Raw genomic sequence first — 144,179 nt, 5'->3', positions numbered from 1 at the left:
CTCCAGAATTTATCATGAAAATGCGCGACGAGTTCACTGTTCAGAGCTCTGGTCGAGTGAAAAAATAAAATCACCCGATCGATAAGTATATAAGGTTTCGCGGTCGAAAAAACCCCAAATAAATAAATAAATACAAACTACGAAATATCGCAGATGAGGTGATGGTGGTGGTGTGGTGCCAGGTGGTATCGCGCGTTAACGGTCGAAATAAAATCGCGTGGTCGGCCGAAAGGAATGCGGTTTTTGTAAACAAGGGAAAAAATTGATCCTGACCTGTCTGGTTTTTCTCAACCTGCGGGCCTGTGAGTGCGGTCTATACCGCCGGTGCTGTTCCAAGTCTTTGGCCCGGTTGGTCACGTTCGGCGAACAAGTGGAGGACTCGACCATCGAATATCTGTTGTTGTGCTGGTAGTGATTGGCGGCCGCGGTATTGTTACCAGCGGCAGCGGCTGCGGAGGCAGCAGATACGGCGGTATAACTGCGAGCGGTGCTGGTATTTCCACCGGCACAACCACCGCTGTTGGTGCTGGTGGTGATGGTGGCGGTAGTGGCTATGCCGTTGTTGGTGGCGGTGGTACAAGTGGTGATGGCGGCAATAGTTCCTTTGATGTTGGGGGCAATAGTAGCTTTGGTGTTGACGATACTACTACCGTGGTCGTAGTTTACGTTGGGTATGACTACGGTGTCGGCGGAGCAATTGGATCGGTTGCTGTTGGACCTCCGGAGCATTCGCAACATAATATCCGCGCGAAGGGATGCAGATACTTTTCAGAGACGGCGGCGGTAGTGGCGATCCGCAAATGGTGAGTGGTGATGTACGGACCTTCGCCCGGCGTCAACGAGACATCGATCAAACCGTCCAACGGACTAGTTTAGATCGTTATAAATGTGATTTCTCTAGAGACAAAACTACCCCGTCCGCACGGAAAACTCTTTCGAAATTCGGTGCTGAGTGGTCGCGGTATAGAACGAAACGATAACGAAAAAACAAAAACTACTCGCATTTATTGTACAGGGACTACTAGATGCGTCCGTCATGCGTGTGGCGTGCAATTTTATTTATATTGATATATTGTTATTATGACGGGTGTTTATCGATTGGTAAGAGAGCGCGAGACGGCGGCCGGTGCCGATCTCAGTGGACGCACTGACTGAGAACACCATCACCACACACACTGGTCCGGCGGCGGCTGTTTTACACGTACACACACACGCGCGCGCGGAGGAACACAGCCGCACCGCACGCGGCGGCGGTTACCGCTTACCACTCGTCGTCGTCGACGGGACGCGGCTGCTGCGCGACGGCGGCGGACGGGCCCTGGTGGGAGGAGAAACCATCGACGACGTTGGTCGGTATCACTATGGTCACAATGATGACGATGATAATGATAAAAATATTATATTATATATTATAATACACAATATTTTGTATTATGTTTCGACGATGGATTATTATTTATTATTTATAATTATTATTACTATTATTGCGGGTACCTACGCGCGCCACCGCCGCCGTCCGGTGAAACGCGTATTATTATTGTCGTGAATAATATTATATTATACTAGAAGCGAGCGCGGCGGCGATCGCGTAACGTGTATTATCTCTATCGCCCCCGGGCAAGAAATAATAGTGAGTAACGCTCGCCGCCAACACACACCGCACACAGTACGGAGCGTGTAGTGTTTCGACCCCTGCCGGCGTCATTTATTTAAAAATACGTTTTTATATTTCTCCACGTCATACATAATAATATTATATTTTAATGTCGTACGTTCAGCAGTCCTATAGGTAGCAGCGGGTCATTGTAGTTGGGCGTTATCGCGACGGCCCCGCGGGTAGTGCATTTCCAACAATTATTGAACGTTTGTCAATCTATTTCAATTGTCGTTAAACGATAATAGTATACCGTATTGAATATAATATTATAATGATGATATTTTTGACGTCAAAAACGAATCTCTTGAGAGTGGCAGATACGGTTATAAAGAAACAGAATATACACATTATCATGGAATTGTTATTGTTTTCCAAGACGAAACAGACCGAGACCGCATTTAGGTTTCCGGGAAACATGTTTAAATGTATAATATGGTACAGGTGTCCCAGGATGGCAGATCGTGGACGAACTTTAACTGGCCCACAGACAAGACATTTATTTGCAGAAATATTTATTGGCGATCCCTGATAATATAGTAACGAGATCCACATTGATAAAAGCCGACATATTTATGAGTACGCCCGATCGCCACTTGCAGCGCGGCGTGATACTAATTTAATGTGCAAACACGCGGATGACGACGACACGACCTTTATTAAAAGGGTCACCGTGCGCGGGGAACGGACGTCGGCCAACGGTTATTAGGATGCGCGAGATTGACGGGAAAATAATAAACGACGAGTGCCTTGTTTTACGACATTGTAATAATAATAATATTGTCGACGGCGCGGCGGTTAAGTCGAAGTACCTAACTACCTTGTTTTGGCGTCGTTTAACGATCGGTACCCATCATGTGCCCCACAGCTAGAGACGTATTTAGGATATAAGGGGAACCCCGAACGCACAAGGGCAGACCCTTCTTTATGGGTATATTTGTGAGTTTATAATAATAATAGCATGATCATTATTACTTTCGTCATAACCCGAGTTTGTTTTCTATAATCATTAGATATTAATTTTTACCTTATTGATTTATTTATATTCAATTATTTCACCTTGTTGCTGTAATAATCTGGTGCAGAATCAAAGAATTCAGGCATTTGTAGCTTCAATAAGATTGGTCTGGAAATTGTTCTCATCGCACCTATGTGCCAAAAGTTGGAACTTTTTCCGGGAACACCAACAGCTTTGTATAATATATTATTTATTGTATTAGAGGTGCGAAGGTAGGTAATAATAATATATACCCTAACTGTACTATAATGGTACTTCTTATCGACTCCAGTAGACTTCTGCCGAAATTTCAAATAGAGGTAAATATAATAATAATAAATAATAGTTACTAGTAGCACAGTTATTTTTTCATAATACACGCGAATAAACACTAAAAAATACGATTTCCTAAAGATTCTTTAATCGTCATTTCTTGACCTGTCACACATTTTATTTGTATTAACGATATATTATTGTGTTTGTTTGCTGTGTGGAAGTTACAAGCTATAATGATGAGTGTACGCCCTATTACCCTAATGACCATTTACTACGTACACAACCACACTGCTCGTACGTACTCTTCATATTGTCTACATCGAACTCCTTAAAAACAAGTCGTTTTAAAACCTTTAAGGCAAAGAAGGAGAAAGATAATTAACACAGCGACGAAAGCCGAAAGTGGCGTAGTCCACAGGCGTATCCCAAGGGGGTCACATGAGTTTTGTCCCTAAAAAAGATATAGATACACCAATTACGTCCCGCTGTGTTGGTTCATTGCAGTAAAAATGTATTTCATGCTCTGACCTACCAGAAAAAAAATATGTTACGAAAAATGTAATTTGAAAATGACTGATAGATATAAGTAAAGTGTGGTATTACAAAATGGATGGCTAATAATATTAGACGTTGGAAATGTTGCGAGAAAACATGTAAAACATATTTTAAAATCAACAGAAATTATAAATTTTAATTAACGTCAGCGATAATAATATGACATCCACAACCACGATGCACCATCTGAATAAATCGACAAATTCTAATAATTTTCTTAAACGTAAAGGTAAACCGTAGACTCATATGAATAACCATTTAAACTAATGCATCTACGTTTAAAAGAATATATTGATGTTAAAGTGTAAAAAAATGGAACAATCACAAAATTACAGATGTTTGCTATGTAAAAATAATTTGTATTGAGCTCGAAGAGAAAAATTACCAAAATTGCCATCATATTTAATTGTTTGTTCACTTTTAATTCTATTTACTGCAATACAAATTAATGTAAAACGTTTTGTAATTAAATTATTCTATAAATGGTGGTGCAACCGGGCCTGAATGAAATAATAAAATTTAGAATTTTTAAATAAAATTATAACTGTTGTAGCATTTGTTTGCTAATTATTTACACTACACGCGGTATTAAAACAACTATTACATGCCTTCAATATATTTTTTGTTAAATATTTTTTAAATAAAAATACAACCCGGTGATAATACCTATATTGAAGCATTGAAATTTTAAAATCTATTGATATTAATTTATGTTGACTTCAAATTATCTATTCAGAAGGTAATTCAGATAATTTGACCAAAAACATTGATAAAAGTATGTCGATCTCATCTGGAACAAACTTGATGGCCAAAGTACAAGACCGGCCACGGCTGGACTTATAGCTTAAGAATAAGGGACGAATGGAGAAGTTTGCAAATATTTATGCTGATAAAAAAAATTCTAATGAAAATAAAATTATACAAGATTAGAACTAGTAAAAAGGTTATCAAAAAAACTTTAACTTAACTTTTAGTTATATGTATGGTATATTATCTAAATATTTTAACTTTTAAAAACATGAATAATTAATGTGTACCTAATTATAGACTATTGACTTTTGATAAGTTTCAACAATTCAACGTGTATTTGCCATCAACAATACCATCAATTACCATCAACAATAATGTAGTCTCAAATACCTCCAGACAGTTTTTTTGAGTGCATATTATCATTTTTAATAGGTATCTAGTAAGATAATATGGGCATGGAAACATGGTGGTAAATCGTCTGATTTTACAATTTTTGCGGAAACACAACGATACACGCGGCTGTTTTCTGAACACGTACGGTTGTACGCCATGCGCTCAAAATAAATAGGTTGTGTGGTATTGTCTGATACGTTGTGTAGTCTCGGTACACTGTAACTAATATTTTTTTTATTATTATTATCGTAGCACGTTTCACCGATTGTACGGTTTAGATGAACTCATTTGGTACCGAAAGACTTTATAAAAAAAAGGAAACGTGCCAGCTGAATTCATTTGACTGTGAAATCACATACATATTCAAATTTTATTTGATCCAAATATATTATACTATACCCTGATCCAAAAGAGAACGGTCACTATTCACGCATACAACTGACGGCTACGGCAGTGCAAAGGCCAAACTTCCCCTACCAAGCTAGCCAACGTTTCTCTAAGATGTTGACGATCGTCTGCTAGCAAGGTGGGGGAAGAGTTTGGCCTTTGCACTGCCGCAACCGTCAGTTGTATGTGCGAAAAGTGACCGTTCTCTTTTGGAACAGGGTATATTACTTCTAAAGAAAATTTTACACGTGAATTGCATAAGCGTGCAACGCACGGGAATACAGGATAGTGAAGCTACTTTGCAGCGAACTTTTTTTATAGGAATATGATAACACAGCATACAAAATCCACTCAAATAAACTTTATACGTTTACATGAGTAATGCCCAATAAGAAGTATTAGTTGTTGACATACTATTGTGACCACCAGATGTCACACATCACAAGGGATTGTCTCGTTTTTTGGTACAGCCTCCCTCTTTATTAATGGTGTCACATTTGTCTCATAAATTCTCAAAAATTCAAAATATTTTATTATGCTAAAAATTAAAAAATAACAATTTTTCTAACTATTGACTATGGTTTCAATTATAAAATGACACATAACATTAATTATATCGTATTGTTTAATACAGTATTCGGTAAATACATATTATTATGTATAATAGGTACCTATGTAGTGTAAAAAGTAGTATTCAAATGTTAATTTATATTAGTATATAAAAGTAAAATTAATTAACGCTGTTAATGAGTACCTATAGTATTAAAGTACCAAAGAATTTTATAATAGGTGATAGGTATTTAAGTATTTTTTTAAAAATGAAAGAAAACGCCCCCGTTGACAGGAAATTTATGGTTACACTACGATATACTTTAGTATATATTAATACTGTTTTAGGTGTGATGTATATAGTAGGTACTAGGTATGTTATAGGTATGTAGTTAAAGTTTGATTTAGAAAATACACCAATATTATAAATTATAATTTATATTATATTTTCTTAGTACATTTAACCTGGTGTATAGGACTGTAATAAGAGCGTGACTGTAATATCATAATTCAGAATTGTAAATGTGTTAATAATTTCAAAGATTATTTTTGTTTATGTAATCAAAATATGTGCGCAAGAACTAAGAGCACATCAATATGTTTAAGCTTTAAAGAATTAATACCCACTCTTGGTTAGTTGGAAAAGAACCTAGATAAGTTTAAACGCGATAACTGATAATATCATTATTATCTATGTAGACGGTGCCGGTATTAATACATAATTTTGAATCTTCAAGCTCCGAAAGGTCTTTACAAATTAATTTCTAACCTAACCCGATAAACAATACCGTATACTCAATTCTATGTGTATTATTTTGCAATCAAAAAACACGACAGTAAAGAACAAAAAATAAATAAGAATAAAGAAAATAATGTTACTAAAATGCATTGATGTTATTTATTACGATAAGAAACAATAATATATTTAATAGCACTAAAATACAATAGTACAATACTGTCAATCAGAGTTGGTGTATTTTTTCATTTTTGAAAAAAAAACAAAAAAAAAATATTTATAAGTTTTTCTGTTTAAAACGATGTTTAAATAAAATAAATTTTTTAAACAGTATATTTAAAATAACAATTTTAATTTGATATGTAGTTTACTTGCCGATATGCCGATATGCCGATATGCCGATATGCCGATATGCCAGTATATGTTTCACTGTTTATTTATTACTTATTTTAAAACTTAAAAGTATTTGAAATGTATTTTAAATATTTTCCGAATGAATGTATTATGTGGAAATTATATTATGTATATAATAACTATTAAGTAAAAACATATTAAATTTGGTCATTTAATGAATACAATTTTTAAAAAAATGAAAATTGCGGATGGTAATAGATATAATTAATTAATACTTTAACTTATTTTCTGACGGATATCTATTATTATTTATTATTAATAATAAATCAAAAATACACAATAGATATTCACTTAGATTTAACTAACGAAAAGTTATTAAACTAACCGTTTTAAACATATGTTTTATTTGTTTTAAACAACGAACAAAACGTTTAAAACAAATGTTTTAAATTCATGTTTTAAAATAAGTTGTTTAAAACAACGCTGCTGTCAATACACTAAACACCATGAAAGATAGTTCAAATATTTTATCCTCAATATAAGATCATTGTTGTTACCATATTATATTACTTAGTGATTATTGGAGAAATAAATGATTTTTTAAAAAAGATGTTAAAAAAATATCCGATTGATTTTCTAGTAGTTTATCTGATTGCAAGAGGATTGAAACTTTTAACAATTATTTTACTCCTTATATGGAGTTAGGAGGACACAGACAATAGGACGACAATGGTAAGCACTGCTGTCAGCATCTTTTGAAAGATTTAAAATAATTCTTCTAAGAGGTTTAGAATTAAATAATGAAATTTAACCTGGATCAAATTTAATAAATGTCCAATGAAAAAGCAAAAAATCTTAATTTATATCATAATATAAAAATATAATAAATCACAATAAATGTGTTGAATACAACTAGGTTTAATTATTAAATAGCTTTAATATGTTTAGACAATACGTTTAATGACGACCGTCACGAAACAGCAAAGCTATATTCAGAACATTTAAAAAATAATAATATTTATTCATATAAATTCAGACATTGCATCAACATTGAGCACCGAAGTCTTAATAAACCATAAGTTATAGATAGCCATTAATAATAAAAAAAACGGCTATACCCGTATTGAAAATAATAATCACCAAAACCAAACAAACTTTACAGAGTATAAATTACATAGAGATTAAACAGCAAATAATATTTAATTTATTAATTATAGTCTACAACTCATGTTTTTATTTGCAGGTCTTTAACTTGATACATAGGTATCATTTATACGTTAATACATTTATACACCTTCCATTAAAATGTAACGTGATAATAATTTATAGATAAAAGATTAAAAAAAATTATGAGAATTGTGAATTTTATTATTTTAAATCATAAATATATTTTTTGTATTCTAAATTTTTGATACGATTTTTTTTTATATGAAAACGTTTTGGTTGATAAAAGTATCAACAACTATTGACATCGGGCATAATATAGTATAATATATATTATAACGGTATACCTAATTTTATAATACATATTATTTACCTACTTCCTATATAAAATATTTAGATTACGTCCAGAAAAAAATAATTTAAATAATATTTTTAAGTTTACTAGCAAATTAAGGCTTTTTACACTGTGAACAAACATACTTTCTTTTTTGATAAAATCAAAACGCAATATAATTTCCTAATTTAGTTTTTAAAAATAAGGTCATGTAATACAATACTTAAAGTAAACAAATCTAGACTCAAGGAATAAATAATTTTTAAGTAGTTGTTATATTTTCTTTTTTGGATGTTATACTACACTTCCGTGTCGTTAGTTTTATTTAGGTGTGCAATGGTATGTAAGCCAATCACGATTCCCGAAATTTGATGCCAACATTTTAATAGTGAATAAGAGACTTTATTAACGCTCCTTAATAAAAACTGATTTACGATACATTTAAAATACAGAAAAATCTGTAATAATTCATTTCGACAACGACAACGACAATATTTTGTTCGTTGGTAATAATTTTTATTTTTATCAAAATAAGTTTGAATTCAAATAAACCAGAAATTAACTAAATAAAAAATATATAAATATATAGGTACCTCCTATTCCATAAAAAAAAAACACTTAAATATCAAACAAAATAATATCGATATCTTTCGCCTTTATATATAAAAAAAAAGTTAAAAATATTAAAATAAAAATCGTATAGACTGATTAGGGAAAATTCACAGCCACTTTTTGACATTTTTAATATTCTTAAGTAGACTCTTTGAAGTTTGAATTGACACTCTAATATCATGAACCTTTTCGTAGGTATATCTTGAGGTATTGTGGCCAAATAACTCATATTCTAAATAGGTAGGGGTGGGTCTCCCCTGAGACTTACATGGTAGACGTTAGATGTAAGAAATTATAAGATGTAATTCAAAAGTTTTACTAAATGATCCATTTCTTAACATTTGTAAAATATATTTATCATGATAGGTACTTAATAAATATTTGCTATTCGTAAACAAGTTTAACGACATAAACTATATATTTAGTATTAACCTAACCAATTGAATATTCAGAACTTTTATGATGATTGTTTGAGTGACTTCTTGGTGATATTGATGGTGAAGAAAAAGTCTGGTTTGTTTAAAGAAAACAAAAAAATTATACTAAACCAGAATTTATCTACATTGATATCTTGGTTCAAGCTATTTCTTTCAGCTAATCTATAACTAATTTTTCCAATTTATAGTTTTTAATGGAGGCATCTGTTACTGGCCAATAAAATTACAAGTACTATTAACCAATACATTCTTGCCGGTTGTAACTTATACTTTGTAGTGAGGTGAAGGCGGAAAGCTTATTTACAAAACTGTTAGCGTATTTAGTCTTTAGACAAATTTATTATTAGCACTACCTAATTAGATTAGAGCCATACAATTATAGATTCCCTTATTTGTAATGTTTTTTTCGCTTAAGCACCCCCGATATTAAGTCCTCAAATATGCCAATAGGTCATTTATGTGATCGTTTATCAGAACACATAAAAACTACTTCGGCGCCTCTGATATTTTATCTGATACTATAAAATATGTATACATTATAAACTCTAAAAATAATTACTAGACTTTTATGAGTTACTGTTGAGTTGTTATTTATTCAATAAAACATAAATATTATCAATACACAAAGTTAAATCAATTCAAATTAATACGAATACAAATACGAAATAACTCGTTATGCATTGAGTATTGGTGTATTGCTTTTTACTAAATGTTTACTGTAAAATTGATATTGGTTATTGACTTAAGAATAACGCGATCGCACGTGTGTCGACTCCGTCTTACTAACGCGGAACATAGCAAATTGTACGTGAAGAAGAATACATTTAACTCTATTATTTTTTATACTAGAGGGAATAGACCAATATAATCAAAATTAAATGTAATACAATTGTCTAGTAAATATTAAATTTGTTTTAATGTTTTAATTTTAAAGCAAGTTATGAGCTTTTTAAAATCAACAAAAAAATATTAATTTTAAAATACACAAAATAGTATTTATTATTTCAATTAAACCATGTAAGTATTTATTTTATTATAAAAAAACAGACAATGCACACATCGTTATGACCTAGTAGTTTGAGAAATGAGGTTACTCAAACAATACAAGATAGGCTAGGATTGAAAAAAAAAAGTTTTAGTCAAGAAAATAAGGTCAATTCTTCATAAAATAAATGGATTTTAACTTGATTAATATTTCGTTTATATTTGATTTGTTTTATTAAAAAAAAATAATGAAAAACAATACAATTTAATAATTTTTATTATTAATATTTATTTTATAGTACGTAGGTACAAAAATAAATATAAACATATACACAATTTTGAAGGTTGATTTCAGTGTTTTTCTGCACCTGTCGTAAAAATTTAACTGACATATTTCATATTTTCATTTTTATCTAGATAGTAGTTATTTATACAAATGACAATGTAGGTACCAGAATACTGGAATACAATTGCTGACACGTCAAATTAAACAAAATATTTAACAACAATATCTTAACAAATACATTCAATTGTAATTTAAATGTATTAACAGCATTAGCTATAGATCTACCTGAATGCCCCCCTCACTTTTTTATATCACCTTGGCCTCCAGTAGGATTGCTTTACCTTTATGGTAATTTGTTAAAATCAATAACATTATATTATGCTCAAACAATTTTATTTTGTTAAAATTAAATTAAATTTGTTCAAATTGCTAAAAAAGCTTCACATTACAGTATCCGAAGAAATAATTATTTTAGGTATACATATAACTCAATAAAAATGAACAATTTAATTTGTTTACCTTTTAAATTATTTTGACCATTTTACTAGGAATGCAATATATATTTTTTAAATACCTATTTTGTTATAAAATAAATAAATGAAAATAAAAAAGTTCATTTTATATTTTAATATCATGTATACATAAAAGAAATATTTTAAATTTCTTTGAACTTTCAAAATAAAATTTAAAATATTTTGAAAGCTTCGTAAACAAAAGTATTTATAAATCTTTTACTTCGAAAATAATTATTTACACATTAAATCTTATCAAATGCATTTTGTCTTGTATTAATTAACAAAAAAAATAATATACCTATAATAGTATTATATTAATATGTTGTAAACACGTATCTAATATTAAAAATATTCCCAGCTATTTTGGAACAAAACTAAAACTGTTAATCAATAATTAATATATTTTATGTAGAGCTGATAATTATTACAGTGCAGGTAGTATATTTTAATTATAAAGATATATTCTAAAATATGTACACGATTACAAAAACTACGATTTTCGGATATAAATTAAAAGAATTCAAACGATGTTTTGTATAGATATGTATTTATGATGTATTTATATTATACAACAAAGATGGAATAATACCAGCAGATTGCATATTAGGTAGAAGCGTTTAATAAATAATAACAATTACGTTTAATCCGGTTTTATTTATATACCTTAATAAATTAGAATACAATATATTAAGTATAAATACAATACACGTAGAGTTTGATTTGGTTGGTTCCAAAAATACCCATTATAATTAATAATTAGAAGCTACCTAAAAGATTATTATTCTATAAACAATAAATACAAATCTTATATCCGTATTATCAAACTCAAAGATTAAACTACTTAGTTGTGAAAATGAAAAGTTTATAATGAACCAATAAATAATAACAAGGTTGAAATCTGACTTACAATTTTACGTAAAAAAATGTTTTTAATGTCTCAGACTGTGTTTTTTTATCATTAAATATAAAAAACGTATTTTAACATCGGATTAATGATATAAACACGGTGCATTGAAGTTGAACAATATATTAATTTGATACTAAAGACGGAATCAGCAGACACAAAAACCTTTGTAGGTACATAGGTATTACAATTTACAGAGGAACGAAAAAATCTTTTCACGGATACCTAATGTATATAAAAATGTAATTAAGTAAATCGTGACACAGTATTTGTCAGATTAATTACGTACGAAATTATTCATCTAAATTATTTACTCGTTTAATACTTTTTTATTATATCTCAATATTGAAATTAAGTACGAACTAAGTTTTTCATTACACACCTACTAACAACGACACATTATTAGGTACCTGATATGACACAATTTGTTATTGACGCCTCTTTTATTAATATAAATGCATGATTTGCTAAGTGAATTCATGCTTCATACGGTTGTAAAATAACAAAAAAAAATATATTAATTTTATCACAAGATTCTTGGACTTCAAACATTTTAGTCATGCCAAAAAATACCCAAAAATCTATATAGCTATATTATAACATTTTAGTTAAAAGGTCACATTTTTAATATGTTTAAAAGTTTAAATGTTTCATCAATCAACGAATAAACTTTAAAATTACGAATTTATATCTCATAAGTTATAAAGAATACCTATCTAACTAAATTTTTTAAATAATCTTACCTTTGAGTTTGTTACATGGTCAGTCGCAAGCGATTCTGGAACAGTCTGTAAAGTTGTTCTCATGGCGGAAGACATTTCTTAATACATTTGAACAAGTTTTTTTTTAAATATCCAACCAATTTTAACTGAAAAATAAAACAATTATAAGTTAAACAACACTTTTAGACTTTATAGTTTTATGACTAATTATTAGAACACCGCTATTACATATAGTAATTGTTTAGAAGTTAAGAACTATATACTTCGATAATATATTTAATTTCTAAAAATTACCAACATCGTTTTTGACTCCAAAATAAATAGTAGGTACATAGTCTTAAAACAACAACTATAGATTATTTACATATTAACCAAATGCGAGAGTGCGTGACCAACATTTACCTAACCATCCATTAAATGACTTGTGGTAATTTAGTTATAACTTATAAACAATCCGAATATAATTAAAATATTTTAACATACTATAAGCCATAACTGGAACATTTTAAGCACAGACTAAACGATCTATTATAAACGGTATATGTAGACGCAAGTACGCAACTATGGGCATTTTAGGGTAATAGTCACCAAAAATGTCTTACTCTGTGAAAAAAAATAATAAAGAAGTTTACTATACACAAAGACAATAGATTTGGTACAAATTAAGTAATGAAAATTATTTTTTAAAAACTAATAGATATCAATCCATATTGCATTAAAAGTGAATAGTTGAGTCGTTAAACTTTATTTTGAAATTTATGACATAGGTACAATGGTGGTAAAAAATCACATAAGTAATCCTATGGTTAATTACAAATATTTTTTTAAAGTTATTTTCATAAGAACGTTCTTATTTTCAAAGGCATTTAAATATAAGCTGAGAAGTATTCATAGTAATAAAAAATATATAAAACGTGTTTGAAATTTTAAAATACTTTATGTAAAATAAATGTTTAAAAATATTAAATTTTAGTATTTCCAAATACATGATCATCAATAATATGAAGATTAGATACTTAATAATATAACCTATTTGTCATATATATATAAATAGAGCCATAATTCCTTCCCAAAGCAAAGCTCTTATTGCGACTGTAACTTTTTATATATTATATTCGGAAATAAAGTGTTTTATCGTAATTGTTCAAAATATATTTTTAGGTAGGTACCTATTAAAAACAAGAAGATATTTTGTGCATGCCAAATGGAAACTAATCGATGGTTGTAATCAAGGGCGGCGCTACGCTGGGGCCAGGGTGGGCAAGTGCCCCCCCCCCTCTATAATTTAATGTTGAACATTTTAATCTTATCTGAAAATGTATTTTATTAAAAACTATAATATATAATATAATACTATCCTAATAATTTGTAATTATTTATATTCATTTAATACTAATAACTAATGATACATTGATATTTAGATATAAATCATAATAATAAAATAAAATAAATAATGCTAACATAATAAATTAGATTTCTTGATTTTTATTTTAATAGGTAATACCAATATGTTGTTATTTAGATAATACAAAAGCCCTCTCTGTATTTGTTTAATTGCAATTAACATAAAATATGAATGTGCATATTATTACGCATTCGTATGTCACAAGTCATATAACCTTATTACAAATTTTTATAAAACATATTATAAGTACTTTAGGTTATACCTTATACCTACATTATGTTAAAAATATGTAAGTAAATAAAGACATATTATTAATTTATTATTTTTTTTTTTTCGATTATTTAGAAATATAGCATTTTATACCCAAAACATTTTTAGCAATACTTTCTGAATATATGATATAAACAAATTAGTGGGTGATCAAGTAGCAATACATAAATGCACCAGAAAAAAAATTTGCGCCCATATCGCCCCCCTAATAAATAATATCTGGTTGTAATTAAAGAATTTCACAACAGTTTTGCAATAAGTAATCGAAAAGCATCAAAAAACAGCAGAAGAATCCAAGCAAACTTCAGTCTTAATAAAATGCTGAAACATTTTTGGGGGTCATTATCAAAGGTAAAGAAGGGGCTAGTAGCTCCTCTTCTCACCACCTAAGCATCAAACCAAAAAAATGTACAAAGAATCATTATAATGACGCCAAACAACATAACACGTGAGGTAGATACCCTCGTAGATACCCCAGTTGTCTTTGTGGTATACTTAACACAGTAGTACAGTACCAGTATGAAATGAATATGCATAAATAATAAATATAAGTAGGTATTTGTTCCAATTTGCAAATTTTATCATTTTTCATGACATAGAGAAAAAATTTTAATATTGGTAGTTAGGTAACCAAAATTATTCTTAAAAACACATAGTCTTCACTCCTTGCATACATCTGTATTTGTGTATTAATTTAAAAACTTGTTAAAAACTAATAAATAGAGAGTACACATTTCACTTATATAACTTTTAAGTTTTAAGTCTTATTTTTCAGAATTCCTAACGAGTTAAACTAAATAAAGAACATTTTGATACCGACATAATATTGAGTATAAACCAAAAACTCGACACGATGCAGTGTGAAGGCCCCTTAAGAGTCGACAATATACTTGATTTAACTTTAAAATATAATATAATACTAGACGTATAAGTTAGTATTAGGTCCTATAGTCCGCGACATGAAATGTGGCCGATGACCGTCGCGAACCTAGCGGCCGTTTCGCCTAAGTGGTTCATAATCTAATTAAATAAATTGCCGCGTTTTTTTAAATTAACCATTTCAACGCGTAATCAACACGGTAACTCCTAAACTCCAAAACTCCTATACAAATGATTTTATATTTCAATTTTAATAGTGTTAACAAAGACGTTATACACCATAACCATTATTTATTATTATTTTATCATTATATTATCTATTTATAATTACTTTTTTTACACCATTATGAATTTTTAGATAGAAATCAGGACCGAAAGAGTTAAACATAATTTACTAAAATTACTATAATTAATTTTTTTATTCAAACCAAACAACAAAAAAAATTTAAAAAAAAATACAAATACAAAAAATTTTTAATTTAATATTATTTAAGACATATGTTATCCGTGGTTTTCTTCGTCAATATCTTCTTCATCATCACTCCAGTCACTGTCATCTGGTAATATTGTCATAATTATTGGTTCTATCATGGTGTCCCTCATTATTTCATTTTTGTTGTCCTCGTCCTGAATTTCTTCTGCATGACGAACGCATTTCGTCCAGTCGTCTATTGTTACTGCATCTAATGCCTCGTGTGTTAACCGCTCAATATCAACCATTTTAAAAGTATTGTTAAATTTCGCTACTTGGCCCTTAACTTGAGCCCAAATTAACTCAATTGGGTTATACTTACAGTGGTATGGTGGAAGACGGATTACCTCATGACCCATTTCAATTGCAATGTCATCCAGCTCATATTTTTTTTCACGTGGCAATAGGTTTTTAACTTTTTGCCGAAGTTCAGGTAATGTTTCCAATGGATGGAACTCAATATTTTTTTCATTTAACCATTGTTGTACTTCGGTTTTTCTCCAATTACTTTTCGGATATTTGTCTCTGAGGATTGAATGGTAAGGCGCATTGTCCATGACTATAACTGATGGCTCTTCTAGATTTTTAAGCAGTTGAATAAACCACTCTTTGAATACTTCACCATTCATCTGATTATGATAATCCGTGGTATTTCCGGTATTGCTTCGAAATACCAATTTTGACCCTTCTATAAACCCGTAGCGACTACATCCTGCATGGCATACAATAAGTCGGCCTCCTTTACCCGTCGGCACCTTCAGACCACCAGAATTATTTTCATTTTGCCAAATAAGGGTGCGTGAATGGTTTTGGTTTACCCACGTTTCATCGAGATAAACCACTGGACGATCGTCTTTATTTTTTCGCAGCGTACACATTTGTCGTAAAAATTTACACCGAAGTGCGACGATATCATTCCTCTCCATTAAAAACATACGACCATCGTTACATCTTTTGTAAGTAAATTTTAAATTTTTTAGGAGCCTTTGCATTGATCGAACGCACCCATTGTAATTTGTTTTTTTTTTTACGACATTTAATATTAATTGAGCCGTTGGGTACTCACCCCGGTCGTAAAACTCGTGGACAGTTCTCCTCACAACATCGGAATCGAAATCATCCAGCTCCGAAACAGTTTTTGCTCGTTTATACCCTTTACGTGGAGAAACAAATGTAGGTTCCGCACCTGGTGTTTCTGGATTAATATTATTTTTTCCTTCAGCACAAATCCGTCTTACAGTACGATAACCCACACCACAAGCTTCGGCAGTAACAACTTGCGCATTTTTAAAAAAATCAGCAGTTAAATCTGACTTCTTTGATAATTGTTTTAAAAATAAATACACACTATGAATAATTTTTTTACTCTGACTGTGAGTATCTGAATCGGAAAACGACATTTTTAAATGGATTAACACGGTAACGCAGGAGAAAAAACAGTGTAAAAAAATAGTTGTTTACGAGCGCACAGTACACAACATACAAAAAGATAAAACACGAGTGCCATAAAACGTGTTTGTATTATGTGCATTACTGTATCCCCTACCACAGCACATTCTGCAGCTGCCCTCCAGGCATTCCAGAAGATCAGCTAAGGGTGCACAAAAAAAACCAGTCTACTATAATGTATGGAATACACATTGCGCGCAGATGCATGGCACTGCGACCGCCGTGCGCCGGGCAGGAGGTGGTATAGGTTGAGAACCAATGGCTAACAGGTAGGGAAGCCGCAACGGGTCGCGGTACAAATCGGCCACTTTTCGTGTCGCGGACTATACATACATAGATAAATAAATAATATTGCATTGCATAATTTTTACTTAACAACTAACCATATAAACAGATACCTTCTATGATTAAAATGCTAAAAAAAATTATTCCATTTAAATAAATAATGGAAATAATAGAGATATAATCATAACAAGGCATTTGATCTTTATAATTACACAATTTCATTTTGTAATTAAATAATGTACGTTTATAAAAATCAAAATGTATGAAATATCATTAAAATAAAAATAATAAGGCTAATTTAATTAGTAAAACTGCTTATTTAATAATGAAAATGATATAACTTACATTAATTTCTAATACATTAGATTATTGTGCAATAAATAATATTAATGATTAAAAGTAATTAATGGTCAATTGAAAAAAATGAACCTGATTAGAATTCAAATTTTTAAAATGAATCAAAATGATCATTTGAAACTAAGTGGTATATTTAGAAGCACAATATATATTCACAATTAAAACATCTCATTTGCATATTTACTTAAGTAAGAGTCAATGTGAAATTGATTAATAACATAACTCTATGGTACAGTTCATTTATTAGCATGACGTTCATAACATACACATAAGCACAATGTACAAATTCTAGTGATGGTACAAATATAATTATTAGATTTCAGTGTGTATAATAATTTATAATTAACATATTGGACTTCTTTAACTTTAAAGTTTTTTAAGATAATATTTTGAAGTCTGATCTATTTTGGGAATACATAATTTATTATCTCTATAACAAAATTATAAGTTTAGAAGTTTAATGTTATTATATTTTCATTGAATCAAACCAAAAAATGAATAATTAACACTTTGAGTACTACATTAAAATATGAATTTATACTTGACTGCACTGCATTAAATTCAATTTACTGGGGAATACGGTTTTTGATAGGAAATTTTCATTTTATTTGCAGTAAATAAGATGAAACGTAAACCTCACAATAGGATGTTAGTGGTGTTTGGTGCTGTCGCGTTTATGCAATAGCAGTACCTAGCCAAAGAGTTAACAAATTAAAAACTTTTCAATAAGTTTGAAATATTATAACAATAATATTATTATAACCAAAATAAATAGTAAAATAAATTCATTAAATGGTGGATAGCCAATGTTCCGCTAAAGTCCACAAAGATGGGTGTGTTAACATATTTAATTGTTTCTATTGATATCACAATAAAACCAGAAAGACAATTCTGAATGAAGCTTATTGTATAATGTATTATCCAATGTGTGCTTATAAAATATTTAAGAAAGTTTCATTTTTTAAATTTAAAAATATTAGAATATTGGCATGGTTTTAAGAAAACTGTAATTCACGCATACAATTTTTAAAATGTATAAAGCACCATAACTAAATTTGTTTGAAAATATTATAATAACAACCAAAGAGATAATATCTAGAAAAAAACAGGAAGACATTAGGATTGTTATTTTATTTTTAATCACAATATTAACAGAAATGAGTAGATTTGATTTATAATAATAGGTAGGTACAATCTAATCTTACTGTTTTTACACTATGTTTCACAATTTATAAACTACATATAATTTCAACCATTATTAAAAACATACATGCCATTTTTGGACAGTATTTCATTATTTATCCAATCTGGAAAAAAGTTGACACAATAAAACTATATATTCTTTCCTCAAGCTAATCAATAATTGAAACTTTTAATAACATTAAACTTTTAAACTGACAACAGTTGACATATAAATTAATGAGATAGTTTATAATGTAATGCTTAATGTTTAAAATATATTTGAGGATGTTATTAGGTCATTACAATGCCTGTATGTCTTTATAAATGGCTTAATCTTTATCTATGTTAGGTAACATATTATAAAATAGTTTAGCAACAATTTAACATGGCATTTCAGATCCCAACTTCATGAATAAACTTACTAAGTATTGTTAATTAATCAGTTGACAACTATTTTTTCCAATTAATACCACAGCCTTTAATTCATTTTATTTATATAATATATAACTGAATCTTTTTTTATTTAGTCAGTTAAAAAAGTTTTTACTAGTTTATGATAAGAAATACAAAGTTATAATAACCAAACATTGTTGAGGTAGTATACGGAGATTTATAGAACACACTAACAATAGTCTTTAAATTATTATGGCTTTAAGATTCATTTATTAGACAATATATCAAAATACCAATTACCAATATAATATATAAATATTTACATATAAATAAAACATTTAGGTACAAATAAAAAATATCAATAATTTATTTTATGACATATTATTTAGTCTATAGAATATTCAAAACTCAAAACAGACAAGTGTTGAACAATAAATACTTGAAAAAATGTAGTTTCCTTACAATACTATTATTTATACACAAAATGTCACTCGTCATTTGAAATATTATATACTTTAATCCAAGTATTACAAATGATGACATTTATTTACCTGATAACCAATATTGGCTTTAGGTTGACAATTGAAATGTACAATTTTCTGTCATATACACTTATCCTTTGCTGCTTACAAAATGTATTCAAGGTTAAAATAAAATAGATTGAGTGCATACCCTATTTGACACATCTACTATTTCATATTTTCATCAGACCAACTATCCCAAGCATCAAATTTTAAGTATTTATTATAACTCAAATAAATAATTGGATTATCCATATGTGAGAAAAACAATTTGTGTAATTGTAAGTACCTAATAAAAACTTGAATTTAACATAGTTTAAAACTGAAAATAATATAGGTCGGTATATTTTAGCAGACAAATATATAGGAATTTCCAAGCTAGGATGTATTTTGAAATATATTAGGTATGTACCTATTGAGTTATATTTTTATTATTATTATTTTTTTTATATATATTCCCACAAATAAATCAGTGTAAGCACCCATTTGTATTTGCATTGTATTAATATATATTTAATAAGAACATGCCGTTTGTATTATAATAATTATAAAATGTACCTATTAAATAGGAAGGTAAATTATTCAGAAATTAATAAAATAACCTATCAACCTAGAATGTTTTTATTGATATAATTTGAAGTTTAAAAATCAGTAAGATTGAATTCTTATGCAAACACAATAATCTAACATACAATACAATTTTAACTAATTTTAACAGATTAAAGACTAACATATTATTAAATTTCTTATTTAGATACCTATATTAAATATATTTATTACATTTTCTACAATTGGTATTACTTATTTGTTATTACTTAGGTACTTATAGCACAATAATTTAAAGACAACATTTAAAAGTACCAGAGTGGTAGATACTACTAATATTAAATAAAGCTAAACAGTTTTTTAGTGGTCGATTCACTGAATGTTAATAATTTACTAGTATTAATTGATAAATTATAATCATAATAAAGTTAACTTTATACTAGATTAAATTTAAGTTTTAGTTCGGTACACCTATAAGTATTAGATAAATGTTATTTTTTATCTACATCTTTTCAGTTTAGTTATCTTGTCAAGTCTTACAGACAGTTTTATTAAAATCCAATGCCAATAAATATAGTATATTGTACAAAACAACAACTAATACTATAGGTATCTTATTATACTTAGTAAAACAATTAAATTATACACTATTATTTTATTTTCATAATATTATGTGACAATACAATATACTATACACATTTAAATCAAAATTAAAACATTTGTTATGTATAGGTGTATAAATCTTACATGAAAACCCCGACTTGTTAAGCATCAAGATAATTTCTGAATAATGCATAGCTTTGAATTATGTTTTATCATTATTAATATTCCAAGTAACAACCACATGTCATTAAGAACATTTTCCACAAACAAAAACAATATTTGACAGATCAAACATTAATTCAATTTAACCATTAGTATTCACCTTATATTTCATGAATATTACTACCTATATTAATGTGATTAGTTAAAACTCTCTATCTACTTACCTATAACACGTTAGCAATTAAATAACGAGTAGGTAAAATACAAGTATTTTGATAAAAATGTGGGTCCTATGAAATGTTTGGATACTTAAATTAAATAATAACATGATCAATTACAGAATAATACTTGGGGTAATTTTAAAGGTACTAGTTAATACATTCAACTGAATTGTTTTAAAATTTGTATCCATAATTTGAAGGTAAATAGGTACCTAAAATAAAAATGATAGATTAGTCATAGGTACATATTTTTAATATTTTATTTGTACAAGACAAAATAAATAAAAAAGTTAATATGAAATATTATAATAGTGAAATAAAGTACCATCTCATGACTAAATTCAAATTTAAAAGAAGAAAAAATTGTATAGGTACCTAATATAAACTTCAACAATCTAAGAAAGCTACCTATTCAAATATAATATTCCTGATAACCCCGATCCAAATATTTTTTTGTCATAAACAAGTGCCTACCTATCTAATAGTAATAATAATAATATAGAATTTACCTATCATATAAGTAATTACTAGTTAAATATAATTCTGAATGTAGGCACTATGTACCTAGTTGTAACTACTCACTTTAAAAAATTGTAGAATATTGGTATTTAATTACCAAACTATTTTTTTCTATTTTATGCACAAGTGTTTAGCAGCAAAAATGAATTATTCTGGAAACAGTAAGTTATGAATTATGTATTGTTTAAACACCTCAAATTCATTTAGTAATTAGACAATTTCAATTACTGGGTACTATGGCCCAATTAAAATGGAATAGATAGTTTAAAAAAAAAGTATTGCTAAAACTAATGACTACCTACCTACTTAGCTACTAGAAAAAGCAATTTCCAAATAAACTAGGTACCTTGTTACTCTTGTAACACCTAATTAAAAATATGGAATTTAATAATTAACTGTATCAAAACAAAATTACAGTATTATTAATATTTTCTATCTAAAAATAAAATCAAATACATTTTATAGAGAATAATAACGAATAAAAAAAATCAATCTACACATAACTAAATCCGTGATTACCTGATGAATTGAAAAGACCTGACAGAAATGACGAATAAGTAGTTAACGTGTTATGTGATGTTTAGAAAGTAAAATCAAAAAGAAAGCCTAAATAGGTACAACAGGCACAGAGCACCTAAGGAAGAAACCCAGGCTGTTTGCGCCTGGGCAACACCTGGCCACTGCTAGTAGAACACTAAACAGTCGATCGTTATAACGTGAAGGCATTATGAGTAAAACCGTTGGCAGTCGGATTGAAAAAAAAATGTTTTCCAGCAAGCATTTCAGTGCCGACCAGCCAAGAGGACGAGATATGGTCGTCGCACGAGACGCTTACCCTAGTCACCCGAAAAGGGGGGCACACGCACACGAAAATCCGAAAAGTTCACCTACCTACTGGCGGTGGCCGCGGACGGGCGTCCGTATCATCTCGAACAGCGGCAGCGCAGACGTCCAACAGCAGCAACGGCAGCAGTACCGACAGACGTTGTACATCGGCGTCCGTCGTCCGTTAGCGTACCAGTGTACCACACACAAACACACACACGTCGTCACGAGCGGTGTCCGTGGTGTCGGCGGCGGCGCGTCAGCAGCAGCAGTAACGGCGGCGGCGGCGGCACCGGACAAGAACGATACACAGGTAATACAATACACCGGGGGGGCTCCCGAGTCGTTGCACACCACCGCGCGTATCAGTATGGCACTCGGTACATCGGACGCGCACACGCACGCACAAATACATACGCACACACACTCTCTCGCTCGGCGACGGCCGCTCGCACTCGTTCACGCACACGCACGCACCGTCGGTCGAGCGCACGCGCAACGCCAACGTTCACGCGCACACGCGAACGCGCGCGCCCGCGCGTACTACGCTACTCGACCGCACACGTACGTCCCCCCGCCACTATCACCGCTGCCGCAGCGTCATACCGCGTATTGTATAATGTAGCAGACGGCGGCCGACCGATTGCCGGGCGGCTAGGTACGGGGTGGGCGGCTCGACCGCGCATCGGGGGACGGAAAGATTTCCGGAGTCAGTAACGTTTAGTTGTAAACGCGACTTGGCGATAAATTATTAATTTATACCAATATAATATACATTATTATCGCCGACGTCGATATAACACAAATAATATTGTTATCAATTACTGTCCCGTCCAAGTGGAAATATGGAAGGGGGAAAGATCCGCCGACCGAAAGCATGCTGAGTACGCGTGTTGGCGGTCCTCCGAGACACGCCGTGGATGGGAGGGAGTGTTATCAGAGGCTTGGTCGCGATCGGTCTTACGATTTGGAGTGGCTATGATGTTGCCTATGATCGCAATGCGTCGCTTAAACCTATGCCCAGACAACGCCGATCGGGCTTTCAGGCGGCGAGCGCGCGACACTCACGCGAAAAAAAGGCTGTAGGCGGATAGGCGACAGGCGTAAGGCCGGTGGTAAATCTGAGCGCGAGTGGTCCCTCTCGCTTAAACCAGTGTGACCTCCAACACCATAACGGCGATCAGACGCGTTCATTGTTTTCACGTGACGCTATAATATTATTATTTTCATTTTTTCATAATATTGTTGTTGTTGTTTTTGCGATAACCGATTGTTATCGTTATTACTTATTAATTAATAATTATTAACCGGCTTATGGTTATTGGACATTGGTTATTTCTCTTGTACATCCACTAAATTAAATTTGCACGCACAATAAATAAACAGTACCTTTGTACTGGAAATATATGAAATCACTAATCACTGTGTATTTCCAACTGACTAATTAGTTGTTACTTGTTGAGTCCCGTAGATACCATATCTGTAAAATGTATTAATAAATGCTCTACAATTTATAAAATGCAAAAAAAAAAATTCTCTTATAATTTAAAAAAAAATCGAAAAATACAAAAATAAAAGTTTTACCTTTCAGTATCCGTTATAATATGAAACAATTCAACGAATTATGTAGGTACTTAACGTTTTAAAAACAAACACACATTATTATTCATTATAAAACAGCGTTCATCGTTCCACTCAAAAACTAAAAAGATCAGCTAATAAATGCGTTTTAAACCGAAATCATCACTTACTAACTTTTTCCCTGTCCGAGAAAAAAATAATTTTCATATTTTACTAAAAGTGCTCTGTTAAAATGTTACATTAAATTCAAAACGTCAATCTAATTGCAATCTCAAATTATTATTTATTTATTTTAAGTTTTCCTGATTTGGTGTTCTAATTTTAGCCTGATTCATGTCATATAATTATAATAAAAAAATAGAAATTTATAAACTAATAATAAAAAGTAAGTTAACAATAATAACAATTAAAAATTATCTTATAGAATTGTTCTTTACGTTACAGGTATCTTTTTTCTTTTTTACCAGTATAGGTACTGCTATATACAATTTTAAATAATTTAATACTACCTATGTGTTTTTAATTTTTGTTATTGATCTCATAAAGACTAATTTAAAATTAGTGCCGATTTCTGCATGAGCTTGATAACCAACATCCCAAAATTGAATATAGTTCATTCGAAAATTGCTGTTAAAATATAGCGCATGAGAAAATAAATACTTACGTTTCTTCAAAGTTTTGTTGCTGTAGTTTTTTTCTCGAAAACTTTTACTGGACAAATATAAATGGCGTGTTTAATGTGTAGGAGTGTTGTATGAAACTTTTTGAGCTTTTTCAATGCCTTAAAAAGTTTTCTAGGAAATACAAAAATACCCATTGTTGTTAAACCAATGCTCCTATATTCACTCCGTTCAGGATGTAATTTTTTCCCGTAGGTATATTATATATATAATATATAATATATTTCTTTATGATTAAAGCTTATGTTTTAGCAACAATTTTACCAGCTGGTAAAATACTATATGTTCACGGAATCTAATAAACCTTCGTATTTCGCGATATTTTTATCGCTAATGCTAAATGTGTCATGCGACGACTTGGTTCAATGAGAAATGATATATTGCAAATATTTAACAGTTACTACTGTTTCTACTGTAAATTATTAAAAAATTTTATTCTACACAATTTTAAATCTTACGAAGAAGATACGTCGATACGCATTACGCACAGAGATAATAGTGAATATTACAATTTCCAATATTATAGGTAGTATAATATATAATAGCTATAATATAGGCACTATAGGTACTATGATAAACATACTCCATACATGTATCGCTCATTGTTCAATATGTACTTCACTAATAACATACACCTATGGGTATAAAAGGATCAATTTTTTGGTTGAATATAATATTTTACATGTTTTAAGGAGCACTTTTACCGTTTGATTAGATATCAGCAATTTCACTAGGTAAATATATAAGTATATAACCGAAGATATTTCCTATGAAAAAGAAAAAAAGTGCCTTAATACGTCATTCTAATCAATATAATATGCTTACATGCATTCAACTCCAATAATATCTGAAAATTGATATAAAGCCCTAGAATATTACTAGTAAATATTTTCATTATTTTTTTTTTAATATAAAAAGGGATTTTTTTTATTATTATAAGTATTTATGGATATGATATTACATAATAATAATATACCTGTATTAATAAGTAATAATGCCATAATCCAGCTCTGCATTCTATTTTTATTTCAGCTCAACCATAAATCAAAATTTACCGTCTCGTAAAATCAAAATCGTAATTTTCTTTTATTATTATGTGCTTCAATTATTAAGTTTTTTCGCCTACGATGGATTTTAGACTACATGTTAGTTATAGGAAAATAATACATTTAAGTAAGTATAGGATTATAATATAAATGCTGTGGATTCTGCTAGGAATTTGAGTTTATAGCTTACTGTCCGGGACCGAAAACTTCGTTGGGTGAGTTTTGTAATGATAAAATCGTAAAATGTTTGACCTACATTAAAGATTAAACTATTTGTTATATAAATTATTAGATTTTTAACAACAGCCGACTATTGAGCTACTTAATTCTTTTAAAAATATAACGTATCGAAAAATATAATGAGTTAATAAATCTAATTTTAGAACATTAGAGTTTTATTTATTTGGGTTGAAACATTTTTGTTTTTTCATCATTTTGATCAAATTGATTGCAGTGTAAAACGGCGAAGAATTTATATGGTTACTGCCTAATGGGTTGTTTGTTTATTTTTCCCACATCAGCCATAGACGTCAGAGAAAATAAAATAATGAAAGTTTTCATTTACAACTTTTATTTATATAAAAAGCTATCACGTATATTCGTGTAATCGTGTTTGCACTTCGTGTAAATTATGAACCTACTTATGTACTGTGCAACTATATGATCGCGTCCTTAGTATAATGATTAAAATGTAAACATTTTTTTTTCAACATTTTCCAAACTATCAAAAGTTTGTGGATACAATACGTCGGATATGACCTCCATTTTTATTTTTATTTCTCTGAATTAACAAAATACAAACCACATAAAACTACTCGTTACACAACCGCATGAATAGGTAATGGGACAATAAGACATTCTTAAATCAATATGTATACAATCTAACAACAATTAGTACAACACGACTGTTATCAAGTTTATTTTAAAGAAAAAATTTCGTTCACAACCATCACTGTCATCGGATACTATACTATTAATTAGCGGGAATCTTTATGCCGATTGGCGATTACCTATAGGTATAATGTTTTAGTACATAATATATAATCAATTACCTATTAGCAGTGTATCCCCAGTAAAGTGAACTGCAAACTGTACACATATAGCCATTTTTTATAAGAAAATGAAATATTTAAACTTTAAAAAAGGATTATTATAAAAAACTAAAACGTATTTTATTTTATTTTTATTATTTGATTATCAAAAATGATTATGTAGGCACCTATAAATATATACATATAGGTAATAATATATATAATTTTATAAACATGAATTAGACGTTGAAAAAATAATATATTTATTATTAAAATAGCATAAAATAAATTTACCATCAATGCTATTATTTTATTAAATATTTGTTGTATTGATGTTTATACCTATAAGAAACAGGCAGAAGTGGCGTATCCTTGTAGGATTATGTCCACTCCTTTTATATAAGTGATTATTTTAACAATCAACAGTAAACAGTTATAATCATAATCTTGAATGGAATTCACGTTTTTTAAAAGATGCTGCTTATATAATTTGCCATCTTTACGAAACAAAATGTTTAAAAATAATTATATTTTTTACTAATTTTAATCATTATACAATTTTAACTTTTTTAAAACATACTTTTTGAATTACAACATACATTTAAAAATGTTTAACTTCTATATTAAAGCGAAACGATGTATTAGCAGACTTAAATTAAAGAAAATTATCTAAAAATGTGTTTGAAGGCAGGTTTTATGATCTTATTTCAATTTGTATACAAATTAATAGTTATGACCACGTAAAATATTAAAATTAAAAACACTCATAATGTATCGCAGAAAAACTTAAATATCATAAAAAATCCAATGTATTATACAGATTATGTTTAAAAATTAATTTTGACGATTTGTCATTCTAATATAGTAATATTAAAGTTGACCCCTCAAGATTGGTTCTGCTGAACTCAAATTTTATATATTACACGTGGATAAAAAAGAGAAATAAATAGTGCACTGATATTCTGTCAATTACTATTTTGGATTTTTTTTTGTTTCTAAAAAGTTTGTTAATGAACCAAAAATTAAAAATGTAGTATCATTATTGTTGTAATAATTAGATACATAAATTAGAACCATTTTCTTGGGTACATGATAATAATTTTAACAAAAAATTTTTATTATTACAATTTTAATAATTGCAATAACAAGTTATAGGTAGGTACGTACAATATACATTTTGATATTGATTTTGATTTATTTTGATATCAAAAAGATTAAAGAAATTATATTTTATTGACATATTAGTTAACTCATACAGTGATACCTAATACCGTGATACCGATAGTACAATTTTACACGTGTTAAAAGAAATAAGCATATACAATACCTATACCCATTTTCAATGAAATCTCAAATCATAAATCGAATATATCTACACTGATTTCGGATGATTCTAGTCTGATTTGTATATTATAGGGTTTGCTGTACGCAATAATTGCGGCGTTCAAATCGAGAATAATAGGTATATTAGTTCCACTTCTGGCTATATGGCTACTGGCTAATCGAGATTTATAGAAATCTGAGCAGCATAGTTCACTTATTATTATTATATTAATCTAATATTATTATTATTATTATTATTATTATTATTATTTTTATTATTATTAAATTAATCTAATGTTATTATTATTGTTTTTTAAAAGTAAACTAGGTCAACGACAGTTTGCAAAGAGAATAATAATGGTAAATAATGGCACCTAATTAATATTTATATGTAATAATATTAGCTAATACAATGTATATCGACAAAAAATAATATTGATAGTAAAAAATGTTTTTTTTTATTACCGATACATTTTATTATTTCCTATCTCGATAAAATATCCAAGTGGTTTATGCAGAATAAACTAAACACAATATAAACACGGACGTGTTATGTTTAAAGTATACCTATACAAGTAGTGAGTACCTACCTATATTGCTAAGACCTACGTAAATATTTATAATTCCTGTGTAATTTCGATACGCCTTTTTTAATATATATATTATAATTTATGACATTAATCTCCCAGGACAATATTTATAGGCTTATGATAATTTAGGGTTCCACTAAATAATACATTTTGTCAACGAATTATTATTTATTGGAACTAGCCGTTATAGGTATAATATAACGCTGATATGATGTTCTAAACTATATAGGTAATAATATTATCAGTTATTACATTTTTAAAAAAAAACTGCACTACAACACTAGGTTATATAACAGTATTTTGTGTGTGTAATTTTATAGTTTACACGTTTCCATAGATAAAACTATTGATTGTATGAATGTTTAATCAATTATTATGATAATAGGTATAATATCACTATCATTATTATATATTCATTATTTTTAAGTGCTCAAAGTATTGCAATAGAGCAGTATCGAATTATTTTTATTTCAAATTAATAGGCACAATAATAGGTATCGACTCAAGTAATGAGTCGCATGAGCTTTAGACTTCAGTTTTTACCATTTACCTAAACAGTTTTATCATAATATTTAAATAACCACGAATACCGTGTATATGTATCTATTTATTTTGTTGAATGTTATTTACTCAACGCCAATGCGTGCAATTATAGTTAGTACCTACCTATATATATAGGTATTTCGTAAGTATACATATTTAATATGTCTTATACCTACGAAGTGTCACCGTAATATTTAGTTTTAAATTTTAATATTTTTTTTTTTTAAATATTCTATACTTATAAAACCGTTACATGTTGTTATATTTTGTAACGGTTAATCGAGGAATCAATAACACGAAAATATACACGTAGAGGTAGTAGGTACAGTTAACGGATGACAAAAAAAAACACGTCCGACTATAGGGATCCTGAATTCATTGTGCATAGACGTAATACTTGAATTAAGACTAAAGTCCTGCTAAATCGATAATAATGTATAAATATTATACATTTTACACTTATATACAGAATTAGTAGTGGTTTACTGACCGTGGGGCGTTCATTCTTGGCCAAGGTGTATCCAGGATAAACCTTCAAATTCCATCAAAAATAATGAATGGTTCTAATGATATTACATTATTTGATTAAGTTTGATAAATATATTATTTGAAGCTTTATAAGTATAAGAACAATTGCAATAAGAACAAGTGACAAGTAACCTTATATTACATTTTCAAACTATCTGACTATGAATCAAAAATATTATCAACATATAAATCAAAAAAAAATTTGAATATTTCAATTGTCAGTTTATGACAGCTAATGAATAATAAATATATCTTAAAAAGAGCGATAATATTTATTGTACATGTATCTAGATATTGATAATATAAGTATGATAGTACCGATAATGGAAAGTTTCTACAATTCCCCAATATTTTTTGAATGGTAATTAAATAATTAAAATCGTTAAGAAAAATACGGAAAAATACGGAAAAATCGTCATAATATTACGTTAAATATAATATTTTTTTCAAAATTTGAACATCGAGTGAATACAATAATAAAAAATATGACTGTATTTTCAATCATTTTTTCTGCAGTAGTCTGTTGAAGGTTATTACAACTTAGAAGGAGCTTTGTTTTAAATTGTTCACTTTTTTTTAAAGACATTTTTTTATAAATATAGGTAACCTTATTATTAATAATTTTTATTTTAAAGCGAGTTATGAAAATTTTAAATTGTAATATTTTACATAGTTATAGATACTTTTAGCTCGCTTTAAAATTAAAATAGGTATCAATAAAAATTAAAATGCTGAACGGCGAACGCAATTATGCAATATTGCCATATTTTGTGCATTGGTCATAATAAAACAAAGAGTGCACATTTACATAAGATGAAAATCATAATTGAAAATTTTAAATATTTAGGCTTTTGCAGTATAACTTATGTACATTAATAACTAAAAATTGTATTGCAGAAGCAGTGTCTCTGTTTCATACTGTTAAATGTACGAGAACGAAAACACCTTTAAGTCGCATCATATACATTCAGAAGACTATGTGTCTATGCAAGATACTTGTACAGTTGGATCTTAACAACTATAATAATCGAGGGTTTTCCTAGAAAATTCCTTCTAAACCGTTAATGACTGTTGAGCATTCATATATCATAGATAATATATTCTAATATTCTTATATTATCTATGTCATATAACCTATTTAATTGTCTGATATTATTTAATTTCTTTAAATGATAGCCTATGATATGAGGCCTAATGTTGACAAAACAAACAGTGACTAAACATATAATTTTTAATCCACAATTACATTATGTTAGAAAAAACAATGTTCTTATAACAATAAAATGCAGAACACGGAAGGTTCAAGTGGTCTATATAGGCAATTTATATGAATATTTAAAATGAAGCACATAAAAATAATATGTTTTACTAAATTTCTTTAAAATTTATTAAATTATCCCACTTTAAGTGTTTTGTTATCGGAAAATTAGGTATATGTTTTTTGTTCGTAATTATACTTAAAAAAAATTAAAGAAAATGTCAAAAAATTCATAATCAGTCATAATGTACCAAATTCAAGTCTCAACTACAGCTATGAGCATTTTTATTTCAAATAACTACAATAATATTTATTTCATCTTTCCAGTAACAAACTATATCTGATGTCTGTAGGGTAGGTATACTCATTAGTTTTGATAGATATTCATAGCATTGCAAACAAACCCATAATGGACTTGCCCCTCCCACACCCTTCTTTATACACCATTTAGAATTTACCACAACATGCAAAACACTCTGAATAAAATATACATTTAATGGAATACTTAACTTACATTTTTCATGAAGTTCGAGTAAGGTGGGTAAGTGTGATTTCGTGGTAAACTTTGTGAATGATTAATATATTAATCATTGGTCTAATGATATTTTCAATGAATTATTGGTATAGTATATAAAATATAATTTATTAAGTTATAACTCACAACCTAGAAAAAGTGTAAAACATTCGTAACATGTTTTCATATATTTATACATTTACAATAGTTTTTTAAAGCACTTAAAAGCCAGTATAGTGGCTAATAGAAAATTGAAGTCAATTTTAAGTGTAGCACATTTCATTCAATAGGTAACCTAAGCATGAAAAAAAGTAAGTAATCATGGACCATGGTTCATTAAGTTTTAATTTATGTAGGTAACTTATAAAATTTATTAATATTTATTTTATTTTATTGCAAGGCTGGGCCAGTTAATGATTTTTTTTAACTCAGTTAAGTTAAGTTAATATGCACCAATAACAAAAAGTTAAAAGTTAAGAGTTAATTCAACTCTAGGTTAACTCAATTAAGTTAAAAGTTAATACACACTTTTTGTTAACTTTTTATTAGGTAAGTTAAAAAAAAGTTAATTTGTTTATACAACGCTAGCCCGCTTAATTGTTTTCCAACCCTAAACTAAATTGTAGGATATAGCGTTAATACTTCATACAGTATTTCCATATAAGTTAGATTCGAATGATATACATTTTTAACTTTAAACAATTTACGATACATATTTTTTGACATGAAAACAAAATAGACCGGAACAGTGAAATATTATAAAATTAAAAACAAAATAAACTAACTTAAATTACTTCTTAAAATGAAAAATTAACTCATTAATTTCACGTTAATTAAGAAAGAAATTTAGTAAGTTAACAGTTAAGTTAATGAAAAGCCAAAAGTAACTAGTTAAGTTAAAAAGTTAAAATTAAATTAACTTTTTAACTTAACTTTAACTTTTTAACAAGTTAATGCCCACCTTTGTTTTATTGTATAATATTTTAATTAGGATATTAATTATTTTTTTGGTTAAATAAATTTTATTATACGCAGAAAATAGTATGGTTGTATTTATGTTGAACATAACATACCAGGGAACTCGATCTGCTGTATGCCTGTATAGTAGGATTGGAGTGTAACCTGTGATTGATTATTTAGTAGGTACCTATTGAATAGGTCATTGCAGTAATAGATGTGATAAATTATATAAAGTGTAAAAAATAGACAAATACAAATCTGAGCTGAAACAGAGGTATCACTGTGTCAGTCTTTAATTCCAATGATGTTTTAAATTTTAGTTTATATTATTTTAAGTAATTTAAATCATTTATTTTTTTATTAGTAAAATAATACTATATCTTATTAATATAATTTGCCATAATTTTTCAATTACCTTTTTTTTTTCAACACCCAAGTACCAACAAGATTTTATTTTGTATTTGAAATGTAGTGATGATTATTGAACCAAATTGTCTGCTCTATACATGATGACCGAAACACAAAATAAACACATCATTATATTTTATTATGTCATCATTGGAAATGGCTCTGCTTTAATTTTAAGAGTGTCTACCTACCTACTCACATTGTTACCAATTTATAGATCATTATATAATACCTAATAATGATAGTAATTAATAATATTAGATTTATATAATAACAATATATATTATATTATAATGATCAGATGATCTATAGTCTACACTCTACAGACTAAATAATGTTTTAACAATATTACCTAACTAGTGCAGTGACCAGACGTAATGGTAACCTAACAAACTTCTCAAATCACTCAAATTTAATTTTCTGGGTATCTAGTATAAGTACCTATAGGTTGCACTGTTGCAGTATAGGTTACATACACAGTGATTTAACGGAGTAAATATGAACATTCACCGACCCAACATTCCCTCATAATTTTTTTTAAACTTAATCTATAGCAGAACGGATAATGATTCGAATGATTACAGGAATTATATGTGTCATATATCATGTACATAGAAGTCGACTGTGATACACTGGTAGTTACACTGTCTAGGTAAGTAGATAATAATTATTGTTATAATTAGGCACCTAATAAGTAGGTAGGTAATAATTAATAACTACATCTCAAACTCTTAGGGTATATTGACTATCTATAGGTTAGTTACCTACTTATTTATTTTTACATAATATCATCTGCGTTTGTAAATATTACAAATTAAAAATAATTTTTCAATAATATTACAAGTACCGAAAGCAAGCAAATATTAAGCTGTAAAACCAAGTAATACCCATTTATAAATTGTTTTATTCATCTTCGCATAGGTATTGTCATATTATAAACGTATTGTTTTCTATGAGTTATATTTCAATATGAATATTTTGTTAAAATAAAGCTATTTGGTAACAATTTTTAAGTTAAATTTTGTCTAATTAATTCGTAGGTAGGTAATTCATTTTCTAATAATTTAATTATATTAAGGTACCCAATAATTTATTTAATAGGTAGGTAACAAAAATGTTGCCCAACCCCTGGGTAAGTAGGTAATTATTTTGGTAATCGGAAAAAAATCCCCAGACTACAATATTACTCACAACCACATGCAACATGAACTAATATTTTTTAAACTTTAATTAGTATCTATAATTATCATTTACCACATTATTAATATTTAATTACAAATACGTATATTTATATTATATTATGTTATTAAAAAAATTATATATTATAAATAAAATTTTGTTTTAAATTACGATAATATATTATGTGTAATATGCCTCGTGCCTACATTTAATAAATTATTGTTTGATAATTATTTTTATTATTACCTATATTTTGTATAATATTTTTGTATACTATGTTTTTTAACTTTATTATTTGACGTATCGATCATTCGAAATATTTTTATATGCTATATTTGTGAAGTTGTTAAATTAATTAAGTTGAATTACACATAATATTTAAAACAAAATATTATTTATAATGTATAATTTTTTTTAATAATATAATATAATATAATATACGTATTTGTAATTGAATATTAATAATGTGGTAAATGATAATAATTATAGATACTAATTAACGTTTAAAAAATATTTGTTCTAGTTGCATGTGGTTGTGAGTAATATTGTAGTCAGGGGATTTTTTTTTTCCGGGATTCAATTATTTACAATATTTGCGGCCTTTTTCCTTAAATTCGCCCCTGGGAATACACTAGGTAGGTACCTATATTATTATGATCGAAGGACAAAGGTTACAAGTTTACAACACTATTTTAGGCCCTATGTGTATTGTTTTGTTATGCCAAGCGAACTGTTAAAAATGAATGGTTTTTCAATGATTAAAAATTTTTCTGCTGTTAATTTATTCTTCGTTAGCCAAACCTCAAAATAATGTTTAAATGCCAATCAATAATCATCCAAGTTATCTTATTTAAAACGATAATAAAAATAATATAATAATAATAATATAATGTATACAACACTAATTTCCTGCGTCATTCTAAATATCTACTGATAAGACGTATAAGGTTAGTCAGTTGGTGATAAAAAATTAAACAACATTCAGAAAATCTGAACGACTGAACGTTTGAATGAAACAGCCTTTACAATGAAATTGTTTTCATAAATTAATATATAAATTATTTTCTATGAAAATCGAAGCAATGGATTCACCACTTTGAAAATTAAGAACTTGTATACTGTTGTGGTAAGTTATCAAGTAAGATTTTTTTTATTTAAAGAGGGTATTGTTATTGTGAAAAACTTGATCATAAGTTGATAAATAATCCACAGATTAAAACTAGGTACCAAAAATACTTGCTTATTAAATTACACGACGTTTATAAAGAAATATTGCTCTGAAATCATAGGCAGATATTGTGCCATTCACATACATACCTGAAAATTTGACAAGACATGACTTATAAATGTGATATCAATAATAATACAATTGCATTTAATAATATTTTTTTTTTCATTTTTATCTCTTTTATTTCTTACTGTTTTCTGTACTCACCACAAGATAAAAATTATCATTATTTTTTTGGAAATTTGGGATAAAACTCCTTAACTCTACCTGGAATGCAATATATAATAGATTATGCACATCCCGCGAAAACGCTCTAGACACCCCTCTGTCTAAAACGTACATACTTATTATTTATTAATTATATATTTTCAAAGAACCTATTCCAAGTTGTAAATTTGGTGCATAATATAGGTAGGTAATTCTATTAGAAAGTATTTAATTGGCATTTGTTTTAACAATAGTTGGTCAAATAGTCACAATAGTTGATATAATAACAGTATATTTTTAAGGTTTCAATTTATTTAAAGTTGTTAATGTAGTGTATCACACATGCTTACTAATTTCTTGGTCATTACTTGTTTTGTTCCAATATCATTCTGATATTTGCTATTAAACATTTTTCTTAACACCGTTACATACACTCAATATTTTTTCGTCAGATCCAATTGGTACTCATCCGTTGTTGTTCTCATGTGCCAGTGTGCCATTACCAAATGGAAAATACTACAAGAGTCAAGGATAGATTCCATTTAGATGTAGGCATTATATGCTTTTTCTGTCATCTTAAGATTATTATCTTTTTTTATTTGTTACTCTATACCTAAGCATTACAAATATATTATTTTGCGTATTATTACGTATCTAAATATTTATTTATACCTATTTACATTTCATGTCAATAAATTCATCATTCTAATCTACCGAAAAAACTTTAAATTGGAAATGTACATAATTATTAATTTGTTTTCTTATTATTCATCCACTGCAAAAATAAAGTATTTAAATATTCTTAAGGTCTCTTGTATTATTTTTAATCATTTATTTATTTATAATTAATTGTGTACTAGTACTACTATAGGCACCCATGAACAGATAGCATTTCAAGTATGTTTTAAAAGTGATTCATTGTAAAAGTATGCATATAACATATTTAATGGTTTAAATAATTTTTAAATTAACAAAATTAAAAAATTTTGGAAAAAGAATATCTTTAACTATTTCACTAAATTGACATTGATATACTATTTTTATTGTTTGGATTATTGTAATAATATTATACTATTATTATTATCTTACAAATATATATTATCTTATTAACTCTTATTATTTATGATTTATAGACTGACAAACAATGTTGGGTATGAAGTCTATGGTGTGAATGTAGTTGGTATAATTTATAATTGTATTAAATTATCGATAAGTTAATGATCTTGGATAAGCAGTTCAAGTGGAAAAATTACTACAACACAGATTCTGTAAACAAACGCCTTCAAACGTGTTACCAAATTTAATTATAATTATTTTGGATAAAAATGTCAGTAAACAGTTATGTTTGATATTTTATAATCAATGAAAAATGCATGTTAATTGTCATTAAAAAAAAATTAATAAAAGTTAATATTTTAATAGCTGTGAAAAGGTCGTGAATTACTCATGTAACAGAGGTTTCCCTGTTTACAGATACTTGTCACTAATAGTATCCACCATAAGATATATATGTATGCATCTGAATAAAGGACAGTCAATGCTGCTGTTCAACTTATGGTCATACGGAACCAATTGTTTAATATATACAATTGAAGTTTTTTCAACGATAATAATAGGTAATAAGTTATTATATATAATATATATCTATGATTATTTTGTTAAAATGTTGTGTGTTAACGATAACCTTTAGCTTAACTGCTAATAAATTCAAAATTGTTAAGATTTATTCTAGTTTAAGAAATATATAACTTACCAATATGTTACATATTATTATTTGTTTTATTTTTTACCAGTATAGTAGATCTGAAAGATCTGACAAAAAAAAAAAAAAAAAATATGCTAGTTAAACGTATGACAAAAATTGTGAAAATTATATGGATAATAAATAATTTAGGAAATTTACTCATGTCAGAAATTTCCTAAAAATAGTATTTTAAAAAAATTTAAAAAAAATAAACTACTTGACTTAGATAAACGTTTTTACCATAAAATTGTTCTTATAATCAAATTTACAAATTGGCTAGTTTAAAATGATTATTTTCAGCTTCAGGAAATAAAAATGAAAAAATGTAGGTACACTATAAATTTAGCTAAAATATTGATTATAACAAAAGTTATTGCATAAGTTAGTTCTTTCTGTTAAACATTGTATTATATTACCTAATTAAACTAGTCTTAAGAACAATAACAATTGTAAAATTTTAAAAATCAAAATTATTATTTAAAAATATATATAGAGTGTTCTACTCTAACATTGTCAATTTTGCATTTAAAATAAAACTTAAAACAAAAATTGTTTTAAAAAAAAAAATTCTCTAATTAAATCTGTAGAATAAAATTGGTTGCCATTTAAAAAAAAAAATAAGTTATTGTTGTATGCGCTACCAAAATGTTTTGGTACTGTCACTCTCTTTACTCTCCTGAAATCCCATTTTTATCTTAGTGGTGTACCTTTTATTTTGAATGCATTGTATAGTGTACAGTGTATACATATTAGTTTATAAGGTGTTGAATTTTAATATTGTAAATTATATTATCATATATACAATGTACATCAGTAGTTATAAAATCAAATAAAAATAAAGTTATTGCATAAGTTAGTTCTTTCTATTACAGATTGTATTATATTACCTAATTAAACTAGTCTTAAGAACAATAACAATTGTAAAATTTTAAAAATCAAAAAAATTTTTTTTAAATATATTGAGAGTGTTCTTACTAGAAGAAAATTTGTACATTTCTACTTACTCTAGGTGTTGAATTTTAATATTGTAAATTATATTATCATATATACAATGTACATCAGTAGTTATAAAATCAAATAAAAATGACTGTATATTTTAATATACATAATAAGTATTTTACTAAAACTAAGTTTGGAAAAATAATTTATTATTTTGCTTTGAATTTTTTGAATGAATATAATATAATATTGAATGTCTACATAACTACATACAATGACAATTAAATATAAATCAATAGATCCTGTCTGTGATGGAAAAGTTGAGATTGTGATTTTCTTAACTATTTTACTATGTGGAGAACTGTAGACCTGACATATTATAAATTATTTAGTAATTTAGTAATATATTACTATAATGTATATTCATTTTAAATATTTAAATACATATCTACTATCTACATACTCATTTATAAAATTTAGGGTTTTTACAAAATTGAAATATATGTATTAATTTTTTTTAAATAAACCATTTGACAGTTTTTAGACCTACGGCCATCATCTGAGAAGAGAGACACCACTCCACCGGTACTGTGCAAAAACTGCGGTGAACTGTCACCAGTAATACACCTTTTTGTCTACTGCCACAACTAGAACTAATCTAGACATTTTGGACAATCTATACGAAGCTCTAAACCCTCAAGAAGAAAAAAAGCTGAAGCTGTAACAATGTAAAAAAAATAAAGTTTGTTGATGTACTATTTAACTAATAAATAATTATTAAGAGGACGCCATTCCTGCATGCATTATCCCCATCTTACAAATGTATAACATACCAAATTGTACGTTCTGAATAATTTATTTAACTTATGTTATGTTTAATTTTAGAGTGAATTAATTATCTAATTTAGAATTAAGATTATTATCAAGACGATCACTAAGTTTTATTTTATATTTCAACTTTAAATCAAATTATCAAGTAAGCATATTAATATGTACAAACAATTTACTATTTTAAAATGCTCATAACTTGCTTTAAAATTGAAATATGACGTCCTCTTAAATATTATTTAAAAAAATTGAAAATAATGAATCTCATTTGTTGTAATATATTATGTTGTTGAAACTGTGGATAGTCATAAAATTATTATCTAAGTACAAACATTATTCATACAATTTTAAAATAACGACATTTTAATGATTGGTATTAATATTTTAACAAGATAACAATATAAATAATAATTAAAACTAAACATTTTCTGATTACTATCACTTTTATCAAATTTGAAATATTTTTAAATTAAACATGCTGTAAATGGTTGCCAATATACAATATTTTTTATTTTGATTAACTGAGAGTATTTAAGTCTTAAATCAAAGCTTGTTCATTAATCATTTGTAATACAATATTTTATAATCATTAATAGCACTATTTAAAAATGCTAAAAATGTACAGAAGTGTAAAACTAAATATTAAAAATGGTAATTTTCAAATTCATGTTTTATTCTCAATTTATATTAAAGCTGAATAATGACTATTATATAAATTTAGTAACCAAATGTTTAATTATTTGTACTTAACTTTCTTTAAGTAATTTAGGTAACTACAGGTCATGTGTACTAATTTATACTCTTTTTCTTTTTAATTTAATTTAGTTTTTCTAAGAATCAAAATAGTGTTAATAATCCAAACAATCATATCTTTAATTGAAGAAATTGTACCCGGTGTAATTATTCATTATGATGTTTTACAGTTACAAAATAACTTGTTTATTAATAAATTATGCGACAAAAAAATATACATGCATTTTATAGTTGCATTTAACTTTAAAATAATTATTGTAAATTATATTATCTTAAACTAAATTATACATAAATGTACTATTTTGCATTTGTATTTATCTTATCTATCTTAAAATTTATTTTAAATTATTGACCATAGCTTATAATAAGAATTATAATACTCATTATTATACAAAACTCAACTTTAACATTTTATTTCAGGTTTTGAATGGAGGAAAATCTTAATGTTAAATTTGATATTCCAACAATATTTGGTGTTTTTGCTCACATTTGACTAGAAGAAGTGCTCCAACATTCAATATAGTTATTGATCGCTATAATTTAGAAATTGGATACATAATCTACTTCCTGATATCTATTGAAAAAACAACTATAAAAGCCAGATTAATTTTGACTTAAATTTAATTTTAGGTAATAAACATTAATCTATGTATTAGTGGAAAAAAAAACTTTTCCCAAAGTAACACAAATTTTTATGTCTAAAAACTTATGAACTATATAATTTATTAATTGACTCCATTACTACTTTTTCATTATTTATTGTTTTTGTTTATATTATTTCTTTATAATAGTTAAAACCATAGTTAAAGCCAATAATTATATTATTGTAATATTATTTTTATTAAAATGTGTAATGAATCTCCCACTCAATATTTTGTTAATATGTTATTACATGAAGTAAAAGATAAATTTGAATTATTATATCATTAATATTCCAATATTTATTTTAATAATATCATTTATAATAATATAAAACTGTTGTGATGAATAGGTTGCTATTAAAATTGGTATTTTGTATGTTGTAAGCAATATAGTCTTAATTTACCTGAGTTATTTTTATAATAATTTCTAAAAGCTACATAAAACAAAATATTAAATTATGAGTTGTATGTTACCTATATTTTAGTAAATTTTATTACAAAATATTAAAAATAAACTTCACTAAATACCTGGAATTTAAATTAAAACCATAGAATACCAAAGCAGTATATTTATTCGGTTATCCATATAAAATGCAGTGATTTTTAAACAATAATTAAATATAAATTCACTAAAAAGTAATAATTATAGAGGTAACTAGATTAAAAAAAAATACTTAGGTTCAAATTGTACATTTAATTATATAAAATATTTGGTGTTTGTTTATTGCAATGTTGCAATGTATTAAATACTGTTTATGTTATTAATAAGTAAAAATTTAAAAACTTGATTATATTAACTATAGTTTATATATATATATAATTACTATTAATTATATAAACAAATAAAAACTATTACGTTTTGTATTCTGAATGTATATTCTGAAAAAAACAAATGATAATAAAAAACCTTAGTACTAACCTTTTAAGGACTTAACATTCACCATGTTTTGCATACAGCCAATGATGTGTGTGTCAGAGTTGTGCTTCAAATTTACTTATTCTGAAAAAAAAATAATAGAGCTAATAAATTAAGTTACTAATAGGTATTGCAAAGTAAAATTGATGAATTGAGATGTTAATTGTTTATATATTTATTATATAAAAATACTTTTGATTAAAATATTTATTTTCATTTTATTTGCAAAAAGATATAAACATTTCCATTTTAATTCAAAATAATTTATCAATTACAATTAAGAACTGTATTTTAATCCATAGTCATTATTATTAGTATTAATTAAAATCAGTAAATATTAAAATGCCTAAAGAGGACCACACCCGACACCAGCATGACATAATGCCTGTCTTACAAGCATACAACATCTTCGATTCTCTTTCACCAGAACTAAATTTTTATTGTTAGATTTAGTGTTAGAGTGCATTGATCTATTATCAAACTTAAATTAAAATTGTAACTTTGTAACTTAACTAGTTGAATTTAATGTGTAAAATAATATAATGTATTATGTACCTCGTTAAAAATAATAAGTAACTAGTTTTTTTTTCAGTTTCTTATTTTGTTAAGCTTTCTATATTCTTATGACTGATATTCCAAGAAATTAAGGTTATTACCTACCTATTTTGGAACATTTAATTTTCAGTTTAAAGTTGTTTAATTAAATTTTTTATTCCTCACCAATAATTCAAGTTAGTTACCTACCTACCTACCTACCTACTTAATAATTAAATTATGTAGTACATTACAATTGAAAAACGGTTTTTAAATTTATATTTTAAACTAACTTCCAACTACTAGAGTTAGAGTAACTTAAATTATTATTTTTACCAGACTAACTTTTAATTAACTAAGTTAGAAATTTGGTAAATTTCAAAAACTAACTTATATTCTAACTTGTTACTTTTTATATTAAAGTAACTTATTTAACTAGTTGAAAAAACGGACTGACTTGCCCAGTTTTGTGGAAGGAACTGGTTGATATTTAATAGCAGGTATCTGGGTTATAACAATGTAAAATACTAAAATTTTAAATGATCCTTAGGCCATTAGAGTCTCATTTTAAAATTAAAATATCAATAAAAACCTACGTGATGCACTAGAATATAGTGCTAGATAATATTCTTATATTTAGATTGAATTATAGGTGAACTAGATAGTTACTTTAATATTAGGTGACACAAATATTAAAATTGATCCTATTGAATGCAAATTTGACAGATGCAACACAATATGTACACTGGTGTTCTGTAACAATGTCCGATTTAAATTTTCAATAATATATGAATGTATTCATTGACGAAATATTTAGTAAGTAGATTTTAAATTCTCAATTTTAAAGAACCTTAAAATTAAGATAATATTTTTTAAATCTGTGATATAATTGCATTACATTTGTATGTATTTCGGGCACATCAGATTTTAGAAACAAAAGTGATTCCTAAATAGCCTACCTAGACTAGAAACTTATGAATTACACGATTTTTTTCGAAATAACAGTCGTACTTCAGGAAGTATGTTTTTAATTTACTACCGCCTAGTTTTTATTATTGTTGTGCAAACAAAAATATTACATTTCATTGTGCGCGTGCTACACACATTAATGTTTAATTACTACCACTACTACTACTGCAGTACTACTCCAAACTACAGTACTACACTACTTAAGACACTACTCACGCATTGACACAGTCCAAATGTACATGTCAAATGAGTTGCCTAAGTATTACCCCTTAAAACACGCTAGGCTCCAGTCCACTAATGTTTTGTGAACTACGATTTACGGCATTTTACGGTACCCGCGCGTGCGTCATTTGCGCGTTTTTCGATTTACATAATTTTAGTTCGTACAGGCCGACGACGACGGCTTGAACGCATACGCGACAATACGACTCGTGGATCGGCTCGTGGGAATGGTGTGGCTCGGTACAGCGCCGGGCGCGACTCGTCAGATGAGTTCCCGCGGCGCAGTTTCTCGGTACACTCACGGGCCACACGTCGTGGGAAGCCGGCTTGATACGCACGCGTACCTCGGCGCGCGGCTGTGAAACGCGCCTAAGTACAGTTACGAATATTACATCGTATAGTACCGGTAACGAAATTCGATCTATGCCATTAAAAACTTAATTGTATTTTAGTTACATTTTATTATAGGGCAATGTGTGTACGAAATTTGATACATTCTAGGTGTTGATCAAAAGTATACGTCATAATCAATATTATTGACTGTACTATTATAGTACAGTTACATTGTTTTATTTGTTTACGTATTATATTGTAGCATTGTACCCGTATTGTTTTTTTATTTAAATTTGAGAGGGGTGCTTCTGATTTATTTTAATTACTATTCATTATTATTATTTATTAGTACTTTATCATTTATCACCAATACACATTTACACAAATAGATTATATATTTATATGAAATAAGATTTTCGAAACTTTGAACATTGAAAAGAAAACAATTCATAAGCTAATGTCAAAATATTAGAAAATAAATTATTTGAAATTTGAATTAAATAGCAATAAACTAAATAAAACTTGAAATTACCTATTAAAAACAATAACAATAAATAAAAACATTGCAAAAACTGTTTTGCACGGGTAAGAACCACGCAGGCTGTAGCCCGAGCTAAGCAACCAAATGTTCACACTATAAAGGGAAGAACATTTACTGTGCAACATAGTTTTTATATTTTCGATATCAGAGCTAAAAAAAAAAGTTATTCAAGTTTGAAAATTCATTATTTGCGCAAAACAGTTTTTACAATGTCCTCACAAGGTCCATACATGATCAATATTATTGATATCAATAAATATCAAAACGGTTTAAGTACCTTCCTATAACCAATTCGCGGTCAATAAAATAATATTTATCAATATCGAATATTTATGAACAATATTGATCGTGTATGGGCCGCTTTACGCGTCTTATTTCATTTTGTAGAGTTGATAAGTATTTCCCTATGTAATATTATGCTGTTTCTAGTTGTTTTTTCTCTTTTTCGGTTTGAATTGATTTTTACGTTTCATCTTACATAATCATTAACATAGCCTCGAATTGTGTATCGACTCCAGATATTATGATCTGCTGTTTTAACGAATGTTTTAAATTTATTGTTGTATCATTTACTAGTATTGTTATTAGTATTATTAGTTCTACCTAAACCTAACTTAGTAGTGTTGTATAGTTGTGCAGTAGATTACAAAAGTATGGTGAAAATATCGGGGGAATTAAAACATATTATCGGTTTCGGATGGGGCCAATTTGTACTTAGATACTCGGGTGTATGGACATAATCGAAATTAGTAATAACTACCTTATATAATCGTCTGCTTCTTGAATGCATTTGAAATAAATAACAATCATAGGTATTATATAACTTGAATTCCTACAAAATAAATATTATTATATTACTAAATAGGTAGGTAGATAATACAAACATACAATCAGTGGCGTGCGTGTTACAGAATTTTTGGGTATACAATATGTTTATAACTTTTAAGTATCTATTTATAAATAAGATACAACTGTCCGTACAAAAACGTTCATCGTCTTTATACTCGAATGCATATCACAAGAACTTGACACCAAATTTTTTAGGATAAATGAAAATGATGGCAGTGCGTATACGTTTACTAGGTAAAACTATTTGTATTGCATTGGCAAATGAAATCACGCAGGCTTATCATCGTTATTATCGTTTGATAAAGTTTAAATCATAATATAACTATGTAATGTGTATGTAATGAATAATGGTAATAGGTAAGTACATTTTAACGGTAAATAATAAAACTAATAGTAAATAGTTCATTTACCATAATATAGGTATACCTACAAACTTTTCTCTTTCTGATCGAATTTACTTCCTCAATTTATTTTTACTATATAACTACAGTTATTCAAAGTAATTTAATTCAATCTATTTTATAATAATACGAAAAATCTAGTACAGGCAATGGGAGTTGTCCGATTTGCATATTATATAATTAATCTCTATACCTACGCGGGAACCGCCCTTTGTGTGCCAAATTATGCAATAAAACGTTTTTTCCAGTAATCCTACAGTTATATTCACAACTGGATAAGTTTAACGAGTGAACTTATTTTCAATAAAAATAATTTGTGTTTAAGTATTAGGTACAAATAATATGCCTACCTATATTTTATTAAATGCAAAGAAACTTTAGAGCTACGTGCCTATCTAAATCATTAACAATTATTGCACGAGGTAAAAATAATATATAGGCATCGAATATAGCCATTATCAAGAGGTAAGTTTTATTTCATACATTTTCATACTATTTTTTTAAAAATCTTGTAACTTGTAAGATAATACGTTTATACGTACATAATCCAAACATCACATTCCTCCACCATCCATGAACGTCGTACCCACAGTGTTGTCTCCGTTCTATTAGGTACTTATAGGTAACGCATAACATAGAAAATTTCACGTTCAGAATAATCCATTTTACTGTTATTTTTACCATTGAAGTGAATTGACCTATTATCGAATTGAGAGGCAGTGACTCGTAGGTTTTTTTTCGTTTTATTTTTAATTTTTTTTGTTTTTGATGTTTCTTTTAATCTTTTTTGTTTATTAAAAATGCCCATATATCAGCAGTATGAAATGGTATATAAAAGTAGCGGTAGTCTACCTTAAAATACATAAAAAAAGTCCCCCGAAAAAATACCGGTAAAGAAAGTCCTGCAAATAAAAAAAGTTCGTTGGGATGAAAATCCGGTGAAAAAATCCAATATTTATTTTTATAATTACATAATAGGTACGTAGGTGTTATTATTTTTTAAATTATCCCATGCATATTAACATTTTACTTGTATTTTACTTTGCTTGATCTTAAAAACCTATGTATAAGCAAATAAATACAATCATATTAAAAAAGCAGGAAGTTGGGAACGCTCAGCGCTGTACATTAGGTGTCTAGAGAGTCACTGTAATGGATGTGTTAAATTTGAATTCAAATTAATATAATATTAGGTACTAAGTATATTTGATGATATTATTGAGATTATAGTAATTTATTTTACTATTAGGCATTTGTACAACAATAGGTTAAATTCATGTTCACCAAAAAAATGACATTTGAAAATGTCATTGTGTGAATAAAAAATAATTATATACTTTAAAAGTTTCATATAACAACAAATAATATTTTTAAATTACATTAAAATAACTAAAACTGTCACTCTAGGTTTTAATATGTAATTTCGTCCAAATATGAACTTAAAACGTATACAAAAGATAACTGTGTTTACTGTTTACTAAATATAATATATTTTAGATTTGTTGGTTACAGTATAAACTACCATTTATGAGAATCCTTGTTTTAAATTTTCAATCCTTGGCTATGAAAATTGAAAATTTTATAATTTTTTAACTACAAAATAATTTTTTAACTTTCAAGATTTTGATAAATTTAGTCAAAATTTGAACTTAAAATACTTATAAAAAAAAAAACCATGCTCATGGATCTTTAATATTTCTCAACTGCTATTATAAATACTTATGAGGAACCTTGTATTAAATAGTCGATTTTTGATACAGCGATTACAATTTTATTGACATTTATAGGATAAAAAACTAAAAAAAATTCAAATTTCATATGTCTATAGACTATAAGTAACTTAAAACGAGTTAAAATATATTGACAATTTTATCATCTATAGAAAATTATAAAAAAACATTTAATAAAGATGTCAAGTACCTACGGTTATTAGATTTTATAACAACAAAATAAGACAATCGTTTTATTAGAATTTGTTAATTAACGGGTGAATTATTCAATGTCTAACTTCAAATACTCGTAAAAATGTATATTGATTTTCCAGTAAACTGTTTTTAACTTTCAGTAAATTTAAGAAAACTTAAAGGGTATATAGTATTTAGTTTTCAAAGCTAAGATATAAATAGTAAATTGTTAGTGAATTTCTAACTCAAAATAATTTGCCAATTTTCGTGATTTTGATGAATTTTATGAAAATTTTAATTTCAGATGCTCATAAAAATTGTTGCGGATTTACGTTCAACTTTTTTTTTAAATTCCACTAACAAAAACGAACGCTGTATTACATTTTCAAGTTTTTTGAGTAAGCCAACGATTTTTATTGACAATAATTAAGAAAAAACTAATAAAACTAGAAATGTTCTTATGCTTATAACTAGCTCAAAAAGAGTCGCAATATTTCGAAAATTGTATGGTGCATAGAAATTGCTTATATAAACATTGAGTAATACATTTTAGAGTTACACTAAAAATCTCAGTTTTTCCTTAATTTCTTGTTTGTTTTTCCTGACGGTTTTGAAGACTAATGAGATTTGTTTACTTTTAATTCCCTAAAGTACCAACTAGATTTACTTGCCATTTAGAAAAGATGCTGTTAAAGAAAATTAAAGCATGTTTGCTGTCCCAAAAGGACGATAGGCATAAATAAAAATTTTAATATTTATATAATATATGTTTATATATACTACACAAATTTTACAGAGTAATCTTATTTACTATAATATGGTAAATATCATCGTTATAACTTATAAATTATAATAGAAAATTAAATTATAAATTTGATCTGGGGAGGGATATGTTTTAGCTGTGAGGACGTCCAGTAACTCGAAAATTCATGGTTATGGGACAGTAAATATAACGGTGGAAGGGAGGGAGGGATGTCCAAACAGAATACAATTTATGTAGGTACATACAAACATAATATTTAAAATTTTAATTAACTTAAAATAAATAAAATACCAAATATATTAATAATTTAATAATTTACGACTCCATAGTCTATAGTAGGTATACTCATCGGTTGAAATATACTATTTTCCAACCCAATAACTCTGTTATTGTGATTTGTGACTACTCCACAGTAAAACTGTCTTAAACTATTTGAATACAATTATAATATACCTAATCTAAAAGATAAAGTTATTAGGTAGGTAATATAAGTAGCCTGCCAAACACAACTTACTGATCACCCACAATCATTGGCGCAAATAGGAGGGGGGGCTTGGGTGGAATTATTAATAATTATATACCTACTATCATACTAATAACGATTATCAATTATAATTAATAATTACTATGGCAAGATGTTATCTAGTGATGGTGAGTATAATGACTGAGCATAGTAACCATGTGATAACATTAAAAATAATCGACTGTAATCTTTACTACAATTTACTTTTATTAGATACCTACCAATTAGTAATAATTACTAATTACTATTAAAAGGCTCCTAGGTTATTGATTCAAAGGCAGATGAAAAAAATTAATAATCCTTAGTCACAGTTTTTATTTATAAGCATTTAAAGTTCAAATCTTGACAAAATACGGAAAAATCACGAAAATTAGCAAATTATTTTGAGTTGAGAATTCGTAAAAATCTTTCTTTTTAAATCTAAGATTTGAAAATGTAATACAAGATTGTCCATACGATTGTCTACCTTTATCAAAAAAAAAATGTCTACAAGAAAATCAAATTAAATTTTTATGAGCGTTTGAAATTCATATTTTTACAACATTTGATATTCACTCGATTTCTCGTGTAATGATTTTCTTATTTTATTGTAATTAAAAAACGTATGACTGTAGATACTTGAAAATTTCACTGAATGTTTGTATTAGCATTTTCTATACACGATAAAATTTTAAAAATAATTTGACTCTTTTTTGAGCTGTTTACGGATATTGTCAGTTTTAAATTTTTTTAGTTTTTTTTCTATAAATATCAATAAAATTTTATTTGTTGAGTAAAAGAGCGTGAAAATTTAATGCAAGGCTCCTGATATATTGTTACAATAGCAGTTGAAAAATATTAAAAATACATAAGCACAATTTTTTTTATAAGCATTTAAAGTTTGTATTTTGACAAAGTTTATCAAATTTAAAATGTAATAATTATGTTGTAGTTAAACATTTATAAAATGTTCGAATTTTATAGCTAAGGATTGAAAATTTATAACAAGGTTCCACCTAAATAGGTAAATATATAAATTACTTTATTCACAATAATATCATCAAATATACTTGGTAATATCATAGGCTGACCGACCGTTTTCGCTCAGAATCGTTTTTCTTATACAATGATATTATATCATTGAATTCAAATTTAACACCATCCATTTCAGTGACCCACTTGTAACCTACCGTACAGCAGAATGACATCCACTTACCCACCTTTTTTCATGTTATTTTTGTTAGAATAACCTACAGTTAGTTATTTTGTAATTTATCTATAATAATTACGGGCATGAGCCCAATATAATATTATGTAGAGGCATAGTACGAGTGGGTAATAGGTACCTAACTAATAAGTCATATTATAATACTTACTGATTATTTTTGAAGCCGGGTTCCACGATTCGTGTATTTGACGAATTTTCACTGTTCGTTTGTTACACGCTATGTAGTGGAACATAGTACTTGTACGAATATTCAGTTTTTTAGGGAATTTGTTCGTTATTAGCCGCCTCCCTGCGGATTGTTGATAAAGTAACACAAGTCAAAGTAATATTTTATATATTCTTCAAATACACGCAAGTACGTAGTGGGAATGATGGTACTTGCGACTATTTATATAATTTGACGATTATTCGAGTATTGAAATTAACTTGGAGGTAAATACTTGAAATCGTAGAAAAATTTAAAAACATCGATCATAATATGCCCGATGACAATTTTATTTGTTTTCCGTTTATAAATATAAATATTTTATAAATAATTTATAATAATTATATACAATATCGAAAACTGACTTTAGAAATTTACTTATTTTCAAATGTTATCGACAACCAGAGCGTCGTGGCGAGTCTACATCCGCTGACAGGGTGTCATAATATAATAATAATTTTTTCCAAAAATTCTATTTATAACGTTATGTTTATAACATAATAATACACACAATTTCACAACTGTCTTAAGGATATTATATTCAAATTGGCAGCATTGGTATGTTATTTTATGAGTTTTGCGCCTGCACGTTATACGTTTACAACACAACGTCATATACAAAACTCAAGTTCGTAGTTCCAAAAAAGTCTTTCAAATTTATTGTTAAACGAAAAATATACCATTACATATTATTATAATATAGACTATAATATATAGTTAAATCAAAAATATTATTTATTTGTTGATGTCCAACAGACAGATTTTAAGTCTATATTCTCAATCGTTACGCCACGGCTGTTTGCTACTACTTAGGTATAGCACTGATGTTTAATATCTATAACTATGAAATAGTAAATTCTAATGTAGTAGTGAAAAAAGTATTGGAAGTCAAATGTCCATTTTCCATAACATTATAGATGCATAAGTCAATCGGCTTTTGTGTAGTTGCATATATTTAGCCAAGAATGCAATGTATATTTTAATAATACAATGATAATAATAATATTATGTTTCACCGTGCACACGGATTAGGATTATTTATTATTTACTTATGTCTAAATGTCTTATATTAGTAACTATATACATAATATAGGTATATAACTACCTATTCCGTATTCGTTTATCCACGGGGCATACCAGGTCAATATTTCTGTTTGAACTCTTTACGTAGGACTTATAATTTGGGGTGGGGAACGGACAAACGTTGTATATTTCATGTCACTACGAATAATACAATATTATACCTATATAGTGTCATGTAATTTCGAAACTTTCCGTTGGTATGGGCTCGTGTCTCGTGTGTGTGTGTGTGTGTGTGTGTGTGTGTGTGTGTGTGTGTGTGTACGGTTTTGATGGTATAGGTGAAACCAATAATATTAAGTTTTAACTTATATATTATATACGTAAAATGTATTGGTATATAGGTATAGTTGTGTGTCGAATGATGTGTATTGTTGTCTTAACTACATTCGGTTGCTACGCTGTAAATCGTTAAGTCCGTCGCGCGCGTGTTTGTGTGTGTGTTACCGGTAGCGTATTGTACACACTGCAGCGCGCGATCGACAGTGTACCGAAAGCCGCGTCACGGGGTGGATTTCTGACGTATATAGTGAAGGACGCACACAGGTAAACGCTCGCACATGTAAACACTAAACAGACACACAGCACAAGTACGACCTAATAATATACAATTTACGAGCACTCTAACCATAGTCGCGGTGGATCCGTCTGCAGTGGCGTAATTTTACGTTTTTCTATAAGACTGCAGCCTGCGAATCGCCATCGACATGTTTCGCCAAAATCACGTTTATGATATAGAAATAATTTAATATAACATATTTGCACCGGTTTCAAACGAATATTGCGAAATGCAAATGCACTAATGCACCAAATAGGTACTGACCACTGCAGATGACGCCACTGCAGAGGCAATAGTGTGATATAACAAACTAACGTGTAAGCCAGCGTGCCTATACGCAAAAAATGTCGTCGGGCCATTATTTAAGAAAGAAATGCATCGGTATCGGCATCGACAATACACCAACATCATTTATTACATAATATTAATATATTATTATGGGTAGTGCCATATTGTACCGCTCATACCGCTTCTTTCGGTTTTGACTTTTGAGATCAGACTCGGGGCTTTGGACAAAAACAAATTCTGGTTGTCTATGAAATATGTAATAGGTATCTAAAATAATTTACTGCAAAATAGGTATGACATATTATGAACACTAGATTTGGTAAAACTATTCACTATACATTACAATACACTGTATACCCATCACACACTTAAGAGGACGCTACACCCTTAGTCCTCACGTGTTGTCTCCGTCTTACAAATGTAAGACATTGCAAAAACTGTTTTTCGTGGGTATAAGAACCACTCAGACTGTAGACCAAGCTAAGCAACCAAATTCCCCCCCCCCCCCCCATAAAGAGGAGAACATATTTTACTGTTCAACGTCGTTTTTATTTTTTCGATATCAAAACGTTGCACAGTAATTAATTTTCTCCTCTTTATAGTGTGAAAATTTGGTTACTTACCTTGAACTACAGCCGAGGTGGTTCTTACCCGCGAAAAACAGTTTTTGCAATGTTTCCCATTAATCGTGAGACGGAGACAACATATGAGGGCGTTAAGTTCTCTTAAGCACTTGCATTTTATGTAAAATTCATGTTGATCATACCGTATGACGTATTATATTATTTTTATATGATTCGGGTATGTTCTCTAATTTGTTCCTAGCTTCTAATGGTACGGAAGTACCACGGTATTACACTATTACGGTATACTTCGGAGTAGATACCTATTACCGTAGTCAATACGTCGAACCCTCGATTTTCAACAGTCGCATACTATATATTATGTATTATACTATTGTGTAATACAACATTACAAGTTACAATGCAGCTTTAAAACTTTTTCATAACTTAATTATATTGTACACATTTTCTTAGTAATTCAGCGTGCATTCACTTCTTCCCGGTACCTATAATCGTTCTATTTTCTGCACTCTGCGTATAGACATTTAAATCGTCCCCAACCCTAAACGAGTATTATAAAATAACATAAGTGTACATTGAGGCCTAAATATTAAAAAAAAAATAACGATAACGCACCACGATAGGGTTTTATGTTTTTTTTTATAAATTTCAATGTTTATTTTATCATATTATTATAAATACTATAGTAAATAGTACATCGATAGATATTGAGTTATCACTGACTATTAATGCAAACTGAAATGCACCTTCAACTTATCTATAAACATCGACATTTTCGAGTGGTTTACTGGATTACTGGAACCAAATTTATATTGAATATTTAATTAAAACATTTTGTTTTCTTTCCCTGCAGTCGATAACAATGTGCGCTCTGGCACTATGCGGGTGGCCGGGTACGCCACAAAATATTTATAGAATTATATACCAGCTATGTTATTTCAATCGACAGTTTCAATTTAAATTCGCTAAAACGTTTTGATTATAAACTATTAACTATTATTTTATTTATGCATTTTAAGGCTTCAGTCGTTTAGGTTATTAGCATATACTAATTGTACGCCATACGATTAACACAAACAATATTAATGGTACTTACCAATATTAATAAGTGAAATGTAAAAACTATTCTTGTAAAGAGTAAATTTCATGAGTCATAAACTCATAACTAATTCATGAGTTCATGACTAATTAATGTAATAGCAGGATAAACAAACAGTACAATTAATTATGAACATAATTATACCCAGTCAAGTAGCCTGTAGGTAGTCTATACTTTATAATACTCTTCACCATATTTTATTTATCTGCCTGCACCCCAAATCCATTTTTTTAACTCAAACTTTATTAGAAAATGAGTTCTCGATTAGTCACAATTTGTGACAACAAGTTTCGAAATTTGTAAGCTTATCCCCCGAAAATATTATTTTTATCTGTCAGGGTGCCACATTGTCCTTATGTTTACTTTTTTAACTTTTGAATAAAATAATTTTTTCATTCAAATATGTTTGATTATTTTCATAGGCAAGTAGGTTATAACCTCGTACCTATTAAAAATCGAGTGAAACAGCCTTGTTAAAAATTGCTCGACAAACAGTCCGTATTTCCGTAACGGTAACACACATACCTACTGTTTTTTATGTGATTCAATTTTTTCACACAAACTATATAGATTAATGTAATGATGATAATATACCATTGAATATTGATTAAGTATTGGTTTATTTTAGTTATTATAATTATCAATGTTTAAAGTTTAATAAATTATAAGTGTTCATTTTTCGGACTCAAAATTAGTAGGTAGTCAGAAGTCAATAGAACGGTACATTGGTGCTGTATTAATTTTTCAAAAACATGTTTTATGAATATAGATAGGTGACAATAATTTATCCAACGATAAATCGGTAGAAATATAGCTTTGTATTTTTAATTTTTAACCATTGTAAATTATTAAGATAAACTTGATGTACCACAATACTAATGATAACTTATGCACAGAGATTTTGAAATACCAAGGTAGTAATGTAGTGTTATCGCTATGTAAAAAGTAAAACGTATACATTTAACTATATAACAGCCCAAACTGTCCCAATTCTAACGGCCTGATCGAAATTTTAAAATTTAACTGGGGATATATAGGTATTACCAAAAGGCAAGTTAGTGAAAATAATTAACTGTGGCAAGTTAAGTTAATTAAATTAAGCCTTCAGTTAAGTTAAAAGTAAACAAAAAAAAATCTAACTAGATAAGCTGAAAGTTGAGATAGAAAATAAACTTATTTAAAGCTGTGATACTAAAGTTTTTTTCAAGTTACAATATTTTTAAGTCATAAATGGTCCTAGTATTTTGATTTACACAAGCATTTATCAACACTGTGTAAACAATAAATTAGACTATTATAATATATGATTAGAAAAAAATGACCAAAATTGAAATTGAGTTATCGAATCAGTATTGTCTAGTTGGTTCCGAATGTCACGAAAAGAAAATTAACTTAACTGCACGACATTGATTATTAACTATAAAAAGTTAAGCTACAACAATAACAATTTTAATTGAATAATTGAATAAGTTAAAAACAAAAATAACTAATTAATTAAGTTAAAAAGTTAAAAAAAAATAACTTTTTAACAAGTTAATGCCCATTGGGTATTATATATCATTGATATGATACCGAATATTTCTGATATAAATATTAATTTTTAATTGTATCCAGTTGATCAATATTATCTGTAATACAAAAATTAAATATTTATGGTGGATACAATAGAAATTGGTACATTTTTTATAATGAAAGCATAGTTATTTCGAAAAAATAATATCTTATGCCTTGTAAGATAGCGTTAATCGATAATATGTGTCACTGGTTGAGACTACCTACTTTGAGCTGTACTAGCACATTTTCATTAAAATATTGGCTGACATTTGTAAATTATTAGTATAATATTTCATATTATTATAGTTTACCATTAACTATAACAACCTTACACAATTACACCTGAGACTATGCTTACGACAGTTACATAACGTAATTAATAATATACCAACGTCGCCGTCTCCGTCGTATTGTAAATTGTTGTTGCAAATCTGATTAAATATAAAAATCTCGATTTATGTTATATATATTTTATTCAAATGCCTACCTGTCTCGTGTTCTATGAGACTTTCTTAACAGCGCCTATTTTAAGACGATATCTGTTATGGTATGGATATTTATTCAAAAGGATGTCATCATAATATTTGATTTATCTCTGATCCACTACCACCACCCACGGCGCAATAAGGTAAATTTTCGTTCGACATAACCAATCTTGTTTTGTTAGCTCTAATAGTAAATTTACATAATCAAATTTAAAATTAAGGACTTTGTTTTATTGATTAGGTTTTTCTACGATATTTCAAATGTACCTATCGTATAACAGTCAACGCACAAACGCAGACAATCCGATAATGTATTAATTACATTTTAACTTTGAGTTTAATAATGGTTCAATTCACTCTGATGTTAATGCTAGCAAGATTGGTTATTCGGTTTTGCTAAATACAAATTTGCTACGTTGTGCCTCTGGTCAAAACTCAGATAGAGTAGTTTGCCGACATCCTATTAAGTTTTTATTTATTTATTCACTCGATTGAATATACGACATCTGTTTCCTATTTGTATTCCCATCTCAATAATTGACATCGGCCGGTAGATGTCAATGTCACAATGACTATAATAAGTACACTAATGTCTATTTGTCACGACTTAATGGCCTACGGATGTTGAGTAAATAAAACGAAATGTCCCTTTCACAGCATTATAATACAATATATACGCCTTGCCCTCTACGTATCCTATTAAAAATTTATCTGATGACATTTTCATCAACAGGTATACCAGGTATACCAGTAAACCTATTATTATATATACTCAAAACGCCTTTGTTGGCACCACCCATTCATATATCATTATATACATAACATATTATTCGTGTATTGACACTTGACGTGCTGGTGAATCCTTTATCTTCTACGACCGTGTATACATCCGGGCATCTGTTCCCAAACCGTTTTTATTCAAGACTCCGAGTATGATTATAAGTTTTTACTTTATTATATTTATACTGACATTTTTAAGACGACAGGAGTGTCTCATCAGTGGGCGTTTCTTCCTCCCATCAAGTCTATACAAAATAATGTAAAATGCAATATAAAAATGTTGTCATTAAACTCATTTCTAGTTCAATGTTTAAGATCATTATTTTTAAAAAAAATTTAAAAAGCCAAAGCTAAACCTAATCACAAAATTGTTCTAAAAATAAGTATATATAAATATAATATTACGTTTCACCTACATAGGAGGCCACGCTGTACGGTTTGGGAAATGTTGCGGGTGTAAAATAATATGTGTATCATACAGTATAATATAATAGTAAATAATTTAATAACAATATAATATGTCTCGAAATGTACCTTTGATGTAATTTATATATCTTGTGTGTGTGTATTTTTTTTATCGTGTTTTCGCTTTTTTACTCAGCTTAAAGTGCGATATTATTATGTACCTATTTATGGAAGTAACGGAATGTCGCGTGAGTTCTCGACAGGGTAGTGGCGTGTCTGTTCGCAGTTTGTTTTTAGGCGTATCGAAATACTCGTCCCTGGTACCGACTGCCGACGTTATATATTATTATTTTTTTGCTCTTAACTTCGATTTTTCTAACACACACACACTCGTGAAAAACTCAATTATTGGATTTTACTTATATCGTTATAATAGATAATATTTTATATAGAATTATAGACCTATACAAAATATATCATCTTTATATATTATGTTGTATTATACTATTATGTATATAATATTGTGCAGGTACATAAAGTGTACATACATTGAAAACCACTGTGTGACGGGGAGTATAAGACCATTCCCCCGGGGGTTTTTACACCTTTAGCCATATTTCCCGAGGGCGGCTACTTCACGCCTTTGTGACGCGGTCGCATCCCTCCGACAGGTTAAGTTCAGGGCGCCCTGGCGCCAGGCTGACGTTCCCCCGCCGGCTACTCTCGTCCGAGGTAGATGGTTGAGTCTCGCTGATCCGCGTCGGCGAGCGCTGGATTCGACCCAGTCAAAGACAGTCGTACTATGTATTACTACATACGTCATATACGCATACTATGGTACCTAAATACTAAATACAGTAGGGCCGGTTTACAGGAATGGTTGATTGTTACAATCCGCAATAATTATTCCTTCGATTGTCCAATAATTATGTGGCTCAATGTGCAATAAGTACGTTTTAATACCATTTCTCGAGTGTTACAATTAATCGTTATTGTTTCAAATTGGGAGAGTACACTTGAATTAATTCAGTAGTTGGATCAGACTATCAGAGTTATTTCGAGCAACAGCAATTTAACGAACCAATGAGGGAATATAATATTAATTATTATATTATATTGTTGTTGTGAATTTGTGAAGTCTCTTGACCTACTATCCGTTTTTCTCCACTAATAATTAAAATGGTATTTTATTTGATTTTACACAATATTGATGCGATGGTTTTTATTCACACAGAATGAACAATATGCAAAAAAATATATTGTTATTTAAATTACGTAATTTTATGGCTACTTTTTTTCGGTTTATTTTCGGAAATAATTGTGTCATGTTAAAAATAAATATTACTATTTTAACAATAGTCATGAAACATAACGAATCTCTATAATTATAACAAAGTGTAAAAAACGTATTTTAGAACAAACACAACAAATTGCGTTTATTATTTTTACCAAACTCAAATCAATACTATAATACTAGTTAATATTAATGTATGTACCTATAAATAACTAATTGAAAATTATAGGTTCTACTTTTACGTTTGCGCATGAAAGCATAAAGTTTTATGGGAATCTCCATTACCTAAATGTATTTATTTATTATTTTTTTTCGTTAAAATAATAATATCCTCCAACAAAATTTGTGTTCAACTCCAAGTTCAACTCTCAACTTAAATTAATATAAACTTTGATAATTATGTACCTACTGTTTTATACTTTAACTGATATATAGGTACTTGATATTATAATTTATATTATGTAAGCAAGTAAATAATATATTTGTAACAACTATATAGCAGTATTGCATATATGTTTTTATTTTTTAGTATTTCATTCATGACCACTGTCCATAAGTTATAACTAAATACATTCGCAAGACCCAAGTGACTATAAGCATAAGAGTATTTTCACAATTTATATAGCCCTTTGTGGTAAATGTGTGAACTAGATTATTCATTAGTTATTACTTATTAGTTATCACTTAGTTATTACATATTATTATACAACAATTACAAGTACACGAACACTAATTACGAGGTAAAATATTAACTTAAACTTTTGACTTCAGTTTGTACTTAGTTGTGTGTATGCATGTACAATGAAACTTCCATTTAACGAAATGTTTGTATAACGAAACATTTTTGAAAGCCATTTATACAATTCTATTTAATGAATTTCTCCATAATACAATTTGTTTTGTTGCCCACGACTCACGAGATTTCGTAATATGAAAGTTTCACCGTATTTTATTTTTGGCTATGTACCAAAATTGAATTTAGTATTACTCGGAAAATAAATTCTTTTTTTTTAAAACATAGTTGGATTTCATTACGCCAACGTCAAGTGCCAACACCGGAAATGTTTTTTTCTACCGTTAAAATGTATCGATGCAGAAAATAAATTAAGAGTACACCTACCTATCTACTTAATGATATCTTAAGCATTTCTGTTGTTAAAAACTGACTACCCTTAAAAATTATCAAATACCACCCGTAAATTGACAGAAATTATAGCCGATAACCTATGTACACGTCCTACCATCATACAATTATTATACTTTATTATGTGCCACAATTTTTATAATATCCATAAACATTTTTCACCAGCCACCGGTCACTGCACACAGGATCTTTGGTAGAACATATTATTAGGTATATGATAGTGATGAATATTGATTTATAGACTAAACCTACTACTTATCTGTATAGATTATAGGAACTCTGAATAAAACAAATAAAAAATAATTGAAGCTCGTCTGCTATGTTTTTGCGTTGGAAAAATGTTTATGGACATTATAAAAATTGGCAATTGTAAACTATTCAGGAATCATATACCGAAATACCAAAGATAAACATAACCGTGTCGATTTTCCAACCGAGAAAACGGGCGAAACAATATTAATTTGATGGCTAGAGTGATGAGTCAGGAAATGGTAAATTTCGTCGATCGATTTCAACCCAATTATAGTAGATTGGTGGTAAGCTGAGCCGAGTAAAGTTTTTTCTTTGAATTTGATTGTGGTTCGTAATTCGTAAATGTGCATGTCATGGGATACAAGACCTTAACTGAAATAAAATTTCAGTGGTAGGGGGTCTGACATTTTTTGTTCATAGACACTGGACAGTGGACACTTATAATTTGTACGTTACAAAATAAAATTATTCTTAATACAATAATCAATAAACAATATTCGCTGCTGAAATTTTTCTACTTTTAAACAATATTAGCGAAGAGGGGGTTGGGGTCCGGACCCCACACAGTTACGGCTTGATAGGATAGAAATTTGGCAGCAGACTTTTATATAAAATACTTATAAATGACATAATATTTTCAAGACTGACGTCTGTCACATAACTCATGAGTAGAGCTTGAATATAATTAAAAATTACAATGTTTTTCCAAAATATGTTTCACTATTAAAATAATTTTTATTTATCACTTTTAGGGCATATTTATTAATCATGAAAATTCTTGGTATGAAATGTATTAAAAAAATATATTATTTTATTTTAAAATATTTCAAGAAATTTGTTTTTTATTCCCCAATAATTTGTCTGTATCAATTCTCAATCATTCCATTTACGATTCCGATAGGCGATAACAAATAAGAATATTATTGGTCTGTTGGTGGTAAATAGCGATTGCGTTATTTCAATTGTATATATATGTATATTTATTATTTTCCGTTTATTTAGTTTTTTTTATTTATATTTCATAACATAAGTACTAATAAGAATTTATGGCTTTTCATAAAACCATTTTTAACATTAAGGAAGTGCTCATGCCCCATAAATTATTAGAGCCATTAATGGTTTTGATGTACGATGTACCTATAGTGTATAGTGTATACTGTATACCTATACGATTAAGGTCATGTTAGATATACCTTAAAGATAGACTAAACTAAGATTGTTTTTTAGTTTTCTATTAATACACCATATTTAGTCTACGAACGATAGTCATTCCAAGAACTTTGTTGGTCGGTAGTGTTTTCCGGAATTCATTTTTCAATTATGACGTTCTTAGAAAAGTTGGCACTATGCGTTCTACTATATTTTACTCAATTTCTAAAATATAAATTTAATTTCCAAGTATTCTGTGAACTTACTAAGGTATTTACGAATATTTTAGCTATTCATAATTTTGCTATTGACACAAAAGAACAAAAATATGACAACCATTTTCTTACTTGTGTTTTTCTTTGTTTAATTCTTTGCTCCAGTCCCGAATGTTAATTTTATGATTTTAGCCAATCAAATTGTGACTGACACATTTTCGATACTTTTATTATTTTGTTAGTACAATTTTTAAGGAACCAAAAACCTTGCATTAAAATTTAAAGTTCTCTTATTGTAACAAATATTTTCAAAGATAATTATTTTACAATTTCTATTTAATAATGATTATTGAAAAATAAAAAATAATTAATAAACTAATGTTGGATGTACCTACATAAGAATATGATTTCCTGTGTACCGTAGAATAATACTCAAATATTATACTTTGTGCTGTTCAGTGTTCGGTATTGAAATATTTGAAATGGCTATCACATGCATAGCAGCCATTAATATCCACAATAATTAACAGGAAGTACTGGAGCAGTAATGTTTGTTCGATTAACAACAATAGCCAATGGGTTAGAACCATATAAAAATAACAATTGTAGTTTATATTGTGTATATAGTACTAAACAGAATTCCGTGGGGGGGCCTTCCATCATTCACCGGTGGTCCTTTTGGACCGCATCGACGCTTTGTTTGAAAGACATTTTATTATAAAATTAAAATTAAAATACATACTTATAAGTTCTAATGTACGAGCATTTAAGCATTATACATTATATATTATATATTATAGTTAGAAGCACGTGCCGGTTCTAATGTTATAATTTGGCAATTTGCTTTTCACTCGTGATCGTTATTTTTTCTCATTTTCAATTCGGTATAGGTAGGTACTAGGTAGATGTTATTATAGAATTATTTTTCATTAAAATGTTAAATTTATTTTTTCTAGTTTGTTCGTGCATTACATTAATAATTGGTCAGAAATTTTTCTATTTAATTATCATGAGCAGAAGTGCCGATGTCTTTTGAAACGCCCATCATATAATTTTTTTTTAAAGCTGAAACACGTTAAGCACCCATTCACAAGTAGGTGCTAATAAAAAATTCTCCAACCATTAATTTAATTACCTATGCCATTTGTCATAGACAAAACCAACTTTCGGCGCCTCTAATAATTTAGAGTCATAATTTTCTGTACGAAAACGTGACTATAGTCTATAAAGTATACATTTAGTATGCATTCAACTATTCAAGTAGCTGATACACAAACTCATGTTTTTAATTGTTATTTATTTTCAGTGAGACTATTGTCTAGATAAAAAAAATTCTGTTATATATTATATTTATATAGATAACTTATTGTAATTCTATTATTATTTTAAATTATCATCTTCTATTTTTATTTACAATATTTCTATATTATATTCTATTGAATATTATCTGCAAGTCTTTGGCGAAAGCTTCATTAATCTACTGTAATTTATCTTGATATTTTTTTATATTTATTTAATTAATACACAATATACCTTCTACGTACATTATTGTTTATTTTTTCACGACCTGTGAACAATATTCCGGAATATGTATTGGAACATAGTTGTGTAGGTTATTTGTTAATAGTACTATCCTACTATTTATAATTTATAATTAATGATAGTAATTTAACTTTAAAATTTTATAATATGATTAAATTCGATGTATTCACAAATTCTAAAATATTATCTCCGGCTTAAATAATATTTAGTCCCTAATTTGTTTGTTATTTCCGCTCGATCGGCTGCGGCTGCGGCGGCTATGCGGAAAGCACGATGTTATGTCGTTATTAATATTATTGTTGTATTTAAATATAATATTTTTATTGTGAATACAGCGGACTCCTGATGACTGATGAGCAGGGCAAGTTCATGCCCTAAAAAATGCCTAAATAAGCATGCATTTAAGCACTCAAAATTGGCAAAATATGTATTGAAATATGCCTTAAAAAGTTAAAAAATATGCATTTCTATGCACTAAATATCTAAAATTATGCACTTAAAAAATACTTACTTAAAAAAATCATAAACAATTTTTGAAATAATATGAATTATCCATTAAATTTTTTTATAGTTATATTTGATTTTTTTATGTCGCAATAAAAAAAATAGATTTTAAATACTATTCCTGAGATTTCATGAGCTGCGTATAATGTATGCCTTTATCAGTAATTCATTTTAAATTTTAAATATTCGATAGACGATCGCGTTTTTTCCGTCAAATGTTGATTCTTTCATAGTATTTCTATGAAATAATGCATATTGATATAATAATATGAATAGGAATACCAAAATCATGTACTTATAATATGCCCGATAAAATAGAAATATACATAAATATGCCTCTAAATACAATATTTAATAGGCAAAAAACCTCTAAATATGCAAAAACATGCAAAATAAGACTTCTCATATTTAACCATGGTACCTTGAAATGTATTTCTTGTAATCTAGCATTAAATACAACTTAGGAAGATTTATATGCAAATGCATGAACTTATGAGCCCTGCTGATGAGTATGCCATTTTGGTTATTATATGAAATATTATATTATATTATAATTATCTACCATGGATTTAACATTTACATACGAAAACATAAATGGGAGTATAGGACGTGTCCGTTTTAAGTACGGTTCGCATCGTTTATTTTTATCTAGATATTATTTTATTCATCTATTCCTAACACTGTTTCTTTTTAAAAAAACGTGTAAATTTGATGGAATGTAAAATATATCTTATACCTACGATTACTATACATCGTGTTTTCATGCAGTATTATGCATGGTATCTGCGTATCATACATTAATTTGTAATGTGTGTGATGTGTAGCTGAGGTTAGGTTAGAACCATGAGTTATGACAAAAATGTAGGGTAGGTATTACGATTTTATTTTAATTTGCCACCCTTCTACTTTTGATACCATATCTGTATTCGTAACTCGTAACTCGTTAGGTAGTCATGTATTACTAATATTTTATACTTTATAATACCATAATCACAAATTAAAAAACGGTTAAAGTGGTGGTTGTGTGTGGGGGGGGGGGGGTGGATCGAACTTTTCTCCATGGCTACGCCGCTGATTTTGAGGCTGAATAAGACAGTCTATGCATATAGTGTATTTGTGTCTATTGTAAGTCAATAATCGTATGTAGTGGACTGAATAAGTATCCATAACTTATAGGAACAATTATTTTGAAAAACAAATAGAAAATTTGAAAAAAATAATACTACAATTTTTAGCTTAGATTTTAGTAAAATTATATCTTTCAAAATTTAGCCTTTATAATATTTGTACATATTTTTATGACCGTTTGATAAAAATTATTATATTTAAATATTTAAGTTTTAGTTTATAAAAAACATATATCAAAAAATGTATAAATTAAAAATGTTATCCTGTATTAGAGACTAATTATATGTTACTAATTACTATAAATGATGTAGCTTTTATAATTGTCTGTTCTAATAATTTACATATTATGATTTTTTCCAAACATTATTTTGTGTTTGTTTTGGCTTTCTGTGAAATTATAGTAGGTAATAGGAAATATAAATTATTATTTGTTAAAGTCGAGCAATAATATTTTGGCATTCTTAAAAAAAATAAATTTTATAATACATTATTATAAGACAATAAATGTTTGTATTTATATCGGGTTAATGAACATTTTTCCCCTGGACATTTCCCACCGACTGTTTTCGGTCTAGTACTCTAGTAGGACATTTTCCTCCCGATATATTTTTGATGCCCTCCCATTTTTTTTTAAAGTTAAATATTGACTAATAATATTGAATTTATTAATATAATATTATTTATTATTTAAGGGTCCCGGTGCCCGTTTTTTCAAATTTTCCACAATTCTATAAAATTTGAAAATTTAATTTTATATTTTAGTGCCACCTCAATTATAAGATTTTTCCAATAATCCAATAATACCTATTTACGGTGGGGGGGGGGGGGGGGGGGGGTTATATTATATCGAAAAAAAATGACGGGAATAACTCTCAAGCATTGTAGAATTGTCGGATTTTGATGACTTTTTTTTATCTAAAAGAAGAAGACTTCCTACAGCCCGCATCGTATCTGATTTTGTATTTTATTTAAAACTGTATTAAAAAATTTGTAAAAAAATTGCTTTTTATCTTTTTTTTTTTAGACATATTATAAAGTTTAAGAATAAAATATTGAAAAACAGAGATCGATGTGGGCTGTAGAATATTTCCCTCTAGCAATTAATAAAAAATTATGAAATTTGGTTGATTCTACAAGGCGGTATCGTTATTCCCGCAGAGTGTATTTTTGAGGACAAAATAGCATCAGCACCGGGCGCCTCAATATGAATTTTTTTTTTTTTAAACAAAATATAAAATATATAAAATAGTTTTTATTTTCATAAATTATATAATAGATTATAAATGTATATATTTGATCAACTGAACTACTTACTTGAAACAATAAAAATTTAAAAAAAAATAAGTAGGTATAAAGTAAAATTTAATTAATAATTAATAAAAATGGTTAAAAATTCCGAAATAAAAATGATACATTTTGTAAAAAATATTAGAATTCTGATTCTTTTGTTATTTCTTTACTTATATTTTTTAGCCTCTGTATATATTATTTTTAATGATTTTTGTTAAAACTGTATCAGTTAGAATATTTAACAATTTAATGATTGCTTGTGAATTTGATTCATGTATATAGTTCAGTTGATCAAAAATATACATCTATAATTGATTATAGGTATTTATGAAAATATTTGAAAATATTAGACAATATGCATAAATATATTTATATTAATTAATAATATTATAATATTACGCATTATTAAATAGTAAACTTTAAAAATGAGGGGAAAATGTCCTTCTACACCGAAAACAGTCGGGGCGAAATTGTGCGGGGGGGAGGGGGGGAAAATGTCCGCGATTCTTTATATCTATAGTTAGTGACGCAACTAGAAAGTAATTCACGCTGGGACGCAAAATACAAAGACTGTAGATATCTGAGTTCCAGCTCAGTAACATTTATTTTGTACCAATTTCACACCGAGAAAATACAAATGTAATTTAGGATAAAAATAGGATTAAATAGGTATTAATTTTAATTATACGAATGAAACGAATATTATAGTATGTAACCTAAATTAACTCGATATTATTTTCACTTTCATATTATGTTATGTAAATTTATATAGATCAGTAGATTGAATTAAATCAAAATTTCAATCGCAAAAAATCAGTTGAAATAATTTAGTTGATACTAATAATTAGTAACTGATTTAGAAATTTGTTACTGGGACTAAATTTACATGGCATCTGTTTGAAGAAATAAATTTTTTTATTTGTCCTGCATTGTAGGCAATTTCCAATATTATCTTTATCGCCTATTTTATTAATATGTCTTGGTTATTTGGTGGAATAATAACACAACATTTGGAAAAGTCTAAAAATCTATTTGGAAATTTAAAAACAAAATTGGAGTACCTATATATAGTACATTTTAAATTAATTTATAGTGTTTAAATATGATGTATAATTATAATACTTTATGTCTATATATACCTGAGTCAAGATTTCAAGATACCTAATGTATTTTATTTATTCTGGGACGAAAATCGGATACCCCTTAATACTCCTCCCCCCCCCCCCCGGATAACTTGTAGGTAAACCATTTATCGTAATTTGTATGTTTAGGACTCGTAGCGCAATCAAATTACTGTTTTTGAACCTTTAGGTATATTTTATGCGGGCGTAAGGAGCTTGATTATTTTATTTTGGTCGCAAGTAATATGCACAGAATTTTGACACAGTATTTTTTACTATTAGTTATTGCCAGTGAGTAATACATTAATACTGGGTATTGCTTAAGTGTATAATACTATAGTAATAGTTAGTGCCGGGATTTTGATGCCATAAAAATAGCATATTATATGCACTAGGAAAATATATTACTCAGAAATTAAATAACACACATATACATTTTGTTTTGCATGTTATTATTTTGTGTAATAGTAGTTTATGTTCGTTTGAAAAATAAATTTTTAAAAATTGTCCTCAAGACTCAAAAAATATCCTGGGAATTTGAATTTATCAAACAATTTGCAATGCAAAAACGATGTAATAGATATTATAATCTGCTGCAGGATCCCCCGAAACACATTATTTGCACATCGCATCAAAATCTCAGCACTGATATGATAATGATTTTTTTTCAGACACCGATCGGGTTCCGTGTCTCGCGTTCTCCGTGTCCTGTGACATACGAGCAAAACCGCGGTGCTGTGTATGAGCTGGCCGGCGAGTGCTCGCTGAGAACGGGCGACAAAGGTGTCCACTGCCCACGACTTTTGCAGTGCTCAGTGTAGGGAGTGCGACCGAATCTCACCACGGCTGATCCTGTACGGAAATGCTAAATGCCACCGAACCATTTGCCAGTCGTGTCGGTTGCCGTCTTTGCGTTCGCTGTGGCCGCGTCGTTGCTGTCATCGGCGCCGAGTGCGGCACGGGCAGGTTTCGCTTGCCTGAGCAGCCCTTGCGCGCACGGCGTGTGCGTTGACCAGCTCAACAGGCAAGTATAGTATTTATAGTATTAGTATTACTGCAAGGCTGGGCAAGTTAATGATTTTAATAACTCAGTTAAGTTAATATGCACCAATAACAAAAGGTTAAAAGTTTAAAGTTAATTTAACTACATGTTAAAAATGTATATCCTTCGAATCTAACTCATATGGAAATACTGTATATAAAGTATAAACACTATAGTCTATAATTTAGTTTTGGGTTGGAAAAAAATTAAGTACGCTAACGTTATAAACAAATTAACTTTTTTTTAACTTAAGAAAAAGATAACAAAAAGTATGTATTTTTACTTTTAACTTAACTGAGTTAACTTTAAACAATTCATGGTAAATATTTTTTGACATGAAAACGAAATAGACTGAAATAGTGAAATATAATTAAATTAAAAACAAATTAAATTAACTTAACTTACTTCTTAAAATGAAAAATTAATTCGTTAATTTCACGTTAATTAAAAAAGAAATTTAGTAAGTTAACAGTTAAGTTAAAAAGTTAAAATAATATAAAATTGTTACCTTAACTTTAACTTTTTAACTCGTTGATGCTGGGCGCCTTGAGTATTAGTAACTGATACATAATAAGTAATAATATATACCGACCGCGAACTTGTAGTTGGTACCTACTCATGTTTACTTGTTCACTCTTATGCGGAACATTGTTAGGTTATAAACATGTAGAAGTTACATTAGAGACCTAAGATTTAAGTACCTAAGAGAGAGATAGAGAGAGAGTGAGAGAGAAACCCCATTTTGTGCTCGTGCACAAAAAATGTTGGTACTTACCACTTACAACTTACTAACCATAATTTATGATTATTTATATATATATATATATATTTATATTTATTGACTTTAAATTTAACACATTAATTACAGTGTAATTACACTAAACAGCTAGCCGTCTTCTTCAGTTTTGTATTTTTATACGACTATTTTGAAAAGTACTGGATAATTTTAACTCTTGACTCCAAGTATAAGATCCGATTTCCTACCATAAACCACCTTCAGGCCTTAATATTGAAAATCCAAGCACTTTTTGTGTTATTAAAAGAGTCTTCAGACATTTTTTAATAAATCGCCATTTTCAACTTTCACGCATTGAGAGTAATGAATACTGAGCATTAAAACAACACAATATATTAATGACTCTTAAGTCTTAACGATTGTTAAAAACAATTAACAATTGACAAATAATACATTCGGTGTTTCAAAATTAAAGAGAAACGTGTTTTAAAAAATAATATCCCGGATCAAACAAATTATAATTCCTACTTAATTAATTTCTAATAATCTAGGAACGGTCTCCGTTTTCGATTAAAATGCTGAGCACGGCATATTATTGATAATTTACTCTTAACGATCACTATAACACCTAACGACCATTATTATATTCTCACAAAAAGTCTTTTGTGACTAGTAAGTATTATTCCAGAATAAAAAAAAACAGAGAAGTTGCTTTTCTTTATAGTAGGTACTATAGGTATCCGGTGTAAATTGTTAAGTAGGTAACTGTAACTGATGTGTTAAATTTGAATTCAATGGTATAGCCATATGCCCATTTAGGTATCATTCGTATACGAAAAATTATTCTAGCCGGTGACAGGCCGTCTCCACTCAGACTATATTTCTAAGAATATTTTAGTATATTAAATTTATATTCCTAACAGTAACTTATTTTTCTATTGCTTATACAGAAGATTGAAATAATTTTTGCACAAATATCAAATTCTTTAAAAATATAATTGTTAAATATCTATAGAAAAAAAAATTCTACTTATTTATTTTGATATTTTTAAATTGCTAAAAATCATACTTATGAGGAATATTTCTTTAATTTTTCGAATTTATCGATCAATCATAACATTGTTTTAAACACTTGTGAAAAAAATAAAAAAAATAAGATAAACTGCTCTGCTGTACAATACGAGTTGAGTTTACTCGGCATTGAGTAGTTAGTCACTGTAATGGATGTGTTAAATCTGAATTCAATGATCAATCATAGGCATATACAAAACAACCAACCTAAGATTATATAATTTATATTACTATCGATATTTTATTATACATTCATCTTGCTAATTGCCACATTTATTTGTTTTTCAACGATGGAACGTCGTTAAAAAAAAAAATAAAGTTTAAAATTAATTTAAATACTTTGAAAGTTTTATTGTTTAAACTAAATAAAAATAAATGTAATGGTGAAAACTTTCATGGTTAATATTTTTTGAATTATAACAAAATAACTAAAATAATTATTTTCTAAACATCCAATTTCTTCGAAATTTTTTTAACTAGAAATGTCCAAACAAATTGTGCCTAAGAATTTTTAGATTTGTGTAAAAACAACATGAGGAATCTTGTATAAAATGTTCAAGCATTAGGTATTAAAATTGAAAATTGTATTAATTTTTGAACAACATCTTAATTAAACATCGTATGCATTTTTTAATTACAAAATAATGAAAATATTTTGTGATTTTGACAAATGTTGTACACTTTTTAACTTAAAAAAAAATAATTTGTACTACCTATATATTTATGATATTTTTTAACTGTCGTAAGAAAAACTTGTTTTGAACCTTATATATTAAATTCTCAAGTTTTTTTTATTCTCATACAAAAATTTTATTATACATAAGTAGAAAATAAACAAAAAAAAATATGGGAAAATGGATACCGATCTGCTGTATACTAAGTGTCGATATACTGGTGGGTCACTGTAATGGATGGGCTAAATTTGAATTCGAATTGAATTTGAAAAATAATATATCATTGCACCTATAAGAAAGGCGATTCTAAGCGGAGACGGTCTGTCAGCCTATATCAAGTATACTTATATGTTTATATATCTCATGTTTTCATGGTATGTTTTTTATTGCTAGTAAAATAATTAATTTTACTATTAGTACTACAGCAGGCTGATTTAATTTTTGACAAAAACATGGCACATTTTATTATAAAATAATATTTAATTTATATAATAGTGTAAGTAGGTATGTTACATCATATTGTTATTAAATTTTGAGTAAATAACACCTTACCTTCACAGTGTGAATACAAATGGTGTATTGTACCATTATAATGGTATATAATGGTATATATTGGTATATGGCAAAGTGTTCACTGCTCGTGTTATAAAATATAAATACGTAATAGCTTAAAATTAATCTAAATATTTTGAAAATGTAACTGTGTATAGTTAAATTTATAATGTACGTAAAAGTTTTAAGTCCCACGAATAATGTCTTTGAATTACAGCAAAATAACTAACATCGTTTGGATATGTAATTTCATCCAAACTTAAACTTCAAATTTTTATGAAAAAAAATTGTGCATATATATTTAAAAAAAAAAATTGGTTTTAGATAAATAAATTGCTTATGAGGAACCTTTTATTAAATTTCCAAGTCTTGTGAAACATGAACATGTTTTATTTAAATTTTTAATTAAAAATAATTTGTGAGTTTTCGTGATTTTGACCGTCACCGGTTCGAACTCTGCCACAGGCGGTATTTAAGCCTCAACTCAACTAAAAAAAAAAATATTAAATATATATTTAAAATTTTGAAATGTTTACTAACGTGCTAGTTTAGACTGAAGTGACATTTTTTTTTTTTGGAACTATGTTCACATAATATGACTTATTTTAATAATATTACGCTTACACGGAGTACCTATTTATCAAATAACTGAACAACACGATATTTTAAATTTTAATATCGTATATTATTATGATTTTTACAGCACATACACTTGTTACTGCATTGATGGCTATACGGGTATCCGGTGTCAGACCAACTGGGACGAATGCTGGTCTTCACCTTGTCTCAATGGAGGACTGTGTCTCGATGGTATAGCTGATTACAACTGTTCGTGTCCCGAAGGCTATGCAGGTATAAATAATATTCATAATATTGTGTGCATAATATAGTGTGTGGTGTGTCACTGTGTCGCGTCGTTATAGTGTATACAGTATGTCCCAGAAGTCTCGTATCACCCTTAGTATTTCCGTGGAAAATCAATATATTTAAATGCAGTTTTTTTACAGTAATAAGTATGGAAATTCTGATTGAATAATATAATACATATAGCATAATATTTGATTTTTTTTTCAGAAATTCAAAATTTATCAAAACATTTTTTTAGACTAATAAGTTTTTTAAATTTCCAAGATAATCATTTTGTTGATCGTATTTTTTAATACAGTTCAAAAAAAAAATTATTAAAATGTAATGAAAATCGCCCAAGTTAGAGCTAATTATTATTTTGAATTTCTAAGAATAATAGTTTTGTTACTCGTTTAGTCGTAACTCGTAACAGTATACTTAGCACCCACTGATTACCCCTTTGTGACTGCAGGAGGAGGAACCGTATTTCTTCTCTCTCAGTATATAGACTATATATACTAGTACCTACTACCCTACACCTTTCAACCTTTGAACATTATCTGTTTTTTTGTTGACGCATCAGGACACGACTGTGAACTCAACGTTAACGAATGCCTATCAAATCCGTGCCAAAATAACGGAACTTGTATGGATTTCACGAATGGATTCACGTGCCAATGTCCTTCCGGCTACACAGGTCAGTTTATGACATTTTAATTTATTTTATAGTTTTATACTTATAGAATTTTATACGTATGCTTCTGTTATTTTTACGCTTCATAGCATTTGTTGGAAATTTAAAATCACATGTAAACGGTTACCGGTATTTTTCCCGAATCGAAATTCCCTAATGAACTTTTTCCCGAATGGTATATTTTTCGAAAGTCCGTAAACCTTAAACATTTTTTCCCAAACACCTTTTCCCCGAATCGATATTAAAATCGATAAATTATAATACATATAAAAATAAAAGTGAATTATTAAATTAATATTAATTTAGAACACATGTTTAATAATTATTATAATAAATGCTGTAATGTGATAATTAAATATTTAAAAATTGATAAATTATTTTAATACATATAAAAAATTAAAATTTATAATAAATAATATATTTTTTTTTTTTTTTTTTTTTTTTGATCGTAAGCCCGGCAACTATGGCCATTAGCTGTATGGTCTTTTTGGTGTATGGTTTTGGTTAGGTGTATTGTATTGTTGGTAGTAGTAGGGGGGAACACGTGTGTGTTGGGTTTTGGCAGAATTTTCAATTTGGGCACCCATAGGTATCTGCCATGCCCGGGTGGGGGATGGCGGCACTTGTTCTCCGGACACCGTGACTTGCCCGAAGAAAAATGCCGCCCAGTGGCCGGGAGTCGAATCCGCGACTGCCAGCGCCGCAGTCGACGCGTTAGACCGCTCGGCCACCTCGTCCCCCAAATAATATATTAGTAATGCTGTAATGTACCTAATAATTAAATATTTGAAAATCGATGAATTATAATACGTATAAAGCGGCCAATGACCTATGTTGTCAAGGCCTTTATGGCTTTATTTATAATAATAAAAAAAAAATAATTACATATAAAAAATAAAATTAATAATATATTATTTATTACTTACAATATACTTTTACAAAACATTATTATGGCGATTGCCATCAGAAATTGTAACTCCTGGTATGTATTAAAATCAGCAGTAATGGGCATAATTCGCATTTGAAAATCCCTCCATTTTCTTTTTGGCTGAGCTTTTACTTTTCGTCCTAGAGATCTAGACTCAACTCCAAAATCATTATCTCTACATCAGCTTGTTCTTTTTGGAACTCATTGAGAGCAGAGTAAAGGTCAGGACGACGTTTTCCAATAACAAGTTGCAGGAAGCGATTGTGCCACCCCTCGCTTACATTATTTGTTTTATATGAACCAATCAGAGCTGCTTGGTGTTGATTCCAAATTTCTGGTGGATAACGTGGAAGAATCCCTCGTCTTGTTCTCGAGCTACCTATTACTCCAAGAACATAATTTTTTTTCAAATTATTCACCCAACATTTTAATTTCAGCCATGATGCGGTATAGTAAAATAAAATAAAAATAATTTTGCTATATAATTAACAATAAACACTAATTTTGTGGATATTTGAAAATGGAAGTGTAAGTGTATAACGAAGGCTGATAGCAAGCAAATAATACGTGACTCTACGATTACAACAGTGTGGTGATATCGATGTAAAATACAAATTAGTTAAATGTTCATGTAGCGAAGTTATATAAGCACATGTCGTTGTAACTACTGTAAAGTGCGATAAAGGCAAGATATCCATACTTTTTTGTAAATACTATCTTTATCGTATGGAAAAAATAATTATTCATGGATTAGAATGTATAGCAACACTTAATAGCTGTATTTTAGTTATAGGTATAAAATATAATATATTATGGAAAAAACTCTTCAAAATAGCAGCATTTTTAAATTAAATTTTTAAATTATTTATTTCGGTAACAATAACCGTCGGGAAAAAGGAGTTCGTGTTTTCGGATTTTCTGGCAAAATATCATTCGGGAATTTCGATTCGGGAAAAACGGTGGGTACCCATGTAAAAAACAGCTATAGTTTTCTCACCAATATTTCATATCTATTGCAATTAACATAATATGTTATATTATTTATTATTATATTGAAATAATACAAATAAAGATTACAGAATGTAGCATAGAAACGTTTTTAATACAAATAAAATACAATTTATAGAATATAAACTAGCCACGTATTCAGAAAAACATTTCGGGGCATAAAAATGCCCAAATTAATTAAAAGACATTTAACATTTTGTGAGGAGGGAGTTTGCCCCTCTGTATAAGTGCCTGATAGTCACGGAAAAATTAAATCACTTATACACATAATATTATAACGACTATATATTATGTCAACCGACAGTTTAGTACCACCACGGATAAGATTTTCCGCTGTTTTGAGGTTTACCGCTTCGACAGGTATATGTTCATTATAAACGGAAATGTCAAATTTACCTATAACACGAACATACCTCGAATTACCCTATATAATACTACACTATACAGCGTATTATATAGATTTATATTTTAAATATTAATTCTGGCCTTTCGGGTAAACATTAAAAAAAAACAACAATGCATGCCATTAGTTATATGCACCCTTATATTATATATATTTAAATGTTACCGTAAATGCTCGATAACTAGGTAAAGATAGTTTTAATAGGTAGTTAATGCTAGGATTTACTGCTTGTACTCAGTAAAAGCTGAAAATCGTAATTTTATTCGGGCTTTTACACTAAACACGTTGTGTCCATCCTAGGATGTAAAAATTGAGTTAGTGAAAGGCAAAAGCTGATTCTAAAATATGACAAATAAAAATTTCAATTATATATTATTAAAACAAATTATGGATAGGTACTTTGATTGTTATAAGTTAGTTAAACGATGTTACCTTGATTAGCTCGTTTAATCGACCCTTGAGAGTAATATCAACTCTTACTAACTAATAATAATTCTGTTTTTAATATATATATATTTTAAAACTATCAGTAATTTGTTTCAATAATATTGCATAATATATATATAATTTTTGTACAGTGTAATTTTTATTTGTCGTGTATTAATCAGCTCTTAGTAACTCAATTCGTACATCCTAGGTTGTAGGTACAAAACGTGTTTAGTAAAAGCCCGGTTAAAATTATGATTTTCAGTTTTTACTGAGTATAAACAGTCAGTGTTGGGGAAGTTACTTTTTTTTGGTAATTAAATTACATTACTAATTCCTTATTAAAATTGTTACTTAATTATTTTTAAGTTACTTTTTTTTATTTGATTAATAGTTACATAACTTTTGTGTTTAAAAAGTAACTCAATTACAATAGAAGTTACTTTTTTCAAAAACGTCGATCATAGGTACAAATTTTAATAATTCTTAAAATTTAAATGCATATTATTGTCTATTAATTATTATTCATATTTTTAATTACTCTGACACCCATTATCACATTCATATATATTTAATAAAAATTATTATTTTTAAATTCAATTTTTTTTGCTTATTTAAGTAGTTTTTTTTGGTCATTTAAGTTCATTTTTTAGAGATTTTAGGGAATTTGAGCATTTTTGTGGTTTTTAGGTCACCAACATCGTAACTCTATTTATAAATTATTAATTTTTACTACCTATTAAACTATTAAAAGTCGGCAATCGGCATCAATAATTTTAAACACTTTTAAAAGTATAGCACTATAGTATACTGTAAGCATATAGATAATAAAAAATAATGGATAGGTCATCAAACCTTATCATACGTTCCAACTTCCGAATGAATGATTCCAGTGGGTGATTTTTTTACCCTATAATATATGTATGAAAAGTGAAAATAACGCAATAATAGGTTTGTAGACATCAGTGAGGCATAATATGTCTCCTCTTTCGGATCGCCCACAAAATGTTTACAGCCTTTCTTTCCTATTCTTTATTATCTATATGGATATAAGTCTCAAAATAGTTTTTTTTATAGTTGTTCTTAGTTATTTTCTATGTATTAGCTTATTACCTATATTTATTTATACAATACATTGCAATGAACTTAGCGTTATACACGAAACAGTAAATACATAAATTAAACGTGAGTATTATTTTCACATACACTAATTGTTTTAACTACAAATAAAATTACCCACCTATATCCAGATTGATAACCGTTTACATTTTCAGGGACAAGTTGTGAAATCGACTTGGCTGTATGCAATTCAACTGGAGAAATATTATGCAAAAACGGCGGCGAGTGCATCGAAGGTCCAGGTGTGTCATTTTCGTGTAACTGCTCGCCAGGTATGTCTAATTGATGATGATAAATTGACAATTATACTTAATTAATATATAAGTTGTTACCATATTTCCATATAATATCATAACATATACGCGATACTACAACGCATAAAGCATCTCTTATTTAAAAAAAAATCGATACATACTGCACAATTTTACCGTGTATTAATCAAGTGAGCTAAATAGCTTATGTTCGTGGATGGGTAATAAGTTATGAATAGTGTTCGGGAAATAATTTGAATGAGTTTTTATAAGATACAAATTTTTAAATTCGTACAGCACATTTACATTTTTGTACTACACATCATAATATGTGTCGTACTGGACTAAAATAAGGGCTAACCGCTGTCATATAGATAGGTATCGTATAATAAATACATTTCAGGATGGAATGGGTGGACTTGCGAGGATGAAATCGATCAGTGTGACTCTCGTCCATGCAAGAACGGCGGCGTGTGCATCAACAGGCAGACGGCGTATTCGTGTGCCTGTCTTTTTGGTAATTACTTGTAGAGTTGTGGATTATCGTATAATACTATGCTTATTATTAAAATTATTATTATCATTGAATATTCGTGATAATCTATGACCTATGTACTAATATATGCGTACAACGACACATTATTCTTATGCAGGTTATACGGGCCGCGACTGTGACGTGGCACTTCGTCTGTGCGAAGAACACGAGTGCCAAAATCATGCGCTTTGCTTAATCGAGGACCAGACGTCGGTTTGTTACTGTGTCCCGGACTACCATGGGAAGTTCTGTCAATATCAGTACGACGAGTGTCAACTAGGAATAAGGTAAGAATATATTATGTAAAAAGGTATTATCCTGGTATACCCGCGCTTTGGATGTAGTCTAGGGACATTATTATAGTTGGGTATACCGGGTAGCATCAAGAATTAAGATACCAATGCTACTACACTACTATAATATAGTAATCGATATTTTTCATTAATATAATAATAAGTATTAATTATCTATACATTAGACAAGTTTATTATAAAATAGAGTGCAGAGTATTTATAAAAAAATTGGTCCTCCTGAAATTGATTTTCAATCACTGACTTTGCAAAATTACTTTCTAGTGTATATGGAATATAGACTAAAATGTATTATGGCGTAAATATAGCTGTTTACCTTATACCTTATACTGTGTATATGATCTAGGCGGTGTATGACTAATTATAGGTACTAAAAGGTAAACTAAATAGGTTAATTACAATATTTAAAAATAACTAGTATAAAGCTAGTTATAGTACCATGGTCCATGACTGTATGGTAGTGCGAAAAGGGCTTAATTATTGGCTTCATTAAAGGTGTGACAACGGAGGGACATGTGTGGACGGCGTGGACGGTTACACGTGCACGTGTCCGAAAGGCCTGACCGGCCAGTCTTGCGAGTGCGCATTCCTGGACGACCACATGGCTAACTGCACCGGAATCGTGGTGCCGTATTACACGACCAGCAGTGCCGAAGAAACAACCGCCGCCGCAGCCGTGACAATCACCGCTCCGGCCACTCAGGTGGACGGCGAATATCCATCGACGTTCGAGACCACGTTTGGAACAACGACCTCACCGTCAGACGGCACCGGTTACTTCAGTATATTCGTGGCCGCGACCACACCTGCGGCCGACCGACGGCCAGCGGTCACATCCACCGAACTGACACCCGAGCTGCAGCCTTATACCATCTACACGGACGCGGGCGACGACGACGCGTACGACACGACCGTGACACAGTTTGCCGACACGACCCGACCAGCCATCGGTCGAACGTCGTCGCCCGACAGTATCCCCGACCCGGACACCGTAACCGCTGACTATGATGGTGCGACCAACAGTTACGAATACGACGCGTCCACAAATACGGCCAACCGGAGGTCGACCACAACGGCCACTGCGGTGGTGGCCAGTCGACCGGCCACCAGCGTCTTGACGGACGTAACGAGCGCCGCCGTGGATAGAGCAAAACCGATGACCACCACCACCACCGCCGCCGCACAAGTTTCCAGATCGACGATCAATTATCGACAATCCGTCGCCACCGACCGAGACGCCGGTACGTCGTTCACCGCGTTCTACGACGAAATGTCCACAGACTTCGATTACAACTTCACCAGCTTCGCGGTACCGGTAACCGATCGTGGTCCGAGTGCCGTGGATCGGAGTTGTGCTAATGTTTTGTGCTTGAACGGCGGGTGGTGCGAAAAATCAAAAACGGGACACAAGGTGAGAATTTTTTTAAAATTGTATACGCATCACTTCCGCATAAATGGAAATATCGGAAATAAATATTTGTACAGTCCTGTGACCAAATCATGCATGCAGTTATGCAGAAACAAAATTGTTTCTATTTAAGTGCATGGGCAACTCGTTTTCTACGTGTTCCGTGCATTAAATTTAACATGATTTTTTCTTGTATGACGTCGAATATAAGATATAACGACAATGCGTACCTAATAAAAGTTCTCCGTAAGCTTACCAATAATTACCAGTTTTCACCCAAGGTGTTGATAAATGTCACAAAATATGACATTATATACAGTAAATGTCATATTATACATTTTTTGAATTTTCATATTTTATGATATCATTAAAAATAATTATAAGTAGAAAAAATAACATGTGCGTTACTTTTTCGTGCTCCAAATTTGTGTTTTCCTGTCAACATAGTGGCTTAACTGAGATGACACTAGTGAACTGTGAGAATCCTCCTGGTCACCACTTGTCCATTTTGGCCCTAACGACATAATACTTAAACAACGGGTTTTCATATTTATACTTACTGGTACTCGTTTTCAGTGCAAATGTACGTTTGGATGGAAAGGTGAAATATGTGGTGAGAAAATCGATATCAAGGTGTCTGCGTTCACAGGACAATCGTTCCTTAGCCATAGACTCTCGAACCGTTCTGGTGCCGAAATCTCAATGGAAATACGAACTCTGGCGCCAAATGGAATTTTATTTTACGCACAAGTCACCACGCACATGTACATGTGTCTTTATTTACAGGTAAGTAATAACAGTCGATGAATAAAAAACCATTTAAACTCGCAATGCATATTATTATGGAAAAAAACATATGAAATTAAAAAAACACAATTACTTTATCTCGTGGAGTTTGGTCGATGGCGGACGTGTCATAGCCTACAAATCAAATAATATAACCATAACATTATACATATTAATATTGGTTACAGGATGGTTTGTTAAAGTTTCAATTCTCGTGTGGAGTGCAAACGATGTTATTCAGTGAAACCAGATATAGGGTGAATACGGGTCATCGCCTGTTGCTGACAGCCGCGTGAGTTGAAAATGCCGAGACAAAACGAAACGCCAACCAATAAGACGAGTAGTATAGACCAATATTATAAAATTATCGTTTGTCAATCGTTTCCATAGATTGGAGCACGCCATGTCACATTCCATGTCCGACCACTGCAAGGCGTCACTTAGGGTCAACGAAACGCTTGCCATGAGCGGAGAACAGGCGGCGGACACGGCACCGGAGAAGGTGAAAAAAGTGGCACTGTTATACTTGGGAGGTCTTCCGGCCGGTCAAAACGCCACGGCCGAACTTCCGGTCGCCGTAGGAATCACTGGTTGCATATCACGCCTACAAGTAAGCGCGGTCCAGACGACCTGCAATGTTAGGCTTTCAAAGGTCAATGTTATAAACAATAAGATTTACCAACAGATTGACGAAGTCGTTCACAATGTATACGAAAACGCCACCGACGGGTATGGCGTGATCGAATGCGCTTCGCTGACATGCTTGTCCAGTCCCTGTCAGAGCTATGCCACATGCGTAGAGTTCGGAGACTCGTGGAACTGCCTGTGTCCTTCAGGGTGCGCATATAATATACGTATATAACCGATGTGATGTCGACCAATTATTGTCGAAAACTACTTAAAATAGTATACCTATAATCTATCTATCTAACAATAGATTATGTCTATTTACCTGATTTGGAACTCAAAATTCAAATCACATTTTAAAATAATACTAATATTAGTATTAATATTGTATAGCCATATAAAACGTCTACGATTAACAGTTTATTAGGTAGATGTTTGTATTATCGATACGACGATACGCCACGTCAAAATCAAGTAATATGGTATAGTGGTTATATTTAGTTTTAAAAATATAATATAATAATACTGTGACGCTATTTTCATATTGTGGCATTTTAACTATATTGTCACCACTAGTTATCATTGTTATCATTTTAACTTGGCTGTAATATTTGTGGGGAGAGGGGGTTAAAAATCAATCACAATTTACTGAGCTATTTAAAATGATAAGTATGCCCTCTTAATATTTTTTCTGTGGGGGGAAGGGGGGGAACTGCCACCCTAAATACTGCCTATGGACTAAGTACGTAATACATGATACCTACCTATACCAGGCAGCCAAATTAATAATAATTAGTTAAATATTCACTGGTTTGAAGGTTTGTCGGGAAGAATTGCGAGCGGTCAGTGTGCGAAAACAACCCATGCAAATTTGGCGCCACGTGTGTAATTTACCCCGGAAGTGGATTCATTTGTTTGTGCCCACTCGGAAAACATGGAATGTATTGTGAGCATGGTAAGTAATTGTAGCGTATACGCTTTTCCATTGACCATTATTAGTATACTTTTACAATTTATAAATGTGTGTATCTATCGTTTATTAATATCAAAAATACATATTTTATTAAAAAAATTCTCAATTTTTAATCACCAACTGTCGAACATAATATCTAATGATAATCTTAATACTCTATGTTCGTATATTATATAGATCTCGAGATTGGTGAACCATTTTTCCCAGGCAGCGTCAGTGGGCTCTCGTCGTTTGCCGCATACTCCATACCGGCCGAAATCCATCAAAGTTTCGAGCTATCGATGCATTTCGTGCCAAATTTTATGGACCAAATCGCTCTGATGATGTACATAGGTCACGACTCGTCCACCGATCACGTAGCTCTGAGTTTTATCAAGGGATACATTGTGCTGACGTGGAATCTCGGGGCCGGTGCCAGGAGGATTTTCACACCAAAACCTATAAACTTTCAGCCGAAAAGGGCGCACATCGTGAAATTGGGCCGAGACGGAAAAACCGCATGGCTCATGGTGGACAACTTCCCGAACGTTACCGGTCAATCAGTCGGCCGCCTCTCTCAACTTAACACTAAACCCGTCCTATACCTAGGTAACCTGATCACTGCACATTACCTATACGTAATGCATGTATATTGTCTACCATTATACTTATTTATCATATAATCGTTGCTAAAAAATTGTCAACATTTTGAAAATGTATAATTTTATCTAAAAAAAAATTTTTATATGCATTTGAAGTTAAAATTTTGACAAAATTCGACAAAAATTACGAGAATTCGCAAATTATTTTGTAGTTAAAAATGTATAAAATTTTTAATTTTATTATCGAAGGCTTGATAATTATCAATTATCTTAAATAAGAGTAATGATACTGTCTTATAAAATTAACTACTAGCTAGTTGAAGCTACAAATCTACATGTTTAGGAAAAGTATGGACAGTAATTATTATTCTAGGATGATATTCGCCTTGTACATTTTTATGTCATTATTACACATTTGCACAAGAAAGCAACAAAACGTATAATAACACATTTATTCAAAAAATCAATGTTTAATAAAACGTTATACCGACTTCAAGTAATCACGGCAGCTCTAGTATCTAAATATCTAATTATATAAGGCCGTGTCTTATGACGTTATCTAATATGTATCACCGGTTCTAAGACTGCATCCCGATTTTCACATTGTATATTATTTTTCCACCATCAATGATAATTTTAGAATAATATACGAATGCATGGGGTTTTTTTCAAGCATACTGAGATGTTTAATATATTTGAGCAGAAATGTAAAATTATTTCACAGGCAAACGTAGTGTTTCTACCATAGTAGCACTTGGCATTGATAGAGAGTCGATTTTATTTAATTCTTAACCAATTTTTATTAATTTTTATAATTCGACTATAAATAAAATAATATTTGCTATTTTTTTAAATATCTAATCTCTTCACTATCGACTCTTATGTTGTGTCAAAAATATGTTTATTGTATCTATTTGTCATCCTAGGCGGCCACGAGTCTCCTGGAATGGCAGACTTGCCACACGACTTGCCTCTGCACACTGGATTCGTTGGCTGCATGAGCGAGGTGAAGCTGAAGGCTGGCCACGTGACTGTCCCATTGAGCCTATCGCGAGCATATTCCACAGTAAACACCGGCAGGTCCGTGTCCCAGTGTTCGACTAACGAGTGTTATCGAAACAACATATGTCAACATAATGGTGCATGCATTCAGCATGGTTCTTCGTTGGCGTGAGTGTTTCCATATCTACGTACATTTTATTCATTTTATACTGATATCCTTCCCACACGATCACACAGCATAAAAATATTTCCAAACTATGGTAAAAATATTTCCAGGAAAATAATATAGTTGTCAAAGTATTTTTAAAAGTTGCGTAAATAATAAAATTAGGAAATATTTTAGTTATGGTCTTTGGCCAAGAAGTATATTTTATAAAAAAACATTTACAAAACATTTTAATCATTTATTTTCAAAAAACATTTTTACGGAAACTTTATAAAAATATTAAGTCAATATTTTTATGCAATCACATAGTACAATATTTTGTTATAATAATAACCACCGATCGATTAACACCTATCCATAAAAGGTTAAATCTATACTACATTTAACATTATGATGTTTTATAAAGCAGGAACAAGTTTGTGAAAAAAATAAAAAGTGTAAGTTACAAACGTCCAGTGACAAGTTAAAAAAATAAACTTATAATTTTTTTTGAATAATAACTCATTTAATATTTTAATTATCTTTTTTTTTAATTACTACTTGGTGCCTAAGTCTCGTAATATTGAGATTGTGTAACTTAAAATTTTTTTAAGCCTTCATTGTTCTTATAGGAAATTAAGATACCGACGATAAAAACCTAAAGTGTTCAATATAGGACATTTTTTAAGTGCATGCGTGTCAACATGTCGTGTGTGTAGGAAGTGATCATTATTTTGTTATATATATTTTTTAAAATGTGTGCTGCAGTGATTTAAATAAATAGTTGAATGTTTCCGAACGTGCACGCATATGTCAATACTCAATAACGTGCAACATTAATATTAATGATTTTAGATTCGGAGCGAAGCGATGGATGTATTGATTTTACAATAATGTGTGTGTTTTTTTTTATTGTCTGTCATCACGGTTTGGGGCAGTAAAACTGCTTTGAATTTCTTCAACAGTATCTTGTTCGATGGGAAAGTGAATCTAGTAGGTGCATTCGGGAGGTCAAATTTTAAAATGAGCGTTTGAAATTCATATTTTTACAACATTTGGTATTCACTCGATTTCTCATGAAACGATTTTGCTATTTTGTTATTATTCAAAAACGAATAACTGTAGATACATGCAAATTTTACTGAATGTTTATATTTTCATTTTCTATACACCATACAATTTTGAAAATAATTTGACTCTTTTTGAGCTGTTTACGGACATTGTAAGTTTTCAATTTTCAATTTTTTTTATTTATAAATTGATAAAATTGTATTTGTTTGGTAAAAAGCGTGAAAATTTAATGCAAGGCTCCTGATTTATTGTTACTATAGCAGTTGAAAAATATTAAAAATACATAGGCAGAATTTTTTTAATAAGCATTTTAAGTTCGAATTTAGACAGAATTTATCGAATATTCAACTTTTATAGCTAAGTATTGAAAATTTAAAACAAGGTTCCACGTAAATAAGTATATATAAATTATTTTATTCACAATAATATCATCAAATATACTTAGTAATATCATAGACTGACCGACCGTTTTCGCTCAGAATCGATTTTCTCATACAGTGATATTATATCATTGAAATTTAACACCATCAATTACAGTGAAACACTTGTAACCTACTGTACAGCAAAGCGACATCCACTTGCCCACTTTTTTATTTTAAGTAGCATTCTTTTAGCAATTTATTATTTACCTTATTTATCCGATAAAATTCTAAAAACATATCTGAATTCGTCATTAAGTTTATTTGTAAATGAGTTTCTTGCATTTTTAAATTAATTATGTTAGTGCAAAATTATCAACATTTTAAAATTCTAAATATTAAAAATTAAAAGATTAAATATGAAGGTATTTATGCAGAGTCCAATCTCAAAAAAGTGGAAAAGTAATTTGTGAGTTGACTTCTTAATGAATTCATATTTTTTTCATATGTTTAACTGAATACTAGGGTAGTTGCGACAAAATTGGTAAAATTGGCATATGATAAACCTATTTTTTAGAAAACCCACAAAAGATTGAATCCCTCAAGAACTTGTAGAATTTACTTATTTTATTTTAATGATACGACACTTGCCCAGTTAACAATTGTAAATTTAAGAATAAGAAATAATTATAACTTGAAACATATCAGTGAACATCAGAACATAATATACCAATAACAATAAGATCTAAAAATATTTTAAAAGTAGGTACCTATAAGTTCAGTTTTAATAGTGCGCATTTACTTTTGCCTTCCTGACATAGTGTGACATCAGAAATAGGAAGTGAGATGGCAAAAGTATTAATGGTTCACGAGTTTATCAATATTCCAATGCAATTTTGTTTTATCTATTTACATTCCTATTTTTAAAAATATTTTATTTCAGCACTGTATTATGTTTGACAAGTATGTACATATGGTTCATTTAAAATTTTAAACCGTATGTTATATTTGGGGAGTTAAGAAACGAAAAAGGAACTATTGGTTGGGAAAAGCGGACTGGAACTGGGAAATGGATTTGACAGAGTATAGGTGCACATAAAGTGTTAACGCGTCTAAACCAAAATGCTGAAGAAAAATCCCGAGTAGACGTGATCTTTAAAATATGATTACCACAATTCAAACATATTTTTCGCTGAACTCACTCAAGCATAATATAATTACAGTGTTAAGGTCTCCAATGACAAAAATGTATACTAATATTGGTTTAACAAGTAAACAGTAAAGGGCCTTTAAGACAGATACTAATTTAAATTCAACAGACACACACTTAATCTAACTTATAGTTTTGAGAGCTTTGCAGCAGGCTCGCTCAACATGCAAGTTTGGATTAAGTGTGTTGTAGACAAAACCATAGATCAATGACAGAATTCTGAAGCGACTGTTAAATTGATTCATCTGTTCAATAATTAAACACTAAAGCTATAGGTTAATTTATTATAAATTCGTGTATGAGGTACCATAAACTTTATATCGTATTACTAATAGTAAAATAAATTACTATAATAGTTGATAGCAATATATTTATATGATAATAGGCTGACAACCACAATCTTCACTTAGAATTGAATTTTGTATGCAATAATTGAATTCAGAATTGACACCCATTACAGTGACCTACTCAATGACGAGATACACTCGATTTCTACTGTACGGACCTATAGCAGAGCAGCATCTACTTTCCCCCTTTTTTTAAATTGTGTTTTATTCTGCATTTTAATTTTGAATAGATACTATTTGGTATAAAAGATAAGTATTAATAACTGTGATTTACTATATTTTGAAATGCTTATATAATGTAATATTAAATTGCATCTAAATTTCAAATATCTATAACAAAATTAAGTTTAAATAATTTTTAGATTTGTTGGTTCCTTTATAAACTATTTATGAGGAACCTTGTATTAAACTGTCAAGCCTTACTAATAAAAATTTATAAGAATACTTACATTTGTAAGTAATCTACAAAATAGTTCACAAATGTTCGCAATTTTGTAAAACTTCTAACGTAAACACTTACATAATAAACCGTGCTCATGAGGTATTTTAATATTATTAAATGGCTACAGCAACAGTTATGAGAAACCTCGAATTAAATCTTCAAACTTTTTGACCAACCAAACATTTATTTATCGATGTTCGCAGAAAAAAAAAATTAAAAAAGGTGGATAAGTGGATGTCGCTCTGCTGTACAGTAGGTGACAAGTGGGTCACTGTAATGGATGGTATTAAATTTGAATTCAATGATATAATATCATTGTATAAGAAAAACGATTCTGAGCGAAAACGGTCAGTCAGCCTATGATTTTACCAAGTATATTTGATGATATTATTGTGAATAAAGTAATTTATATATAACCTATTTACTCGGAGCCTTGTTTTAAATTTTCAATCTTGAGCCATAAAAGTTAAACATTTTATACATTTTTAACCACAAAATAATTAATAAATTATAAATTTGATAAATGTTGTCAAAATTTGAACTTTAAATGCTTATAAAAAAAAATTGTGCCTATGTATTTTTAATATTTTTCAACTGCTATTAGAACGATATATCAGGAGCCTTATATTAAATTTTCACGCTTTTTTACCCAACAAATAAAAATTTATTGATATTTATAGAAAAAAAAAACTAAAAAAATTGAAAACTGACAATGTCCGTAAACAGCTCAAAAAGAGTCAAAATATTTTCAACATTTTATGGTGTAAAGAAAATACTAATATAAACATTCAGTGAAATTTTCAAGTATCTACAGTCATTCGTTTTTTAATTACAATAAAATAAGAAAATTGTTACATGAGAAATCGAGTAAATATCAAATGTTGTAAAAATATAAATTTCAGACGCTCATAAAAATTTAATTTAAGTTTCTTCTAGACATTTTTTTTTTGATAAAGGTAACTTATGAGTAATCTTATATTACATTTTCAAATCTTAGATTTAAAAAGAAAAATTTTTATGAATTCTCATCAAAATAATTTGCTATTTTTCGTGGTTTTTCCGTATTTTGTCAAAATTTGAACTTTAAATGCTTATAATTAAAAACTGTGACTAAGGATTTTTAATTTTTTTCATCTGCCTTTGAAACAATAACCTGGGAGCCTTCTATTAAATTTTCAAGCTTTTTTACTCAACAGATAAAATTTTATTGATATTTATAGAAAAAAAAACTAAACAAATTGAAAACTGACAATGGCCGTTTAGCTCAAAAAGAGTCAAAATATTTTGTAAATTTTATGGTGTATAGAAAATGCTATTATAAACATTCAGTCAAAATTTCATGTCCCTACGATCATTTGTTTTAGAGTTACACCAAATACCAAAATCGATTTTCTCAAAAACAGATTTTGCGTAAAAATTCCCGTTTTTCCTTAATTTTTCTTTTGTTTTTCTCGTCGCTTGTGAAAACTACTGGGAAATTTTTACTTTTGACCCCCCAAAGTACCAACTAGATTCACTTTCCTATCAGAAAAGTTACTATTGAAGAGAATCCAAGCACTTTTACTGTCCTAAAAGGTGATGACAGACACAAAAATAAAAAAAAAAACAAAAAAACAAAAAAAAAAACACACATCATTGTAGAATCAATACATTCATCGCTTCGCTCAGAATCTAAAATAGAAAATGTAAATATTATCTAGTTTAAAAAGAGTCAAAATATTTTGAAAATTGTATAATAATATATTGCCAACCCACGCGTGTGTATAGATTGTAGAAACGCATTTAATAATATTGTAATGATCAACCGTGCACGTCGATCGCGGACGACACAAAAATCTCTAGAGTCTATTACTTTAAAACCGCTCATTTATTTGAACGCATATAACATACAATGATACATAGAAATACCTATTATTTATTTGACGAATATTTAATTTTAAATAGAAAAATAAACTATAAAGTTCCATTTATTATATATATTTTATATTCTGATGTCTGTTCGGAGCGATGCATTTATTTTAATAAGTTATGTATAAATTTATATTAAATTATTTTTTCTGTATTTACCGTTAACTAATTACAATTAAGGAGGCCAAAAAAGGGGGCTCCTTGGCTTCAGCCTAACTCGGCGCCCCTCTAATTCCAGCCCTGTTTACAATAGTCGGTCAAATAGAGTAGAGTAAGCTCAAATTAAAGTTCTAATCACGCTAAAGGCCTTGTGGTGGTTCAATAGTAAACGGCCAAGGTACATTGCTCGTACCAATTTTTTTGATCTCCACCAGTTAAAAAGTTCAATGTCGTGTCGTTACGTGTTTGACAAATAAAGTAAAGGATGAAAATATTTCACTTGTTTTTTTATCATTTATTTTACGCCTTGTATAATAATTTCGTTTATCAAATTTATCTCTTATCGGTTATCACTAATACACACTGACATTTTTCACATATATTTTGTTGTTCTTATTATTGCACATTTACCGATATTTGAGATAATATTACAGCACATATTTATACAATTTTAAGTGCTCTCAACCCTGGTTATGGCCAATAAACATTGGTGTTTTTTTATTAAATTACAAAATTATAGTTTAATAATAATATATTAAGCAACATATTGTAAACTTATAATACCTATAGGTTAGGTATACCTATGTATATCATATATTCATATTATAATATTCAACATAAAATACATAATTTTTTTTTATAAAGAACCAAAAATAAAGAAAACCTTTATTTGTGTAGTATTAATATTTGTATTGTAAGGCAAAAAAATTTGGGGCTTTTAGGATGTGCCAAAGTGGCGTTGTATACCCTTAGCTTTCTTATAAATATATATTCATGCTCGTACGACGGTAACCACCCTTTGAATCACAGCCTACTCCATGTATACCTATGTCTATTACGACCATTGCACCCAACTATCGAGACTTATTACCTATATTCGGTTACATTCTTACAGGTGCGTGTGCGACGATGGGTGGTACGGTCCGGTGTGCTCACACCGGTACAACGCTTGTGACGCAAACCGGCACAACTGCTCGGACGGGTCGACGTGCGTGCCGGTGGGTGCGGGATACGAGTGCGACTGTCCGGCGGGCCGGGCCGGAAAACACTGTGGCCGGGAAGAGAGGCTGTCCGACGTCCGGTTCCTGGGCAAGCGGTCTTTCCTGTCCGTGTCCGCGGCTGCGGATCTCAACATGCAGCAGTTCAGCGTCGAGCTCGAGATCAAACCGTCCGGCGAACACGGCATCGTTTTTTTCGTCAGACACGACGCGGCACGTAAGAAGTTTATGTGCCTGTCGCTGTACGGCGGCGTGCTGGAATTGAGGATCTCCGTCCGAGGTAATGATCCACACAATAATATTGTTATAGGTGCTATATCATGCACATTGGTACAGGCACTAATATTCGTCTCGTTGTGGGTGGGTGGGTGGTAATGACTAACAAGCATGAATAAAGTCAAGACTTCAATTATTCAAGAGAATATATAAAAATTAACAGTAGTTATAAAATAATGTTTATATTTTGACTATCCTTATTTCCAGTATTTCCTAAGAAGAATCGTCATGACGATAGTGATATACAATGAAGATATTAGGTATTAGATATTAGATATTAGGTACAATAGTAAATATTAAGTACACAGGTAATATTACACCGTAGAAAATTGAAATTGATCAAAAATAACGGATCCGGGTAGGTACCGGTGTAATATGTTACTTCGGCGCCCGTATAATTAAATTGAATTTTTAGGGTTTTTAAGAGTGGTAAAAATTGTACAAAGCAAAGTATACATGTTACGGGCGATGTATGGAATACCAGGCAATGTGAACAACGATTTTTTTTATCAACCAACTTATATGATTTTTTATTTTCATTATAAATTATAATTTTATTATTACCTATTGGCACATAGATTACATGACATATAGATTCCATTTTTGATACACGTATAGAGTAATGAAGTATAAGTATAGTGTTGTGTACAGAACAAAAACTCGACTGGTTAGTCGAAAATATCAATTATTGTTCATTATATTATATTGTTGACTGATTTAATCAATTCAACTAGGTATTACTTTTGTCATTCCGATATGGGAAAACTATGATTCTTAAATAGGCAGTACCTGCGGTAGGTAACAAGAACAAGTGTAAACACCGCGGTGTTTCGAAAATTTCATAGCTTATTGTAAAATTGCATTGTATTTAATTTACTAGAAAAATAACATAATGATAATAATAATATTAGCTAATTTTTTTTTCATTTTATCAATACTATATAACAATTATTATTATTATTATTATTATTGTTTTAAAATATTCGTAATATGATAATAAAATGAATACTCATTGTTTTTTAAAAAAAATATTATATATAGGTAGGTAAAAATTAAAAAATTATAAAAAAATAATACTAAAAATTATTATAACTAGGCAATAGGTAATGATAAAATTATAACTTATAGTGAAAATAAAAAATAATATTAGTTGATTAGTAAAAAAATCGTGGTTCACAATGGCCGGGCAGGAACACATTGACCGGTATTCCACATTGCCCGTAACATACATAATACTGGTTAAAATGTATGATTTCGGAAGTAGGTACTGGTGCTGGGATAACGCACTTCGCACTTTTTATGCATCTACGCATGTTTTATCGACAATTTTTTTTGCACCAAACTTATCTGCGTGTACAGTTCATTATAATTTATAGTAATAATTGTGTAATAGTAAAAAATAATTTTATAAAAGTATTATGCGTAGGTATGTCGTACGTATAAATTATAAAATAAAAACTAGTTTTATGGATTAAATCTTTGATTCAAATATAATTAATAAACAAGGATATTCAATTTTACATGATTATAATAATATTTTTTTATATTTCTAATATGTACCTAATACTCATTTTTTTCATATAATAGACAATAATAATAAATAATGTTTTTCACTTTTTAATTCTTGTCTTATATTTGAGTGAATATTGTTATTAATTATGATTTAGAATCGGGATAATACTAAAATAGTAAATATCTACAAAATTGATTATTGCGAAAACGGTTTATTTGTTTTATATATAGTGTACCTCGGCCTATATATTCATTTCAGAATTTACAAAACTTATTTTATTACATATTTAAAAAAACCAAATTAATTTTGTAACACACCTTGTCTTTTACAATGATTCTGTATTGCACGAATATTTTTTCTGTGTAAATTAAAACAACGCCACCTTTGAACTACCAATTATATACGACAGTATCATGTACGTAATACACTATAATACGTAGGTAAGGCTATTATCAACAACCATTTTTAAAAAAAAAAACTATTTATTATTAAATTTATTAAAATAAATGCTTTATAAAATTGATAATTTTAAACCATTGTTACTGTAAAACGTACACGTAGGTAAATTTGATGCAAAAAGCTGTCGATACAAACGTATCTTTTTTTTATTTTGGCGCTGATTTCGGAAAATCCGGAATTATATCCGGGGTCAAAATAAAGTGTACGAATTGGTTCCCTACATAAAAATAGGATTAATATTTTTACGATCTGAAGACGTGATTTTGAAGATCTGATGATTTTCCATTAAAATGTGTGCAGAATTTTCATCTACTTCAGAACGACAGCTATATGTTGCGAATCGTTTGACGGAAAACTTGATTCAAAATAATTTTATTCTACCCATCTAAATATTATATTTTATTAATCGAAAAACAGATCTTGTGTGGAACATGCCTAAAAAAAAAAGTTACCTACCTTAAAGTTCACTTGAATTACCTAGTAATACCTTTTTGTTTTTTTGTTGTAGCTTAAAATGTATAGAAAAAAAATGTATTTTTTTTTTATGTTTAAATGTATTTGACATAGAGACTTGACATTTTCACCAAATATTTACAATAGCATTTTCTAGATATTAAATAATTTAAATGATATTTAGATATTATATTTAATATATTTAAGCAATATTGTCTATTAATACCACGAATCTGTTACCGACGTTCTACACTTACCACGATAATTCGGTGTTGACTCAAAGCTTAATAACAATAGTATAAGATATAAATATATTGGTACTAATGATTAACTAATACTAATGAATCATAATACGATTATGTTTTAGGCAAATATTTATTCAACCTAATGTATCTTTGTTAATAATAAAATAAATTATTATAATAACAATATAAAATTATCATAAAATATTTATTTATTGATTATATTTCATAACAATAATATAAAACATTTTACTACCTACATATCATATTATTATACTATAGGTAGTAGGTACCTACCATATATTACTAAATAGGTACTTATACTTAGTAATAAAGGCTGCATCGTCTCCGCTCTGAATCGTTTTTCGTATGCAATGATGCATCGTTCAAATCATTCAAATTTGATACATCTATTACAGTAACATACTCAATGACGAGGTAAATTCCGATACTTATACTAAACAGCAGAGCAGATACTTGTGCAATTTTATTTTAATTCTTAAGGTTTGAAAATCTAATGCAATATTTTTATAAGGTTTTTTTACTGGAACAAGAAAAAAAATTAGAGTAGGTACGTCTATTTATTATAAGTGTTTATACCATTCCAAAAATATTAATCGTAAAAACTTGAAATATTCTACTTTTACTTAAATTATAATTTTTCGTACGAAATAAAATGTCGGCTAATTTTAAGCTATTTATTTAGGCATTTGATAGGTATAGTTAGTTAGAACATTTTCAAAACTTATAGCAAGTAACAAACATTTAAGTAAGTTTCATAACTCATAAATTGCGGTTATTTAATTATTATTAAATAGTCTTTGTTAATTTTTCCACAGCTTATATTCAAACAAATAAATTGTTATTAATATTTATTTATTAGATTCTGAACGGAACGATGAATGTACCTATATAAATATCGGTCTTACCTTTTACAATGATGTGTGTTTTCTTTCTGATGTCATCTTATGAGCATCAAGAGCAGTTGGTGGTTTTATATAGCTAATTACATGTAGTATTTTCTTTGAGGAAGTAAAAGCAAGGGTGGATCCAGAATCTGTGTACGGAGTGGACATTTAAATTAATAACATTTTTACGATGCTGGTTTTTAATAATTAATGAAAAATGATATCATATTTTTTTGTGAATTGGGGGAGGGGGTAACTGAGGGCAAGTACCCCCCCCCCCCTCTGTATCCGCTCTTGGTCAAAAGAAAATAATACTCAGTACCTATATTTTACTATATTATATTATAGTATAATTATATACTATGCAATACCTATATTATACTCTTAAAAATAATCGAGTAAAACCAAAACGATTATTATTACGCAAAACCAATTTTTCCTCAAATGTACAAAAAAGTGATAATTATGGAGGCAACTATAGGCTACAAATGAAAAAAAACATACTTAGGTTAAATTATATATTTCATTTTAAATTAATACAATTTTTGGTGCTTCTTAATGTGAAAACTTTTTCAGTAGTTGTGTAATAATAAGTAAACATTTTTAAACTTTTTTTTAATTATATAAGCAAATAAAAATTATTAAATTTTGTATATATTCTGAATTAATTGACAAATGATAAGAAAAAAAAAACATTGGCATTTACTAGAAAACATACCAAACACATTTTACTAGACTACATGTTTTGAATAAAACCAATGATATTATCTTTGTCGTCTTAACTGGTCTGAGCATGATGATACAAATCTGAAAAAAAAATATATCAGAGCTAATTAGGTAGGTATAATGATGATATCCCAATATAAAATCGCTCAATAGACAATATTGATAGATTAATATGATTATATTTCATTATTTTAATAATATTATAGATTAAGAATCTCAATTATATACAGCATACCTACATAGCATTTAATTACCTAATCAATAAATCAATAATTGTCACTATAATTTCAATAGTTCTATAGTTTAATTTTTTTATCATTTAAATTTTCAGTATTCAGTGTGTTGTGTTGTGTCTAATATACAAATTGCCAAGGCTCGGCAAATTAACGGTTTTTTTCAACTCGTTAAGTTAAGTTATTTTAAAATAATAAAGTCAAGTTAAGTTAAAAGTTACTCTTTTTTTCGTTAACTTGTTAAGTTAAAAGTAACATAACTTAGTGTGAAGTTAAAATTTACTAATTTGCAAAAATAAAAACTCTAGACATATAATATGGTTTGTTTGTTAGATAGTTTTTATTTACGCTCAAGAAAATTACTGGGAAATTTAAAATGATACATCAAAGTAAAAACTCATTCAAAAATATGTATTTTTCTTTGGACGAAAATTTACTTAAATTAGATACTTTCGAAATAAAATTAACTTGAAGTTAACACGTTAATCATGAAAAAAAGTAACTTATTAAGTTAAAAGTGCATTTGGAAAAAAAATTAACAAGTTAATTAACTTAACGTCTTAACTTAATTTTAACTTTTAACTCGTTAATGCCCAGCCTTGCAGAAATTGCAATATTGGAAGTATGTAAAGAGTACTCATTGAATAACTTAATAACCTGCAGAAAGTGTAAGATTATTAACATCTACAATTTACTACGAACTAAATAAATAACAAATTCTCGTTTATCCCTATATGAGCAATATGTTGCCTTACGCGCAACATGACAGAATGTTACAAACGACAAAAATAATTTATGACATTTAAATAGGATTGAACCGAAAGTAAGTCGTTATAAGTTCTAACTTTCGTGAGAGCCCCATTGCAGTAATCCATAAATTTTAGTCGACTGAGAGACATTTAGTTTTAACTTAAAATGTAATAAGAAATATTATTTAAGAAAACAAAGATTATAGCATATTATCAAGGCTAGGCAAGTTAACAATTGTTTTTAACTCGTAAAGTTAAGTTATTTTAAAATAATAAAGTTAAGTTAAGTTAAAAGTTAACTTAAAAAAAAAAGTAACATAACTTAGTGTAAAGTTCAAATGTGCGAATTTGTAATAATAAAAAATTCCAGAAACATAATATTATTATGGTTTATTAGATAGTTTTTCTTTACGCTCGAGAAAATTATGGAAGAAATTTAAAATGATATATCAAACTCATTCAAACATTTGCATTATTCTTCGGACGAAAATTAACTTAATTTAGATACTTTTGAAATAAAATTAACTTGAAGTTAACACGTTAATCTTGAAAAAAAATTAACTTATTAAGTTAAAAGTTAATTTGAAAAAAAAGTAACGAGTTAATTAACTTAACGTTTTAATTTAATTTTAACTTTTAACTCGTTAATGTCTAGCCTTGCATATTATTATGTAAGAATACATAATATAATATTTTGAGAAAATAAATATTTATCATTATCATGTTATCGGCAAAGATAACCTAACATTTCAATTTTAATTCAAAAAAAAAATTAACAAAAACATAAATCACTAATAAATAACTTTATTTTAATTCAAGTATTCAACTATCGTTATTTTTATTATTTGAAACCAAAATAATCATCTTTGAAAATAGTATTAGGTGCTTGATTAGTGTTTTATGAAAAAATAAATACTTTTACACAGTATACCTAGAGATATACCTACTTATGGACAAGGCCGTACTAGTTACAAAATAGTTTACTAATCACCTAAAAAAAAATTGATAACGGTATTTTAATTTAATCATCGACATTTTTTTTAAATTAAATTAAAAATTATTGTTTTTGAAAATACGCTGAAGTCATTAACTAGCAGGCTGCATGTTGTCTCTGTTTCAGAAACGTACAACATTGCACATTTTCATCCAACAGAAGGGTAAAACCAATTTTGTGTTGTTAGCTTTAAAATAAGAGTGAACTAAGTATTGATAATATTGATGGTAAAAATATTATATAAAATTAAAATATCAATAAAAACCGAACTTAAAAAAATGACGAAAACATAGATAATTCTCTTACTTTTAAATTTGATTATAGGCTGATTCATTAATTTTAAAGCTCTCAATAGAAAAAATGGTTCTAGGAACTTAGCGAAAATTTGCTGTTTTCTATAAGTTTGTAAGACGGAGACAACACAGTAAGCTCAAACTTTGTCAAAAACGGGAATATTTGCAAATTATTTTATAGCTTTTATAAATTCATAAAATGTTTAAAATTCATACCTAGGATTTGAACACTTAATACAAGGTTTTTCATAAGTTGTTATTAAAAAAAAAAGTTGTGCATAATACGACAAATATTTTTTACGAACATCTGAAATTTAAATGTTGATATTGGATATTCATGCGTAAAATAACAATGTCTCATCAAACAATTTTAGTATTTTTATTGTTACCCAAAAAGCATTATCATAGAAACATTTCACTGTTAATCAAATCATAATTTTCTATACTCAATGAAATTACGAAAATATTTAGACATCATTTAAGTTCTTTATAGATATTAAACATTTTAGATTCTGAGCGTAGCGAGGAAGCTAGTAGTTTTACAATGATGTTCATTTTATTTTATTTTATTTTTTAATGCCACCTATAAGTTACGAAAAACCCCTAAAACTGGGATTTTAATTTCTAACGCTTTGTTTATCACCATTGAAACGAATAAAAAATTATAATATTATAATATCAATTTATTAAACTTACATGTTATAATAAATAATAACTATATAAAATATCCAGACTGACAAGCCGTCTCCATTCAGAATCGTTTTTCTTATACAATGATATTATATCATTGAATTCAAGTTTAATACAATCCATTATACATTGATCCACTTGTAACCTACTGTACAGGAGAACGACATCCACTTACCCGCTTTTTTTTGATATTTGATTTTGAAATTGTTGATAATAAAATTAAGGATTAGTGCAAAAGCTTAAAAATTGAATATATGATCTCTCATATGTTCTTTAAGAAAAATTAACGGAAATTTGCAAAATATCTTGTTGTAAAAATGAATAGTTAAAATGTTCAATTTTTATAGCTAAGGCATGTCCATTAATCAATACAAGATATCCTCATAGGTTAAAAATAATTCATACAGAAATCAAAAACCAAAATATTTAAAAAAATATGTATAGGTATAAATTTTTTTGTAGACATTTCAATTTAAAATCTGTACGAAATTAAACTATATTGTTTAATATTACCTAATCATATTATTTTTTTTTTAGTTTATTAAAAAAAAAATACAATCTATATAGTGAGTATGATAAGTAAATGTGAGATATAAGTGACAAGGTTAACGTGAATCTCGTGATTAGGGAGGATACCCAGTGGTAACACCCTATAATCATAATATTAAATTATTATTTTGTAATCAAAAAATATTATTTGTGGGAATTTTAAAATCTTTAACGTATATTATATCAATTTTATATATACTGAATGACATTTTCGAAACATTTAGATTCATTTTATGCTATTCCCAATTTATACAACTATGCCACGAACTTATTCATACAATCACACCGCTCTATAGTAAGTCGGCATTGACTCAAAAGATACACTCGACACCTAAAACGGCTAAAACCAGTGGCATAGCGAAAAACTTTGTGGCTCTAGGACTGTAAAAGACAGAGGCCCTCTTTAAGGTGCCAATGTAATTTTGTCCACAAAAATACGCCCTACGGGAATAATGATACTGTTCTTTAGAATCAACTAAATTTGATCATTTTATTTTAGCTAACAGCGAGTAATAACTAATATTCTACAAGCCGCATTGAACTCCGTTTTTCAATATTTTAATCTCAAACTTTTTAATATGTCTTCATAATTATTTAAATGTTAACCTTTTTTTTTTTGCAAATTTTACTATAGGTAGGTACCTTTATTTTAAATAAAACGAAAAATTGGAGTTCAATGCGGATTGTAAGAAGTCTTTTTCTTTCAGACCCTCCCTCCCCCCTAAATGGATTTCAGATAGTAGATTAGTAGAAAAGTATTGTAATTTAAGTGGCAACTAATATATAAAATATAATTTTAAAATTTTATAGAATTTCGGAAAATTTGAAAAACCAGCACCTGGCTCCTTACACGGAAATTAAATTGTAATAAAAATATCAATTATTAAATAGTGATTCTAGTCGGGGATTAATTTAACCAAACCAATATTAACCTGAATAATAACGGTCAAAACCAGAGGCTATCGAACGATTGAGAACGTTATACCTTTTTGGCCAAACGATTGAGAACACTTAATATTAAAAATAACAAAGAACTTACCGCTGACCCCTAAAAATAACCCATAAGAGAATACGATTGAGAACGAATTTACGTTGCCATATCATTTATTTGGCAACCTATTGAAAGATTCATGTTCCGTATCCATATAATAATTAATATTCTTGAAAAAAGTCATTAATTAATAATTGTTAAAACAATTAAAATATCCATACTAAGGATAATAATCCTTAAATATGGTTTTACAAAAATATAAACTATATGTAATATTAGAATCACGGACATTTCCCCCTCCCCCCCCGACTGTTTTGGGCGTAGTAGGACATTTTCCCCGCCATTATTAAAAAGTTAACTATTTAATTATATAATATTATTATTTAATATGCAATTAATTTATGTCTATTGTCTAATATTTTCAAATATTTTCATAAATATGATAAATTATATGTAGATGTATATTTTTGATCAACTGAACTATTTGAATCAAACTCACAAATAATTATTAAATTGTTAAATATTCAAATTGGTACAGTTTTAACAAAAAAAAAAAAATAAATACGAACAAAGGCTACAAAATATATGTTAAGAAATAACAAAAGAATCAGAATCCAAATGTTTTTTACAAAATGTATCATTTTTATATCCGAATTTTTAACCACTTGTATTAATTATTAATTATATTTTACTTCATACCTATTTATTTTTTTTATTTTTTTTTTCAAGTAAGTAGTTCAGTTGATTAAACATGTACATTTATAATCTATTATATTTATAAAAATAAAAACTATTTTATATATTTTATATTTTAAAAATAAATTATATTAAACAATAAATAATATTATATTATTAAATTCATTATTATTAGTCAATTATTAACTTTTAAAAAAGGGCGGTTATGTCCTACTAGACCAAAAATAGTCGTGGTGGGGGAATGTCCGTTTACCGTAATATTAGATGTAGGTATTCGTTATACTTCAATCATTTTTGCAAATTATTTATATTGATAGATCGTTAGTAATTACTAACATGTTTAGACCATCTAAGACCCCAAATCTACTTAACCTATTGGCTATTGCCATAGGGCATAGATATATTATTCTTAGTACCTTGACTCTAACTATCGTAGCTATACTCAATATTGTTTCTGCTTGAGTTTCATTAGAATTTTAATAACAATTAATATAATATATTGCTAATTCAATATCAACAAATTATCGTGCTCAAATTATCATTCGATTAAATTTGGCAACGTTGGAAAAAAAATAAAATATCCAGCGTTCTCAATAGTGTTACCAAAAATGCCGTTTTCAATCGTTCTCGAAAATAACGTTTGTTTAAATTTCTTATTCCGGTGTTTGAACACCCGAGTATATCCAGCTCAAAAAACCCGAAACCCGAATAAATGATTCGGGTGCAGAGCCCTGATTTTTAAACAAATATATTATAATAATAATATGGGGACATTTTAAAAAGAAAACAATTTTTTCATAAACTATTCACAAAATATTATAAACTAAATTATGAGTACCATTCTAAATTTGAAATAAAATATCAATAAAATATTAACTAAATCAAACTATAAAAAAAAATCTCAACGATGAATACCTTATGGAAATATAGTTATATATATAATATATATAAATATATAATATATTATAATATTAAATAGGGACAGGGATATAATATTACTAACCACTGTGTGACGGGGAGTATAAGACCATTCCTTCGGGGGTTTTTAGGGATATAATATATCAAACAATTTTTACTTACGCTTCTATTTTCTTTTTATGGATCTGAAGTAATTCCTTGTGCAGTTTGACATATGCTGCTTCAAGTTTCTTTTTATCTTTTTCTGCTTGAATTTCTTTTTCTTTTCTTTTATTCCTACTTAGTCGGGCCGCTTCGTTATTCTTCTGACGCTTCATGTAATAATTGGGATCACGACCGGCAGAACTCATGTTGATAGAAGAAGGTGCAAAACGAAATTGATTTGATTTATATAAAAAAAAGTGTTTAACTTATGAAAAACAAAATTGCACGTTTTTTCACTAATCTAAGCTAGTACTCACAGATAGGTCCGTCCTCGTTAAAATAAAATTGTAGAATGAGTGTATTTTTCACAGTGTCCGACGGCAGTGGTATTTCTCTAATGTACCTACTTAAATTGAATAGATTTCCTGTTTCATTCTTCTGGCTCAACAACGGAAACATAATAATATATACTAATATAATATAATTTTCTGTAAATTACTTATAAGATATGTATTTAACAATGATGTTTTAGAAACTCGTTTAAAAACCATTAAGGTCTCTATGTTTGCAATTGGCAGTATTGTAGTGGAGGGTACTCGCGGGTACACCCCTACTAATTGTATATTTATGCGTGTACCCACCCTAAACGAAAATCGTGGTACGCAGGTTAGGCGTAGCCCGCCAAGTATTTTTGTACAATGATTAAGGAGTGTACGTGTACGAGTGTACCAATACATTTCTTTTAGGACTACATCAATGGCAATTGGTAAGTGTATACCTAAATATTTTAAATATAGAACCTCGGTACCCATATTATATTATCTGAGGCATGCCTACCTTATAATAATATGCCAAGTGGTTAATCACTGTTTCGATGAATTATAAATTAATTTATGTAAAATGATGTACCGGTACCCCATCTATGTTGTCGTTTACTTAAAATTAGGTACACTTAAAGAGGTAGGTACTATGGTATAATAGTCATGGTCTCATGGACATGCTAATTGTGATGTGGGTGGTGGGTGGGGCTTAGTTTTGTTGGTAGTGGTGATGGTAAACAGTGCAATTCTAAGGTGCCAAAGTTGTCAGGGTTTCACTGGGTGCCAAATTAAAGATCGATTTATATTTTTTGGTATCAATTTTAGATAATATAATTTGTTTAAGAAATATATATTTATTATTATACCTTTTCTAGGTGTTTCATGACGGGCGATTGTAAACTCTCCCATTTTTAATGACATGTAAAATTGTAAACTCTCCAGGTAGTAAATTCTCCCGAATCTACTTCGCAGTACTACCTACCTGATGGGAGCATGTATACTAAATTTAATTTTAAAAAGTAAATTTTATAATAATAAAAATCAATGTTATTATAATTTCCGTGGGCTATAATTATAGTAAAAATACAAATAAAATAAATCAAGTATACATTTAAATATTATTAAAAGAAAGCGGGTTAGTGGATGTCGCTCTGCTGCACAGATTTATGTGACAAAATTGTTGTTATATTGTGATACAAATTTTAACTAATCTCTTAAATTTTTTTTTGAAGGTTTATTATATAAGTTTATAAATTATAATTATAATGTTATGTAAACATAGGTACAATTTAATTGATTGTCTGTTGAATGGACATTACATAAAATTACCATAGTCTATTTAGCTGCAGAAAACCTTACTTAAAAAATCCATTAAGTTCAATACTAGAATCCATAAAGTATTGAATATTTGTACCTACTCTTGGATTTTGAAACAAAAATTACTTTTATCAGCTGAATTATTCAGAAACCGGCGAATCCAAGTTGGGTCCCTAACACTGGGACTAGGTGTTAAACACAGGTAGGTAGTAAACCAGTTGGGTCACGAATTATGTTAGGCAAGTAATACAAATATAAAATACAAAACAAATGGTAAAAACCAAATACATATTTTTATAATATAAAATACGATTCAAAAATATCATTTTTGTGTAATTATTAATAATTAATTTAATTGTTCCTTCAATATTATTGATATATAAACTAAATATTTCACTTCGTGTCATGTATAAATATAATATGTAGAATTGATTCGATTTTGTAAAATGAATGTCTTAAACACTATACAGTTAGGTATACATTTTTACCAACACAAAAGAGATTTTTTTAAATCGTATTTTATTTTGTAAAATATGTATTTTTAATTTTTGGTATTTAACATTTTTAATATGTTATTGATTGTATCGTAAAATATTGTATTACCTACAAATTATATTTTGTAAAATTCTAATTATATATATTTTTATTGGAAAAAAATCATACCAGTTTTCAAAAATTGATCATAGACAGTCCTAAGTCTGTTAAAATGGGAAGGAAAACTGGAAAGGAAAAATCTGGGACCCAACTATAGTATAAACGTTTTATTTTTGGGACCCATCTCAGATGCAGCCTCAGAAACTAACGACTTTTTTTTGTTTGTCGATTCTTATAATTTTTCACAGACATTATTATTTACATTTACCCACGAAGGGGGAGGGCTGCCGTTTGCAAGAGTTTGATGGACGGTCCTCACCTTACATGAAAATCAATGTAGTCACTGGGGTTTTACTGATTTCCTTCCCTGTCTGTCTTTAGTTGGCGAAACGCGACGTCAGGACGACGTGCTGGTGGTCCGCAGCGGCCGAGTGTTGACAATGTCGGAATGGCATAGCGTAAGAGTGGGCCGGTATCGCCGCAAGCTGTACCTGTGGGTCGACGGGATGGTCAACTACGCCGTCCTGCAGCCGTCTGAGGGCATTTCGAATTTTGACAATCTCATATATTTCGGTATGTATTGAACCCGTGAGTATACAGGGCCATTCTTAGGATTTGCGAGGCCTGGTTAGAAAATTATTGCAAAGACTATAACATACAGTTGTATTTACAAGTGTTTTTTTAAAATACCCACTTATTTTTGATTTTCTTATAAATTGATTAAAAATCAACAAACTATAGAAGGATTGCCCAACTTACATAAAAGCAGAAAAAATAATGAAGTCATTGAATTACACTGAAAAAGTAAAGCTCTACAGTGGCGGCTATTTTCTATTTAGTATGTGTATCGAACTTAATAAAATTATTTTAATACCTACACACCTGGTACCCAAGCACTAATTCGGGGAGAGATGTATTAGATCAGTCATATATACTCGTATATATATATTTACTTTAAAAAAGTAACTGATTTTGAACAAATTAAGTTATTATTATTTTTTAGTTAATTTAAGCTTTTATATATTCAAAAAAAATAAAGTTAACTTTTAACTTTAAATTTAACTAACATGTTTCTATATTAAGTTTAAAGTTAAAAGTTAACTATATTTTTTTAACATATAAAAGTTTCAAATTAATTAAAAAATAAAAATAACTTAACTTAGTTCAAAATCAGTTACTTTAATAAAATTAGTAATTATGCCTACCTTTTGTTAAAGCTAAGAAATAACATAGTAATTCAACAAATGTCTTACAATATTTAAATAAATGTGTGTATTCAATTTAATTACTGTAGATACTTATATACTTTAATCAATGATGAAACTTAAATAAAATACTTCAATTATTTTTATGTATAGGATGTCCCATAAAGTGTGAAACTTTTAAATCTGCCGCCATTTTTTAAAAAATTTGTCGGCAGCCCTGTTTTTATAATTTCTAGGATCTACTATTACTCCGATTTAATTAGTAGTTGTTCATAAGAAATAATAAGAACAGGGCTGCCAACAAAATACTAAAACAATGGCGGCAGATTTAAAAGTTGCGCACTTTATGGGACACCCTATATTTGTTTATGTATTGGTCCACAACTATATTAAACATTATAACAATCAAATTAATTATTATAATTTAATTAATTGGTTACACAGCTCCACAGGAAGCAATATAAAACCGAGATTGTGAAAGATAATTTTAGTTCACATGTTAAGCCGGGATTACTCGGTGCGTGGCACGGTGCAAGGAGTATTAATAATAATAATAATAATAATAATAATAATAATATTTATTGTCACCAAATTATAACAATTACAAACAATTTATGAGTAACAAAACAAAACAAAAAATTACATTAAAATATATTGGTTCTCTTTTCAAAAGCTGAGCTTGTGCTGAAAAGAGGAAGTTGTGATACAGATTTAGATATTATTGATTATGGTCGTTATTGACAATTAATAAAGCAAAAAATAGAACAAAATAAATAGGTAGAGTATGCACAAGAAAGACAATAAAAGAAAGGATAAAGAACAATTTGTAGTTGCATTATAAAGGCTATAGCCTAATATAGTATTAAAACTCATATCAAAACCGACACGTCGTATATTAGATAAAACGTGCCGTGGCAATTTTTCTTTGGCGCGAGATACAGAGAGACCCACAATTGCCGCGTGATCCCGGATTTAAATTGCTTGTTAATTTATTTAAATAGATAGGTAAATAGTAAATACAATGAACTATACGCTACATTTGCATTATTTGCGCCGACGGGCCAAGTTGAAGTTACCGCTGTAATTCCATGAATAAATAAAAATATAATAATAATTAATAAGTAATAACTAATAAGTAATATTTAATAATATGCATGATTATTAGGTAATGACTAATAACTAATGAGTAGGTATGCAAACGTGTATGAGATATTGAGATCAGACATACTGAAAGTAAATCGTTAAGCTGGGATTACACGCCGTGGCGATAGGGTGTGGAGCGTGTTATATACTGCGCACATTAAAACCGACACGCAGCTAATATTTTTCTTTTATTAATGACGCAGTTACCCCTATAACTTTTTTATATAATATAATATAGGTATATAATATATTCTGTGAATATTCAATATAATAACTATTATTATTTATTAATTAATATATATTTTAATACCTAGCTATTTTGGATTATTATTATTATTTTTTTATAAAATGTAATATATTTTTAATGTGGTTTAGAAATACAATTAACTTAACGTGGTAATAAAGTAAATTATCTCATAAGTTACTAAAAACATGGACAAAAATTTAACTCGTTAAGTTGGAAGTTACTTCTAGAAAAAAGTAACTTGTTATTATTTAACTAAAGTAACGTAACTTTTTAACTCGTTAATGCCAGCCTTGTATATATTGAGATATAGGATAACCGTCATTGGTATAGACTGTATAGCTGCTATGGACGACACCATATCTTCAAGAATGTAATTTTATAAACAGTGTATAGAACAATAACAGCCATACAAATTTGAACATTTATTAGAAATTTCTTCTCTATTTTTCCTATGGAACAAAAACTTTCAAATGCTAGGTATGAAATTATATTATACTCAAAACCATTTATTTTATATTTTTTTCAAACCAGAAGCTCTAAATCTAAGTAAAAAGCTCGCGGCCCTAGCTCTGGTTTACCTCAGTGCCTCCTCACCCCTTCAAGAACGGCCCTGCCAGCAACACATGGTCGATGAGCCATACTGTCCTTCAGTTTGATCAGACGTCGTCGTCGACAGTCGACACGCATAAATTATATCATACTTATAGGTCCCTCAAAACGCAGATGTAATAATCGCTTTTCACGTCGGTTTAGGAGGTTTGCCAGATCTGTCCCGCATGCCACCCGGCTCCACAGCTGGACTTCCGGTTCCCTTTGCCGGATGCATACGCAGACTGTCGATCGACTACGAGACGATAACACTCAACTATTCGTCGATCACCGCTGGCAGGAACATTGCTGATTGCGACGGGACACCGTGCGGCGGCGACTTGTGCCACCATGGCGGAAGTTGTTGGTTGGACATGGACATGAAACCACACTGCCATTGCCTTCAGGTACGTTCTCGTTTTTATTTTTCCATCATATTATACGCGTTCTCGATTTCGTCATAAATGTAATTGTTTAAATATCGGTTTGATCACCAAGGAGTTCACCGGAGACTCGTGTAACAAGCAAGCGCCTTGCACCGAATTCAAGTGCCAGAACAAAGGCCACTGTGTAAGTGAAAGCGGTAATACGTCGTTCGTGTGCAAATGCCATCCAGGCTGGGACGGTCCGTTTTGTACAAAAGGTATGTTCCGAAACGATATTGTAACAAATTTCCTTACCATAACGTTACTTTAACGTTTAGGTAGGTTTTCAATGAAATGCCTATAAGTTACCTACTACCAATACTAGAGAGTAATACAAAATAAAATACATTTTAAGTTTAATTTGGGTGGTGCAATGCTCAACAATAATAATTTTTTTTTATTTGGTCTATAATGGTACATATATGGTTAAGATGTATTAAATTTTAATTTTAACTTGAAAAATGTTTTTATATGATTTCTCATAAGTAGTTCTTTCTGGAATTAATTATTAATTGTAGGCACTTAACAATTTTTTTTTAGAACCATTTAAAGTTCACATTTTGACAAAAATGGATATTTAAATTATAAATACTCACTAGAGTACCTATTAGAGTTAGACTCCGTATCTAACTGCAAGAGTATTAGACTAACTCCGTTAGTAAATTTAAGTTCAATCTTTTTACATAATTCAAGATTGTGTACTCGCCCACAATATAAAATTAAAATATAAACATAATAATCAAATACCAATAACAAAAATTATTATGAAAAATATAATAAATTAAGTTCTTTAAAAAAGAATGTAAGGATTTGATTATAATTTTGTTTTTGAATAATTTTTATATAAATGTTCATATTATGTACTGTTTACTAGTACTCTATCATCATCAACAAGAGGTATCCTCAGTGGTGAGATAGGCCATTCAACTAATTTAAATTTTATTCTCCTTATATTATTTGTAATATTTTTTTAGAGAAGAAATAAACGTATTATTATTAAAAAAAAAGAAATTATCTTAACCATAAGGATTAATGGCTCTTTTCTATACTACCACTTGAAAAAAGATTAAAACAACTAAATTTGAAATTCCTTTATGAACTATTACACATAATTATAGATTGCCCAGAACTAGTTGAACGTTTATACTTCAAAATAAACCCTCTAGACTCTAGACATAAACAACTTTTCTTTCTATCCACCAAACATTTCATCCCAATATATGTCAAATAATTGAAAATAAATTTAATTGCCAAACCAATTTATAGATTTACATATTTAAATATAGAAGTTAATAAGAGGATGTTTGTTTTCTCTCTCTGGCCCACACGCAGCATAGACTAAACACATTTGCGCAGAAACGTTTTTCTATGTTTTTAAGTAATCTTAAAGTAAAATAACCTATTACAAAAAAGATAGAGAATAGTATTTTTGAGGGAATGACATATCGATTTCTCTAAATATTTTTTCAAAATAATTTAAACATAATTTAAATTTACAACATTTTTTTGTTTATTTTGAAAGTTGAATACAAAGTCAAATAACAATAAAATATAAAATTGATAATATGTCATTCCCTCTAAAATATTGTTTTTTATCTTTTTTGTAATAGGTGATTTTACTCAAAGATTACTTAAGAACACAGAAAAAACGATTCTGCGCAAATGCGTTTTGTCTATGTTGTGCGTGGGTCAGAGAGAGAAAACAAATAGTGCGCCGACATCCTCTTAAGTATTTGATAAAATTATTGCTTTAACACTTAAAAAGTTTTAAGAATTAAGTTACAAATAGATAACAATAGTTCAAAGTAATTAAATACTTAAATATTATTTCAAGTACCTTAAAGTGTATAATTTATTGTTTATGTAATAATATTTAACTAAATATAAAAAAATATTGTGATTCTTTTTTAGAGCTTCCAACTGGTCCACCACTATTTAAAGGACATGGGTATTTAGTTCTTAGCAAACTGTCTTCCCTTACTAAAAGAGAAGGTAATGACGAAGCGACCGTGGATAACGAAACACAATTTATAAGTTTAAACTTTTCAACAGTATATGATAACGGATTGCTAATTTGGACATCACAGGTACCCACTATAATGATCTTTACCTAAAACCTATAAAATATAGGTACTGTTTAGTAACTAATATTGTATTAAATGTATATTTTTAATATTTAAAGGAAGAGTGGTACATGGGTTTAGGAATAATTAATGGATCATTGACAGTGACATGGGCGCAGAATTATAAAAGACCCAATAAACTGACAGCACCAAAATCTAACATAACCAATAGTGAATGGCATACGGTGAGGTTGAATGTCACAAAGTCAGATATAACATTAGAATTGGATGATTGGATATCAGATCCATATCACCACAATATAGATTCGTTCAATTTGAATGATAACATAATTTATCTAGGTAATAAAAAAATCTAGAAATATTGTTGCAAGTTTTCTTACAAAAGATATTTTTACAGGAGGAGTTCCAGAAGAGAAATTCTTCTTAAATGATAGACAAGAGTTATTTAAAAGCAATTTTCGAGGATGCATCGAACAACTGACTGTTCAAGAAAATGTTATAACTGATTTCAAACACTATGAGAGCGTAAATGTAGATGTGTGTGATACATGGTGAAATAATATTAGTTACATAAATGTGAGCAAAATAATCAATTCTAAAGAATTCAATTTCAATCAGTCAATCAATATACTTATGTTTATTATTAATATTATGATTTTTCTATATTGTCAATTTTTAAATGATATCTTTTCATATCTTCGGTAGTGATTTCGGTCGGGGCTCCAGACAACAGGTCTTTTCCTTCAAAAGTCTTAGGGAAAGCAATAACATCACGAATGCTATTTGTGTTACACAAAATTGATAGTAATCTATCAACGCCTAAAAAACATGAAAATATTTTTATAATATACAATTTATTGACCAATTAATAGTGGTTAATTTGGAATAGGTTTTACCTAAAGCTATTCCACCATGTGGAGGACAACCAGACTTCAATGCTTCGACTAGATGAGACATAGTCTCGGTAGGTATATTTAAAATGGATCCAATAACTTTTGTTTGCAGATCGGCATCGTGTATACGAATTGAACCTCCTCCTACCTCACTTCCATTTAATACCAAATCGTAATGAAACCCTTTAACCTATGAAAACAATTTAAAATAAAATTGCTATAAAAAAGTAAATAAAAAATGTAATTTACCTCTAATAAGTTATCAGAAGTAATTTCTGTTTGTGGTTGTGTGAATGGGTGATGAACTGATTGAATTTGATTAGAATCCATTTCAAATAAAGGAAAATTGACTATCCAAACAAAACGCCAACGGACATCATTTGAATTATCTACTTTGAAATGTTCGTTAATTTTACCCAGTACTGATAGCTGTAATTTTAAGATTATGATATAGAAATATGTTGAAAATTAACTCAGTAGTTTAAAATTAATAACTTACAGCTTTATATTTTGAACCACTAGCAATTGCTACTAAATCATGTTCAGATATATTATCAGCAGCCAACACAGCTGCTACGTCAATACCATTAATTATTTTTTTAAGATTTTCTTTGAACGTTTCAATTGATCTGATATTTAAAAGACTGAATTTAACATCTGGGTAATTGGTGGATATTAATGTTTTTAAATCATTTATTTGTTTCTTAGTCAGTTTGTCTTCAGCATTTTTTAAAACAAGTGCAAAAACTTCATTTGATGCATTTGGTAGGTACTTTGTCCAGTTAGAAATCTGTAAATAATAATTGAATGCCCATTTAATTTATGAGCATATATATTTATGTATAATAGTTACAATTATAACCATAAATTATTATTTGTATTTTTTATTTTATAAGGATAAAATATGTTTTAAAAAATCTAATAAAATAAAACTTTTGAGGCATTGCATGCATCAATCAACATTATGGGCGACTGCTAACAATGTAACGCAATATTTATTGGTTTATTTGCATGTAAATCAAGAGTTGAACTTAGCATTGGAATATTTACCAATAGATAACAGTGTTGGCAACCATAATAATAACAGACACAATTTATTATAGTGATGTCTTGATTAATACATTAATGTATGTATTCAATATGTAAGATTAGATATTTATTAAAATCAAAATATAATTGGGCAATAATATTATTGGTTACACTCAATGGCAATATGCAATATAATCTTGTGAACTACATAAGTACAATATAACTATAAATATGAGTATAGTATGCTGTCTATCAATATTTTGTGTTCTTCTATAAATAGGATACTCGCAATTTTATGATTATCATAGTATTTATTATTTTAAACAACTTTATACATTTCATCTTTGCGCCTCTCAGTGTTAATGTTATTACTAGGGCCCGGATTTCAATGCAAAGTGCATATTTTTTTGGTTGATTATACACAATGCTTTCTAAGTACATAATTTGATTCATGTAACGAGGGTTTGAAAGCTACAAATTTAATTTTGCATTTTTTACGTTTTTTCATTTTTAGAGCATTTTACGCATTATTGGGTCATTTTGTTGGTTTTTAATGAATATTTGTACAATATAGATATGAAATTTAGCCTATCCAAAATATTATCTAAAGATAAATTATTTTTTTGATATTTAAGAAGGTTTATCAGGTTTTTCCACATTGCCAATTTTTTTTTTCGATTCAGTTTTTATCTTATCTTAATTTATTATGATTACTGTGGAGCGTCACCCGTATTCGGTCAAATAACAAATAATCAGTCAGTTTGTGCTACATCATAGTAGCATCATAGCAGTCAATATTTCAAATTTTCAGTTTTTTTTTAATAAAATAATAAATTAATAAATAATAATTATATCTCATTTATGAATTACAATTTGTATCAAAAAAATATATGGCATTTTAAGGTTATTTCTGTGGTAAATTGCATTTTTAAGGGCATTTTTGGCTATTTTTTAGAGTATATTTGTATGGTTTTAAGTGCATTTAAATCCGGGCCCTAGTTATTACTTATTATATTTAATGCTATTTTTAGGTAATAATAGTTTAGTTGATTCATTGCGGTTTTTGGTGTATTATAGCAAGTATTTTATAGTATAAACTGAAGAAACCATAGTTATCTATATTAAGTATATATAAAGCTATTTTAATATGTCTGTTTATTTATCCTTTATGCATTCCTACTCTATTTACCCGATCGCCATGAAACTTTTGTGGCAGGCTTTAGGTACAGTAAAGACAAAACAGGATTAATAATTGAACGTGTTCTGACTGATTCACTAACTGATCAATGTAGAGCTTAAACTATGATAGGTAGACTTAAAATGTTCGCGATACCTTCATACCATAAGGTGTGCACAAAGAAAGAATTTCACAGGTTTCACATATTAAAATGGTCCTCGCACAATCATTATGAGATTAACAATGGCCGATGGAAATTGAAAATTTTACAAAAAATTGGTTACAATTTATAATAGAATAGTAGAACATTTTTAAGCTTTGAACATCGTTACACCAAATATTAAATAACAAATTGAACAAAATTTGAATCATACAAGAGTTGGCATTTTTAACGAGCAACAAAGTGCACAGGGTCAGCTAGTAACTTATAATTTATAAATAATAATTAATAATTATGTTAGTGGTTTTTTTTATCTATAAAATCATAATAATTTTTTTATCTTGTTTTTATTTAAATAATTAATTATTTCATGTAAAATAACTGAATTTAATTATTTTTTTTTGTAACTCCATAATTTACAACATGTTTTTTATTGGACTCGTGTAAAACAATGTACATCATAATGACAAAAATTGTTTTATTTTTTCTGAAAATTACCATCCTCATGGAGCTGATCCAGTAAGTTATAGGAACAAAAAAAATTTCCAACAAATAACCTTTCGAACAGATCATTTTTTGAATACATGAACTTTTACTCCTTGGGAGATCGCAGAATATTTACAAAGAAAATAATGAAGTAAATATGTTAGTTGTATTGAAGTATTACTTTTGTACTACACCCGATATCTGGTTTATCACTGCCATATGTCACCATTGCTTCCTCATACGACAATCGAGGAAATGGTATTTTGATTTTACCCAATTCCGATGGCCAAATAAATGATAATAACTCTTCAATGAGTAATATTACTCCATCTTGGTTGGTAAAAGACATTTCAATATCCAGCTAAAAAAAATATGTCAATACATAAGTTTATAACTTATAACTAGGACAGAGGACGTATAGCTTTACAACAAGCAAAACACATGTAGCTCCGTTAGTTTAAAAATTAGAGTGAATTGACCTCTTATAAAATCTAAAGGTAAGATTATTATCTAGACAACCTCACGGGCTTCTCAATATATTTTAATTTTAAGGCAAACTATGAGTATTTTAAAATTGTGAATTGTTTGTACATTTTAAAATACTCATAACTTGCTTAAAAATTAAAATATAATAAAAACTCATAAAGTTGTCTAGATAATAATCTTACCATTAGATTTTATAAGAGGTCTATTCACTGTAATTTTTAAACTAACCGAGCTACACGTGTTTTGCTTAGCATAAAATTTGATTTGTTAAGCACTTGTAAGATGGAGACAACACATGCGGGTATCACGTCCTCTTAAAAAATAGCATCTAAAATTATAGTTATAGCTACGTTATATAAGAAACGGCAATACTCAAGTTGGTAAGAGTATACACTCAAATATTTAATCAACCTGCAGCCATTACAACAGTGTGTGGAGGATTTTAAATAATCAAATGGTATAAGAACTGTTTTTCCTTTAGTAAATTTTATTTAAAGTTATCGCAGCAAAAAAAATACATTATATACAAATGGAACAAATGTGTTTCTAGCTGGCGGTTTGTTTTTAAGACTGCGCAATACGAAGATGCAAATGCTAAAAGTACTCTGCCTTACTTATAAGTTATAATGCAAACAACTTATTTAAATTATTAATTTATTGACTTATGTTTACTTGAGTAAATTCTGGCTGTCTATCAGATTTGGCACCTTCATCCCTGTAGCATTTTGCTACTTGAAAATATCTATCCATGGAACCGACCATCAACATTTGTTTTAATTGCTGAGGGCTTTGTACCAACGAATAACATTTTCCTTTTTCGTGAGTTGGTACAATGAACTCTTGTGCACCCTAAAAATAACAATTGATCTATTAAAACAAATGTAAATAAATTATTTAAATAATAATTACACCATGAGTCTTTTTGAATAATGTAGGAGTTTCTACTTCAACAAACTCTCGGTGATAAATCAAAAACTCTCTCATTTTCATCAACAACTTTGATCTTAGGCGCAAATTATATTGCATCTCAGGATATCGCAAATCCACATAACGGTATTTTAATCTCAACGATTCATTTGCCTGTAATCAAAATTACATTATTATTAAAAACAAATTTTAAGAGCCAGTCATTCTCTGTCTTACATATAGACAACATGATAAATTGTGTTTAGTAATTTCAATATTATGTGGTTAGCTTTATACTAGAGTGCATTGACCTATATCAAACTTAAAAGTAAGATGTATGTTATCTGGTTGGTTTTTGACAAAATTCTTAAGAGGACGTCCCACCCGCACATTTTGTCTCCGTCTTACACGTGTACGAGATAGCAAATTTTACGCTCAGCAGATCATATTTAGCCCTGTTAATTTTAAAATTAGAGTGAATTGACCTCTTATAAAATTTAAAGTTAAGAATGTTATCTAGGTTATCTCATTTTGCTTTTTGTAAAATTTTAATTTGAACTTGAGTTATAAGCATTAAAAGATGTATAAACAATTTACAATTTTAAAATACTCATAATTCACTTTACAACTGAAATATAACAAAAAGCCGATAATATGCCCTAGATAACATTCTTAACTTTAAATTTTATAAGAGGTCAATTCACTCTAATTTTAAAATTAACGGGGCTAAACGTGATCTGCTAAGCGTAAAATTTGCTATGTTGTACACGTGTAAGACGGAGACAACATATGCGGGTGCGATGTCCTCTTAAGTGAGTTACAAACATTTAGAAATACTCTTAATAGTCATACTATAGTCTGTCCAGCGCAACTAGGCGGTAACCAAAACACACGTAGTTTGCGCAAGACGGGAGGCGGCACCATAAAGAGATAGATGATGTTCTTACCTTTGATTAAATTAATTGATTAGGTTAATTCACTCAAATATTCAAGCCAACAACACAATATTGGAACTGCTGAACAATAATATTGCTATTTTATGCATTAGTAAGATAAGGAAACACCTGCGTAAATGATGTTCTATGAACTCAGATTGTAATGGTTACCTTATTAAATTTCCGTAATTGAAATGGTAGCTTGGTGTCAACCGCATTAAGTAATAGTAGTTGATCGACAATTACTTCTATCATTCCTGTCGATTGATGCTATAGTGAAATACAGGATATATTTAAATACTTACACACATTTTTGATAAATATAACTCACTTTGTTTATTTCCTCGACAGGTCTTAATTTTACGCTACCATAACACATCAAAACTGATTCTAGAGGTATTTTTTTAATAAAATCATTTAATTCTGGGCCTAATTTAAAATATAGTAATTAATGGGTTGATAAAGTTACAGAAATAATTAAGAAAAAACAAAAATAATACTTGCGTTTTCAGGAATAATGAGTTGCGTTGAACCATAGCCATCCCTTAAAATTAAAAAACGATTTAATCGTACATACTCTAACCATCCACAAAGAATAACCGATTTTCCACAGTCTTCATTTCTTAGTTGGTCACACGTGTGAGTACGAGAGGTATATAAATTAACATTTGAAAAGTCTATGAAAATAAAATTATAATGGTGAATATTAAATTACACTTCTCATCAAAATATTGAGACAATTTAAAGACGCTTTATAATCATAGACCTTATATTAATAGACGAAAATTGGTGGTAGCTCCCGTGGTGGACATGGGTAACGCTGATCGTGTTGTTCCGTACTTCTGTACATATGAGTATGCACAATCTTGTGCATGGTTAAAAATAAAAGCAGCAAAAATATGTGATTATCGTATTGTATCATTATTAATGAGTATTTCTTTTATTATAAGTCACAAACAAATTTAACGAATTATGATTAAATTTGTGTTGAGCCTTATTACTAACTTGTTTGGTTTTGGATTTCAACATTTTCGTTATATGACTTGTAATAATATATAATATTTGCCATCACTGCACCCAACCCCGCCAGCCTTATTTGCTCCGTCTATAGTTAGTATAAGGTCTATGATTATAATAGTATACTGCTTACTATGCAATCCAGATACATATTTATGTTCGTTTACAATTTCTTTAATGTCTACAGTTTTGGCGACTGTAAATTTGTACCGTCTTGTGAGTATATTTTTCTTTATGTTTGCTGACAATATTTTCAAGTCACTTGATATTAAACTCTGTAAAGTAGTCATAAATTAATTAAACACATAGTTACTGTCTAAACTATACTCTATTTGAGTTAAGAAACATACTTAGAGGCTGACTTTTGCCTACACAAGGCTATAGCCCCCACAAGGGAGGAGGGGGGCTGTTGGACATGGAGTACAGGAGCCTGTGGAAATGAATTGGTAATTTTTAAAATTTTGATAGGAATATTTATTTTATAATAAACAATATTTTATGGGGCTCCCAAAAACATTTTGTACAGGTGTCCTAAGTTTTATGTGGGGGGCCTGCTCAGGGGGCTTCACTACATGACGAGCATATAGATAGTAATCTCTGTAGAAACAAAATATAGATATTGTCTACAAGCTGTAATCTGGTCACTGGCGAGTATGTTTCATATCACCCATAGAGTATACCATATAGTACATAATACAATCATAACTTACCTGGTTAATATATTTATGCAGAAAGAGATTTGTTTTACTTCCAATCAAGTATTTTGTGTGATACATATTTCTTGAATAATTAATACGATTTATTCTGTTACACAAGTTGCGTTAAGACAAGAAGTGTTCTGTCTGTAAAATAAACATGAGGATAAAAGATTACAATTGTAACATTTTGTAAATTCAGTACTGAAGTGACAAACACACCACTTTAGACGATAGGGACCGAAGATCGAACTGTAAACATTAAGTCGATTTTCTGAAGACAATGAAAGGCGCAAAAAACTAAAATCATAATGTTTCGATACAAAATTTGAGGGTTTTATACATTTATCATTTTGGAATGTAAATTGTTTTTGATAACATAATTTAAAATTATTATTCGTTATCAACGTAGATAACGTGGAGGCATAGACATGATGATCAATGTTCATTATGTTGTATGATCGTTGGAGGTGTGACTAATATTATTCTGTAATACAAAATGTTATACCCAATATTATTGTTCATTATTTAGCAAGCATGGGCATAAAATAGTTAAAAAGTTAAAGTTAAGTTAATTTTAAATTTTAAAATTTATTATTCATTAACTTAATAAATAACGAGTCACTTTTAATCAAATCCAAGTTACATTAATTTATGAATAATTAAATAATAAATATAAATTATAATAAAATAATTATTAATGATATACCTATTGCATAGGCATTTCCTTTTTATTATTTTAAACCATACTACTGGCTACTTATATATTAAAAAATAATAATAATAATAATAACTTAAGTTAGTAAGTTAGTTGTATGTTGAATCATATAACTATTAACTTCAAACTGAAAGAAGTTTTTTTTAACAACTGTTAGAAATCTTCAATTGGGCTTTAAAGTTCAAACATCACCTCTGTAAATTTAAAATGTTTGATTCCTATGATATTCTTAAAGTATACAAATTTATGCTAATTATTATATTTATAATATTTTGATGCAGATGTATTTTTTTTAATAATTGAACATTATTGTACATTTTGTTGACAGAAATCTAGGTATTAGATTCTGAGTGGAACGATGAATGTATTGATTTTACAATGATGTGTGTTGTTTTATTTACTTTTTTAGATTCTGAGCGAAGCGATGAATGTATTGATTTTACAATTATGTGTGTTTTTTTTTTATTTTTTTTTTTGTGTCTGTCATCACCTTTTAGGACAGTAAAAGTGCTTGGATTTTCTTCAACAGTAAGTAACTTTTCTGATAAGAAAGTGAATCTAGTTGGTAATTTGGGGGGTCAAAAGTAAAAATTTCTCAGTAGTTTTCAAACACGACGTGAAAAACAAAAGAAAAATTAAGGAAAAACGGGAATTTTTACGCAAAATCTGTTTTCGAGAAAATCCATTTTGGTTTTTCATGCAACTTTAAAACAAATGATCGTAGGTACATGCGATTATGACTGAATGTTTATATTAGCACTTTCTATACACCATAACATTTTCCAAATATTTTGACTTATTTTGAGCTGTTTACGGACATTTTCAGTTTCCATTTTTTTTAGTTTTTTTTTCCATGGATGTCAATAAAACTTTATTTATTGGGTAAAAAAGCTTGAAAATTTAATGCAAGGCTCCTACTATATTGTTACTATGGTATTTGAAAAATATTAAAAATCCTTAGTCACAATTTTTATTTATAAGCATTTAAAGTTCAAATCTTGACAAAATACAGAAAAATCACGAAAATTAGCAAATTATTTTGAGTTGAGAATTCATAAAAATTTTTCTTTTTAAATCTAAGATTTGAAAATGTAATACAAAATTATCCATATTGTCTACCTTTACCAAAAAAAAAATGTCTACAAGAAAGTAAAATTAAATTTTTATGAGTGTTTGAAATTCATATTTTTACAACATTTGATATTTACTCGATATCTCATGTAACGATTTTCTTATTTTATTGTAATTAAAAAACGTCTGACTGTAGATACTTGAAAATTTCACTGAATGTTTGTATTAGCATTTTTTAAACACGATAAAATTTTTAAAATAATTTGAATCTTTTTGAGCTGTTAACAACATTATCAGTTTTCAATTTTTTTAGTTTTTTTTTTCTATAAATATCAATAAAATTGTATTTGTTGAGTAAAAAAGCGTGAAAATTTAATACAAGGCTCCTAATATATTGTTACAATAGCAGTTTAAATATATTAAAAATACATAAGCACGATTTTTGTTTAGATGCATTTTAAGTTCGAATTTTGACAAAATTTAATAATTATTTTGTAGTTAAAAATTTATAAAATGTTCAACTTTTATAGCTAAGGATTGAAAATTTAAAACAAGGTTCCACGTAAATAGGTCATATATAAATTACTTTATTCACAATAATATCATCAAATATACTTGGTAATATGATAGTGCTAATAGTGGTACAATAGTTAGATGTTTTGAACAATCACTTTTGCTATTATGGCCGGGTGGTATTCAACGGGAGAATGTCATACTATTTTTATCAGACGCGGTGAAAGCAGGAAAAGCTTTAAAATTACTTTACTCTAAAACGGAACACGTGACATGTCTTGCCCATGCTCAACATAGGGTAGCAGAAGAAATACGAAATATTTTTCCAAAAGTAGACGATTTAATTTCGAATGCAAAAAACATATTTTTAAAAGCACCGTATCGATTACAAATTTTTAAAAATATTGCTCCTAATATACCATTACCGCCTCAACCAATATTGACTAGATGGGGAACTTGGTTGAATGCAGCCATGTATTATTCTGAATATATATCCATTGGAAAAGTACAAGATTTAATGGCCGATCGGAATTTAGAGTGCAATTTAGCGTACATTATATCTAACTTTGGGACACTACCTGAAACTATCATTCGTTTAGAATTGTCTGGTCGTACTCTCGCAGATTCTATTCAAATTGTGACAGAATTACAAAACAAAATTCAAGAAATAAAAAATGAAAGAGGAAAAATCGTTCAGTTAAAATTAAAAAAATGTATTGGAAAAAAATACGGGATTTAATACAATTTGCAATATATCGAAAATTCTCGAGGGAACTGAACTGTCCATAACGTCTCTCCCAGATGACCTCAGCTTCGATGACATGGCTTTTATGCGATATGCTCCTATTACGTCTGTAGATGTTGAAAGGAGTTTTTCGACATTTAAAAATTTGAAGACAGACAATCGGCAGTTATTTTTATTTGAGAACATCAAACGAGCACTAATTGTTGTCCAACAGTAAAGGTACTTGGAAATAAATATCTTGAAGTTTGTTTCATTATTTTAACCAAATATATACAAACAAAATTTTTTTTAATATGTTTCAGGTGAATAGCATTAACTTAATGCAAATGTAAATTCAAATTCAATCAACATTTTTACTATTTTTTTTTTTAAATTAACACTTTTTTGTACTAATGTTTAATATCCTGTACCCAATATTAATATAAATATAAAAATTAAATTAAAAACCATTTTTAATACATTTTATACTATAAATTTTGGCATTTTATATTCCTTTTTTTTTGCATTTTAAGTGCATATGTCATTGCATATTTTTGATATTTTTAATGCATTTTTTAAGGTTTTTTAGTGCATTAAATTCACAGCCCTAGTAATATCATAGTCTTCGCTCAGAATCGTTTTTCTTATACAATGATATTAAATCATTGAATTCAAATTTAACACCATCCATTACAGTGACCCACTTGTAACCTACTGTACAGCGGTCAGCGACGCGAAATCCACTTACCCACCTTTTTTTTTAGATTTTTTCTATATCAATAACATTTATTGGGTAAAAACGCGCGAAAATTTAATGCAAGGCTTCTGATTTATTGTTACAATAGCAGTTGAAAAATATTAAAAATACATAGGCACATTTTTTTTATAAGCATTAAAAGTTTTCAAAAATTTTAAAGAATTTTGACATAATTTATTAAATTAAAAAATACTTAGTAATATCATAGGCTGTCTTACCTTCACTCAGATTGTTTTTCTTATACAATGATATCATATCATTGAATTAAAATTTAACACCATCCATTACAGTGACCCACTTGTACAGTAAAAAAAGGTGGGCAAGTAGGTGTTACCCTACTTGTCTACCTTTTAGATTCTGAGCGAAGCAATGAATGTATTGATTCTACAATGATGTGTGTTTTTTTTTATTTTTTTATTTTTTTTTTATTTTTTTTTATTTTTTATTTTTTTTTTCACGAAAAATAGCAAATTATTTTGATGAGAATTCATAAAAATTTTTTCTTTTTAAATCTAAGATTTAAAAATGTAATATAAGATTACTCATAAGTTTGTCTACCTTTATCAAAAAAAAAAATGTCTAGAAGAAACTTAAATTAAATTTTTATGAGCGTCTGAAATTTATATTTTTACAACATTTGATATTTACTCGATTTCTCATGTAACAATTTTCTTATTTTATTGTAATTAAAAAACGAATGACTGTAGATACTTGAAAATTTCACTGAATGTTTATATTAGCATTTTCTATACACCATAAAATGTTGAAAATATTTTGACTCTTTTTGAGCTGTTTACGGACATTGTCAGTTTTCAATTTTTTTAGTTTTTTTTTCTATAAATATCAATAAATTTTTATTTGTTGGGTAAAAAAGCGTGAAAATTTAATATAAGGCTCCTGATATATCGTTCTAATATCAGTTGAAAAATATTAAAAATACATAGGCACATTTTTTTTTTATAAGCATTTAAAGTTCAAATTTTGACAACATTTATCAAATTTATAATTTATTAATTATTTTGTGCTTAAAAATTTATAAATTTTTAACTTTTATGGCTAAGGATTGAAAATTTAAAACAAGGCTCCACGTAAATAGGTTATATATAAATTACTTTATTCACAATAATATCATTAAATATACTTGGTAAAATCATAGGCTGACTGACCTTTTTCGCTCAGAATCGTTTTTCGTATACAATGATATTATATCATTGAATTCAAATTTAACACCATCCATTACAGTGACCCACTTGTAACCTACTGTACAGCAGAGCGACATCCACTTATCCACCTTTTTTTACTTGAGAATATTAAAAAAAATTCTTAATTTAATTTAATTTTGTTTAAGTATCCATCTAAATCTAAGTATAATAGTTGGTACATTTATACATAAAAAATACCTTAAATACGTTTAGCACATTTTAACAGTTATATTTTTTCTAAGTACTAAATTGTTGGTAGTTATTCTACTCTTATATAATATGATTTACTCTTATCAAAATATAAAAGACAAATATTTTTTGGTCACCTTATATTTTAAATGATTGATGTACAAATAATTAATTCATTACACATGGTTATAGAAAAAAAGACTTGTTACAATGACTTACAGTATTTTATTAAGAGAAGAACCTGATAATAAGTTTATTTTGAACTAATACTGTATTAAATCTTAGTGCATACAATTAAAAGTAAAACTACTTGGTACTAATTTGGTTAAAATAAAAATGCATAGATAGGAATAGTTCAGATAGCGTTTGAACATAAAAGTATAAGATAAATCAACAAATAGCCATGTCTTTAAATATATCAGGTATATTATACTGTATATGCCATACAGTTCAAGCAAATAGTTTTACTATCCGGTACTTTTTAAAGATATTATACAAAAATAATGTTAGAAAATAAGCAAAATCTCCTATTGGAATAGTTGTATAAAAATATAAATTTGTAATATACCTATTATTTTAAATATACCCAATAATAAGAAATATTTTTAAAATGTAAACTAAGTATAAATTATATCATGTTTATTGATGTGACACATACTTGATAATCTATACAGGCATTAGTCTAACCCATTATCATTTACACATTTAACATTAAATTCAATATCAATTATTATCAATGTCAGTGAAACATGAAGTATGGATGCGTTTTTTCTGAAAGAAAGTTATTGTATTTTTCTAATATTAAACAGATATCCTCCCATTCGCTATAGATACATTGATGCAATTTTCAATTTTCACAGAAAAACTGTCTCTTTTTTTATAGATTAAAATCTTTTCTTCCATTATTTTGAATTTAATTTTAATCTTTTCGAAACAACCCTCTTGACGGCATTTATTTACATAATCATGAATTTGTTTTGGGGATATTCCTCTTAAATGACTGAATCTATATAATACGTCTTATACAGGGTCATTACATACAATAATATAATTTGATAACCAAAAATATAAATATTTTTCCAAGATAGTAATAAAAAAAATAAAAAAATATTTTAAATTAAAGTTTAAAAATGTAGCTACCGTTAGCGGGACTAGGAATACGACAGGAGGGTATACGTTTTAGCACCCTCATTTTACACCATCCATTAAAGTGGCTCACTTGTAACTTACTGTACAGCAGAGCGACACCCACTTGCCCACCTTTTTTAAATATATTAATATTATAAATATAACAAGTTATATAAATATGTGTATAGAACTAGGTATTAAATTAGGTATTACATAAAATAACTAATCATTATTGTTTTAAAAGATTTTATTTTAGTAATAAAATGAAAAATAACTTTTTTACAAAATATATGATTAAAATAAATTAAATTTATACAACATTTTTTGAATAATATTGGTATAGTTCTAAAATAATCTCTGTTTATTAAATCGTCTACATTTCAAACTCCCGTTGACCTGTAACCTTAAAATAAAAAGAAAGGTGGGTAAGTGGATGTCGCTCTGCTGTATAGTAGGTTACAAGTGGGTCACACTTTTATGATGATGGGCGTAGAAAAAGAAAAATTGGCTTCTTTAGACCACAATGAAATCATTAAAGTAGTCTCTCAACAAAATGATTTGCTGTATATAAGTCTAATGTCGTAAGTTGAAACTATGTTTAAAATTTGTAATAAAAAAAATTAAGAGCTATTTGAATTTTAAAATATTGTTTTATAATAAATTACTAAGAATTTTAGTAAGCTTATATATTCGTCAATACAAATGGGCCTCCATGTTTATAAATTTGATCCCAATCCGTCCCTGGGGTCACTGTAATGGATGGTGTTAAGTTTGAATTCAATGATATAATATCATTGTATAAGAAAAACGATTCTAAGCGAAAACGGTCAGTCAGTCAATGATATTACCAAGTATATTTGATGATATTATTGTGAATAAAGTAATTTATATATGACCTATTTACGTGGAACCTTGTTTTAAATTTTCAATCCTTAGCTATAAAAGTTGTACATTTTATAAATGTTTAACTACAAAATAATTATTAAATTTTAAATTTGATAAATTTTTCAAAATTTGAACTTTAAATGCTTCTAAACAAAAATTGTGCTTATGTATTTTTAATATATTTAAACTGCTATTGTAACAATATATTAGGAGCCTTGTATTAAATTTTCACGCTTTTTTACCCAACAAATACAATTTTATTGATATTTATAGAAAAAAAAAACTAAAAAAATTTAAAACTGACAACGACCGTGAACCACTCAAAAAGAGTCAAATTATTTAAAAAATTTTATCGTGTATAGAAAATACTAATATAAATATTCAGTGAAATTTTCAAGTATCTACAGTTATTCGTTTTTTAATTACAATATAATAAGAAAATAAATTGTTACACGAGAAATCGACTAAATATTAAATGTTGTAAAAATATGAATTCCAAACGCTCATAAAAAATTTAATTTGATTTTCTTGTAGTCATTGTTTTTTTTTTGATAAAAGTAGACAAACTTGTGAGGAATTTCGAATTACATTTTCAAATCTTGGATTTAAAAAGAAAATTTTTCATACATTTCTAACTCAAAATAATTTTCAAATTTTCGTCATTTTTAGGTAGGTATTTTGTCAATATCTGAACTTTAGATGCTTATAAAAAAATTGTGACTATGCATTTTTATTTTTTTTCATCTGCCTTTGAAACAATATACTATAGGAGCCTTTTATTACATTTTTAAGCTTTTTTAACCAATAAATAAAATTTTATTGATATTTATAGAAAAAAAAAACTAAAAAAAATTGGAAACTCAAAATGTCTGTAAACAGCTCAAAAAAAGTCAAAATATTTGGAAAATGTTATAGTGTATAGAAAATGCTAATATTATAATGCTAACATTCAGTCCAAATTCCATGCACCTACTGTCATTTGTTTTAGAGTTGCACCAAAACCAAAATCAATTTTCTCAAAAACAGATTTTGCGTGAAAATTCCCGTTTTTTCTTAATTTTTCTTTTGTTTTTCATGTCGCTTGTGAAAACTACTGGGAAATTTTTACTTTTGACCCCCCAAAATACTAAACTAGATTCACTTTCCTATCAGAAAAGATACGGTTGAAGAAAATCTAAGAATTTTACTGACCTAAAAGGTGATGACACATACAAAAAAAACACACATCATTGTAAAATCAATACATTCATCGCTCCGCTCAAAATGTAAAAAATTAATTGCATTCAAATCAAATCTCGTAGTCATGACGTATGACGCAAGCTATTCTTCTCACAATATTTTAACTATAGGTAACTCGATCTCAGGAATCGTCCATTGCGATTTGTGTGAATTATTTCTATAATTCTATATATTACAGCTTATTATACAAGTGTGTTTACTTTGCCTGTAGGCTGTAAATTAAAGTTGTTATTGTCATAACACATTCCTGAATGATGGCCTGATTAGATATAGGTAGCTATATAGGAATATATTTTATTCATGTACCTATGTATCATATAGGTATGTGATGCGTATATATAAGATAATATAGGTATAATATTTTATGGGTACGAGGTACCTACCTATCACATTTAAATTTTTATTTGTAAATAATAATTACTAAAACATATTAAAAATGTAATATATATCTACTATTCCACATAATAGGTACAAGGTGCTGCATAACAGAAGAACCTTATAAATGAATAATTTTTATTCTATTCAATATTTATATATATTATTTTTTGAATACAGTTTATTTAATTTATAGACACTTGCGTTACAAGAGGAGAGTAAAAAATTTTTTTTTTGTTTTTCGAAAAATTAAAAATTTTTTTTTGGTAAAATTCAAAATAGCCAATTTGTAATATTAATTTTTTGACAAATTTGATGGTAAAAACGTGTTTAATAATTCAAGTTGTTAATTTTTATATCAATATTTTTTTAAAGTAAATTAATTAAAAACTCAATAACTTTAAGAATATTTTCTGATATACGTATATTTCTTATATTATTTATTATCCATATAATTTTCATAATTTTTGTCACACGTTCAATCCTTTATCATTAAAATCTTCAATACATCCTTTGCTTTAAACCAACGTTTATTCATAATTCCTAATACCTATCGTTATTATCGAATGAAAGTATATTGTTAAATGTTTGGACGAATTGGGAATCTATATCAAAAGAAGATTTCGTGTTTAAATTAATGTTTTGTAAATTATTAATTATTGAACTCATTACAGACTCATTTAAATATTATATGAATATTCCACAAATCAATTTCTTTTTTATTAGGAAATATTTTTATAACACCTAATAATGTAATATATTTTCAGGAACATATCTTAATGAATAATATTATTTCTCACTAATATATTTTACAAGCTATGTTCAAGTTTTCCAGCAATCCTAACTTCTGAGATATTAAAACCAAATCGAAAAATCTATGGCATATTTTCTACAGATTAAACACTTTCAAACAACTCAACAGGAATCATCATCTCAAAAAATGTAATCCATTGGCTCAGTAACTCAACAGGAATCGACAGCTCAACAGGCACAGAATTTAAATCTATATTTTTGTTTTTAAAAATTGTAGAACTTTTAAAATCTAAGACAATTTGTAGATAAATAACATTGTAAAGGAATATCGCAATTCAATTTGTTAAATATTCTTTAATTATTAATGCATTTTGTTTTGAAATATTTTTTAGGATTATTTTTGCAATTTAATTTATAATCGGAATATGATATAGACGGAGGTGCCCCACGAAAGCTAGAAACAATTTTTTTCAATACATTAATTCAAAATCAAAGTATTTCAAATCAGAAATACTTTTTAGATTAATATTGCAATTTAATTTCTTAAATATTTTTAAATTATTAATGATTGGTTGGTTTTTTGAAATATGGAATATGGAATATTGCAGTTTAATTTGTTGAATATTTTTTGGATTATTAGTACATTTAGTTTTGTGAAAAATAGTTTTTGGGCAATATTTTAATTTAGTTTATTAAATATTTTTTGATTATTAATGCATTTAGTTTTGAAATATTTGTTAGGGAATATTGCAATTAAATTTTGAAATATTTTTTGGATTATTAATGCAATAAGTTTTACGAAAAATATTTAAATTATTAATGTATTTCAAAAATCTGATAATGATCCATAAATTTCAAGTAATTATTTAAGTAATTAGAATTTTTAAAACATTTAAATTCAATTTAATTTCAATTTCAATTTATAAATTCAATTTTGTGACAAATATTTTAATTATTATTGCATTTCATTTTTGTGATCTTTTTACACATTGTTTTCTTGTGGTCTTTTATTGATATAAAATGGGGGTGGCCCAGCATACATATACTACTCGTATGTGTTGAAATTCGTGATAAATTCGTGGGGGGCATATTATTTTATTAATTTATTTTATTATCTACCGCCTCCGCCGACTTCATTCAAACATTTTGATGAATTTATTTATTTTTTATTGATGTTTTATAAGTTTTAATTATTAAATTAGTTTTATCTAACTTTGATAAATAAATTCATCAAAATGTTTGAATGAAGTCGGCGGAGGCGGTAGATAATAAAATACAATAAAAATAAAACTAATCCCGAATTCCTGATACACTAGATACGCACGCAGTAGGTACATATTATTTAATACGGCTATACTATAAACTAAATTGTAATAATAATAATTTCATATAATGAAAACTACTTTTATGATATTATGCAGAAATTGTTGAAAAAACTACTGTAAGTCAAATACTCAAATGTGGAACACAATATAATATTAGATAGGTAATGAAATAAATATTTTAAGAATTATCCCTTCTATAATACAGGCATACGGCAATACGCGGAAAGCCTTTCTAAACAAAGAACAGAGAAAACAATAACTATAGAGATAATAAATATTTATATTATTAATTATTGTATGCTCCTACAATCCTACTCGGCGAGTATCGTCAAAATATTACTCCTTCGTCGTATCGATAATGATTTACTTAGTACTATGACTAAATTATTCATAGACCTTTAGTATACTATATTTTTTTTTTTTTTCCTTTATTAGTAATACATAATCTGTACACAATCGGCACAATAAGAGTATGAGCTGAGACACAATAAAAAACACGAAATTATGAGCTAAGAAGCCACCCACCGATGACACTTATGGAAGTATACTATATAGTATCAATTTTTCATTTTTGTTTTTTAGATCTTTTTGTTACATCCAGTTTAGCTATAAGGTACCTATAATAATTATAAATGTTATAGGAATATGCATATTGCATATGTACCTACGTAGGTATGCCTTTTTACAATTTACTTATCAGTCATCGTCGATTTTATTATGTGGTACCTATGTGGCTATGTAGTATATTATTATATTGTGTAGGAACTTAAATGTATTTTATATAAAGAGAAACATTGATTATAAATTATTATAATTTAATAAATTCAAGATTGCTTTATGTTTATCGTTGGTATATCCATGTAGATTTAAGATAATATTTTACGTCTCTTCATACATTGGTTATAATATTATAATAATATACAGTGTATCAGTGTATATAATATAATCAATGATTCATGTGTATACCTAAATAAGTGTATAGCTGCACAGTGCACATGGCCCGGTATATTATAACCTATATTATAATATTATCATATAAATTATTAAATTACTTTTATTATTTTTTTTAACACTAACGTGTTTTAATGGCGAACGACTATACTATACTTCTAAACTTGTAACATTATTATAATTTATATAGCTAGTGGGTACCTACTTATAAAAGCGATTCTCAAGTGGAATGAGAATGTTGGTACACGGTAGGCGGCGAGTAGGGGTGTATGTTTGCCGGTTTAGATAACGTTCGCCGCGTCTGCGTCGCGTCTGTTGTAGTTTGTTCATTGTCGTCTTATCGTCAGCGTTTGTTTGGTTCGAAAAAACGTTGTTATCACTGCCGAGCATTCGGACGCACCGCCGCCAATAATCGCCATTAGCCGCCGTATAAACAGATCCACGGGAAAGAGAACGGAACCGCTCACCGGGGAACAAGCCGAAAGAGAGTGACCGTTTCGTACGCGAGAGTGTTGTCATTTGTATCGAAAAACGACAACTTCAACGACAAAATGGCAGGCGGCGTCATACTCGAGAACTTGAGTGGAAAAAAGCTGTTCGTCCTCGTATCATCATTGCTCTTTTGCCAGCTCGCGTGTTTCCTGATCGGTGGACTCGTAGGTAAGTCATCGTTCAAATGACCGAGCCGGGATCCCGTCACCATCGTTCCTTTGTCCTCACTCAACGGTTATGTTTTTCTTTTGTTTGCAGCTCCGACACCGTCCGCCACCGATATGGTGTTAGCCACGAAGTGTTTGTACAACGACAGCAATCCTTGGTCGTACATCAGGGGTGATGGAAAATGCTTCTCATACCAGTCAGACATATACAAAGATAGCCCTCTTGCCAACACGATGGCCAATGACATCGTATTCACTTTTCAGGTAATCCAATACGTGCCTAGTTAATAGTGTGATGTAGTTTCGTTCCCTATTTATTAATAATCATTTTACCAATTTCTAGATACCTACTCCACGCGATGGTCAGACATTGGATTATTCTCGATGGCAACAGTATCTCATCGGAGTCCTCAATTTTGACATTGAGTATCATATTGACACTAAAATGGGTATGAATACAATAAATTATGACTTACTTATACATTTGATCATAGTAAACTAGTAATTAATTGATATGAAGTGATCGTAATTGTGGTCACATGTTACTGTACAAAATTGTATAATGTACATTTACCTACTATTGAGATATTTTAATGACAATAATTATAATAAGCTAGTAACCAATAAAAGTAAAATATTTATCAAACAAATATTGTCCTTAAAAATTGCAGTTATTGAATATAATATAAGTTCTATATGGTTTAAATTACTTAATATACCTAACTAAATTAAAATTAAGTAATTTTGATTAGAAATATGTTACAGGCAAAGTAGGAAATCTGCCACTATACATTATGTGTGATTTTAGTAGTCGTTGTAGGAAAAATTCTGCATTGTCTGGACATTGTGTACTATGACCAAATAAAGTTGATAAAAAAAATTAAATAAAAAAATGCATGGTTAAATAGAGTAGTATTTAATTTCAATTTAAATATATTATTATAATAATATACTTCCCTACTATTAGTTTTATATGAAACACTTAAGATTTAAGACTATTAAAATAGGCTATGAACTTAAAATATTAAACTTGATTAAACATATTAGTAATAAATATATTACACAAATCGCTATTATGGTACCTACCTACTAGACTAACAAAATTGCCTAGGACACGTGTAACTACATTTATGTGTCTTACACTTACACAAAGTACTACCCAAATTGTATAATTTTCACCTTGTTATTAAAATAATATAATACTCTCAAACGTGCAAAATATGTCCTTTATTTTTTTTAAACTTTTTAATTCAATTTAAAATTATTTTTCATCTCTTAATTAGATGAGAATTCATTGCTTATTTGCATTATTTCTTATTTTGCCCATAACACAGAGGTTCCTAATATTTTTACAATACTACTAATTTTTAAAAATGTTTAAATTTTGATGACCTAAAACTTATTAATGACCATTTTTGTTGTTATCGTTTCATTAATGATAGCTAACTTTTTCTACGGTAGCTTTGTGGTAACACACCACTCCGTTTTTTATAGATTACATTATATTTTATAGTAATCTAATATTAAATATGTTATATTATAAAGATTAAATGTATATTTCAAAACTTTCAGTGACTCACGAAACATATTATTATTATTGCATATAATTGCGACTTATAGTTTGTGAATCTCTGCCATAACATTTATAGTGACATTAATTATTGTCAAATTGATTTTTTTAATAAATTGAATTTGATATTTTCTTATTATTCATTTATTATAAATTTATAAAATAAAACGTTGATATTATTCTTTAAATATTTATTGATAGGTAAAGTATGTATTAGGTAAAATAAATATGTACTTTAGTCATCAAATTTTTTATCAGGTCTGTTATATTATTTTTTTCTTAAATAGTTAATTTTTTGACTTTTATAACTGTTTAAAATCAATGTGACTCAAAATATAATAATCATCAAAAGTTACGTTCATTGTTATTTCAAATATTGAGCCTATATTTCTTATGAAAATTTAGAAAAATAAACTTATTCTATTTAGAATGTAAGGATTACAAACTATAATTTAATTAATTGATTCCATATTATTTCCTTTAAAAATCATTTTTTATTGTAATGAATTGTAATTGATTCCATACCTTGAGGAGAACATAGTTTGTTGTTTCCAACACATTATCTATGAATCCTAACTGCACGTTTTTTTAAAAATGAATACATTTTTAATCAAAAAATAATATCATTAAATACTTGATTATTGATATTTTTTCAAAATTTAGTGAAAAATTGAATATTATTATGTCATTTTGAGAATGGAATTGGTCAAAAAAAAAATGATAAGCTGTTTATTAAATATTAAATAGCAAATAAGTGCTTATAAAAACATTTTTACTTATAATTAGTTAGTAATTAAACTATTTATTAAAAACAAAGTTTGATAATTATATTTCTTATCTGCAGATTACAAAACCAAATTTTCTTTTAAAAAAATTTTTATATGGAACTATTGAGTGTCTATTTTTTTCTTTCTAGATCGTAATCTTGAGTTAACGTTAGATACCAAACTTGGCTATCGTAATGTGGGAGATAAGGATGGCGATTGGAAATTATTTGCTACTTCTGTTGAGAAGCGTAATCTTGATTGTGTTTCAGAAGAGGTAAATAATTCTTGAATGTATATTTCTTCTTAAGTTATGCTCAAAACTTGTATTTTGTTATAGAGAATAGATGGTCATAATTATCAATGTGGATTGGTACCGCTTTTTGAACTCGGATCATTACATCATGATTATTATTTAATCAACATAAAAATACCAGTGGATGAGGAAAATGGAATAAACTTTGGTTTAGGACATCTAAAAGATGTTTGGCTTGTGGTAAGGAATAACAATGTTCTTTCATTCATAAATAATTTAAATAGAATGTTTCTTTATGAATAATTACATATAAGGAGATTGTGTAGCACTATTTTTTTATTTGTATTTTTTTTTCAATGAAGTCATATTTACTTTTTGTGTTTAATTTGTTTGAATTTGATTTAATATCTGAGTAAAAAAACTTAATTTGAATTAATTAATTATTTAATAATAATATTATGCCCTCAATATTGTTGATAATATTTTTAACATGGTTTTAAAATCTTAATTATTTGTGTTAGTATATGCTTAACTTTTTTATTAATTTATTGTATAATTATTTTATATTGTATTGTTAATAGGTTATTAATCAAAATGGCGGTTTTACGAGTGTATGGCTTTACATGAAGACAATATTTTTCCCGTTTATTGTTGCAATAATGATATGGTTTTGGAACAGAGTTCATATGCTGGCCCGTAAACCAGTTTTACTTGAACGCATGTTGATGACTATCGGTTTTGCACTAACTCTTTTGAATCGTAAGCAAAAAGCGAAATACCTTTATAGTGAAATAAATTTACAAAACCCTTACTCATGTATGAGTTTATTAATAATTAATTACAATAACTACAAATTAAAATGGCCTTAATATAATATAATTTTTATTTTAGTCAGTTTAATTATTTAGTTATGAATTTCATGAATTATATTGTTGATAATAGTATAATACAATGAAGTTCAATAGTCATAATGTCTTGGAGAAAGAGTTATGTGATACCAATTTTTAAAGGAAAAGAAGATGTACAGGAATGTGGAAACTATAGAAGAATACAACTTATGAAGATTTGGGAAAAGGTTATTGATTAAGGAGGTTATTGATTAGAAGTGAGACATCGGTTTCAAAGAATCAGTTTGGTTTTATGCCTGGCAAGTTGACAATGGAGCCAATATTTTGTATAAGACAAGTGATGGAAAAGTATAGAGAGAAAAAAAGGAAGTTATGTATGATTTTTATTGATCTAGTGAAGACCCATGACAGAGTTCCTAGAGAGGTTTTGAAATGGACATTAACGTAGAAAGGTTTGCCTAAGGCATATGTAAATATAATTGAAGACATGTATGAAGGAGTGAACACAAGTGTTAAAAGCCTTATGGGTGAAACTGAGGATTTTTGGGTTGAAGTTGGTGAGCATTGATTCCTTACTTGTTTTCTTTAGTTATAGACGAAATTACAAAAAGTATACAAGGTTAGGTACCATGGTGCATGTTGTTTGCGGATGATGTGGTGTTGGTTGGAGAGAGTCTGGAGGAGGTGAACTATAGACTGGAAGAATGGAGAGAAGCACTAGAGAGTAAAGGGTTAAAAATTAGTAGAAGTTAAACTGTGTATATCAAGTTTAATTTTTATCTTGGTAATAAGAGTCCAAAGAGTAAATCAGAATAGGCATGTAGTGAATATGGTAGGCGAGGTAATGGACGAAGTTGATAGTTTCAAGTACTCAGGATCCGTATTACAAAAGAATGGTGGTTTTGACGAAAATATTAAGCATAGTATTAAGTGTGGATGGATGAAGTGGAGAGAAGTATCAAGTGTTTTATGCGATAGAAGAATCCCCATCAGGTTAAAATGTAAATTTTATAAGACAGTAGTAAGGCAGGCGTTGATGTATGGATCGGAATGTTGGGCTATAGATAAAACAATGGAGAGGAAAATAAGTGTGGTGGAGATGAGAATGTTAAGGTGGATGAGTGGAGTGATGAGAGGACAGAATTAGAAATGAGTTTATTAAAGGTAGTATAGGAGTGGCTTCAATAGTTGAAAAAATGCGTGAGAATAGGTTGAGATGGCTAGGACATGTTTTAAGAAGAGAAAATACTGAGGCAGTTTCAGTGACGAAGAACATGAGTGTGGATGGTAAAAGAAGAAGAGGAAGGACAAAAAAGTGATGGTTTGAAGTTATAGAGTGCTAATGAGAATGACTGGTGTTTGTGAGGAAGATTTTAAGGATCGTAGTAAGTGGAAATTGAGGACCAGGGCGCCCGACCTCAAATAGTTAGAAGAGAAGGTGAAGTAAAAGAAGAAGAAGAAGAAGTCATAATGTCCAATGCCCCACATAAACTTTTTTTGATATTTCAATTTAGAAGCTAACTAGTTATGTGCAATTCAAAATGTTAAAAAATGTAAAGTATAATAAAACATATGCTCATAACTAGCTTCAAAATTAAAATTAAAAAAAGACCTTTTTGAGGCATTGGATAATATTCTTTGATTTAAATTAGATAGTAAATAAATAAAAATGGATTATTCTGAGCGTTAAATTTACTATGTTGTGCGTTATGAAGGTCGAGTACATACTATTAATGTTAATTTTTTTCTAGTTCCTGTTGAATTTTTGACATTAAGTTATGATATGCCATTTATGTTGCTTTTGCAAGATATAAGACAAGGTATATTTTATGCCGCATTACTTTCATTTTGGTTGATTTTTGCTGGTGAACATCTTATGGTAAGTGATATAACTGTAATAAATAATCAACTAATTGTTATTTTTATATTATCATAATAGTGTATAAAATATTTGTTTTAATTTTCATGTTCTCCATACTTCTTCATCTTGGGCATGCTCATATAGATCCAGGTAAATTAAATTAATTATTTTAATACTAAATATATGTGTGGATGTGATTAAGGAAACTTATTTGTAATTATTTTTATTCACTAATAACCTTTATTCCCAGTCAAATTAATTTCAATATTTATTATGTTCAATAAATATTGTTATGTATTAATATTTTTAGATTTTTAGCTATTGAAAATAAGTCGAACTAATGTATATTTTTGAAACTCATAGGATTCTCAACAAAAAAATCTGCAGACATATTGGAAACATTTAAGTGCAGTTGCTGTTGGTTGTATTTCACTTTTTGTATTTGACATATGTGAAAGGGGAGCACAATTAAAGAATCCTTTTTACTCCATATGGGCGACCAATACCGGAACAAATTTAGCTGTATCCTTTTTATAAACATATTATATTTCTTAATTTAATTTGCTCAAATGATAATGTTCTTTAACCTAGACCAATTCAGTTAACGTTTATAATATTAGCTGCAATATCTGGCGGTATGTACTTTTTATTCTTATCATACATGATATGGAAAGTTTTCTGTAATATAAGCGCTCGAAGATCAGCATTGCCATCTATGTCAAATGCCCGAAGGTTACATTATGAAGGCAGTATTTATAGATTTAAATTTTTGATGATAGCTACACTATTATGTGCTGCCTTAACTGTAATTGGATTCATATTGGGACAGGTAGAATAGCCATTATTTATTTTTGAATGTTAATAGCTCATATTTTGCATGTTATTCTAGGCTTCAGAAGGACATTGGAAATGGAACGAAACTAATAATCTAAACTACGCATCAGCGTTTTTGGTTGGAGTCTATGGAATGTGGAATATTTATATATTTGCACTCATTGTTCTTTACTCTCCTTCTCATAAGCACTGGCCATCAGAAATCGGTAATGTTATTGGTGATTTTAAAATAACTTAGTTAATTCAATTTTATTTTATTGCTAAAAAGGTGTAGAGCATAAAATAGAATATTATATATTATGTATTATATGTTGTATTTATTTTGTAGTATGATTAATATGATGTATAATGGAAAATGGGTTAAATTTAATTAAAAATGTTTAATATAGTAGATATTTTGATTTAAGTCTAATTTAATTTTTAATCTAATTCAGTTTTTATATATAAACTCAATGTTAGGTATAGTCTATACTGTATTTTCTGTATGGAAACTTAATTATATCGATGGTGATACCTAACCAACTGTTAAGGCTGTTAAATTCTGGTAGTTTTTTCATGCATTTAGACTAATAGGCGCAAAAAAATGTATTCTTCCAGAAATTAAATTTAAATTTTAAAATTGTTCACTTCTTGTGTGTTTTGTTGGAATTGCATTTTTATTTTATTTTTTATTTGTTACATTACAGTAAAAGTGCATTTTGAAAAAAAAGAAGGGACACAGATAATATTGTTAGTTTAAAGTTTGATAATAGGTGAATTCATCTAATATTAAAAATAATAACACATGGTTGTTTCTGCAAAACATAAATGTTCTATATCACGCATGGATCAGAGAGAGAAAACAAATAGTACTCTGACATCTACCGAAGTTGGGTTTTCTCTATATATTCCGATAAGATACACTCTTTTGTTCAGCCAATGACAATAAATTATTTTTTAATTGTGAGATACCTAGTTAAAATAGAAATTAAAATGATAAAATTGAAAACTTGGTTTAAAGCATATATTATATAGAATGTTAAACAAATAAAAAAAACTCGTTCTTTCCAAGCTCATAAGCAACAAACAAAATTATGTATGTATTTTTGGTATTTTAATAATTTAATAATACATAGGTTTAATAATATTATATAAACTCAATATTTTAACAAATGATAGAAATGACATTGATTTATATAAATTAAGATATTAAATCAAATTGCCCTAAGAATTGATTTTTAAATACAATGATTAAATCAATATCAAATTATTAAAATACAACTTTAACATATACAGATATACTAGTTTATTGTATCAGCTAGTTGTATGTATTAATAATTTGTTTTTTTTAGAATTCTATTATTTTTACTAAATATTTTTAATGCATATTTGAAGTACCTACAAAGATATAAAAGGGGGACGAGGTGGCCGAGCGGTCTAACGCGACGGATTCGGCACAGCCGGTCCGAGTTCTATCCTCGACCACTGGGCGGCATTTTTCTCCGTGCAAGTCACGGTGTCTGGAGAACAAGTTCCGCCATCCCCCCACACCGGGGCACGGCAGAAACCTACGGGTGCCCAATTAGAAATTCTGTTAAACACAACACACACGTGTACCAACCTACCCAATATAAAAAACCTACAGTGCCCTCCCCACACCCAATGGCCTATGTTGCCGCGGGTTACCCAATTAAAAAAAAAAAAAAAAGATGTAAAAATTCTGAACTTTAACTTTAAACTTTTTTTTCCTTATTTTTATGGTTTCATAATTGATTGTTGGTAAATACTACTTGTTCTTATTTAATTAAAATTGAATGTAGACATTTTAATTGGTATATTGTTTTGGTTAAAAGTTATTAAATAAATTAAACTATTATCAAATAATGTAAAAAAAAGAATAGTAAGTATAATTATATTTCATAATATTTTATTTTTGTATTTAGTATTATTTATGTACATATTAGGAAATTATGCCATTACAAGATTTAATTTTAAAGTTATATAGTGCATTAACAGACTGTCAGATTTTATATAACAATAAATCAGTTTTAAATTGTAATTATTTTTAAATTTGTGCGTTTAAAAATGTTTGTTTTGTATTTTAGATGTAAACAACAGTTCCAGTGACACAATTGAATTCAGCCGTCTTCCTACTGAGCCAACAGAAATGTCATCTCTGGCTTCATTCTCTAGGAAATCTGCTTTTGACTGAACATCTAAATGCCATGACATCTTCCTATACGATAATTTTAAGTTCATCATGACATTTTTTACTTTTTTCCTTATTTATTATATTTAGGTCTGTGATAGACAAACACAGTACAATTAAAGTTAATTTAAATTTAAGATCTTATTTACAGCAGTATTATTTTGTATTTTTTTTTAGTACTTTTTTACAGTATTTTTTTTTTAGTAAGATAATACTCTTTTTATAACTACTTTTTTTTAGTACTGCATATTTACATGTAATGACATTTAAAAAATAGATTATGCATTTTATTATTGTATGTATACATGCTTAAATTTCCTGCTTAGATTAATATTAATTTACATTTATATACATTTTTTGAGTCACATTGAAGTATTGGTAAATTTATACTTCGATTAAGCTATACATTTTTTATTTTTATTTTTTTATCTAGAAAATAATGCTTAGTCTTTACTCTATAGAGCTGTTACTACTAGTTTTTTTTAAATGGTGATAGTACCTAACATTGCCACCATTGCCTCTTGTCCATTTACATTCATGAATTTTTTTTATAAATTACCAACATATCAATTATTATTTATTAAGAATTTAGAATAATAAAACATACCAATCTACTCTATATTGAAAATACTTACTGTATATCTTAATGATAGTATTAAGAGGATGTCACACCCGCATGTGTTGTCTCCGTCTTACAAATATAGAACATAGCAAAAACTGTTTTGTGCGGGAAAATTTATCTTGCACCATATTTGTTGTAGAACTACCACATTTTCACAACACGTAAAAAAGTACTTTATCTGTGCAACATCGTGCTTTTTTTTTAATAGCACTATCCAATCATTTTTATAAGTAAATGAAAAAAACAAAAAAACCAAATGTTTAGAAGCAAATAACTTTTATTGTATTTATGTTATATAAAATATGGGCACGCTGTTCAGAAATTTTGGAGCCACAACTACAAACAGAAAGATAAAAGTTGTCCCGCGCAAAACAGTTTTATACAATGTTTTACATTTGTAAAACGGAGACAACACATGCAGATGTGACATCCTCTTAACTAATAACACTGTTGCATGCCAAAACCAACAATTGTTAAATAAATGGATTAATTTAACTTAAGTTAAAATAATCACTCCATTTTACTAAGTATATAAATAAAATATCATCATTTTTCAAAATGTATGACTCATGATAGTACAAGCGTAAGCTATTTTTAGTTTATACTATCCCTTTGCAGTTTGAGTAGTTTATTATATATAATAAAACAGATAATGTACTTATATTTATATAATATGTTTTTTTACGTTATCCTTATTATTGTTATTGTCACAATAAATTCCTTAGCAAATGCATAATTAGGCATATTATATTAATCAATATATACAGGAATCATAATACACCTTTTTAATCAGTGGCGTTAATTGGGCTTAATTGTTAAGGTTGCAACTAATGTTTAGGGTTAACAGACGTGTGCCCGTTCTCCACACCTCTTAAAAACAGTTTTATTAAACTCTAAATTTAACATTATAAGCAAAGCTGGCCATTAATGTGCTATTTAAGTAAACATTCAGTTACTGTTAACTAAATTACACAAGTGAATGTTAACTTTATTGTTATGTAAGTTAACTTTTTTTTAATATAAAATTTATAAAAATATAGCACGTCAGCACACTGTTTGGTTTCTCTCTTTGGCCCACGCCTAACAAACAAAATGCATTCACGCAAAAACATGTTTTTTTTTATGTATTTGAGAAATGTTACGAGTCAAATCATTCATTAATCATAATAAAAATGATAGAAAATAATATTTTTAAGGGTATGACATATTGATTTGTCTAAATATTCTTTCAAAATAAATTTAATATCCATGAAAATGAATTTTTTTTTATGTCTAGTATATACATAGTAAAATAATAATATAATATGAAATCGATATGTCAAACCCTCTAAAATATTATTAATAATAATAAGTTTTTGACAAAATCGATTTTGGTTTATGGCGGAACTGTAAAACAAATGACATACATGACATTTTCACTGAACATTTATATTAGCATTTGCTATACACCATAACATTTTCCAAATATTTTGACTTGTTATGCGCTGTTTACGGACATTATTTAATTTCAATTTTTTAAGTTTTTTTTTTTATGAATGTCAATAAAATTTAGTTTGTTGGGTAAAAAAGCTTGAAAATTTAATACAAGCCTCTTATGTTTATATTGTTACAATGACATTTGAAAAATATTAAAAATCCATCGTCACAATTTGTTTTTATAAGCATTTAAAGTTCGAATTTTGACAAAATACGGAAAAATCACGAAAATTAGCAAATTATTTTGAGTTGAGAATTCATGAAAATTTTTCTTTTTAATTTTAAGATTTTAAAATGTTACACAAAATTACCTATAAATTTGTCTACCTTTATCAAAAAAAGAAAAGAAAATCAAATTAAATTTTTATGAGCGTTTGAAATTTCTTTTATAAGATTGGATATTCACTCGATTTCTCATGTAACGATTTTGTTTTTTGTTGTAATTCAAAAACGAAAAACTGTAGACAGATGAACATTTTACTGAATGTTTATATTTTCATTTTCTACACCATACAATTTTTAAAATATTTTGACTCTTTTTATTGAGCGGTTTACTGACATTGTGAGTTTTTAATTTTCGTAGTTTATTTTTTATTAATATCAATACAATTATTTGGTGGGTAAAAAAGCGTGAAAATTAAATACAAAGCTTCTGATATATTGTTACAATAGCAGTTGAAAAATATTAAAAATACAAATGCACAACTTTTTTATTTAAAAATTTAAATTTTAAATTAAAAAAATAAATAATATTTAATATAAATTATGTAAAAATATAATTTTAAATAAATATATTAGGTAGCTAAAAGGTTGTCTAAATAAAATATAATTAATAATTTCATTGTTACCCACCTAATACAGTACTAATATACTAGTGCACAGTTATATTTTAATTAAAAATCAAAAAATGAATCGAGGAAAAAATGTCCTACTACACCAAAAACAATCAAGATGGTACTTTAGAGAGGGCATTTTTCAATTTTCTCAATAATTATTTAATGCCACTGGAAAAACCACCAATAAATTACGAAAAAGTGCTAAAAATAGAGTTTTAATTTCTAACGCTTTTTTTATCAACATAGAAACGAATAATAAATAATCATATTATAATATTAATTCAACTTATAGGATATAATAAATAATAACAATATAAAATATCCAGATTGACAAACCGTCTCTACTCAGAATCGTTTTTCTTATACAATTATATTATATCATTGAATTCAAATTTAATACAATCCATTATACATTGACCCACTTCTAACCTACTGTACAGCAAAATGACATCCACTTGCCCGCCTTTTTTCAAATTATTTTATATATGTTTATAAATGGTTGCCATTGATTGTAGATTATAATTGTAATAGAAATATTAAGTATTAATTTTTTTTTTGTATATTGGTTTCTGGTAGTTGGATTTAATCGTGGCCGAATCCGTGTCTTTTATTTAGATTTTTACAATATTCTTGCTATAACGTCTTCTTATGAGGAGACTAATAATATTGTATAATATAATATAATATTTTTTTTTTGTTGTTGTATTAAATTCAACCATGTCCAAAATAAAGTATTTTTAAGCATTACAATATAGATACGAAGATGTAGCTAGATTAAATTAACTTATAAGTTATAATACTAGGTAATGTATATTTTATAATCTATAATTGTATTATAGGTAATGTTGTCTTAATCTGAAGTCGTCATTTTCAAACGAAGTGGATTCGGGAATTACTCGATGGTTATATATAATGGCTTTAGACAAGAGCCCTATAGAGGGCGTTATTCGATTGCGTCCGGTTTAAACCTTTTATACCTTTTCAGTATGTCGATTGCGTCCACAACTCACAAGTCGGATAGGTAAATTATTTTTTCTTATCTTTTTATGTTCCGATTGCGTCGTATTGTATATAATATAAGCATGAAATTACACTATTTTAATATGATTTTAATAATGTCTATTGAATACATTCGTAGTTTTAGGATTGATATATTGGAAAATTAATTAGTCATAATAAATTTGTAATTATTTTGTAATTATTAAATAATTTAAATAACACATTTCTAGTCAGCGTTATAAAATAATAATACAAAAATAAGTCCAAATGTATAGGAATAAATCATTTAAATAATACATTTCTAGTCAATAAATACATAATTTAAAAAAGGGGTTTTAAGTGAAATAGTTTTAAGGTATAATTGTAAAGGGGTTTTAATTTTATTTTTTAGGTTGGTTATTTATCAATAAATTTCTGTTTTTTTAAATACTTTGTTCTGCGTTCTACAGGTATTAAATAATGACTTGATGTTATTTGTATGTATGTATCTGTTTGACATTTTTTTTTAAATATTTAGAAATTGATGAATATTGAGATGCGATGTGTAGAAAAAGAGTTAAATTTTGAATGAAAGCTTTCACAAGCGTTTGTAGTACGCTCATTTCAGCACTCATTGCTGGCGGAAAATGTGAATTGGAATCAATATAGTAAATAGTTATCAATTAAATAATCAGTAAATGAGTTGTTAATTTAAGGGCTGAATAGAAGATAGCTTATAAGCAGGGCTCGTAAGTTCATGCATTTGCATATCAATCTTGCTAAGTTGTATTTAATGCTAGATGACATAGAAATCTATTTCAAGGTACCACGGTTAAATATGTGAAATCTTATTTTGCATGTTTTTGCATATTTAGAGGTTTTTTTTGCCTATTTGGCATATTTATGCATACTTCTACTTAATCGGGCATATTATACAATATTCTATTAGCATCTATCAAAAATGCAAATGAAAAATATGTATAAAATTAAAAATAGAAATTGTACTATCTTTTCTTTTCTTATCTTCTTGATACTCGTACATTTAACAATAGTTTCTTGGAATTTGGAGAGTGAATTAGTCCGGATTACACTATGCGTTTTGTCGATTGCCGATAATACGCAACCCATCGGTAAACGACCACGACATCCATAATTAACATAAAACCGCGTTATCGGGGCCAGACAAGACCAATTCTTCGAACCGTCCTTTTATTCTAACTGGAGACTGTTTCAGTCGTTATTTTGACGTGTGTACGTGTATGTTCGTTTCGTTAAATTCAACAATAATATTTTATATTATCCAACATGCCGAAAGAAAAACCGTCTTCGGCCTTTAAACTAAAGCAATTAGTTACTGATTTTGGTGAAAATATATTCTCAACCGACAGTAAAATATTCTTTTGTAAGGTTTGTGAAATAAAAGTAGCGAGTGAAAAACGCTTTAGTATTGTGCAGCATATTAATACTGAAAAACACAAAGCATCACTTATTCGATTTCAAAAAAATAATGAGCGGAAAAATTTGCAACAACTTATGCCTACAATTTCAAAAAAGTCAGACTTTAATCTAGATTTATGCAGAGCTATGTTGGCAGCAAACATTCCGTTAAACAAGCTGGCCAATCCACAGTTTAAAAGTTTTCTCGCCAAGTAGTATACTGGACAAAATATTCCTGTCGAATCTACATTGCGGATTGGATATATTGATGACTGCTACACCGAGAAAATGAATGAAATCAAAAAACTTATCAATGGGAAAAAAATATGGATTTCAATGGACGAAACGACTGACATCGAAGGAAGGTATATAGTCAACACAATTATTGGTATTCTGTCACACGATGGCCCCGGTGAAATATTTTTAATTAATGTCGAAGAACTTGATAAAACAAACCACAGCACTATTTGACATTTGTAAAGCGTTTGACAGATCATTGTTCTTAATTTGGCTTGAAGGGTTACATTATAATGACGTGCTGTTGTTTTTAACAGACGCGGCGCCTTATATGAAGAAAGCAGCACGTCATTTACAAGTATTTGACACTAAAATGGTGCATGTAACGTGTCTTGCGCATGCATTAAACCGAGTAGCAGAAGACATTCGTTCACATTTTCCTGTTGTTGATGATTTAGTGGCTAATGTGAAAACAATTTTCCGCAAATCCCCACATCGCTTACAAAATGATTTAGCATTACCACCAGAACCAATTCTAACTCGCTGGGGAACATGGATTTCGGCAGCTATATATATATATATATTATTGTGAACATTTTGAGTCAATTAACCATGTTGTCGAATCATTTGATTCAAATGATAGCGTAGCAATTAAAAAAGCTCAGGATGTATTGAAATCTCAAACGCTGTAAGCCAATTTGATTTATATCAAATTGAACTTTGAATGTTTATCAACGGCCATAAAACAACTTCAAGAGCAAAAATTATCATTGTTTGATTCAATTAAAATAACCGAAACAATAAGTGGCATAGTTAAGAAACTTCAAGGGCAACATAGTGACAGTATTAAAACTAAATTAGATTCAGTTCTAAATAGTAATGCCGGCTACAAAATGATTTGCAAAATTTCCAAAATATTATCCGGTGAAGAGGAAAGTATGACAAATCTAGGACTACCCGAAGACATGACCCTTGATGATTTTTCGTATTTTAAATATGCACCAATCACATCTACTGACGTTGAAAGGTCATTTTCAAAATACAAAAATTTAGTCACAGATAACCGTCGTTCATTAAAGCTTGACAACATTAAAAAATCGCTGATAGTACAATGTAATTTCTAAGGTAAATATAAATTTTGTAATTAAGTTATTAATGTTATTTCAGTATTAATGAATAAATTTGTTTTAAAAGTTTCAGATTTAAAATGAATAACTGACAAAGACGTACATTATACACAGTTCATGAAGGCTCAGGAATAGTATTAAATAGTATTTAAAATCTATTTTTTTTTAATTGTAACATAAAAATAATAAAATATAGCTATAAAAAAAATGAATGGATAATTCATGTTATTTCAAAAATAAATAATTATTAAATATAAATAAAAAAATTTTAATCAAGCATTTTTAAGTGCATAATTTGAGATATTTAGTGCATATTAATGCATATTTTTTAACTTTTTAGGGCATATTTCAAAGCATATTTTGCCAATTTTAAGTGCATAAATGCATGCTTATTTAGGCATTTTTTAGGGCATGAACTTACGAGCCCTGCTTATAAGCATAGAATTTCACTAATATATCAGGATTTAGATAAGGCAATCCGAAAATATATGTTAAAAATGTTCCTACTTCAATGGATTTATTATTGTACTCAGTGTCGGCCTGGCCAGCTTACTACTTAGTAATAATAATAACTAGAAACCGTTCTGTAGATATTATTACGAAGAGAGCTAAGATAACCTTGGAACCGCATTCCAACTAAAATATACATATAATATAAAATCTAGACTAAACAGGTTAAGAAAACAGAATCAGGCGAGCAATGCACAAACATGTCTTACGAAAGGCGTAATAGTCGGGTTAATAACATTTCTAAGAAAGAGATGAGGTGCAGCTAACGAATACCTAAAACCTAACCCATTATGTTTTATTTTACACTACACACATATTTTTATTTTTAAACCTAGCGATAAAACTGCATCATATACAGTACCTATGTCCCAAATGCCCCGTATTACCCTTATAGTATCTCCGTGGAAAATCAATATATTTAAATTCAGTTTTTTACACTAATAAGTATGAAAATTCTGATTAAATAGTATAATA

The 144,179-nt window shown here is 28.5% G+C and overlaps 5 protein-coding genes and 1 long non-coding RNA gene across 12 annotated transcripts; 3 read left to right on the top strand and 3 right to left on the bottom strand.

The window, feature by feature from the left end:
- Positions 1-15,664: 15,664 nt before the first annotated feature.
- Positions 15,665-16,561, bottom strand: LOC132953796 (uncharacterized). The gene has a single exon (XM_061026135.1). It carries the CDS (start codon positions 16,559-16,561, stop codon positions 15,665-15,667), a length of 897 nt encoding a protein of 298 aa, XP_060882118.1.
- Positions 16,562-35,300: 18,739 nt separating this feature from the next.
- LOC132937021 (uncharacterized) lies at positions 35,301-41,260 on the top strand. Of its 5 annotated transcripts, XR_009663585.1 has the most exons (6): positions 35,301-35,465; positions 36,908-37,101; positions 37,197-37,390; positions 38,995-39,199; positions 39,343-39,433; positions 40,459-41,259. It is a non-coding gene; the product is annotated as an uncharacterized LOC132937021 (long non-coding RNA). The 5 variants fall into 5 exon arrangements; XR_009663583.1 differs by having other exon boundaries at positions 38,995-39,433; positions 40,459-41,260; XR_009663584.1 differs by lacking the exon at positions 39,343-39,433 and having other exon boundaries at positions 40,459-41,256.
- Positions 41,261-45,736: 4,476 nt separating this feature from the next.
- LOC132935119 (protein eyes shut) lies at positions 45,737-108,443 on the top strand. 3 transcript variants are annotated; one of them, XM_061001577.1, is made up of 22 exons: positions 45,737-45,909; positions 67,191-67,543; positions 71,298-71,446; positions 72,024-72,137; positions 76,174-76,290; positions 76,673-76,786; positions 76,923-77,091; positions 77,611-78,526; positions 79,100-79,309; positions 79,498-79,601; positions 79,700-79,919; positions 79,995-80,146; positions 80,755-80,891; positions 81,087-81,497; positions 82,417-82,660; positions 89,029-89,411; positions 102,578-102,769; positions 105,545-105,786; positions 105,878-106,022; positions 107,716-107,891; positions 107,987-108,227; positions 108,286-108,443. In XM_061001577.1, exons 2-22 carry the CDS (start codon positions 67,389-67,391, stop codon positions 108,441-108,443), a joined length of 4,749 nt encoding a protein of 1,582 aa, XP_060857560.1. In that variant the 5' UTR covers positions 45,737-45,909; positions 67,191-67,388. The 3 variants fall into 3 exon arrangements, with proteins under 3 accessions (XP_060857560.1, XP_060857559.1, XP_060857561.1); XM_061001576.1 differs by lacking the exon at positions 45,737-45,909 and adding an exon at positions 51,586-51,672; XM_061001578.1 differs by lacking the exon at positions 45,737-45,909 and adding an exon at positions 51,628-51,716.
- LOC132935122 (transcription factor zip-4-like) lies at positions 93,673-100,269 on the bottom strand. Its single transcript, XM_061001580.1, has 2 exons — positions 99,984-100,269; positions 93,673-93,789 (listed from the first exon to the last, which is right to left on the bottom strand). The coding sequence occupies exons 1-2, from the start codon at positions 100,169-100,171 to the stop codon at positions 93,747-93,749; spliced, it is 231 nt and encodes a 76-aa protein (XP_060857563.1). The 5' UTR covers positions 100,172-100,269; the 3' UTR covers positions 93,673-93,746.
- A 94-nt stretch (positions 108,444-108,537) lies between the features above and the next one.
- On the bottom strand, positions 108,538-116,028 carry LOC132935121 (aspartate--tRNA ligase, mitochondrial). The gene is made up of 13 exons (XM_061001579.1): positions 115,895-116,028; positions 115,688-115,819; positions 115,111-115,252; positions 114,461-114,637; positions 114,292-114,389; positions 114,132-114,230; positions 113,029-113,199; positions 112,792-112,968; positions 111,815-111,994; positions 109,281-109,571; positions 109,031-109,210; positions 108,785-108,971; positions 108,538-108,707 (listed from the first exon to the last, which is right to left on the bottom strand). Exons 2-13 carry the CDS (start codon positions 115,751-115,753, stop codon positions 108,538-108,540), a joined length of 1,938 nt encoding a protein of 645 aa, XP_060857562.1. The 5' UTR covers positions 115,754-115,819; positions 115,895-116,028.
- Positions 116,029-127,812: 11,784 nt separating this feature from the next.
- LOC132934652 (protein wntless) lies at positions 127,813-137,767 on the top strand. Its single transcript, XM_061000979.1, has 12 exons — positions 127,813-128,162; positions 128,253-128,425; positions 128,505-128,610; positions 130,648-130,772; positions 130,836-130,991; positions 131,333-131,510; positions 133,351-133,478; positions 133,605-133,610; positions 133,824-133,982; positions 134,062-134,289; positions 134,350-134,500; positions 136,379-137,767. Exons 1-12 carry the CDS (start codon positions 128,054-128,056, stop codon positions 136,483-136,485), a joined length of 1,626 nt encoding a protein of 541 aa, XP_060856962.1. The 5' UTR covers positions 127,813-128,053; the 3' UTR covers positions 136,486-137,767.
- Positions 137,768-144,179: the final 6,412 nt, after the last annotated feature.

This window comes from Metopolophium dirhodum, chromosome 1 (assembly GCF_019925205.1).
Source record: "Metopolophium dirhodum isolate CAU chromosome 1, ASM1992520v1, whole genome shotgun sequence".
Taxonomy (NCBI): Eukaryota; Metazoa; Arthropoda; class Insecta; order Hemiptera; family Aphididae; genus Metopolophium; species Metopolophium dirhodum.
Note: the sequence above shows the minus strand (reverse complement) of the source record. Positions and strands in the feature narration are given on the sequence as shown.

What these genes read in the sequence shown, in the direction of transcription:
- LOC132935122 (XM_061001580.1), bottom strand. Translation starts at nt 100,171, where the DNA reads ATGAGTTCTGCCGGTCGTGATCCCAATTATTACATGAAGCGTCAGAAG. An exon ending in CATAAAAAGAAAATAGAAGC is followed by an intron (nt 93,790 to 99,983) that starts GTAAGTAAAAAT and finishes TTTTTTTTTCAG; the next exon opens with ATTTGTATCATCATGCTCAG.
- LOC132935119 (XM_061001577.1), top strand. Translation starts at nt 67,389, where the DNA reads ATGCCACCGAACCATTTGCCAGTCGTGTCGGTTGCCGTCTTTGCGTTC. An exon ending in GTTGCATATCACGCCTACAA is followed by an intron (nt 79,920 to 79,994) that starts GTAAGCGCGGTC and finishes ATTTACCAACAG; the next exon opens with ATTGACGAAGTCGTTCACAA. An exon ending in CACACTGCCATTGCCTTCAG is followed by an intron (nt 105,787 to 105,877) that starts GTACGTTCTCGT and finishes TTGATCACCAAG; the next exon opens with GAGTTCACCGGAGACTCGTG.
- LOC132934652 (XM_061000979.1), top strand. Translation starts at nt 128,054, where the DNA reads ATGGCAGGCGGCGTCATACTCGAGAACTTGAGTGGAAAAAAGCTGTTC. An exon ending in TGCACTAACTCTTTTGAATC is followed by an intron (nt 131,511 to 133,350) that starts GTAAGCAAAAAG and finishes ATTTTTTTCTAG; the next exon opens with TTCCTGTTGAATTTTTGACA. An exon ending in GCACTGGCCATCAGAAATCG is followed by an intron (nt 134,501 to 136,378) that starts GTAATGTTATTG and finishes TTTGTATTTTAG; the next exon opens with ATGTAAACAACAGTTCCAGT.
- LOC132953796 (XM_061026135.1), bottom strand. Translation starts at nt 16,561, where the DNA reads ATGGAGAGGAATGATATCGTCGCACTTCGGTGTAAATTTTTACGACAA.
- LOC132935121 (XM_061001579.1), bottom strand. Translation starts at nt 115,753, where the DNA reads ATGTATCACACAAAATACTTGATTGGAAGTAAAACAAATCTCTTTCTG. An exon ending in ATATGTATCTGGATTGCATA is followed by an intron (nt 114,638 to 115,110) that starts GTAAGCAGTATA and finishes TTATTTTCATAG; the next exon opens with ACTTTTCAAATGTTAATTTA. An exon ending in ACATGGTGGAATAGCTTTAG is followed by an intron (nt 108,708 to 108,784) that starts GTAAAACCTATT and finishes CATGTTTTTTAG; the next exon opens with GCGTTGATAGATTACTATCA.